The sequence below is a fragment of the Mya arenaria genome, chromosome 11 (assembly GCF_026914265.1).
Source record: "Mya arenaria isolate MELC-2E11 chromosome 11, ASM2691426v1".
Taxonomy (NCBI): Eukaryota; Metazoa; Mollusca; class Bivalvia; order Myida; family Myidae; genus Mya; species Mya arenaria.
Genome location: NC_069132.1, coordinates 55,146,373 through 55,290,551, shown reverse-complemented (window position 1 = coordinate 55,290,551; position 144,179 = coordinate 55,146,373). Strand labels below are relative to the sequence as shown.

Here is a 144,179-nt window from a genome sequence, read left to right as displayed (position 1 = left end):
ACAGCTTAAAAAGGTAACTGGTGGCAGTCCTTGGTACTTTCAATCCAGTTTTTAGTCTTATGATATTTATCTTACCGAAATGTTTCGCGAATATTAAAAATATAGCTAAATAATTACCGCGAAAACACAATTTGCGAACGTTTACAAGTTATCATACGGCATTTATATGCAACCATAGAAAAGTTATGAAATATAATCATCCTTATCTCGATAAAACATTTGCCATATTTAAACATAATAATTTAACTGAATTGAACTTTTACCGTGGCCTATTTGAACGCGATCCCACACCGAGCATGGGAAATTTAAGCCATCACTTCCATTTTACTACAGACTTTGCCGATCATATTTTGATATAACAAAAAAATATACAAACATTTAAGAACTTCAAGAAGTTAACAGGTTTTGGGTCCATTAAATTAGCAAACAAAACTTATTAGGAGGACAACGGCATCCAAAAAGCTGAGATATATACAATATTTGAAAATTACAGAGTTTCTTCGCAAGATTTTAGCAAAAAAGATAATTCAACTGAAATATCAATGAGGTTTTATTTAGAGGAATTGCTTGTTTCAGTGTAATATTGTAATATATATTACCGAGTGAGTACCAAAAGCGAAGCCTCAAGTGAAATATTTACTTATGGTTTTCACGAGGTGAAATATATTGCGATCTTAAACTGAATGGAACAATATTCCTTTTTTTAGTATCAGGAGGTCCAACGTCATTTATTTTTGCGGAATCTAAAGTGAGGGAAATGTAAGATGCGGAACAAAATATTGATTTGTTAAAGTATATTGGTGTTTTTGGAGGATATTTTGAAATATTAAGTGAGTTTATGTCACTTTTATCGCAATATAATACGCATACCCAGAGGCCAGACGTGTAAGCTTCTCTCCTTTTTTAAGCAAAAGATGTTTCTAGAGGCCTGAACAAATAAGTAATTGAATGTATCAGCTTGTTTACACAATGGAAACAGAAATTGCGTGACTTGAAACTGTGTATTTAGTCAAAGTGTTCCATTATTGTACCTATTTTAGCATTTTTATATTGAAGTTTTGCAACTTTTTCGTTTCGACGACTGGTGAAGAAAAAAATGACTGGCAGTTACGATCCACAATCACCTTGTACAGTCAATGTTCATGCGATAATTGAAAGAACATTTTGTCAAAATATAAAACATGGATCTAGGAACTAAACAGAAAACAATAGATTACTAATTGACATGGCTGAAATAAAAATATTTTACTGTTTTGAAATTTAAGCCAACTCTCGGTTCTAAAACAAACGTCAGCGCGCACAGTGTGGGGGCACAATTTTAACGACAACATTTTCGATATGACATAACGTGAACATATACATTGGCGCGTTTTTCTAAAAAAAGAGTCACTGAATAAAACAACTTTAAATTCCAAAATTATCCTCAAAATACAAATAATCAAGTATACTTGAATTATCAAAAAACTTACTCAAATAAAAATAAAGCCAAATGTATAAGTCAGAAAGCAAACTGTTCTATTCCATCCCCGTCAAAACTTTAAACCCGGCAACTTTCAGTTATATTTATTTAACATTTGTCATAAATGTTTTGCTATTAAAAGTTATGCTAATCAACCATCCTCTTGAAGGAATATTGTTGATTTCACTTCTCGAAAACTGGATTTCACTTCGATTTCCGTTCAATTTTCGAAAAAAAATTTATTCCAATTTTAATAAAAAATGAAATATAAACCCTTTATGAGACAAATCTAATATGCACACAATACATTTTATTTATTTATCAAAATGAATGAGTTATGAGTTATGATGGATTTTACGTTTTGAGTGCATTTCACATGAAATCCATTGGTTACCTGTATCACCCTGTACCCCACTTTCACCACCAGTATGTCAATATCTGTCAGAACAGATGGAAACTCTACGCTCAGCTCAAAGTCACGACCCTTTCCCACCGATATGACATCTTATGGAAAAACAGATGTTACGACGATCAGCCTAGACTTCATCCCTTCAACAGCGATATGAAACACGACTAGTCCGAGGCCAAATCCCTTCACCAGCGATAGTGCATCCGATGGCAAAATAAATGGAAACATCACAATCAGTCCGAGGTCACATCCCTTTACCAGCGATAAGACATCCGATGGCAAAAAAAAAGAAACACCACAACCAGTCCGAGGCCACATCCCTTCACCAGTCTAAGGCCACATCCGATGGAAAAAATAAATGGAAACACCACTATCAGTCCTATTCCACATCCCTTTACCAGCGATATGACATCCGTTGATAAAATGAATGGAAACATCACAACCAGTCTTAGGCCATATCCCTTCACCAGCGATAGGACATCCGATGGTAAATTAAATGGAAACACCACAATAAGTCGGAGGCTAGGTCCCTTCACCAGCGATAGGACATCCGATGGCAAAATAAATGAAAACACGACAGTCACTCCGAGGCTGCATCCCTTCACCCGATGGCAAAATAAATGGAAAATCAACAATCAGTCCTATTCCACATCTCTTCACCAGCGATATGACACCCGATGAAAAAAGATGTATACATGAATCATCATGACTGCAATATATGTCTTGTCTTGAAAGCTTATAATAATACTTTGATAAGATTTACCTTTTGAGTTTTTACTTTATTCAGGATTGTTGGGATAAGAGGGAGGTTTGTGCACTTAAACTGGTTTCAACCCCCAGTAAATTTACATATTACTGACCGTTCCAAGGCGGTACCTAACAATCCTTGATAAACATACCTAGTTTTTTTTATATATAGTATGTATGCACTGTGCTGTTTGTGTAGTTTTGTGCTGTTCTTCCATGTTTCTTGATTGTGTTTTTTGTTTGCTTTTATGTTCTATGTTTTTGGCGGTTGCCCAGTGCACTGAAACCGGGTTTTTGTTTAAACGTTTTGCTACTGAGCTTGTTTCGGTAGTTTTTTGCATAAATATTGAACTCTTTAATTCAATCGTTGAGTTCATTAATTTGACTAATTTTTTAAACAATTCCTTTATAAAAATGTTTTAATTTAAGAGAGCTTTTAGCATTTGAGTTTATGCTCTTTTAAAACAAATAAGTTGGAGAGAGCTCTCTTCAATGTAATTGGAGAGCTTTTAAACATACGTATATTTTGCATATAATACTTTTGGCCATTGCATATTCTCCCTCATCATTTTGATGACATCAAGAACGTAACATAAATGAAATAAATATAATGTGAGAATAATATTGTTAAACGTGAAAAAGGCTTCCTACTGAGTCTAGTTTGTTTAACTGGGCGTTTTTACTCTTTTATACAGAAAAAAAACTTATTACATAATCGTACATTTCATTGTATATTATTGTAATAATTTAATGAGACTTGGTCTTTAAGATAATTTGTTTGATTTATAATTTGTTTGCAGGATTAGTATGACATAAAACCCCTTTTCCTTCACACGTGTACATAAAATGAAACAACTTAGGTATGCCGATACCACATTGACTGTAAACATGTTTGATTTTGTCCTTTATTCCAATTTTGGTTATGCTCTAACTGCCAAATTCCAGTCATCTGTTTTTAAAAAAAGCAAAAGTACTGTCAAAGGCTTAGCATTGTTGTTGTCATGCAAAACCTGGCCATAACTGAAACTCTTTTCAAGATATTACAATGAAACTTGGTCAACTTTGACAGCAACAATGAAGACATGCACATCAAAGCTCAAAACCCCGGCTATATTTATTTTCAAGTTATTCCCCTTGATTGTTTGAAAATCATAAAAAAGTTTAAGCTTATCTTAACATATCGTTTCTTTCCGTAAAAGAATAACCATGTTTGGTAAAGATTTGATAAGAAATGCTCAAGTTAGAGAGTGGCCAAAGTGAGTTTGGTGATTTTTTTATCCATAACTGAATAGTGCAATCTGCTTCTTTATAAAATTAAGATGAAATATTATGCCTAAATTCTTTGTGGCCAAGTTTGGTAAAGATTGGACTACCAACACTTATGTTAGAGAGCAGCATGAAAGTGTGACGCCATGGACAGAAAACAACATGATTCATATATGTCATGCTACACAGGCGACATACAAATGTGGGTTTTTCTATTTTTAGGTAAAAAACTCACTGATATTCAAATCACTGATATTTACATTTCGACCCTTGTACTACAATATCCATACATTCTTTGCCAAGTCAATACTATTTACATTTAATAAAAAACAATACATAAATGTAATGTATACATTGAAATTCGATACATCGACAAGGAAATGAAATTATTTCCGATCTAAATACACTTATGTAATAAAAATAATTATTTTTATTTAAAAAAATAACTCGGTTTTTAAATATTGACAATTGCCAACAGCAAACAGTTAATGAAGGAGATAATTATGTCTGTAAGTACCCAGATTACGAGACAAGTTTCCAATGATTATCCTAGTAACCTAAACATTTTGATCTGTAATCACAAATATACAACTACTAGAATATTTCAGGGTGCTAAAAACTGTCTCTGAGACTGAGAAATGCCAATGCAACCATGTTAACTTCTGGAATGATAGTGGCAGTCGGCCAAGTAAAGTTTAGTTGCTGTGCTTGCAGTTTTCTTAATTATGAAACGCTTGCAGTAATCTTGATTATAAAAGGCTTGAAGTAATCTTTATCATGAGATGCTTGCAGTAATCTCTGTCATGAAATGCTTGCAGAAATGTTTAGCATACCATGCTTGCAATAATCTTTATCATAAAATGCTTTAAGTTATCTTTATCATGAAATGCTTGCAGATATCTTAATTAAACCAAGCTTGCAATAATCCTTATTATAAAAACATTGTAGTAATCTTAATCATACAATGCTTGCAGTTATGTTCATCATGAAATGCTTGCAGAAATCTTCGTCAGGACATGCTGGTTTTCATAAATTGTTGTACCCGGTTTCATCTCTCATCTTTCTCAGAAATTTCAGCTGATCTGTCAAATAAGTCACTTTCATGACCTGAAATGTTGAATTACATTTCGTTAATACTATGCCGTGTTTTGGACCTTTGGATCAACTACCCGCATACAGCACATGATAATGGGTGTTCTAGTAAATCTTTAAATATTAATCTTTGGCATCATATCAAAGTCATTATTTATCACAAGGAAGCATACACTTCCTCAAAAGTATCATGGACATGTTACACATATAAGCATGATGTTAAATGATCTCAAACTGGAGCATGTTCGGAGCTTATAAATATTTTAAGTATCTCACATTCAATATTGTGAATTTTTGATGTCTGATGTCTTCACATGAGTAGACGTAGATTTTATTTAAATATTCATAATAAAAACATAATAAAAACAAAAAAAATGGCCATTAAAGAATGCACAATTCTAAGTCTGATTGATGCAAAAACATTTTTATATAATGTTTTATCGATTAATTATTTTAAATATTTTTAAACAGTATGCAATTCCCTTACATATAATGACAAAAGAATAAGGGGCCACAAGGCATAAAATGTAAACATTTTTCTAATGACTCACTGAAATAACAATCATATTTGTATAACTGTTCCTGGTTGGAATGATTTCCTTGTTCAGTACATAACGGGTTTTCCCATACTCAGAGTCGGGAGTGCTCGATAATGTGATCACAGTTAAGGACAATAAAACAACAAAGACCTTGCTCATTTTTTTGTAATAAGAACAATTCTTTAAAATGCCATTTTCAGTTATTTTGTACTCATTGCTTCTAACTGGTTGTTTATATAACTATTTTAGCTAGTCTAAGGAAACTGGAATTCTACTTATCTGATGTGTCTTCCCAATCAGGAGCGACAATCATTTTTATCGCAGCTTGACCTTTGACCTATTGACCTTATTTAAAAAGGGGTTATCTATTGACCATAACCAATGTGATGCAAAGGATAAAGACTATTAATAGTACTATTGTGGTATATCTTCAAGATGTAAAGCAATAAAAAGTACTGGTTGCTTCTCTTATTTGCGACAACGTCAAGTAAACCGAAAGTTGAAGGGGGTGTATCAGCATTAATGCACGCATATTCTGATTCTGTTTCACAAAATAACTGCATAAACCTTCGTCGCCCAGCATAAAAAGAGTTTAAACAAATACAATCGGCTGTTTAGAGCCCATGTAAGTGCATTAGACGTCGAAAAGATAAATAATGCAAAAATTCAGTAACATATAGCTAAAATGAGTACAAGAATGGTAAACTTAGACTGAAAACACAGTTTCAAGTCACGCAATTTTCTATTTTCACTTTGTAAACAATCAATCGCTCAGCTTATCCTTCAATAACTTTTTTGTTAAGGCCTCTAGAAACAAAAGTTAAAAAAAACGAGAGACGCTTATACGTATGGTGTCCGGGTAGGCGTGTTTATATTGCGAGAATGGTGATGTAACTTACTTACAAGGTGAAAATACCTACCTGAAACACCGAAATTCCTTCAAACGCCGCCATTTGATTCGGCTTCACACAATTCCCACACTTAAAATTCGGCAAACACAAATCACGTTGGACCCCTTGATCAGGGAAAGATCCAAGATTTGACGTATAAGGGGGGTGTATATTTTGGGCGTAACCATTTGACTTGCGCCCTTCCCTCAGAACCGAAATTAATTTTGTTGGCAGGCAAGGGAGTTTGGTGGTACTCCCACGAGAGAATTTTACCAATTTCGAAACCGATATGGTGCATTTTGGGGTATTGTATTACTTTTTTCTCTTACCTTGAAATCAATAATAAATTGGACTATTTAAGAAGGGTTCGCGCCGTCTGTGTTCCCCCTCCCCCTTCTTGGTTTCGCTATTATTTATCCCGATCTCTTTCTGGAAGAATTCCGCTCGTTCTAAAGTTTCATATGCCAACGAATTTAAAAATAATCTACATTCAATGTTGGGATGACGCTCCCAATTTCAAGTTTCCAACATGGTAAGATACGTAGAGCTACATTACACTTGTGGATTGACAAACATATTTCATTTTCCCCCGACTCAAAACTTCTATTATTATATTGTGTTTCATAATTCAAGGGCCATCTAATGTGTAAGGCTGGACTTTTTCTGCCCATTTTGGGAAAAAGACCCTAGACATTTTGGGAAAACTTGAGTCACGAAATATGCCGATATTGGGAAAGTTTACAGTTAAAGAACAAGCTTTCCAGTCTCCCGAGAAAGAGGAAATTATTAGATATTAGTTTCTTTTCCCTTTCACAAAACCTGAAAAGGCTGAAATATCAATTGCAATAAATCATGACAGATAATATTTCATTCTGATGTCTAAATGTGATGAAAATCAACGATTTCTGAATTCAATTACCCACAAATATTTTCATCACATAATTTATTATGATGTTGGATAAACCAGGCCGATAAAACCACTCCCCCACCCACCAGACGTTGCACCTTGTGGTGGGTACTTGTAATTTGGCCCTAGCTACGGCTTTGATTACTACCACACATTTTGTTGTTTTCCTGGAATCGCTATTGGTTAAGGAAAGATTCCTATATGTCGACTACACTGAACCACTGGTATTAATCAAACATTATGTTATCGAAAATAACCAGGGATGGATGCCGGTACATCAGTTAAAGTAGGTCTTAAAATTAAAAATTATATCATTACTTAAATGTAGGGTTTTAGCTTGAATTTGTTGCTTTAAGTTGATTGATTGCCAGTTAAGTGTTTTATTGCAAACATAATGAAGATTTCCAAGTGTTAAGACATTAAGTTTAACTGCTAAATTTAATTACTACGCGATCTACTTACAGCGGACTTAAAAATACCCGATTTCTGACATTGTAGTTTTCAACAAAAATGGCTTAGGAGTTCCGAATGGGGAAATAAATACACAACACAAAAGATACCCCAAATCTATTTCTTGTACCCACAGTAATTTGATTGGAACGAACTCCTGCTTTGGATTCATACAAAGTAAAATGTTAGCGACATTTAACATAAAATATTCATTTTTTTAGATTACTCAAACGGGTCACATTTTCTAACGACCTTGCATACACACTATGCAATACTCAGTTTAACAATGCCAGAAAATCCCGGAACGCCCTAATATTAGAAATAAAACAATTCAAATCTCAAAACAGCGATCCGATTTTCGGAGGTATAGACTGCCCTTTGTTTTATTTAAAATGGTTTAGTTAAAGAAAAGTTATATTTGATTTAAGTCTTCATTTTAAGCCAAAATGTTGCCTTCCTACGTAGCATTTGTGACATTATTTATCACGTGGTATACACACACTGTTTACTGTAAAATATCAGCATCATCATTTAATTTAATACAGCATCATTCAACGTAGCCAATATGATTGATTTTTTTTTTTCAAAACTTACTCAGATAATAAAAAAAGCTAAAAGGACAAGTCAGAAAGCAAAATGTAATTTTCAATTCAATCCCCTTTAATAACTAAAACTATGGCAACTTTCGGTTGTATTTATTTAGCATCTGTCATTAATTTTTTGCTATAAAAAGTTCTGCTTATCAAACATCAACAGACAGGAGTAGTTTTCTACAATATAGAGTAATGAAATAACACAGACATTTTCATTTCAGAAATAACGTACACATTAAGTGAATATAGACTGATGAAATGACACAGACTATTTTTGTTTTAGGAATTACGTACACATTGTGTGACTGTGGCAGCCTGCCCGTCGTGGAGAATTCATCCAACAATGCCACAGTGCAGGGCACATACCCAATCGGCTATGGTGTAAGATATACGTGTAATGTGGGGCATGAGCCAGACGGGATTGTCATGATTGTGTGTGGTGGCGGGGGCTGGCAGACGTCCCCGCTCCGGTGTCGGGAGGTCTACTGCCCAGCTCTTAATCCACCAGATAACGGAAGGATTGTGGGCTCCCCTTCGTACAAAGTTGGTAGCTATATAACTTACGAGTGCAATGAGGGTTATATCATACATGGAACCTCTCATGTGACGTGTCAGGGGGATGGGACTTGGAGCACCAGACCAGTGTGTAAAGGTATCTCTTGTCCACCATTCAAGGGTATGGACTCGAACTGTGTAGACAGGTCCTTATACTACAGTACTTTATACTACATGACCTGCAGTAATGTTCCTCACACCAGAGTTGCCGGGCCGACTGAAGATGAGCCGAACGTTTGTCAGAATGATGGATCATGGCAGTTTCAGGAGTTTGCCTGCTACTGCAGCTGTAACCTGACCGGTTATGACAGTAACATCATGACGATAAGCAACCTTACGCACGGATACCTGCCCCACGGGAACGTCCTGCAGTGGTCGTGTTCGCACAACTGCAACAAAACAACTGACGACCTACGGTGTCTGGACGGATGGATGACCATGCCGCAGTGTGACTGCCCTTTACCATAAATATGACAACATCTGTCAGAACCGATGGAAACTCTACGCTCAGCTATAAGTCACGACCCTTTCCCATCGATAGTACACCCTATGAAAAAAACAGATGGAAGCACAACAGTCAGTCCCCATACCAGGGCCAGAAATATGACACTCGATGGCAAAATAAATGGAAACACCACTAGTATTGTTGATAATAAAATGCTTGAAGTAATTTTTATCATGAGATGCTAGCAGTAATCTCTGTCATGAAATGTTTGCAGAAATCTTTATCATACCATGCTTGCAATAATCTTCATCATTAAATGCTTTTAATTATCTTTATCATGAAATGCTTGCAGTAATCCCTGTCATGCTATTCTTGTGGAAATATTTATCATACGAAGCTTGCAATAATCATAATTATAAAATCCTTGTAGAAATCTTCATCATAAAATGCTTGCAGTAATCTTCATCATGAAATGCTTGCAGAAATCTTCGTCAGGACATGCTGGTCTTCATCAATTATTGTCAGCAGTTTAATCTTCCATCTCTCTCAGAAATTTCAGCTGTTCTGTCAAATAAGTCACTTTCATAACCTAAAATGTTTACTTACATTTCTTTAATACTATGCTGTGTTTTGGACCGATAAACTGCCGGCATACATCACATGCTAATTCGTGTTCTAGTAAATTTTTAAATATGATTTTTTTGTCATCATATCAAAGTCATTATTTATCACAAGGAAGCATACACTTCCTCAAAAGTATCATGGACATGTGACACCATGGCTGACATCATTTTAATTTTAGTCCTATTTCCTGCTTATGTTTGCTATATCACTACACGTCGGCTTGTTAAAGTTCATGTATTCATTATTCACATAGAAGCATGATGTTAAATGATCTCAAACAGGAGCATGCTCTGTGCTTATAATTATATCTAAGTATCTCACATTCAATATTGTGATTTCTTTATGCATGATGTCTTCTCATGAGTAGACGTAGATTATATATAAATATTCATAATAAAAACATACTAAAAACTATGTACCATTGTCTATATTTTTAATGTTGATGTAATTAATTGATGGTGAGCCATATGAGATGTTATATCCAAGATAATAGTTCAATTCTTAGACACTGTTCTGCATAGGAGCAGGACCTTTCAACCCCAAGAGGCTTTTCAACCCCTTCTAAAAAAGAAGACTTTTCAACCCTTAGACTTTTAAACCCCTATTTCAAAGACTGTCCAACCCCTAACTGTTTTTACTTTTCAAGACCCCCCCCTCCCCCAAAAGTCGTCCAAATTAACTATTCATTTCAAGATATGAGATAAAGGGTAATCATGAAAAAAGCCCAGAATGGACTAGTTTGGACTAGAAATTGTAAAAAGCCAAAGATAAATTCAAAAGGTTTCCGCCCCTACATCGCACTCCCTCTAATGTCAATCCTGGAACCGCCCCTGAATTATGCATTCATTTATTCATTTCTGAGTTTGTGAAGGTATGCGCCCATGCATTGTCTACAATATTGTCTGACCAGTTAATTATAAATAACCTGTGTTCGAAAGTTCACAACCAAAAAGAAGAAGAACTGGAAAAAAACAGGACAACCTTTCTGGTTGTGAAATTGCGTAAATGTGTTTAATTATTAATACTCGAGTAAATGGTTTAACACAAACATGTCACAGTAATCAATACCATCTGCTGTAAAATGTCGGGATGTGTTAGACAAATGGTTTTGTTTAATGGAGCTTTGAAGGACGATGAATGGCACTAAAGTGTTGCCAAATTGATATCTCAAACACCCATTGGTAAGTCATATATATTTTCATTTCTTTTGTGTGTACCTTGTTGAATATATAGACAGTCAAGAAGTAGGACAACTGTAAAGAACGTTCACTTGAAACAGGCATCTTCTTATCCACACTAACGGCTTTGTGGGGGGGGGGGGGAGGATGGCGCGTTCCTCACTAAAGTTGTGTTAGAGTTTTTTTTTATATGGTTGAAAGAGAGTTAAAAAACAGCCCAAAATGCACTATTTCAGACTCGAAAAACTTAAGCTGGGTTTAGCTGGACGGAAAGTCAAAGTCTCCGCTATTCCCCGAACCTGGGGGGGGGGGGAGGGGCGTGGTTACAATTGACTGGTACATAACAACTGCAACTCCCAGATATAATCAATTAAAACGCTGGTTTTAACATTTTCATCTAACTTGGTAACATGCTTCTTTTGACACGGACAAAAATTTCATGTGATATGTAGGAGCCTGTCATATTTTAACAGTACTGGTTGACGTTACATTTCCGAACAGGGTAAAAATCCTGAATACCTATTAAAACACGCGCTTTTTTAACGTGATCGATAATACAGAGGCTTGCCTTTGTCACACTTGCGAAGTTTGACCTTGTTATGTTGAGTATTTAAAAAAAATGTCATTCAATGTTTCAGAGGTCGTTTGGTTCGCATTGGTAATGCTAAAAATAGCACTATTATAAAGATCACATGATCGGTCATATGATTTAGATAAGATCAAGGTTATCGAAAACGGATGCGGTGCATTCTCTCAAATGTTCAAGAGGAAAACCCCAAATTTCTCGGCATTGCAAAAAGACTGTTTTCAAAGCGCTCTGCTTGTTCTTGTCATAACGTTTCGATTGCCGATTGATCTTTATAAATATTTAATCCTTCGTGACGCATTAAAATTAGTGTAACGCGCTCTTGTTTTGAAAACTGTTAACATCAGTACAGAAGTGTATTTTCGCGATCGAATCTAAATTTTTGAATTTCTCCGCGTGCTTTATTTTGTTCTTAAAATCAAATTATATCCGTACACTTTGCAAAATTGCTGTTTAGTTTATTTTAAGCTGGAAGGTGTTTTGGTGGCTGGTGACTCCAATGTCTACAGACTCCGAGATTCGAGCAGCGATCGGTCTGGCAACGTGAATATTTCATTCCTGGCCGTCTCAGGTAAGTTACATTATACAATATTTGAATTAAATTAATACCTTAATTTATTCGACATAATTTTTTTTGATTCATAAGTATATCTTTCAGATCTTATACTGATTATATCAATCATAGTAACTGTAAAAAGAAGGTTTTTGAGTACAAAACTGAAGCCGTTCCAAATGTGTGTATGTATGTTTGTATTTATTTAGACCTTGTGGTCAAGGATAACCCGTGAAAGTGCAAGCATTTTTTTCCAATTGGGTCCTTTGTTTTTGCTGAAGGGACAGCACGCGGAAAAGACAGTGGTGGGATACAAGGAAATCCACGTGCGATACCCTAGGTCTTTTTCGAAGAGACCCCTTTGTTATTTTACGTGCTCGGTGTAAGCACCGATACACCGGGTACAACTTTCCTGGGTTTAACCAGTACTGAGTACACCACTTTTAATGCCTTTAAATGCCGAGCGCCAGACAAGGGAACTACTTGTAACAATTTTTAACGTCTTTCGGTATGACGCGGCCATGGATTGAACCCACGATCTCCCACTCCGTAGGCGGACATCTAGGCCACGGAGTGTTACACACAAAAATAATATATAAGTCCTCAACATTAGTGAACTTGTTGCCTGACTGTACCAAGTCGGTCAAGTGGGTTCCCATCGGGTACCGAGTACTCAGATTTCCCCGGCAACACAAGATCACACTTAAGGGTAATGTTGTGCCAAGAGAGATATAATGCACTAATAAGTCAATTGTAACCCCCCCCCCCCGCCCCCTATCCCAGGGAATAGCGGGAACTTTGATTTTCAGTCCAGCCAATCCCAAGAGAAATCACCACCATGTGGGAACAAACTGCTGGTAAAATCCCTGCTAAATGCCCCCACACGCAGGGTAGGACATCCTAGTTAAGGTCCATTTCCCGCTGTTTTCAGTGCGAAAAATAAAACCATAGAATTCACTTGGCACTGAGGGGCTAAAAGGCTAAATTGAACTTAAACCGAACTCTGAACGAAAAGACGATTCCATGCCACCATGGCAAGCCAATAGACTGTGACTCCTGTATGAAATGGTGATGCAATGAAATGAAACTGCATTTGTTAAAGGAACCATATCTTTAAGAATAGATTGAATAAGTAAGCATGTGATCAGTGACGTTCACAAGTTGCCACACTTGAGGCATGAAGCAAAAATTGTTTTAACTTAATTGTATAACGGCAAGTAACAATGGTTTCGGGCAATTAAATTTTGAAAGCAAATTGCCCAACTTGGCACGTTTCACAAAACTTTTATTACAAAGAATGTAACTGCTATGAACAAAAAGCTGCCAATGCTTTCCAATATCACTAGAAATGCCCACATTACTTTATGAATTTTGTCAAGAACAAATTGCTATATATACTAAAATTAATATCTATTTATTTTTCACTTGTTTGAAGGTGATCGTTACGAAAAGGACAGGAAGAATTGTGTAATATTGAATATGTGAATTGCTGTAATAAAGTTAAAAGTATTTAAAATAAATACCCCTCCATATCATTTTAAATTTAATACTTTCTAATTTGACTCATGTAAAAGCGATTTTGCAACTCCATATAAATTATTATCTTTAAACATATGTTACTATAAATAGTAACAGTTTGCGTTGTCCAATTGGTATTACCTGCGCACTAGGGCCATACTCATCAAACGTGATTATAGCCCCGCGGATGTTCACATGATCGATAATAGCCATGCAATTATTCCCAACATGATGGAGTAGACATGGATAACTGCTCAAAAGAGGTAAGATACTCCAACCCCCAACGCCGAAAGCAAAAAATAATTTATTACTTTAAAATTTATAGCTGTCTGATTGGACCTTTACTTACGTGTTTATGTAGATCTTGCTGTGGGATGTCAAATCAGATGCCAGTCAGTTATCAGTTTTTTTTAGATCAACGTTAAAATGTCTGCTTATACAGATAGGTTTGATGATGGTCCGATAAATGGCCAAAATGAACATATTTTGAATATGTATTTTGATCAGATAGTAATGACCAGAATTTTGGTGTCAATTCCTTAATACTGTTATAATATAGTTCATTATAATTGATACCTTTTTCCGAGCTTCTTAAATCCAGAACAAGTAAAATCGGACCTAGTTCGGTTTAAACTTTATTTATTTTACAACCGTTGTGAAAAAAGTAATATATTTAAGTAAAAATATCATCTAATTGTTAAGTCACTCTTGTTGGCACGATTTTGCGCAAAAGTGAGGTTTTGATTTGTGGGGTTACCAGAGAAAAGCCACTTTTCTGGCTTGGTTACCATAAATCGCAAGCTCCTTGCTGAGTAGCGAGTGTGCTAACCACTGCACTTACCAGACAATCACCCTGTTTAGAAAAGTGCTATGTGTAAATGCATTTGAAATTAAAGCTAGTACATGTATTTCAATCCATTAAGATATTATTTTGCTTTAATTTATTATATATATATCTATGTATTTCATTAATTAAATAATGCTTTTTAGTAGCACGAGACGGGTTCTAATATCAATCATGGTCTATTAATATGATAATCATATGAAGTATACCCCGACTGCCTTAAAGGCATGTTGAGTCAATATTTACAACTGGAATAAAAACATTCATTTTCTGCTTGTGCATACTCTTTTTACACGTTTCTACATTGTTAATAATCTAGGTTCTAGCCAAGGATGGACTGCATTTAAACAGATATGGAGCAAGACAGTACATGCAAGATCTTCATGCTGATTCTGATTGGTTGTATGATGAAGTAGACATTGAGAGGAGAGTGGCCAGAACTACAAGAGATAGAGCTGTCCGTAGTCGAGAAAGATGATGCAACCTTACCACCAGTAAACACTATGGAGCAGCGGTCGTATGCCACTGTAGTGCAGCAGTGTAATTAAACTGATATTTTTATATTTGTTGCAGGCATTTGACATATTACCTCTGTGGTGTAGATTTAAGTTGGTTTCATGTTGTGGCTCAGGTACAATACAGTACGATTATGATTCAGATGATGGCACAGATACATAAAGAAGATCTGAAGAACGTGCCTATTCGCATTAAACTTCCGGAAAAGAGGAAAAAGGTTCAATTTCTTGCGCTATGACACATGTAAATGCATAAGCAGCTTTTAAAAAAAAACATTCATCACTGATCAGATGATTGAATATACTCAGGGGTAGTTAAAACTATACTAAGTTATTGTTAATAAGAAATTTATGAGTACAATCATTGACTTCCATCTCCCTTGTAACACTCGTACACTCCTACATATAATACACACTAAACCACTAGTTTCTTTTGCTTATTTCTGATTAACGTAATTTACAAATAAATATGTAATGTTGAATGGGTTATTTTTATATATTCTTCATTAGATTAAATTTGAAAATGATAACCTATGCTACAAATAGAATATTGTCTTGTCTGTTGTTAATTCTGGGTTAAAATTTATTTTCATTCATGAAAATTAAAAAAAACAAAACAAAAAAAAAAACAACAACAGTAAATAACGGATTATATTATTTCATTTTTATATTGCAGTTTTATTGACACCAGTGACCATTTTCAGCTGCTTCTGGGGGATGTTGCAATTTGCCATCCAGCTCAGAACATACATGGCTTACCCATAATAAATAGTATGACGACCTTGGTACATTAACATTGCTAACAAAAATGCATGAGTGCTGTTTAATTAAAGACAAGTGTTATATATGATGAAAGGAGTACACTGTAAACACCTTGTAAACTTCATTGTATCATTCACATTTTGTTAGTTAAGATATAACTATACTTTAAAGCATGAAGAAAGGAAATGTCTATGGAGATATTTGCACATGTATATGAAAATATTGTTTAAGTAGTATTTCAATTAATTTTACATTTTTCAGAAACTGAAAGCTGTGACAGTAGGAAAGAAAACCATTAGAAAAAAACAACATTGCAAAAAGGCAAAACGATGTGTGAAAAAGGTATTAAAAAATGCAAAACAATCATTTAACTGTATTAAAAATAGATTTAATTTTTATTTCATTATTCGTCATAAATAATTTCACCGTGAAATGGCTTACATGTGATTGTCAATATACTCATATAATATTACATTTAAGGTGTGTTACCACACAATAGGGTAATCATGGTAATGCATAGTTGTTTCAACTTTTATAATTGTTTGGAATAGTTATGCCCAATGGTTACTTTTTTAATTTAACTTCAACATTGTTAGCCTCAACAGTGGTTGAACTGTACTGACTGCAAGGTTGGATGTTCCAGGGAAGATTTTCTCCTAGATCATATGCACAAACGTCATGTTCATGAAGGGACCATTTCAAAGCATATTCAGTTAGATGTTTAATCAAAGGTAAATGAGATTAGGAAATGAAACACCTTTTTGATAAAAAGTCACAAATAGTCTGATCGGGTTAATTATTGAGAGAGTGACTGGTATTTTTTTGTAGAGACATATTTAAAAAAATGGAAAAAAAATAATAAAGGGAGTTTTGAGGTAGAAGTAGTATTTGGTGATGTATTAAAACATAAATATAATTCTATATATTTGTAAAAGATATGTAAAACATTTTAAGATCAATCAGTATATTAATCATCTGTAGACAGTTCTTATTCATGAAGAATATTACGTATTACTTGTTAAAATTATAATCTTTGACTCAGGATTCTCCTAGAAAACAGGCACCAGAGGCAAACTTTGAGGATATGGAAAATCGTCAAGTAAATCTCAATCCACCCAAGAAAGGTATGGACAAAATAACAGAAGGGTGTTCACAAAGAAATCTGTGCATTTAATTGTTCGACATGATTGTTGTGACTAAGTTGCCTTGTACGACATTGGAAATATTCAGAAGATACCGCTTTAGTTTATTATATTTAAATTTACAGTATTAAACATTTGAAGGCAACGTATTCGTTTTAGATTTATGGTATTACAAACTAATTTTTAAAATGTTTAAACTGTTTGTGTCAAAAGCATGAAAATCTTTACAGACTTTCAACAGAACGTGGATACTACAAGAAGGAGGTTATTGTTGACCAATGATGTTGAGCAGAACCCTTGACCGGTAAATAGTATTCACTTTTATTATACTTATTAAAGGACAACAGTTATAATTATTAATATAATCATGAACTTAGTCAATATTCAATTCATATAAAGTCTTGAGAGCATTTGTCCTAATAATTTAATCATTATAAAAATGATTTATTTACTCAATATATTAAGACGTGGTTTAAGGTTTTTATATTAATATATTCACTAAAAATATGTGTGAAATATGATGATTTACAATGTTTATTGAAGATCATTTTGTAATTATTACAATTTAAAATGTTTTATCAAGTTACATTCTATTTACTGGAGTTATTAGACTACTAGAGTAACAGAAACCTTCATCAGCATTGAGGATTGGTCGGCAACACTACCAGAGGGTCAGCTCACTGACACAACAGATTTGCTCTCATGCCCCATTCATTTTGTTAAACACTTAAACTTAGATATGGATTTATAAAATTATGCATTATATGTATATAAGAATTATTTTCTTACCCCTGTTAATTTTTTCATGATACATATAAATTACATGTGTCAATTGATTTTTTTTCTATAACGTTCTTTATTTTCTGAAGAAGAAAAACCTTTGTCAATGACTCTTAATCATGCATTGTGTGGAAAATGAAATATTTTCACAATAATTTAGGAGAATGAAATAAATTTTGGAAGGGTATAGAATTTTATCAATTTCAGAGAGTGGAGTTGAATATTCCTTTCTTCAATGACAGTCCAATTAATACTGTGACATTCCAGCCTTTGGACCATGTACTGTAGCTGACCATTTACAAAACATGGAAACAGTAAGGTCAGGACAACTTGATTATAAAATGCTTAAAAGAAATACACTTTTAAATAAGTTATTTTGTGTTGAAGACATTTCAATGTGCAAACATAAAGGGGGTAATAATCAAGGACCTTCTACCTCCTCTGCCCACTCTGATTCTGTTTTGCAAAATGATAAACAACTGAGATACGACTTTATTGAAACAAAAAGACCAGAATTAATATCAGACTTTTATAGTGGTACATGTACTTTATTAAGGTCAAGTTTGAAAAGAAAGCTTGAACCAAGTCGATATAAGTGTGAATGGTTCAAACCCTTAATTGATAATCTTGATAGATGCTCCCCTGTAATTACCTTTAGGAAGAAAATTTGAGAGATAATGGTTCAAAATGAAATGCTTACGTCAAAGAGGGAGAGTATTTTAAAGCCTGAAACAGTAGCAACCAAATTAGCATCATTTGAAAAATGCACTCAGGGAAATTTGCTTGTACTGTTTTCAAATGCAGTATTGATGATGTTGTTGTTCATTATGTTCGCTAAATTGAATCTGGGGTTTTTGATGGTGTTTTGGAACAAAGGTTTCTTTTTGAACTCCAACAGCAGTATGTACTGACTGAGCGGTGTACAATCCTTCATAGTGTATTGACATCTGAGGATATTAAGAAAATGCATTTGATCAAGGATATTAAGAAAATGCATTTGATCAATGATAAACGTGATAACATCAGAGACCGCCCTAGTACAATATTTCAAAGGAATGTCAATAGTATACCTTGTATTGCAGACTTATCAAACTTACCGTCTACCGAAGAAAGGTGTTTTATTGGACATACTGTTTGTCTTATTTCATTCAAAAATAATGTTTCATTATTGAATGAAGACAAGACATCTCTTAGCACTTTTTCTGTAAGAAATATATATATAATAATAGTATACTTTCGTCTCAATAGGTCTCTTCCAGTTTCTTTTCCAGATTCACGATGCATGATGCAACTGCCAACACAGGTGTTGAGTACTCTTGAAAAGCAATCAGTATTTCTAAATTGCATGACAGGTGGCATAAGGGCACTAAATGGTTTAAAGTAGTTTACAGTTAAATGTAGGTTTGATTCAAATTTGTTAAAAAAATTGTTTTGCAACCTCTGTGAGAAATAAAACTCTTTCATTTTATCTTGAATGAAATACTGATGCATTGTTCTCATTTTATAAGGAAGTTTTTCCCCCAGAGTCTATTGTAATGAATTCAGGAGAAACTACTACTATGTCTGAGCATGAACCAGCTCCAAAAAGAACCAGAACAAGGTTTAGATAAGTGACAGTGACAGCAAGTGCTGTTAAACACACACTTGAAGCTACATCTGAACAAGAATCAAAAGATAATTCCATCTCGGAGATGGGTGTCTCAATTTATGAAAATTATTGTCTCAATATTAAGTCTGGACAAGGAAAATTTGTCATTGCACAAAATGAGGATGACAATCTCATTTGTTGTTTAAACAACTATAGTGAAATTGATGGTTCTTTTAAGGTCAATAATTTTGTTTACACAGTTAGATATCAACAAGAATCAGGCTCCTACTATTACTGTTTTGCAGCATAAACAAAACTCTGTTGAATGTCCCTGATTGTAATTTATTGGAAAATGAGCATGTTGTTTTAGGTATCCAGGGTAATTGTGTTACATGCATACATTGTAAGTTTGTGAAAAGGTTGTTGTTCTGTATCTCCCAGAAGCAAGCAAGGTAATGGGAAATGACGGACCAAACATTTTTGTTCAACAAGGATTACAGTATGTAGGTAACTCGCTAGTTAAAATGTACAAAGGTAAGAATTTGCGGAAGTATTATGTGTGAGCTGGTGAAGACAGCTTACCAGTTATGGTAAGGTTAACTTTGAATAAAAGTAAGGGAACCTACATAGTGACTTGTGACAGTGGCCAGTGCAAGGCTGAAAGGGGTACTTAGAAATATGTCGCCAACTTGCTTACATCAAAGGTTTGTAAACATTTGTTTGTTCTAAAATCACAATCAGAGCACTGGCTTAAAGTTGATGCTGGTGATGGAGACAGTTAAGACTGTGACATTTTTTTACAATAACTCCAGTGGCAAATTTTACTGATGATGGTGATGAAGTTGAAAGGTTAGAAACGTTCGAAGTTGAAAGTAGTACTAGGCCAAGTGATAGTGGTGATGGTAGTTGTATTAGTGGTAGTAGTAGTAGTTTACACTATTTTGAAGAAACCGGGCTTTGGAATTTTCCTGCAAAGAGCAATCATCTTCCCTGTGAGCGAGGAAGCAGTAAGTTGAGGCTTTATACCTGCAATCGTGACACCTGGTCAACTCCTGATCGAGAGAGATGCAAATGGATGTGTATGGGATAGAACTATATCCATCTGTTCCTGAAGGTAATTGTGATTGTGTTGCTGGCTGGCTAGATGGGGCAAGACTTTGAAGGAGCGTAAGGTACCTTTGACTGTTTATACAGGTACAGCTCCGACCAAATGTATGGTTTATAGTAGGTTATGTTGTAGTTTGGTAAATTCATGTAAGTTAAAATGGCAAGAGGGTGACGATGAATGCCTTCATGTGCTTTCTTCAGAAACAGCAGCTAGTGATGAAATTGGATGAGAGTATGTTTCAATGGTTATGAGTAATACCGGATGCACAGAGTTTTCCAGGTAAAGAATGCCTTCTACAATTTTTGTCACCCGAATGCAAAGTTCATGGACGCTAGTGTTTTTATTAAGTTGTGGTTTAGTTGGGCAAGCATTATGAAGATTGACTTTCGTCAGCCTTGTGATGTGTGTGGTTTTGAGCCAAAACAACTGTGTTGTGATGGCACTAGGGTTGGTGTTGGATTCAGACATGCCGCATTTGAAGAAATCAGTATTCCAGATTCTTCAATTCCAGTTCAACACACATTTCATAGACGCATGGACAGGTGTTTCCTACAAAACATAAGATATATTAATAAAGCTGACTTGATTTCTATTTGAACCAATTTAGATTACCTTTCTAGGAAACAATTTGGAGAAATAATTGGCAATGATGATGATTCTGAAAAAGTTGGTGCAGTGTTGCAAGTCCTGCCAGATGAGGCTAAGCCATCCTTTCAACGTTTCAATTCAAATATGTCTGATTTAGAAAAGACAGATTATGCCTTTGTTCTTAAGATGTTGGCAACAGCTCAGTCACAAGTCTTTTGCCAGCAAAATATTGTCAGGACTTTGATCAGGTAATTAATTGTTGTAATTATAGTGAATTTGCACAAAACCTCAGGTTTAGTTCTGGCATGACTAAAATGAGAAAGTATGCACCTGAACTCCGTGTTTTGGACATTTGGATAAACTACCGGCATACATCACATGCTAATCTTTAAATATTAGTTTTTGGCATCATTCCAAAGTCATTATGTATCACAAGGAAGCATATACTTCAAAAGTATCATGGACATGTTACACCTTGGGTGACATCATGCTAATTTAAGCCCTGTTTCCTGCTAATGTTATTTTTACTGTATCACAATACGTCTGCATGTTACTGTATTAATTATTCACATAGAAACACGATGTTAAATGATTTCAAACTGGAGCATGTAAGTTATAGATCAAAAAGGAAAGTGTGATCACATTTACGTGTATTGGGTTAAAATTTGAAACTTTGTACAATTGCAGAAAATATAAATATGATTTTAAAAAAGCTCAGGATTTATCCAAAATGGCTATCAAAATTCAAGATGGCTGCCATTACCATATTTATGTTAACATATAGTTTTGGTACCTACTGTCACCTGAATGAATGCCTTGATAAGTGATATTTAATGATGGCAGCCGCATACTCCCGGTAGAACTTGGTTTTTGCGAAATGAAAAATTTAAGTGGCCTAAAAATGAAGTTTAACTTGAAGCCTTAGGAGGGGTACATGCCAAGTATGAAAAAAAATCCAAATCGTCATTTCATAGCGTTTTCAGACAGTTTAGAAATATAATCCGTTAGACCCTCAAATTTAGCTGATCCGTATTCAATAAGACAAGGTAGAGTACTATTGTGATATATCTTCAAGATGTAAAGCAATAAAAAAGTACTGGTTGCTTCCCTTCTTCACCACAACATCATGTAAACAGTAAGTTTAAAAGCGGATTCTTTCGAGGAAATATCCAGGAATTGTCATAAGAGGGGGCGTTTATTTTGGCCATAACCTTTTGATATATGCTCTTCCCTCAGAACCGAATTAAATTTGGTTCAACGTGTTGGCAAGAGGGTTTGGTGGAACTCACTCAAGTTAATTTTAACAATTCCTTGCCCGATATTGTGTATTGTGGGTAATTGTATTTTTTCTCCAATATTGAATTAAATAATAAATTGGACGCCGTCTGTGTCTTTCTCCCTTCTTGGATTGGCTAGTCATTATCCCGATTTTTTCTAGAAGACGGAACTTCCACTCGTTCTAAACGTTCATATGACAACGAGTTTAAATACAATCTGCATTCGAAAAGTTGGGGTGACGCTCCCATTTGCATGTTTCCAACATGGTAAGATACGTAGAGATACATTACACTTGTGGATTGACATACATGTTTCATTTTCCCGAATGAAAACTGCTATTATAACATTGTGTTTTTTATAATTCAAGAGCAATCTACTGTGTAAGGACACATTTATAAATCAAAAGCTAAAACAGAGCCAGCGTGTATTATATAGCCAATGATGATCAAGGTTTAATGATGCAGTGGCTGTAGGTTGTGAGTTCGAGTAGATTGCATTTTATATTCACTTTCAAACACATGTATTATATATAAAAATGTATATTCATGACAGATGAACTTGCTCCATGTAGGCGTTACATCGTGTTTTAAAATAATGTTTTCACCTTAAAACGTGAAAATACTCAAGTTTTTTTGCTCCTTATTTATTCACTTTTAAATAATGTGTTCAGATACCCTTGGTGTTGCCCCATATTACCAAAGTTATTTTCGACATCGGCAGGCAAAACCATTCCCGCACCCACGCGTAGTTGCACATATCCGACAGTTTTTAATCAATCAATGTTGGGTACTTGTTATTTGGCCATAGCTACGCAATCACAATCACACATCTTAGTGTCTCCCTGGATTCGCCATTGGTTAAGGAAAGATCTGTCGTCTGCACTGAACCACTGGTACTTATCACCAAACATTAACAAATTATACAGTTTTGACTCGTGCTATGCGAATGTGATTATTCGTAATTGTGTTTACGTTTATTGTGAAATATGAACTATTATTCAGTTATTTTAATTCTTAACGGTAGGTGATATTTTTTTTTAGTATATTGAAGGGCGTTGTTCATTTATTACGAGCCATTAAATATTTCTGTTTTAATAGCATAGAAAATTGTATACCGATATGTGCGCGTTATGCCACACACCCTATGTTCACAATATATGTGGATGATCTCAATGCGACCTGTAATTACGTGCAGTTACTGATAACTCGTGCTTCTTTTTGGCATTTACGAGGATAGTTCAATTCAGTTATATAGGAAATAACATTCGGAAGTCCTCGTCATTTTAATTGAAAACAACCTCAGATGTATGCCGGCATAAATTTAATGACTACGCGATCGACTTGCTGACATTGTAAACCGACTGTATACATCCAAGGTTATTTTCGATAAAAATGGCCGAGGAGTTCCGAACGGGGAAATAAAATACACGCCACAAAAGATACCCCAAATCTTTTCCTTGTAATCACAGTAGTTTGATTGGAATAAATACTACTTTGGTGTCACACAAAGTGAAATTTTTAATGAACTTCCACATGCAATATTAAAATCTAGCTCAGATTTATCAAACGGGTTACATTTTTAACGATCTTGCATAAAAACTACGAATTCCTCAGTTAAACAATGTCAGAAAATCTCGGAATGCCCTAATATCAGAAAGTGCAACTAAAATCTCAACACAGCGATCCGGGTTATTGTATGCGGAAAATACCAGCATCATTATTTAATTAAATACAGCATTAATCAACGTAGCCAATATAATTGTGTGTTTTTTTCAAAACTCACTCAAAAAATTATAAAACTATTTATTTAGCATCTATCATTAATGTTTTGCTATAAAAAGTTCTGCTTATCAAACATCCTGTTGAAGGAATAGTTTTGTACAGTATAGAGTAAATAACACAGACTTTTTTCATTTCAGGAATAACGTACGTATTGTGTGACTGCGGCAGCCTGTCCGTCGTGGAGAATTCATCCAATAATGCCACAGTGCAGGACACATACCCTGTCGACTACACTGTAAGATATAAGTGTAATGTGGGGCATGAGCCAGACGGGACTGTCGTGATTGTGTGTGGTGGCGGGGGCTGGCTGGGGAAACTCCGGTGTCGGGAGGTCTACTGCCCAGCTCTTAACCCACCAGACAACGGAAGGATTTTAGACTCCCCTTCATACAAAGTTGGTAGCTATATTACCTTCGAGTGCAGAGAGGGTTATGAATTGAAAGGTAACAGTAAATTACTCTGCCGGACTGACTTACAATTCGATAGTTCGCCTCCAGTATGCAAAGTGAAAATGTGTCCAGAATTTGGGATTGTTGAGAATGGCAGAACTTTTCAAGAAAATGCTGGAGGTATAGAAAATGACTATGGAAGCGTGATTAAAGTCACCTGTAATTCAGGCTACATCCTTCATGGTACCTCACATATGATGTGCCAGGCAGATGGGACTTGGAGCAACAGACCAACGTGTAAGGGAATTTCGTGTCCACCATTCAAGGGTATGGACTCAAACTGTATAGACAAGTTCTTACTCTACAGTACTTTGTACTACATGACCTGCAGTGATGCTCCTAACACCAGAGTTGCCGGGACGACTGAAGATGAGCCGAACGTTTGTCAGGATAATGGATCATGGCAGTTTCAGGAGTTTGCCTGCTACTGCAGCTGCAACATGACCAGTTACGACAGTAACATCATGAAGATCGACAATCCGGTGCAGGAATACCTGTCCCACGGGGAGATGCTTCAGTGGTCGTGTAACCACGGCTGCACCAAAAGCACAACTGACGACCTGCGGTGTCAGGATGGAGTGATAGCCATGCCGCAGTGTGACTGCACTTTCACCACCAATATGACAACATCTGTCAGAAAAGATGGACACTTTACGCTCAGCACGAAGTCTCGACCATTTTCCACCGATATGACACCCGATGGAAAAACAAATGGAAACACCACAATCAGTCCTATTCCACATTTCTTAACAACCGGTACGACACCCGATGGCAAAATGGATGGAAACACCACAATAAGTTTGAAGCCACATCCCTTAACCAGCGATATGACATCCGATGGCAATATGAAGGGAAACATCACAACCAGTCTAAGATTACACCAATTCACCAGCGAAATGACACCCGATGGCAAAATTAATGGAAACACCACAACCAGTCTGAGGCCACACCCATTCACCGGCGATATGACACCCGATGGCAAAATGGATGGAAACACCACAATCAGTCCTATTCCACATCCCTTAACAACCGGGACGACACCCGATGGCAAAATGGATGGAAACACCACAATAAGTCTGAAGCCACATCCCTTAACCAGCGATATGACATCCGATGGCAATATGAAGGGAAACATCACAACCAGTCTAAGATCACACCAATTCACCAGCGAAATGACACCCAATGGCAAAATTAATGGAAACACCACAACCAGTCTGAGGCCACACCCATTCACCGGCGATATGACATCCGATGGAAAAATAAATGGAAACACCACAACCAGTCCTATTTCACATCCCTTCACCAGCGACATGACACCCGGTGGCAAAATAAATGGAAACTCTCCAATGAGCCCGAGGCCTGTCGCCTTTCTAGTTTGGGCCATCGTCCTCATTGGTGTAGGTGTCATTGGAGTCTAGATCATTGGGATAGGTGCTTATCAGAAGTGTGTTGTCAAAAACCACCGTTAAGACGGTCATAATGATTAAGCGGCAATATCAAAAAATGATGTGATTACGCTACGATTAAGAAGCACCTTAGTCAACAGATTCAAACGATATATTAATGCATCATGATGATTGCAATATATGTCTTGTCTTGATATTTAGACCTTACTGTGTCTACATTTGAAAAAAAACTGATTAATCACTGCTGTTATTGAACTAATACTAAAACTTATATTACACTCTACCAAACCAGACTGAACATCAGGAAAAAAATAAAACACAAGTTGAATATCAGTAAGTATGTTTCCATGCACAATCCATTCAATTAGTCCTTCAGTTTTATTCATCAAGGCTCAGGTCAGAGTCGTAAGGCCTATAAATGTATTTTTCTTTTTCATACCGATTTCATTTCATTCAGTCCTCATGGGCGTTATTCATAAGGCTTCTTGGTGGAAATGATAAACTTAGTAAAAATAATTTTTATAACGAATATTTGAACACCTTCCGCCCCATTTTCATCCTCACATGAATGGCCTTTCTGCAATTGCGATTATTCCGATGAACGCAACTTCAGCGGAAATGTTTGGATCGCGAATCAGGGCAAATAACAACAATTTGGAAGTGCTAACTCATTGTTAAATGCCTTATTTCTATTGATAAACACATGCAAGTAAATCAACGTATGGTTATACCATCTCGGACCATTAGCTACCTTCCATATTTATAGGTTTTGAAGCCAAATGGTTTGTAATTAAAAACATGTTAAGTTTTCTTAATTGCAACCTGGAATAAATAAACTGAACTTCAGTATTGGTGTAAATACTCGTATAAGCATGACTGATGTCATTAACGGGAACATGAAAGCAGTTTGGCTGGTTAAAAGACGCGTACAGTCCTTCGGACTCCACACAGTTTAACCAGTCCAACTGCGTTCATACCCCTGATAATGACATCATTTACGCAATTCATTCCTCATATAAGAGAGCTCTTTACATCAATGGAAACTAATAAGGACAACTTGTTGCTGGCATATTTATCTGTACTTGATTTAAAGATAGCTCTATTTCAAATGTGGAGCTCTTTAATTCAATTGTTAAGTTCATTCATTTGACTAAGTTTTAAACAATACCTTTATAAAATAAAATAGAAGAAACATTTAATTGAAAATAACTTTTTCATTTGATTTAATGCTCTTTTAAGCATTTGACAAATGCAAAGAGCTCTCCAAATAAGTTGAAGAGAGCTCTTATCAATGTAATTGGAGAGCTTTTGAGCACATGTATATTTGGCTTTAAATACTTTTCACCAATTGCAAATTCTCTCTCATCATTTTGTTGATCTCAAGAACATTACAAACATAAAATACATATAATGTGAGAATAATATTGCTAAAAGTGAAGAAGGCTGAAAAGAGCAATCTGCTTGTTTATAAAACTCAGTCGTGATGCTATGCCAAAATACTTTGTGACCAGGTTTGGTAAAGAAACTCAACTATTCAAAATATATAAAAATTTATTCTTAAGAAACGATACTTTTTACATTTAATAAAAACAAGACATACATGTTATGTATACATTGAGATTGGATACATCGACAAGGAAATAAAATTATTTCCCATCTACATACACTAAAAAAAATAATTTAATGGTAAAACATAAATCGCTTTTTAAATATTGACAATTTTCTTTTAAATATTGACAATTTTCAAAACAGGAACCTAGCAATTCGTTAATGAAGGAGATAATAATGCCTGTAAGTACCCAGACTATGCGACAAGTTTCCAATGATTATCCTAGTAACATTAACATTTTGATCTGTAATCACAAATATACAACTACAAGAATATATCAGGGTGCTACAAAACTGTCCCTGAGACTAAGAAATGCCAGTGCAACCATGTTAACTTCTGTAATGATGGTTGCAGTCGGCAAAGTAAGGTTCAGTTGCTGTGGTTGCAGTATTCTTCATTATGAATTGCTTACAGTAATCTTTATCATGGTTTGCTTGCAGTAATCTCTTGCAGAAATCTTTATCATGAAATGCTTGCAGAAACCTTTATCATCAAATGCTTGCTGAAGTCTTTATCATAACATGCTTGCAATAATCTTTAACATAAAATGCTTTTAGTAATCTTTATCATGAAATGCTTGCAGAAACCTTTATCATCAAATGCTTGCAGAAGTCTTTATCATAACATGCTTGCAATAATCTTTAACATAAAATGCTTTTAGTAATCTTTATCATGAAATGCTTTCAGTTATCTCTGTCAGGAAATACTTGCAGTAAATCTTTATCATGAAATGCTTTCAGTTATCTCTGTCAGGAAATACTTGCAATAATCTTTATCATGAAATGCTTTCAGTTATCTCTGTCAGGAAATACTTGCAGTAAATCTTTATCATGAAATTCTGCAGAAATCTTTATCATAACAAGCTTGCAAAAATCCTTATTATAAAATCCTTGTAGTAATGTTTATCATAAAATGCTTGCAGTAATCTTCATCATGAAATGCTTGCCGAAATCTTCGTCAGGACATACTGGTCTTCATCAATTGTTGTAGGCGGTTTAATCTCTCATCTATCTCAGAAATTTCAGCTGATCTGTCGAATAAGTCACTTTCATAACCTGAAATGATAAATTACATTTCTTTAATACTATGCCATGTTTTGGACCTTAGGATCAACTACTGGCATACAGCACATGCTCATTGGTGTTCTAGTAAATCTTTAAATATTATTTTTTGGCATCATAGTTACAGTTCATGTATTCATTATTCACATAGATGCATGATGTTAAATGATCTCAAACTGGAGCATGCTCGGAGCTTATAATGTGAGTTTTTGATGCCTGATGTCTTCATATGAATAGACGTAGATTATATACAGTGAAACTGCGTTCCCTCAAACAAGCGGTCGTTCGAGAACCGGCGTTCCCTCGAGGTCGGAGCTTGGTCCCGAACTTTTTTCCTTCTATTTTCATATAAAATATACCCACGCTGCATCGAAACCTAATTATGTCGAGCAGTCGAGCAATATCCTCGGTCCCAAGAACACAAATCATGCACAAAACCTTATGGCTCCCTCGAGGACATAATTTCACACTTTTTCCCGAACGCGTGTTCCAAAATAAACAAACAATTGCTAGTTGTTTAAATTTTCGCAAGTTGTAAAAATTGTAATGACAGTTGAAAGGCAATTTGATAAGGTGTGAAAAACCGTTTTTCACTCTTAACGCATGACCAATATTAGTTGATATGGGCATTTGAGACGATAATTAGGAGAAGTTAATGACGAGAAGTTAACGCTTTAGATGTGATCAGAAGGTTTTTTGAATTCACTGCCGATGCTGACCGTGATCTTCAGACGCTCTGTACGCTGTCACGTCACATTACGATTGAACAGTTTCGCGAAACCGACAAAATGCGCCAATCAACAATCCTTGATTTTGCGAAACTTAATTCTGACTAATGCCACAATATGTACTGTCTTTCAAATGATGTTTGTTTCGAGAATGTGCTTTTTTGTTAAAATAAACATTTCTATTTATTCATTTATTGTTTTTTCTTTTGCGTTTTACATTTAGTTTACGCCAACCTTTGAACATATTAGCGATTTCCACAACGGAATAACGTTATCGGTGTCATCGGTGTCTTAGAAGACAGTCTGTTTGACGACTTTGAACAAACTTAAAATACACTGAAAGATATTTCATATCAAACTGGAAAATTGAAAATCGGGTCGTTCGAAACATCGGTTCCCTCGAGGTTTTGGCTCGGTCCCTGGCGACCTCGAGCGATCGCAGTTTTACTGTATATATGAACAATACATTATAAAAAAACATATTAAATACACTTTTTTGGCCATTAAAGATTGCATAATTCCAAGTCTGCAAAAACATTCTTCTATAATGTTTTTTTTCGATTTATTATTTTACATATTTGTAAACAGTATGCAATTTCCTTTCAAATGAATACAAAAGTATATGGGGTCTCCAGGCATATAATGTTAACAGTTTTACTAATGGCTCAATGAAATAACAATCATATCTGTACGTACCGTTCCTGGCTGGAATGTTTTCCTTGTTCAGTACAGAACGGGTTCTCCCATACTCAGAATCAGGAGTGCTCGCCAATGTGATCACAGTTAAGGACAATACTACAACCTTTACCTTGCTCATAATGGTAATAAGAACAATTCTTTAAAATGCTATCTTCAGTTATTTTGTACTCATTGCTTTTAGCTTTGCCTGACGAAGCTAGTAGTTTATAGAATCAAACCATTTTTAGCTAGTCTTAGGAAACTAGAGTGTCCCAATCAGGAGCACCCATCATTTTTGTTGCAGCTTGACATTTGACCTCAAAATCAAATAGGGTCATCTTTTGACCATGACCAATGTGCATACAAAGTTTGAAGACTCTAAATAGCAAGTTTGAAGTGGTTCAAAAGTTATTGATCAGAAAAACAAATGTGATGACAATGATATGCATTGGGTTAAAATTTAAAACTTTTTGCAGAAAATATAAATACGATTTTAAAAAAGCTCCGGACCCACTCTGGATTCATCCATATTGATGTTAACATTATAACAGTGGTATCTACTGTGATCTGAATAAATTCCTTGTTCAGTGATATTTAATAGGGATGCAAACGAATATTCGAATATTCGATCAAACGTTTGGTTTTCGAATGTCAAAATTGGTATTTGAATATTCGAAAAAAAGAGTAATTATACTAATTCTCAATCTCAATGAAGAGAATATAAAACCTTTTGCCTACAACACTGTTGTTGTTTATAAAGTTTGTTTGTTTTGTTAGTACAACGACTGGCCCCTTATGCCAGAGGTATGAATGTGATGACAATACACTAAACACGTGTCATATGACATTTAGGGACATATTGTCAGGTATTGTACAAAGTCCCCCTACTTTCTGCAAATTTAGCTGTGCAACATAGCTCAAATTGCCGTGATACTATACATCTACGTTTCAAAGCACGAACATTGTATAGAAACACGGAAAATATTAAATATTATTTAATGATGGTTAAATTACATATAAATGTTCCTTAAAACAAGTGTCTTTTTTGTAGCTGCAGCAACCATAAATTCCTTGAAAATGATTAATTTACCAATTTCAAGGGCAAAAAAATTAATTTACCAATTTCAAGGGCAAAAAAACTGATATTTTCATCAGTTGATGCTTTATATTACAAAGAAATGTTTAAATTATCATCCACTGAATGTGCTGCAGTATTGCATAATTTTTTTATTAACTTAGTTCCTCTTTATAATATCAAATGTGATGGTGGCCATCTTGGATTTTGGCAGCCATCTTGGATGAAATGTTACTAACTTGTACACTTGTTACTAGTGATCATATGCACGTTTGCAACACCCATAACTCTTGATTAATAGTAAAGTTCCTGGTAGTTTGAAAACCTTTAAATATATCATAATTGTTCAAGATAATTACCTTGAACTTTGTTCACATAATACCAATAACAATGGGCACACTTGAAGCAAGGTTGTTAAGTTTAAATTTAAACAAGAGGTGTTTGTCAAACATTTATGCCCCCCCCCCCTTTAGCGCCACCTTGTCATGATTATTTGGACAATTGAATGAAAATGAATGGACCCAAATGACAGCTGATTTGTCATTGACATTGGATGTCTTTGCGGCAGTATTAAGATTATGACCATTCAAAGTGTGAGGATAGTAGGTACAGTTTTTAATCATGTTCAGATGATGACTGATATTTGCAGATTAAAATGAATCCTCTTAGCAGCAGGGAATAAGTAAATAATATTATTATGACAAAACTTTCATGATGAATATGAGTTATGACCATGACCTTTGACCTCAAAATCCATCGGAGTCATCAACTGGTCACCCAAAACCTAAATGTCACGCTTGAGGGCTATCGGTGAAGGCAAGTTTTCACACACAAGCTTTTCACGTTCAAGGTCACTGGGACCATGACCTGCTGACCCCCAAAATCAAAAGGGGTAATCTACAGGTCAGACTCAACCTCTAAGTCAAGTTGAGGGCCATGGGTGCCGGTATTGTCAAGTTATCACTTGAACAACATTTTCACATTCAAAGTCACTGTGACCTTTACCTTTGACAGATGTCTCCTGAAATCAAAAGGGGTCATCTACTGGTCAGGCCCAGGCTCCATGTCAAGTTTGATGACCATAGGTGTAGGCATTGTTGAGTTATCACTCGGACAAGCTTTAAACTCTTTTACAATTAAAGGTCACTGTGACCTTGACCAGATGACCCTATAATCAATAGGGGTCATCAACATTGTCAAGCCCAACCTTCATGTCAAGTTTGATGACCATATGTCCAGGAATTGTTGAGTTATCACTTGGACAAGCTTTGGTCTACCGACGGACCGATGGACAGTTGCAAAGCAATATATCCCTCTTTTTCGAAGGGGGGCATAAAAATGTCAAGATTACATAAAAACAAAAAACACAGATGTGCATTGGCTTGCTCAGCCGTGTTCTGTTGAGTTCATAACGCTAGTAGGTATATAATTATCTACTTTGATTTGAAACAACAACATTATGTTTTACAACTGTTTAGTGTCTTAATATATTTGTACATCTTTTCATTTTGCTCAAATTGCAAAGTTTGGTTACAATTCGATTGGTGAACACATTAATTATGTATCTCAAAGATACAATACTACTGAAAAATTAAGCTTCCATATCCTGGTCTAAACATACCAGATAACCAACATCCTAGTTCTCAACATCAACATCCTGAACATTACTATGAAATTGATGGAAGTAGATAGTGAGGCCAATTACATTTTATGATTAAAAGGAAACAATGGATTTAATAGGGAAAAGGATATATCTTACTGCTCTTTTTTGTCTTGCTCTCTGTTTTACTTGGCTGAAATAAAAAGGAAAACATATTTTAAGACCATTAAATCATAACCAATCAAATAACCAATCAATTGTCTCTCAATCGTAACCAATCAAATGTCTCTCAATCATAACCAACCAAATGTCTCTCAATCATAACCAACCAAATGTCTCTAAATCATAACCAATCAAATGTCTCTCAATCATTACCAATCAAACGTCTCTCAATCGTTACCAATCAAATGTCTCTAAATCAAAACCAACCAGATGTCTCTCAATCATTACCAATCAAACGTCTCTCAATCGTTACCAATCAAACGTCTTTCAATCATAACCAACCAGATGTCTCTCAATCATAACAAATCAAATGTCTCTCAATCGTAACCAACCAAATGTCTCTAAATCATAACCAACCAGATGTCTCTCAATCATAACCAACCAAATGTCTCTCAATCATAACCAACCAAATGTCTCTCAATCATAACCAACCAGATGTCTGTCAAATTATAACCAATCAAATGTCTTTCAATCATAACCAACCAAATGTCTCTAAATCATAACCAACCAGATGTCTCTCAATCGTAACCAATCAAATGTCTCTCAATCATAACCAACCAAATGTCTCTTGATCGTAACCAACCAAATGTCTCCCAATCATAACCAACCAGATGTCTCTCAATCATAACCAACCAAATGTCTCTCAATCATAACCAACCAGATGTCTCTCAATTGTTACCAATCAAATGTCTCTCAATCATAACCAATGAAATGTCTCTCAATCATAACCAACCAAATGTCTCACAAGCTTGACCAAACGAATGTCTCTCAATCATAACTTATCCAATGTTTTAAGGTTATCATTACATACAAAATTTTCAATATTTGACACAAGGCCTAAAAAATTGTGTGGTTTGGTTACATACTGTCAAAAAGAGGAAGGGTAGGTAGGTTTTTTTGATTTTTTATAGGGTTTTATGTAAAAAAATTATACTGTCTCACTATAGAGCTAGCTTTTATAGCGACGTGGTAGAGTGTCTGCCTGCAGAGCGAGAGGTCGTGGTTTCAAACCCTGACAGGTGCACATATCAATTTGTGCAGTCTGTTTTATTTTGCGCCCAACAAGGAACCCATGTTGCACAATAAAGTGCAAGGTCATTGCCAATTGACCCGAGTCTTGGAAATTAGAATGAAGGTGTTACCAGGTATACGATATGTATATAGCGGCACTTATGTTGTCTCGCTTTAGAGCTAGCTTTAATAGCGACACAGTAGTGTTCGTCTGCATTACCAGAGGTCATGAGTTCGAACCCGGACAGGTGGACATAGCAATTTGTGCAGCCTGTTTCATCAGTATAAAAGTTTTATAACTACATATCACACACACAATATTTATTTATTTTTTCATAAAAGTTAAAGAGTTCCTATCATTTAATGTCACAAAGTAAACACACTCAAATGCATATGTAAGGAAAATCATCATTTTAAAACTCCCTAGAAATATTTATTATTATCAGGGTTTTTAACAGCTGATAATTGTCAATGCAGATAAATAGCTGTGAATCTGTAAATAGGGGATTCATGCCAATAGCTGGGTAAAGGGGCTTAGACTCCTCATGAAGAATCTAAATATTCAACTCTCAATCCAGATTACTTAATTTGATGATTATATTTGATGTTTATTGGACATTATTACAGCTTTTCATAAAGATACTAAAAGAACTGTAAGTAGTTACAACATATACACAATATGAATTGAACATTGATCATCAGTGCTCCAGCCAGGATTTGAAAAGGGCAGGGTGCTAGGTTAAAAAGGGCACTTTCAATGAGCCTTGATCAGGCACTTACAAGGGCCAATGTTGAATTCTTATTGTGTATTTGTTGTAATTACTTTCAATCCTAATAGTTGGTTATGAATAATTACCTGTTTTCTTTAATTTAGTGTCAAAACTACTTATATTTAATATTTTCATACTTATTTCTGAAAATTGACTCTGTCAAACAAAAGGGCACAGCAGGGTGTAGTAAAGGGAAGAGGGTGCTTGAAAAGGGCAGCGGGGTGCCCCACCCTGCTATTTAGGCCTAGCTGGAGCACTGGATCATTGCAAGTGCCCCATTAAGGCTCATTCAATGAGCATTAAAAGTGCCCTTTTGACCTAGCACCCTGCCCTTTTCAAATCCTGACTTGTGCACTGATTATGGACTAGAATCAACTACAATCATAAATGGTATACATACCACATCAGGGCTGGACGCGTATCCCTTAGTGAGGCCTGGTCTGTCTGTCTGTCTGTGAGGCCGGGGCCGCCTCGGTCTGCTGTAGTTTCTGCAGAGACAATCCAATCATCACATGATAACATGCATGTAAATTGATGCACCAAAGGACAATATCATAGTTAGGTAGCAAGGATTTATGTCACATCACTTAAAAAAAGATGAACAAGTAACTCGAACTCTGAAGAGCTTTTTCAGCGACAAGCATGAATACAAATATAAAATTTGCTATATACATAGAACCATTTACCATTTTCGGGTCATAAACTGGTACTCATCATTGATAAAGCTCCAAATACGGACTTTACGACAGACTATGGTCCAGAGCCTGATTCTTAAACCACATGGCTTTTATCACCAAACCATCTTATTAAAATATCAATCTGCTTAACATTCCTTTTATTTCTAATCTATAAACAAGTCAACATGCATAAAAGTGAATCACTACCTAGCATTTCCCTTATTTCACAGCAGCTCATACAGGTATTCAAATGCCGAGTACTACTTGTTTACAAGCCTATCACTTCATGAATTTCAATTATACTAAATCCTGTCACATATTTATCTGGTGGGTGTTTTATACATTATTTTCGGCATATAAAACCAATTCTTAATGATGTAAAATATATGGGGTCATCAGGCATCCAAAATTCACATATATTTTGGTCAGATTCCTTATAAAGAAAAGATGATTGAAGAATTAGCTCAGATTGGCAATGTTTTCCAGTAAATCTATGAGTGTGAGAAGGTGTTATAAACCTGATACTGCCGGTGTAGGAGGAGTCCGACATTCCCCCATCAGTCAGTTCACCAGCACTCCCAACTGAAATATAACATATGACAATAAGAGACATAACAGTTAAAGGATGTCATTGTTTATCCGTGAAAGCAATAAAATTCTGCAATAATTAGCGATGTATTGACTGGGCCGTGACTGCTTGCCCTAATTATCGGATTAATTTTTGTTGTCGCACCAGCAGATGCGCTTGATTTATGACAGTGACAGAATCGATTATCATGCAGGCCGCATGGGCACCACTTATGTCATTTTAAGAAAATATTTTAGAAAAAAAATAATTCGCCAAATTTGAAAAGTTGTCACCACTTTTGCGATTTTGTCGCAAATAGCGACAATGGCGATTGCCAGCTGGAACCCTGATTGATCAATAACAATATTCCAGTGTGAAAACAAATTTTGCAAGTTGACATTTCTGAAAAGCCTAGATAACAACTTGCACCGGCAATGTGTCTTTTTATAAAATATGTTGTGTGTCTAATAGCATTTACATCAGACACTGTGACAAACATTTTTAAACATGCAGTAAAGTTGTGACCATCTGAGGATGCCAGGACCCGAGCTGAAAGCTTGAGTGAATGATCCAATGTTTCACATGACCCAAATTTCCATTTTAGTCTGTTATGAAATGCTTGAATGATCATAGTTTTACTGTATTTCTATTAAGAAATTCAAGATAGTCAGACAGAGTCATACAAGAGTCATTTACATACATGAAGAATTCCTTGATCGATTTCTGCTGTTAGCTGAAAATAAAATGTACAGAAAGTGACTTCCATGAAAAATGGAAATTTCACATTAAAGCTGCACTCTCACAGATATACCATTTTTACAACTGTTTTTATTTTTTTGTCTTGGAAAGAGCAGATTTTTGCATAAATATCTGCAAGCCAATGATATTAGATTGCTAACAAAAAATCAGATCATAGATTTTCATATTTCCGTTCGGAAATTAATTTTTTACGGCTTAAACCGTTAGTAATGGTTTAAGAAAAATGCATAAAAAATGATTTTTTGAACTTAAATATAGTAGAATTGTGTTCAAGTTATCTTCTGTTTAAGCATTTAAGGTTTTAAACTACATATTGAAAAGCAATAATTTTATTTTTTTATTTTTTATTATTTCATTTTTTTTTCAAACTGACTATAAAAACTGTAGGGTCGGCACCTATTACAAAGGTAGGTTCGGGTTGCCCGAACCAAATGTATTTTTTTCCTAAGCTGAAGCACTAATAAATATTGATAAAAATGAACCCAGGGTAGATACCTGAGAGACGGCTGTGCTGGTGCCTGGAGGCTGGGGTGGGACGAGAACTTAATGATGAGCCAGAAACATTTGCTCGTGGTTGTCGTTTCCTGAAATCAGAAGCATAGACCTACAGCATTCACTTGATATTGAGCTGCATTTACGGAAGAAGCCTTTAAGAGTTTATCTAACATCATTTATCAAAACTATGACCAAAGTAGCAGATTTTGAACATACATGTACATGTAGATGAAGCATTTCTTTGTTTACCAGTGTGATTTTCAACAGAACATTTTAAATGCATCTATCTGATTATGACTGTATGGCTTGAATTTTCGCACAGAATCTGACAACACAAAAAACAAAGACATGACTCGTATGTTTTGTTTTTCCAGTTAATCAAGGGGCATACCACACAATTGTTAAAGTCATAGTTACAGGCCTTGCTGTACCTGTGAGTATTGACCCTAGATATCTTTGGTAAGTCATAACTTTGTGAGACAATTTTCAAAATACATTCACTGAGTGTTATAAACTTTTTGTGAATGGAGCCGTGCCTGCTGTGATGATGTATTAGCTTAACCAGTTGAAACTTCTTGACATTTAATTGCAGTTCATGGTTGTAGTTTCAGTGGTTTAGGAGACGAAGTATTCAGCAAATGTTGACAAATTGCTGGTCACAAAAGCTTCCCATAAGGAGAAACAACTGTACAATAACACACATAAACCTCTTTTCAAAGGCAAATTCCATAATATTTCAGGAAAAGCAATATTTACTTTTTCAATGAGGCTTCTTTCTTTTTTCTCTCACGTTCACGGACATACGCTGACGGGTCAAACCTTGACTTGCCTCCACCTGATGACAAACACATGAAGCTACTTTTGAAAGAAATAATGACACAAGATGGTACCTTAAAGAACTTAAATTGATGGGTTGGGACAACAAGATCATGAATTTGAGCAAATTTCAGAAAAATACATCAATTAATTCAACAAATCTAAGCTGATCTGAATAACCTGTCTCTAATAATAGGGGTCTTTCAAATGCTGATGTAAAATGTTAATGCAGAGTGATTTATCATGTGTACCTGCTGGTGATGGTGTACGACTGCGGTAGCTGTTCTTAAAGCTGTTAGAACGCTCACTCAGGCGACTCCTGTTGGCAGACGATGGACGTTCCACTGACCGGTCCCTGACTGATAGTCTATCTGACCATGAGCGATCCCGGGACAGTGACCGCTCTCTCTCCCGGGAGCCTGACCGGTCACGACTAGAGTAGCGGTCAAATGAGTTTGTTCTCTCACGACTGTAGGAGCGGGACGGTCTCGCATGCACCTTGTCCCTGAAAAGTATTTAAGAATTGATCATATTTTTTCATGTGTTCATGCTGTATGAATGCAGAAAGGCTTGTGGGAAATTTCCATCAGGCGCTTAATTAATAGTTTGATCTTCTGCTGCTGAGTATTAATGTTTGAAGAAAGGTTATAAAGAAATGGTTTGTAATGTATAGAAGAATAGCTAATAACTGTATTGCTGTATATCAATGGTTAAATGATGTTAAGCTAAACCAATCAGAGCGCAGAATTGAAATTAACAATGACATCATAACTCCATGTTGCTATATTAAAGACAGGGCAAATGTAAATATAAAGGGTTTCCATTTGGAACGAGCAATACAAGTACATCATTTAGCCTAATCTTACTTTGATCACTATAAACTTGTAAGCTTTTATTTTCTAATACATCAACAAGTTAGTGTAATAAGAAGCCTGGTAATTTGGCAGCCATAATAAAGCCTTCATCTCAAATTCACCCACAAATTGAACTACAGAAATCAATTTTTACCCACCGCTTAAAGAGAGCAAGCTCATTTGTCAAATTCTTCACCCTGATCTTCAGGTTCCGCTCAGACGCCCGCAGCTCCTCTACCTGGAACATGATGTAAAAACATCAACTATCAACCAAATCTTTCAAGTATAATTTCACATGTTCAAAAAGTACCTTTTTTAGTGTTATGGCCGAAGTAAAAGTTTGATATTTTTTGTCGAAAAAGGGCATAATTCAACAATGATTGAATGCATTATATGTTTTATGTGTGTGTACTGAACTGGCAACACTAGATTTCATTTCAAAAACTGGAACACTTTATGCATAATGGTCAAGGTTAAAGCTTTTCAAAATATTACATTCAACAACTGTTTAAAACACAAATTCATGCATTTTTATTATATTCTTGATTATTAGAGGTAAGCGTAGTTTTTAAAGGATATTAGTTTTTATTGATTCTGATTTTAGCAGTATAAGCTCCTAAGAAGGAACTGTCAAATGTTGCACATTGTACAATATACACAAGGGTTTTCCTAGGATGTTTCAGCTGGGGTTCAGACTCCTAAGACCCTCAGTTATAACTTAATTAAATCAGGGGTCTCTGGTAATTACATGGCATCCCCATCTATGCAATTAGCTTGTGAGTTCCAGGGATCCACAGCAATTCAAAATCAAGAGTCCTTAGCTTAAAAAATTGAGTCAGAGACTCAAGTTTTCTGCATCAGGGAAATCACTATGTACAAAACATTTGCCCGGCAAGAGTATCCCACCTCCTCTAGTAAGTCCCTGTACTGCTGCCCATGGCGGGTGGCGTGTCGCTGGTGCTTGGTCTTCTCCTTCATAAGCTCTTCCTCCAACTGTCGCACCATAACCTTCAGCATCTTTAGCTCCTGTAAAGGTAATGAACTTATAAATATAAATATATAAATGTGCTGTCCAACCCAAAGGTGGAGGGCACACCTAGAGGGTTTAGACAAACTGTATTACTTTGTTGTCTAGGTTCCACTCCAGCACCAGAGAAATTTGTCAAAATCCCTAAGGAAAAAAATCTGACAGGTTAAGGCTACTTCCTGGGTGGTGGTTCTATCAGGTCTGTCGAAATCATGCATTTCAGAAATCACTTGCTGTCTAAATCCCTTATATATATCCAGCAGCCCAGTGGGGCCAAACACTGATACAATCAAAACTCGCTATGTCGACGTCAGATATTTCCAGTTTCTTGTTGTGTCGACTTTTTCCCCTGACTTTATTCCTTCTTATTCCAGATAAAATAAATCTGCTTGTGTCAAGTTTTCTATCTCAATTTTTTCGCTATGTCAAGCTGCTATTTCAGTCCCTGTGGTCCAATTATACACATTTTCTTTGTTCCTTATGTCAAACTGTAGACTGAGTTGTATGTGAGAAAATATTCATGACGGTTTGCGGCATGTCACCTAATTACCGTGCATGTCAAAATAACAAACTGTCATAATCGGTAAGTGTGAATAATTAAAGTTGTTTGTTTCTGTTTTCGATTAAAGAGACATTTATTGCTCAAGCTTGTGTTTATTGGTCTTGTATAAAACATGAAGATTTTATTGATTTGACTTCCATAAAAAATGGACACAGAAAGAATAACTTCAAGTGTATGTGCTTGTGGTTTTATATCTGTTTTGTGAAATCCATATATGTGAATTAAATAAATTTGACACAAATAATTCATTTTAGTTTTCAATAATATGTTTGCTGTTTTCATAATGGTAAAATGTATCAAGACTGTTTATTTGCCGATGTAAATGACCGACATAAATCAAGCTCAAATGTGTTGGAATTGGTGATATTTTTTGTAATTTGGATGTGTCGAATGTTCGTTATCTCGACTTTTTTTCTAGGTGTGGACAAAGTCGACATAATGAGTTTCTACTGTATGTGCAAAGAGTCAAACGAGAATACTTCAACATGATGCAGACTATTAAAGAGACTTGTATAGGCTCTCAAAAGTAGCTTACAAAATATATCAGGGTTGGTACCATATGTACATCAAGTATGCAAAAAAGCTGTCAAAATACCAAACATTTTATAAACAAGCTGAAACTTTCAAAACTGTTTTCACATTCTTAATAAAAAAAAATTAATGAGGGAGTTCTTGTCTTGTGAAATTTGGTCTTGCATAGTTGTAACCTGAACCTTGACCCAAAGGGAATTCCATTTTTTTCTGCATGAAAGCAACCAAGAAACCAAGTTTCATTACAATCAAATGTAAAATGTAAAAAGCAGATGTCACATTTGATCAACTGCCTAACACAATCAAGAAGTGTGCATAAAAGCAGATATTCCTGCTTACAATACTTTGATTTCTAACCAATCTTGTTAACAGCTTTAATCTTACCTTGACGGCGTTTCCCTGACTTGTGTTTTTCACTTCACGGCGATACTGCAAGAACTCTGACTCAATGTCTTCTTTCTCTTTACTGAGAGCATCTAGTCTGAAACATTTACAGACATGAACATGGAATCAAGGCTTTGTCATTTTCCATATGGTACTAAGTTATCATTTGACTGATCACATAATGAAAATGGTCTGAGTCAATTTCAAAAGAAGCCGTGAATCGGACCTGTCACCTGTCAGGAGCACCCAACTCTTTTCTCATAAAGGGTCACCCTGACCTTGATCATTGACCCAATAACCAATAGGGGTCATCTACGAAGCATTACCAATGTGCTTTTTAAGTTTGAAGGCTCTACACGTCCTTCAAAAGTTATTTACTGGGAATGAAATTGTGACCTCACCAGCAAATTTGTTGAACAAAGTAATCCTGTTGAGTCTACAATGTTTCAGAAGTGACACAAAAACCACGACATTTCATCCAAGAGCAATTTTGAAGGAAGGACTTTCATACAGTTGATGAGTTAAGGCAGAAAAATAAAACCTTTTTTAATAGAGAAAAACCTACTCTTTTCTCAGCTTTTCAACATCTTTCGACTTTGACTCCAACGGACCCTGAAAAGATCAGATCTCTATTACACACTTTTTTTTTATTTTTCTTGCATATATAATTTATTTACCATTAACAATCATTGGTGCAAAATTATAGATTTTTGCTTGCCTAATAAAAATAATATAAGCTAGTCCTATCGTAAACTGCAGAAGTGAAACCATACCTTGTGTTTCAAAAACTGATGCTTGCCAAGCATATACCTAACCGAGGTATTTAAAAAATTACAACCTTACCTTAGAAGTGCAATACCATTAACAATGGATTAACTGTGAATAGAACTTAACTCAATCACACCTACTGAAGATAGTACATAAATACAAGCCCTTTACATTTAGGTGGGAATGTGTGGGACCTCCCCCTTCATGTTTCAAAGGAGCAGTCCAAAAATAGCTGGGTGGACTGACACCTATTGCAGGCCTTTTTTACTTGGCTTAGCCACTACCTGGTAAATGTGTTTAATAGGAAGATTCTCCTGTGTTTTTCTACCATTTTACAATAAGTAAGTCTAATCTGAAAATGCCTTCCTTGGATTAGCGATAAGGTTAAATGTAATCGCCCATAGTAAAATCTGCAGATTGGGACAGAGCCAAAGTGTACATGTGTATGTGGCCGGTCTAGTCTACCTGTTGTCTGAGGGTCTTCACCTCGGAGCGGAGAGCCCGGACCTGCTCCTGGAGCTGTCGGGGGTCTGGTTTCCCAACGTATGGCAATGGCAGTGGGTAGTGAATCCTGCACATAAATAATTAAACTTTTACTATCAAAAAGCATGTATATATTTAATCAAAGCCAAAGTTACTTATTGATAAAATAGTATTACAAGAAAATTGAGATTTCAACTCCACAATGTAAATATCTTTTTCAATAAAATAATCAGGGCTACCACTAAGATTTAGAAATTGGAAGTATTAACTTCCTACCAATCAGTTTAGCCCAAAAGCATGGAAATTCAAGTCTCTTGAACTCTAAAGATGTCTCCATTATTGTACAACTATTGTGATTAGATATGAAATAACTTGCTACCACATGTAAAACTTGCCATCTCGAATAAAGTCTATTCATACAATTCAATTCAAGTCAAGTATGGTCTTAAATGTAATCTGTACTGTGTAAAGTTTCTGTACTTCCAAGCAATATACTTCAAATCTTCCTTTAACAAAATACTACCATTATCAATCCAGTATTGTTAAAATCACTACATGTATATTACTTGCTTCCAAGTAATATTCCTTTCTAAGCAATTTAAATGAGGGCAAGGAATTTACAGCATCATAACCCAATGCTCTTTGTTTTTCAGTTTTAAAGGGGCATAACTCAACAATTACTAAAGCAAGAGTTATGAGTCTTGCTACATACATGTGCATAAAATTATGGTCCCTGGCAACATGTGTACCAAGTTTCATTTAAATTTCTTGAATGTTTTATGGGCACGGTTAAAAAATTACATGCCAAATACAATGATATAAAGGCTATGAAAATACATCTAATGTTTTCATGTGCCCAATATCAATATTTCAATGTGATATTTATTGTCCTGCCTGTCAAACTCCACAGTGTAGGTAAGGATGAGGTATCGTTTGGAGTTGAGCGCCACCGTTCTCTGAGCTGGACCTGATTGCTTAGCAGCACTGCCAGATTTCCGCTGCCGTAATGACTCAAGGTCTGCATATGTCAACAGATCCAGTGAAACACTTTCGCTAGCCTGAAACATATATGAATGTTACAAAACTATCAACATTTATACTTATTGTAGTTATTAATGAATAATCTGCTTTTAACATTATGTATAGCATAATACTCTGGCTTTTCAATCTTGAATAAAAAATAAGAACAAAAAAGTCAAAGTTTGTAATAAAATTATGACATACATTGTCTAAGATGGACATTTACTTGCCTGTATGATACCTGATTCCAACATGCTCACAAAGATGTTAAACTGTTTAAAATTTCCAGTTTTGTGAGTGAGATCCTCAACATCTGTACAAAAAAGAAGGCATAATTAGTTATCAAAAACCAATGTCAATAATTGTAAAAAATTTACTCTAAAATATCTAAATATTCACTCGAATATCTCAAAGATTACATTTGATTTTTTCAAGTAGAAACAATATTGTATCATTCAAATTGGTTAAAATATAACATTAAAAATGAATTGATGTGGACATTGATGTTATGTGTAGTAATTACAATTGTATGATTGGAATTCATATGGATATAATTGTGAATTGCGGATTTATATGTTTTTGATTAATTGTTAAAAAATGATTGAGGTGTATTCATTTTATGGCACAACAAGTGAGCAATACATTTGACTATCAATTGGTGTTGTTTATTCTGTTTCCTTTTTTTGAGTAAGTTATCGTGCTTATGTTACTTAGAAAAGCTGAGAATAATTGCAGATTTATGGGAAAATAATTGATTTTTAACAACACTCAATCATCATTTTATATCTATGTTTAACTCATTTAGTGTATATTAAAAGCCTAGTTTAAGTGCCCCCCCCCAAAAAACAACAACAACAACAACAAAACAACAACAAAACTGAGTATACTACACAACCTCTGTTTATTGATCTTAATCTACTTGCCTTGATCCCTCTTATCAGATCTCCGATCAGAGTATCCTGCTTTGCACTTTTTGAAGTTTTATTATAGAAATGGACCTAAATGGCCCTGAGCCAATAAACGAATACAGAGGAAATTGGCGCCTACTGTGACACCAGTGCAATTAGCAGGAGTTCCATGCACAGCAGGGGATTATCATGCCAAACATTCCTTAAACTAGGCCTCTAAGATAACAAGCTTTAACAGACTTGATGGAAGCATATTTAGCGAAGGAGAGTCCTTAAATCTTTGGACAAAATTTAAGTAAACATTGTAAAAATCTCACATGCTGCATCAAAGTCTGCTCTCCACTGGTCTGCCGTTAGTTTGTCCTCGACCTCCACCGTCAGAGTATTTTCATTCTTCACTAGCATAGTAACTATGTACTCAATGCCCCGAAAAATGTAGGCTGCTGACACTGTCTGGTCTTCCATTGTGTTAACAATTTTTTTAACAAAATGTAAATCTGGGATAAGTTCAGACAAGCATAAAAGTGTAAGTGTTATTTATTTTTTATGTTGTTTTATACCATTTTATATAACTTTTTACAATCATCGTCTGTATAACGGGAAAACATTTTGTGTTTGTTTGATTATTTCATTATTACTATCTTGAACATTCTTTGAAAACTCTGCACAACTGTCAACTTTCAATTCCAAATTTTAGACCGGAAATGAAACTAAGAAAGCTACGCATGCGTATACTTCATGTCGGGGAGAGTAAATTACAAAAACAATTTTACTAGAAAAATTCATAACTATACTAAATGAGAAAGAACTTACATGACAATTATTTATAAATTTTATATTTCTTTCATTTTTTTATATTATAAATCGATTTCAATTGGAAATTACATTCGTTTTAAAACTGATCCTGATATTGTACTTACTCAAAGAAAATGCTTGGAACGACATTTGGGTCGTTGAGATTTATCAACAGTTTTCATAAACTTTCTTTTCAGATTTGCAGAAATAGGAAACAGTTAAATGACAACATAGTTAGAAGTATAAAAACATCGTCTTCCTTGCATCTTCGTGAAGGTATTAACTTTAATGTATGGTATTCGCTTTCGTACCCTTTAAAGTCGAACTGAAAAGTAAACATGGGAGTAGCCACAATAATGCGCGTTTAGGGAACTTTTTTAACATTGGAATAATCATTTTGTTCCCTAAACGCCACAGGTTGACTAATCTATACCAATGTAAAATATATGCTTCAACTGTAACTCCACAATACTTGACTATTCACTGTTAAATAAAAACACAAAAGTTACACATTAATTAGTATAATGCACCAGTCATTTGTAACCACGCCCCCCCCCTCGGTCCGGGAAATAGCGGGGACAATCTGCTGGTAAAACCCCCGCCAAATGCCCCCGCACCCAAGGGACCCTAGATAAGGCCAATTTCCCGCTAAGTTTGGTGTGAAGACAAAACCACCGCAGTCACCCAGCACTGTGGGGCCGCCTGAAAAGTAAAAACACGGCCCATTTCCACGGCAATCCCTGGTATACCCCCGACCTGGGGGGGGGGGCGTGGTTACAATTGACTGGTGCATAACCAAAACCTTTCTCTTATTTTGCTTCAGTATTAAATGAAACACAAATAATCAGTCTAATGCAGATCGACTTCTGTCAATAAGGCATGGCCATTTTGAACCTATCTATCAGGTGCCCGTTATCATTCCGCTCAATATACTTAGCACTGGGATCTCTTATTCTTGGCTAGGAAAATAACAAGTGGGTTATGGACCATAGAGTCACCAAACCAAAAATCATCAAAGACTCTGAAGTGGCTGTTTATATGGACATGGGAGAAAATGTGAACCCGGTGTGAAGCTCAAACTCAAGACTGCTGTAACACTATCTAGGGCCTCTTATCTGATTAGGTGGCTGGTTCATACATGGGCACCTGCAAGGCTGCAGTTCACAGTTTTATAACAATCAGAACACTTCCGCCATGGCAGAGTTGTTACGATTGTATTTGCGAGGTCTATCTCGAAAGCTTGTTGGAGGTGGCTGAGTTATTACGATTGGGTTGAGTTGTTCCGCTTGGCATAATTGTCGTCTGTGTCAGTCAAATTTCATTTTACTAGAAGGTTAATCATGTGTTTTAATGCATTTATGTTGTTTTGTGCAAGATAGCTTTGCACTTTTAATAATCATACATTGTGAAATTTCAGAAAAGGTCTCGGTCATTCAGACCGACAGCGTCTGATATTCTGTTGGTCCAAAAGAAAATTGCCGGTCCAAAAAATCAACACAGTCACTACATCGCATTTGTTTGCTCTCGTGAGCATAGACCAGCCACTCTCTGTTTATTTTCCATTTGTCATTAAAACAACGATCAGGGCGATTCTTTTCGTAATCTTGTTTTTTCTTTTTGCTTTCATCTGCTTCGTTCTTTCTTTTTTGCCAGGATTTGCCCTGGAATGAAATTTTAAGGTACATGTAGCCATTTTTTGACACTCGCACGTAATCGTAATGAGAATTCTGATTGGTCGATTTGTTGGTAATTTGTATTTTTCGGACTGTACCGGTACCGGTTTCGTAATCATATAACATGTTCCAAAGTATAAGAACATTTGGAACTATCATTTAAAAATTCCAATGTTCATGACAAGAGTTAATGATTTTAGCGTTTCAAATCATCGCACGATATATACACAGTAGTAAACATTATGATGCATGGTGTTTGACTGAGTGCGGTGCACATTTTGACATCTACACTACCCGAAATCCATTGGATTTGTAAACAAATGGTTATTTGACAATATCATTGATAAAAAACGCAAATTTATGTTAAACAAAATAAATTATTCTTACTTTTAAGCAGTTGTGGATAATTGATAAAGATTAAATCTTCATTATTTTTTTACATCTGGCCGTGACAGACCAACCCCATCACAAATTTAGTCGGACCGGGTCAAAATTTACCGGTCAGGACTGTCGGACCGACAGTTTTCGCGATGTCTGAATGATATGAATACAAAACTTTATTATCCATTTCAAACATAAAATACTTCACTAAATACAATTTCAAAACCCCCTGGATTTTGCACAAGCCCGTTGAGACATTAGACTTGGAAGAATCCCGTATAACACGTCTATTATTTTAGACATGTGTCTGTCCCTCTTAAAAAATTACTAACAAATAAAACCATAGCTCTTTAAATGTACATCATCTACAGACTCACATACTGATACAGTAAGTTTTTCAAATTAAACACTTTCCATGTGGCCAAGGCACATGCTGACTCATTTGGATATATGCTCGAATCTAGAATCATGAATTTGTCTATTATTTGTAACATTTGTTTCCTTTTATTCCTGACACCACTTAAGTCTAGCTGAGAGGGAAGCTGCAATAAATTGATAAATTTGAAACATAAATGGTTACTATGCTTTGTGACACATATTTATATTTTTGTAATTAGAACATAATTTTTTTTGATAATAATTATTCTTGAGTACATAATTTAAACACTGTACGGTATGGTTGTAATTTTTTTTGATAATAATTATTCTTGAGTACATAATTTAAACACTGTACGGTATGGTTGTAATTTTTTTTGATAATAATTATTCTTGAGTACATAATTTAAACACTGTACGGTATGGTTGTAATTTTTTTTGATAATAATTATTCTTGAGTACATAATTTAAACACTGTACGGTATGGTTGTATGGCCATGGTTTTAGTAATAGTTTAAGCAATTAGGTATGGGCCACTACGACTGGTTCTGCCCAAGAATTTGGCTAAATTAATTTATTAAATATGATTGATATGATATTTTCATTATTATAAAAATTATGTTGTCTTTTTTCCAGTGGTGGAAACAACAAATGGTAATGTTACAGTGGTAAGTCTATACCTTTTTTTTTATCTGAACCATAAATACTCAGAACATTTGAATATCAGAAAAGTGTAAGATGAAACATGCAAACTGCTATAGGCCTAGAATTTAGAGAGCATTATTGATTATTTTTAGATTTTCTGTTTTACAAATAACAATGTCGGGGTATTGTGATTGCCTTGGTGTCTGCATTGGTATAGTTGTAGTGCAATAACTTGAACATGGCCATTACTCAATGATGTTGATATGAAACTTGAAACACAGTGACAGTAACGCATGTTTCCTATTGACATTTCACACAGTCATGTAAAGCAGGACCTGTCATTTATTTTTAAAACCATTTAATCATAACATCATCTCACTCATTCATGTGTATAAAGAAACTAAAAATTATACATATAGCTTAGGAGATTTTAATGAAATAAAAACAATATGTTTCCAGTTTTTATCTGATGTTGACAACCAATGGTATGCACATAGGGATTATTCTGGTAGGGATTTGTGTCGCCCTTTCATTTCCGATCAGTTACTTTCTAACATCTTGGTGTGATGTGCATAGCAAGTTGGAAGACTCTACTATTGATTTTGGACTCAGTTGGTCAAGGATTAACGTCATTAGTAATTATTAGTAATTACTAGAAAAATAATGGGCGCTGTTTCTGTGTAGAGTCATCAAACATGGTGCGAACATTGGCCATGGTCAATAGATGACCGCTATTGATTTGTGGTCAATAGGTCAAAGGTCAGGATGATGTTGAACTTACTAGAAAACTTATGGGGGTTCCTGATGGTTGGTGACACATCTGATTCGTGGATTATAGTATATTATTTAGCTGGCTCAATTTCCATGTTTCAGATTGAAGGTAGGAAGTTTGATTCTGACAGAAAAGACCAACTGTTAAAAGTACAGGGCGCAGGGGAGAAATGTGTGCTGTGTCGCCTTAACCTGGACATCAAATACACGGTAAGAGGTCTTATATTGAACACTTTATAATTAAGTCTGAGGCGAATCAGTTTGTAACTGCTTGTTCACTGAGAGACAATGCAATACCGGTAGGTGTGTATAAATATTTGGAGAATACTGCATAATCAGTACCTAATATTAATATTATGTACTATTACAGTGGTCGAATTTAGAACAAGCCTTCAAGCCCTGCTCTGGTAAAATGCTTTCAGGGCCTGCTCAATTTCTGCATTTCATATAGCAGGGCTTGATAGGAATGTTGTTGCAAAGCACTTGTGTTGGAATTTAGGCTTGTTCACCCAATGTCTATCAATTACTGCTACTAGGGTTTGAGCTTAAGGTTTAAACCTTATATTACTTCATTTAAACACACTTTCTATAATACAAATTTCAAAAAAATTCTGACTAATTCATAATGTTCAATTTTTTCATTAAGCTTGACAGTGTGCCATTTTCTCCTTTAGCACCCTGTCCCTCTAAAGCAGCACCCTGTCCTTTATAAAACCTTGCTTAAACCCCAGCCAGTACGAGCTCTTCAGTGTTCTGTCTGCTTTTTTCAGAATTTTCACTTGCATTATAGTGACACATAGATCATCAAATAATTGTACTTGATGAGTTATCAGTATACAAGTTGATTCTGGTGTTATGATTACAGGATGTGTTAATTCTGAGCCAGTTCCTGCGCGAGGATGGGGACGTGGTGTCGCGCCAGTTGTCTGGTCTCTGCTACCACCAGCAATCCCGCATCAAGAAGCTCGTCCATCAGGCTCACTCAGCAGGTACACAGTTCAATGATCAGTAGCAGTATTAGACACTAACTGTGTCCCTCAGACATCCCAATTATACAATATGAACATCAAGTTTCCTCTATTCAAAACATTAGGCAAATGTAAAATTTACTTATATGTACACACTCAATGACTTGATAAATGATAATGGACTGAAAATAAGCTAGTTATAGTTTAAGCCATACATAATAGTTTTATGTCTTTTTAATGGCTAGGTCATTACAAACTCAGACATTCTCTATGCATTTGTATGTGTTCTGCATCTTTATAGCCTTCCAGATCAAATCATTTACTGAAGGGGTATGGCCCTTGAGCCTTTAAAATAAGACAATCTCTTTATGGGACATCATATTTTTAAATTAACTGTATCAAGTTCAATTGTGAAACAAATTTCCCAAGAAACATCAGTCCTACCTATAATTGTTTCACCTTTTTGTGTGTAATAAAGAAGGCGATCCAAGCAGTTGATGCAATTCTAGTTTAAAATATATTGGGCATATTATAAAATACATAAAATACATTACATCAGCAATTCTGCATGATTGCATACATGTTACAGGTCTAATGCAGAACTTGAGACCGCACGTTTTCCCTGATGAGTACAGCCAAATGTCGGATTACAAGTGGAAGAAGTACAATGTCTACTATAACGAGGCTATAGAGGACGGCACTGTGAAATGAATTGCTTGGTTCTTGTTACACTGCTGCCCTTGGCTTGTTGTACACACAGGAAATAAATTGACGAATGAAATTGGCTTTATTGTTTTCATTACTCTTTTGAAAATAGGGTATATATAGGTTTGCAAAGGTCAGTCAGCAGACCATGTTTTAACTAAAAAATGGTTTGACTTAGGCCATAGAACATCATATTGCTCTTGACCAGTTGAGGACCCTGATTGTTTTTGTGGTCAGTAAGTCACACTAAACAGTCTTATGAAATTGGTGAAAACAGTTTGACTAATGACCTTGAAACTTCAGTGGAAGGTTGCACTTGACCGGTAGATGTTGTCTATTGTTTTTAAGCTTGAAGTCATGGTCAACAATCTAATGAATATTTTGTCCGAAATTCTCAGCTCAATTTTGTTGTCATCAATTTCCTGATTCATAATCAATGCATTTCTTAAAACATCTTGATTCAATCTTCCATATATTTCTGACATTGGAGCACTCTAGAGGCATACTGTTTTATCAATATCTCTTGTTTGTAAACATGCCTTAGGGTATGAAGAAAAGTGCATGGAAATTTAATGGAATACCGCTGTGTAAAGAATATTTTATTTCTTCTTAAAATCACATTTTGTCTATCTTAATTCTATGAACAGTCTGTCATTGAATGCTTTAAGAAATTAAGGAAATGGAATACCTCTACAAGACTACCTAGTTAGTGTTATTTAATCAAGGTCAGTTTCGCTTACAGGAATCAAGTCAGACCACTTATTACATTCACAGTGACTCTGCTCAAATGTTTACTTCTTGCAGATGTATATTACACCGTCATTATTTTTCAACCTTGGTCCAAGAATAGTCATAGGTCAGAAGTCCTTTCCATCTTTAAATGTGCTTAAACTCATGAAGGACTTCAAAACAAACAAGGCACAAGTATTCATCCTGCCAAAAAAACTCCACATACAGGTCCAAGGTCGGTAATATTGTTTGTGTTACGCAATCACAACATGAAATAATTCTTATTAACATTGCATAAATGTTCACTACATTGTTTAAAATAATTTGGTCAATGGAGATGTTGTCCAGAGTTTATGTTGCAGCTAACTTAGTTTAATGTTAAAGTAACACTTAAGTAAAGTGCCAATTCGCAATTATGAGTGTGCATTCTGTGTATCTATTCCACCACTTTTCATATGTGATTAATTGCCACAAAATATTCTTATTAACTCTACATACAGATCACTTGTCTAATTGTTTGGTCTATGTTGTGATCAGAGAACAAGAAACAATCCATAAGGCATGTTACATGCTACAAAATTTAATGTTGACAATGCATTACCGAAATTGATTTTAGGAACATGAAAAGTATCGACCTTGCATGTGTTTGGTCTTGCCTGTAAAGAATTGCAGACAAACGGATAGCTTTGTCCGGTGTTGTTGTCTGTGTCATTACTCGTATGGTTCCAATCAATGACTTGCAGTAGTCTTCAAACTCGATATGCAGTCAGTAGATGACCCCTTTCGATTTTGAGGTTGAGGTTGTGGTTACCTTTAAAATTGACAGGTGTTCCCACAGGTGACAAATTAGATTAACGGAATTCAAGTTTGTTATAATAATCAAATGAAAAAAATAAATAAATGTATTCTTCAAGAACCATTCTTTCGGCTTAGGAGGTTTTAAAGGCCTAGGGCTGAGCGGGCATTATTCACAATCCGAATGGCAATATTTATTGCTATTGAAATAATTATTAAAAGCAGCTTTTATGAATGGTATATCAGACAAAGAGGTTTATAGCAAAGCAGCCTGCTTTCAACAAAGATTTAGGTTAACTTGAAATTCCTTTCTTTGTGTAGTAACTGATGCTAGTTTGCAAGAATTCAGGTCCATTATTACTTGGGCCAGTGCCAAAATATTTACATCAATTCAGCAGAATGCAATTATTAAAGGCCTTTATATAGCTCAACATAACCAATGCTTTGTTGTTTGCATATAATTGTTGAGGAGGAATTACTAATATGAACTATTGAGTCATGAATTTATTTTAATATCTTAAATACAAATACAGAAACAATGTACATCATATGAAAAACTATGATAAATTCATATGACTGATAATGTCACTCTAACAGAAACAAAGTTCTATAAATTTTCACTATAGAAGGCAAAACATATTTCCATTCATTTCATTCACTAAACATGTTGTATTCCACACTATCAGAGGTGGTTTTATTTGGCTTTCTTTATGCATTTTTTGGTCAACATGGAAACAGGAATATTTTGAACCTAAATATTTGTTCAAAAATTATTGAATTACTGATGTTATATTGCTTGTTTTTTGTTGTTGTTTTTTAACACAGATGTAAGCATAACATAATCACAGACAGGGCATGTTTGTATCACAGATTACAACATGAAGGGCAGGTCAAGATTCCTCTCGCCTGTTCCCACATACACTGAGCCGAACTTTCTGCTTCCTGGGACGTGGTAGAATACGTAGCCTAGCCATAGAAGACTGCGCAGGGTGGCCAGTCCACTCCCTCGCTCAAACTGCAGGCTCCATGACCCTGCAACACAAAAATTGAATAATTTGAATCAGGATTCCCTTTAATAATACTTCAGGTTTAAATTGTGTAAGATTCTTATCACTTGTGTTGATATCAATAAACTAATTGCTTAAAGGATGAGCTAAATGCTAATTTAAGTGAAAGCAATGTAGTTGCAATTGACAAAAATTCATGGCTTATCAATAAGTTTATTATGATTTGCTCTCTCCTGCATGGACATTTCTACATAGTTTTAGCTGAGTGTTGTTATTGCAATTTACCTTTAGGAATGTCATCCTCAAGTGTGTCCAGGAAATCTATTGATTTGTCAAGGTTTGCCTTCTGAAGTAGCGACTTCTCCAGCATTAGTTTTGGGTCACGGAAATGCATGTACGAGCACAGCTTGGCAGCCTCTGACACCGTCAATCCTTCATATAAAAAATGAACAGTATTACAATAGAAATATTATATCGATAAATACAAGGAACTAGTATGTTTGAGTGTCCATTTAAGAAAAAAAAACTTTTAAAACTTTTGGTCTGTGTCTCTGGAAAAGAAGGCGTTCATATCCAAGTTAAGACAGTCATAGCATTGATTTATTTGATATATATTATGTCTTAGTATGGACAATGCTTTAATAGTATGAACACCTTACCTTCAAAGCTTCTGTTTGGCACAACAAGGCCAGTTGGTGTTTTGATGAAAGATGCACGTGGAACAATTTTCACATCTTCATCGATCTCAGCAATCACGGATGCAAGTCTGTCTTCTTCTTTGATTGTGATCTATATTGAATATGAGAACATACATGTAAGTCAACACAATCTACATTTGCAACATTTTTTTTCATATGACAGATAAACAAACGCATTTATAATCAGAAATTCTCAATATTCCATTACCACAGGCACAGCTCTTCATCTGAATTCTTTAAAATAGGTTTTCATGTTTTAACATATTAAAAAAATGTCTAATTAAGTTAAGAAACAATTGATCTGACAGGCAATTATTTAACAAATATTTTACTGGTAGTATTTTTAATTGAACCACTTGTGAGTCTTAATTCAACTAAAAAGTTTTACCAGGGTATTATATTTTTGTTATGTTTTAGAAAGATTATGAAGGCAATAACAGCAAGTCTTACCGTTTCCTCTTCTTCTGTGGCATCTTCACCCTCTCCAACCTTCTTCGTTTCAACATGCTCAAACTCAAAGGATGGGTCCCCGGTGAACCTGCCCTTCGCCAGTTTGCTGGTTTCTCTAACCAGTTTTGTTGCTGGTGGCAACAGGCCCCAGTGGACACAGTCCTTGCTGAAGAATAGAATAAGTAATTTGATTGAACCTGTTTTATAATAGTCAAGTAACTTGTCAGTTTTCAAAGAAATAGTTATTGTTTATTTGTGCCATAAAATCTGGATTAGACAACTGAATTGTTTAACCAAGCAAAATATGGAACCAATGTCTCTATATGAGACAGTGCACATGTTAACAGACCTGATAAAACCTACATAGAACTTGGGAGTAGGATTGTTATTGGTCCCAGATGGTACTATGGTACTTGTTTTTGTCAGTTTTCTTAACAATTAAAATCTGAATCCATCCGGTAACTCCATAGGAAGTGATAGTCGCATAAACACTGAAAGCTGCTATGTTCACCTAAACACTGAAAGCTATTATGTTCACCTAAGATAATAAATAATCAGGAGTCGAAAGAGAATAACATAACCTCATGTACAGTATGTTGCCAGTCGAAACAATGTTATTGAATGATTTTTAAGTGTTACAGTAATCTCTCTCTCATTATTATCAATATTGTAAATACCTGTAAAATGTCCTTCTCTCTGCCATTTCATCTTTTCCAGTTCCTTGTGCAATAAAGTAATCGTCTTTGATTCCTAATATTTTGCCCCAGAAATAAACCTTTTTAAATTTATTTTCACTCTGTAAAATCACGAGTGATGTCTGTAAAGCAGCTTTCTGTTCAGGGGAAAGGATAATTCCGCTACTGCCGACATAGTCAATGGTCAAGTGAAGCTCACAACCTTCCATTATTGCTAAATTCAAGGAAATGTATCAGAAAAATGAAGAGCGAAATATTATGTTTCCTACTCTGTGTACGTTGTCACTAGTTGCTATGGCACTCATGCGTGCGCATGCTAACAACATATTTCCGTTTCCGGTTTGATAGTATTCGTGTATAGAAAGAAGGTATTAAAAAATACATGATAATTATACCACAGGTTTTGTAATGTAATAGATTTCAGTGCAGTTTCGGATAGTCGTTCGGTGTTGTACATATCTAGATCGATGCCAATAACTGTTTGTTAAAAATATTACATTATTTCCATAAAGTCATATAATTTCGCGGTTAAGATATAGTGACGGGTTACACACAACTATTTATTGTAGGAGGTGTGTCAACTCTAGTGAAGAATATGTAATTTTTAGATGCGTATCGTGGTTTCGATTATTGTGGCGAATCCGTCGTCTAGTGGTAACACATTTGACTGTTAATCCGCAGACAGGGGGTTGCAGGTTAGATACATAGTCATTCTAAAATGCCATCCAGCCTTTTTTTTAATGATACTTGCCTGGACGATGTTTAGAATGACTAGTTAGATACCCTACCGATTACTTGATGCCCCACTGAAAGAAATACAATTCATTGTTTTCGGTGAGGAAATGGGGTCCTGCATGACAGTGCTACACTAGCCTCAATAATGCGCGTATAGGGAACGTTTTTTAACATTTGGATATTTATTGTGTTCCTTAGAACGCCACAATTCGATTTATTGATACCAATGTAAAATAAAATATTCAACTATTATTCTACAACTACACTGAATTGTTAAAAGAATACTTAAAAAAGAGACACAATAATGATATACTGCTTAATACCTTTTACTAATAACTAGTTTTCACTGAAAAACTGACGCTGATCGGCTTCTGTCAACTTTTCACTGCCATATTGGGTTAGCCACTATTAGTATATTTATCTTACGCAGTGACCTCCCCTGTCGAGACATTAATATTCTCGATACCTTATTCATAATGTTGATTTTTTTTTGACTGTTTTCCTGGTTCATATTTATAAATATATTTGTTTTATTTAAGCTTTGAAAAAACTTTATTTATATATGTGTTCACATTTTTATCAAATATTGATACCCTTACCTGAAGATGACTACCTGATTTCAAATGCGCATTTCATTATTGGAGTTTAGCCAAAACAGGTGCAGGTTATCTTTGTGCTAGATATACTTAGCGCTGGGATCTTGGCTAGGAAAACAGGAAGTGGGGTATGGACGCGTAGAGTCGCCGACACAAAAATCATCAAAGACTCTGAAGTGGCTGTTTATATGGACTAGTGCTACACATATAGGTTGATGAATACAGAACTGTATATTTTTTTTAATTTGCATTATACCAGGTTTAAATTATTTGACTTAAATTAAAATTAATTTTAATGATAACATTTAACATAAAAAAAGAATATGAATTGTGTACATAACATTTTTTAGTTATATAAAAAATATGAGCCTAAGAGTGTTTTTTTTTTTAATTAATTCCAGTGTTAAAAAAACGCCATCTTTTTTTTAAAGTTTTGATTATTAAAATCTTAAGACAAATGAGTTAACCATGAATATGCATCAAAATTGAATTAAAAAAAATTGCATCAACCAATATTGTGCTGGTTTAACCCCAAAACTTATTGTGGTTAATTTTCTTTAATTAACTTTATTTTTCTAATAATTATCTTAAAAAATAAAATTATGAAATTAATGTAATGTACATGTAGATAATCACAAATCAATGTCATAGTTTTAGGACTACACTCCAGACAGTTTAATATATCTCAGTTAACAGTGTTTGATTATGATATTAATGACTTTCTAAGCTACTAATGCTACACATGTAGTACAGATCACAACTTGAAATCTCTGTATTGAATTGTTATGATGTCTAGACCAAGTAATTTTGGGAACCCGAAAATGAAAGTTAACTGATTTATTTATTTAGGTGGAATAAACATGGATAAACTACTGTTGACTGTTTTCATTGAATTTCATGGCACATTGTTTAAAAACTTTTATTCAATGGCAAAGATAACTATTTTAAATTTAGAAAAAGAAATCGATGGAGAAGATAACTATTTAAGATTGAAAAAAAAAACCTGAATGAATATGCTTAATGTATCTTTGCATATAGCAAGATATACAAGATAAAATTCTGATCTGGTAAATATATATATATTCAGGAGAGCACAAGATGGGTTGAAACCAGCACACCATGGATCCATTTACAGTCATATATACCACCAGGTCCCCGTCATTAACCCTCCCAGAGAACATCCATGTGAATCTCAGCCCATCATTCAATAGGCAAACCCTTCCTGGAGACCAGGAGAGAGACATAGACAAGCATTGGCAGGACAGACTGGTCCAGCTGCCTTCGCTCTTCAATGGGACCAAGTTTCGTCTTGACTCTTTAGAAGATAACAAAAGTGGTGATCTTAACTTGAACCTTGGGGTGACCTGCTACAAAGACTTTCAGGGAACAAACCTCTCTCAGGATGTGTTACTCATGCAAAGTCAGGGTCTGTGTGACCATGACAACTCACAGGCTTATCTGTCAGATGCTCTTGGTGTCGGAGCTTTTGTCCTGACTGCAGATGACCACATGGTTTTGCTGTTTCGGTCACAGAATTGTGGAGAAGATGTGAATCTGTGGGACCGACCAGGCGGGCATGCTGAACCAAAGGTATATACACACACAAACACACAGTGTATCTCACTATCACATATCTAGGATTTCTGGGGGGGGGGGGGGGGGGGACATTAAAGTAATTGAGAAACTCGCTAGTTGTATAAGTCATTGGCATTGATGTCGGTGCGCAAATAACCCTTTAACCTTAGCAATAACTGAAGCAAGGCTGATAACTCTGGCTTAAAACATTTTTGAGTTATAGAAAGCCTTTTTTTTTCGATTAAAAACAGATGACCATAACCATCTAGTTGGCCGGCTACATTTCTGTAAGGTCCAGTTTAACAACAAATTATTAAGAACCCTGTGGAAGCACAACATTTTCTTAGCTTTGTACTACATGTACGCCAACCCCTCACATAATTGTTAACGTGCTGGTAATTTGTGTGTTTTCAGGCACTCGTCGGAAACATTCCAATGGAAGATATCAAGGTAGAGAACATGGATCCAGAGAAGGTTATCAAGGAACTCTTCAGCTCGATCATAGAGGAGGTAGTTTCTGAGGTGAACATTCCTGCTGAATCCTTACAGCCTCCGGGAATTCTGGGAATTCACAGGAGCAACCTAAATGGCGGCAAGCCAAACGTAGAATTTCTTGTAAGGTCTGTATTGCTTTGAACTGTATTGAAATTTTCAGTTGATAAAGCTCATGGTAGCAACTTTATTATTCCTTATAGAGTTATGGTAAATTTTAAATTTGGTATATACAATTATAGGCTCTATATAAAATAGTGAGGCACACTTTATAGAGGGTAATTGTTAGTTTGAAGGAGATATCTATTTTGTTTAATTAATTGAGCTGTGAAATTAACATTTCCACTAGTGGCGCAGCAACAAGCTAATAATAATGTGAACATTTCCTTTTCACAAGATAGTAGGTGACTGATTAGCAATTTTGTTCAGTGTATTCTGGTGAACCTTTTACTATAGTCCTCAAATATATGCAAAATTTAAATCTAGACCAGTAGATTCTTTGAACACTCTGTTGACTTGTTGACTGTGATTGAAGTAGAGCTTTCAGTAAATGCCCCTCTTTGTGTACAGGTGCAAGCTGACGTCAGAGGAGGTGGAGCGCGAGTACGCAAAGGGCAGTCATTCAGAGGCGTACGAGTCAGAGCGGATTCTGCTTCTGCCCATGGGAGAAGCACTGAGCTCTGAGGCGACGAAACCTGAACTGTGGGCTAAAATGGCCGCTGGTGCAAAGGCTACCGTCACATTGTACAAGATGTACAGACATCGTTTCCCTGAGGCAGCCCAGTGAACCTTCTATGGAAAGCATTGAAATAACACTTATGTTGGGTTGCATGAATTCTTCATTGCAATTACCCATTACTTCTGTCCAAGCGTATTTATAGTGCAACTGTCAAAGTGAACAATCTCTTTTTCGTAAAGTTTTAAGGGAGTTTATTTGAAATATCTTTACCTTTTAAGCTATCAAGCTCATTTATATGAGATGATTCTTGCATATCAATATTTCCATATTTTTATTATACAAACATTGTTGATTTTCTGTAGGTAAGAAAAAGGCATTCTTTAGCTCGACTATTCGAAGAATAGGTGGGCTATACTACTCGCCCCGGCTAAAGTTTTAGGGCAGGTTAAAGTTTTAGGGCAAGTTGGGATTTTCACTTAAAACTCCAATACCATTCATTCAATTGACTTAATACTTCACACAGTTGTTCAGGGCCATCACATGATGAGGTTAGATAACTCCATATTATCTTTTATACGAATTATGGCCCTTGATTGACTATTGGACTTAGGTTAAAGTTTTAGGGCAGGTTGGGATATTTATTAATAACTTCTATACCCTTCATTCAATTGACTTAATACTTCACAAAATTGTTCAGGACCATCACCCAATGAGGTTACATAACTCCATATCCTTAATATAAGTTATGGCCCCTGATTGACTTTGGTTAAAGTTTTAGGCAATTAAAAGTTATGGGCAAGTTGGGCAAAGTCGAGCACGCTGTCTTACGACGGCTCTTGTTTACTATAATTATAACATTAAAAATCCACCATCAGTTACTCTATGAATAGAGCCCATGGGACATTCATATAAAACTGACTACTGTGTGTTAGTGATATATAAATGTGTGAGTGCCTTGCTTATTATTTGCACACATGAAGGCAGTGTGTGTGTCAAACATCATTCCTTATTTTGTGGGCTTAGTACAAGATGGTTGTAACACAATATATAAACATAGGTGTTTCAACAGTCTTCTGCTAAGCCCTCAATTTATATTGATCTACAGAAGGCATCAATCTGAGATTCATTTTTTACATGTAGATCGTTTTCCTGAAGACTGCTAAGTTCATATGTCCATTTGCAATAATCTAGGTTACTTATAGAAATGCAGGGATCAATATTAGCTTGTAAAAATGTCTGCATTTTGTCAAATATATTTATATATCTGGGCTTTGGAATTATAATCTCATAGTATTCTGGTTTGTTCATGAAAATCTTATTATATAATTTCAATGACAGGATGTGACAAGATTTATTTTGAAGTATTGTTTATCATTTTTTGTTGTGTATTATAAGGCTATTACTGTTGGCTAAATGAAATACTTAGCTTTTTAAGCTTGTAAAGCTTAAGATATATTTAAGAAATTTGGCCTTGGAATTTTATTGATTGAACATTTTAAAGTGATATTTTTCTTTTACTGAATGCTGTTTTACCTTTGTTTTAACGGTGGGATGTTCGGGTTTATTCATTTATTTGTTATTTAAATTTACTTGTAAAAGCACCATAATTGGTGAGCCGCTGAGCGGTGCAATACCAGTGCCATATTGCTTATAAAGGTTGTATTGTTTACATTTTTTTCTCACCTGTTTTTTTTTTGAAGAAAGAGTCTAGCTGTTGTTATCGTCGACATGTTAACACATGTTGCCAGGGATAAAACGCTCATGTAATAGCAAAACTTATCTTTTGCTTTAATAATTGTTGAGCTACATAATTGTATGCCCCTTGTTCAACTAAGAAAGAAAACAGTCGAGCATTGGGGTAAGCTCTGTGGCTCTCTTGTTTTGTGATTATATAATAATTTATTAAACTGATCTGATTCTATGGCCATATTCAATAGCCAGCTTAGATCAAACTTAAATTTAAGAAATAGAATCGGAGTGTTTTGATTGGACTGTAAAATAGTAATTGACCAATAGATTAAATGAAGTCACTGAGGCATGTCAAAGGATAAGAACTACTCGTATATAGATATTGAATACGGCCCCAGAATGATATCACGACCGTACCTTTTATACATACTATCTAGTATAAATTCTCAGTGGGAAACTACGTGTTCCTTTTATACGTGTGTGATATAAAATCTCAGCAAAGACTTCTTAAGATGTGTTTTAGGTATCGGCCAATAGCATTTGTATTTTTGATGATCTTAAAGAGTGTTGTGATTATGCACAAGTCAATTTTCCTGCAGCTCCACGGACCTGGGTGCTGTGGTGACAAATGACTGGTGCATTATACTAGTCATTTTAGATTGTGAAAACTTTTGTCTTCCAAAATATGTGTATATTCTATTATTTACTAATATATTTTGCATAATACTGGACTAGAAAGCAATAAACAATATAAATATATACAAGTCTGCATTTATTTTACAATTATTTCTGAACTGATTTGCACAGATTTGAGGGATCCTGGGTTTGATTCCTGTACTGACCGCCTACTTTTCAAAGTCTGTTTCAAAAGTATACAGAAAAGAGCTATCAAGCATTTTAAACAACAGAAGACTTCAATTGCAATAACACTTATAACATGTTGTACCACTGGGGTCTTATTCAGAACGCATCTTCGTGAACATTTTTAACTAAGTAGAAAATAGCATTTTTTCCAAGTTGAATTTAAAGAAAACTCACAATGGGCCAACTGTTGAGAACTTAGTTAAAGTTAACAACATAATAAACAATATCATTGTTAACCTTTAAATGTGATTTATTTTATAATGTGCTCACATCTTCAAATATAAACAAGTACAGCAGAAATAGTTGTCACAAATTTTGTAAGATCACAAGAATAGACGTTAAATTTACAGAGCAGTCACAATTTGAAAGTCAACAACGATGACGTTAACAATGTTGTTAACTTAAACAAAGTTCTGAGCAATCAACCCATTGTTTGTACACTAAATGAATATGAAAATAAGCAAGGAAATGAATTTAGTGATAAATATATATGAATAATTTTGGTAAAAAGTAGAGGGGTTTGAAAATAATCCTCTAAAATTCAGAATTTTCACACAGTTTTTGTCAAAATGCCTTTTAATATGCAAACGGCTTGGTTTCTAAGACCAAGCAACTCTTCTTACATTTACATGTATTGATATCAGTTAATTGTAACAATGTAAAACATACATAAACATAATTTTGATTTTTATAATTCAATACCCTTCTTTCAATCATAAATAATATAAGCGAGCTGTACTCCCAGATGAAACAAGTACTGTAAATTGATGAAGCGCATTTATGACAAATCAACCGCTCCTGGACAACCGTCCCCTTCACATAACTATTGTACATATACATGTATACCTTATCTGTATATAAACAATTGTATTGAGTCTGTGCTTATAAACATCGATGCTCTATGCACATGTGCAAACCTGGATGTAACAAATCGGGGCCCCTTTTCAAGAAAGGAATGTAGTCATAACTTGAAAAATCTTTACTCTGTAGGAAGTGACACCTAGAAACAAGGTATTTATTATGTTTCCGTAACTGTTTTTCACCTTAATTTCTGGCTAAAGTTCAATTTTTACAAAAAAAATCAAAAAACAACAACAACGAAAAATTGACCAGAAGATAATTTCAAATGAATGGGCCCCAGAAGAGTCCAGTGGCTCTTTTCAATCACAATCTTAGTAGATTTTAGTTATGAATTAAAATTTTCTTTTTGCAATAGTTTCATCCTTTTGCTACATATTTGTGTGAATTGAACGTAAGCAAACATTGAAAATGAATATGATGAATAAAAAAAATCAAAGTGTTTAAGATTATTTTAAGATATTTGAAGTTCGACTAAAATCCTTTACAAAGACGGAACCCCACGAGCCACAAACTTTGTATCTGAATTTTAAATTCAATCAGACTAAGAAATGCAATTTTTTTTTAGACAAAATATGGTTGAACAACAAGATATTTGTAACATACACAACAATTTTCACAGCCATTGCCTCAGCAGAGGCATTTCATCAATAAAACTGAGTCTCAAGTCTGAAACTTGGACTGGGAACATTAGTGAATATATATATGCCCTAGTGTATAACAAAATTGCTGTTTCCTTCACAAAACTTCAGGGAGGTAGCACTTTCAATGCAGACATTTTAAGTAATTAAATACCACTGGCACCAGATTTTCAAACTCAAATTAATAAAAAAAATCTTAAATAATTTTTCACATTTCTGGCATTGTAATTTCGAGTTTGGAATTATAAGATTTTTTTTTTATTTAAAAAAATAATAATTTGAGTTTGAAAATCCAGTGCAAGTGTTAAAAACATGTCATTACTGAAGATAGATTATACATTTACAATTTAACATTATCGGTTTAATAAGTTACATGTGTAGGAATTACATGAAAGAGATTATTAACTACATATAAATCATAACTTTTAATTCATTTTTTTTTTCTGATTCCCTCACAACGGCATTTTGATTTTCATTTCGTATATTCTTGAAACAAGAGTATACACAGTGACGTATATGAAATCGTGCTTCTCCAACCATACATTACACTAACAACAAGGGTAAAACAACAACGGGCCATCTTATTCACAATCATACAATAAAATATAGAAGGATCAAGAATTTCAGCATGGGTCACAAATGAAAACGTAAAATTATTTGCTTAATCAAACTTTGCCTCCTTAAAACATGGACCCCACCCCAGGAAGCCACTTTCAAATTGGACCTTCACCATTTATTTTTAAACTCTTCTTAAAAATGTACAGGAATCTCCTCCTATACACTTTCTACGTTTTGCCTCCCTGGGGTAGGGTGCATGTTTAAATGAAATTGCACTAGACTCACAAATGACAATTGGTTTCGAAAAACATTCTTCAACTTCTCAGAAAAATGAATTAATAAAGTGATCCTTATACATAGTTGATAACATGGGCTCCTTACTATGTTAAGGGTTGCCAGCACTTGTGCAAGTGTACAGATAAAAGGCTCTTATATAACAAAAATTCTCCTTAACGTAAAAAGCGAGGACACAGGACACATCAACAATGATGTGAAAATCAGAAGCTGGTAACAAATGTTAGTTAACAGATAACTGGAAAATATATGGATTAAAAATATTAATTCATAATTGTGGAGCATGTCATGAATGTGAGTCAAGACATTAGACATATACAGTTATTCAAATGCGATGCCTTTTGTGAAAATTTGACCTGAGGAGGAAAAAGTGACATTGTAATTTTTGCGAGGAATTGTGGAACATCTCGGCTATTTTCCATCAAAAACAAGCTCAGATGTATGCTGGGGCATAAGCAGAAGTAGTTTGTAAAATTGATAATAACAATATAAATTAATTGTAGAGTTTAAATGTGTAATTTGTATTACAAAGTTTAAATTGATTCTCATTTAAGTGTATTATTGCATAAATTATGAAGATTCAAAACAGTAAAGTCCATTATACATCCGAGGTTGTTTTTCTTTGAAATTGGCTGAGGTGTTCCGATTGACTGTGGCTCAGAAGCAGGCAGTCATATCTATAAATAGCTTTGAAGACTTTCTCTTATTCAATTTTATACATTGCAATATAAGATTATTTTGTAAAATTAAGTTAAATGTCACTACAGTTAATACCTCAACAGGACTCATTTTTGCAGACGACATCTCAAATAAGTATGTTATTATGCTTAAAATCAACAAGATCATAATGATTTCAGATCTATGAATACAAATAATTGAAAATCACACAGAAGGGTGGATAAACTTAATAACAGGGTATGTAGCTGTGTGAACCATGACAACAGCTTTTGAAGACATGTGAAGCTTGAGCTCAGGGAATGTAGCCACTCAAACATTGACAGCAGGTTGTGCAGCCATGCCAACCGTAACAACAGGGCATGTAGCCATGTTACCCTTGATAACAGGTTATGTAGCCATGCTACCCATAATAAAGGGGTATGTAGCCATGCTATCCTTATTAGCGGGGTATGTTGCCATGCAAACCTTAGTAAGTGAATATGTATTTATGCTACACTTGATAACCGGGTATGTAGCCATGCTACCCTTGAAAACGAGGTATGTAGCCATGCTACCCTTAATAAAGGGGTATGTAGCCATGCTATCCTTATTAGCGGGGTATGTTGCCATGCAAACCTTAGTAAGTGAATACGTTTTTATGCTACACTTGATAACCGGGTATGTAGCCATGCCAACCTTGATAACGGGGTATGTTGCCATGCCAACCTTAGTAAGTGAATATGTATTTATGCTACACTTGATAACCAGGTATGTAGCAATGCCAACCTTGATAACGGGGTATGTAGCCAGGGGCATGTTACCAGCCAATGAGTCATGTTTTACATCGGCATATGTTTATTTCAGGGCTATCTTATCAATGAGCACATCATAGAAAGCCTCGGCAGAAAGCTCCTTAAATTTAACTGAGAGTAGTATAACGTAGTCTAGTATCTAAATACAGAATTAATTAAGATCTAAATATATATATTTATACCATTTGTGCCAATTTAGATAGTTATATACATGGAAAACCAATTAAGTGATAACAAATAAACACAATAGCCCACACACAACATACAGGTCACCTTAACCATTGAGGTGCTATTTGAAAGAAGTCCATTTATGCATGAACATAAACAATTTGTTATGTAATTGTTTAGATAAACAGTACACCCATAAGACATAGGTTTAGGTCAAGATTGGCGCTTAATTGAAACAATAATTCTCACTTGACGCAAAACTAAGATTTAGGTAAAGCTTGTGCGCCAACTGGAAACTAAGTGCACATTTATTTAGAATATTGAAAAGCTGGTTATAATTCAAGGCAAACAAAATCCTCCGAACTAATGAAATCAGGCCAAGTATAAAATTAAATGGTAAATTATCTTAAAGTCTGCATATGAGAGGAAATTAGACATATTTAACTGAAATGACAACTTCAGAGGCTATTTCTGTATGTCAAGACATGATGAAGAATCCTTAACTTTTTCCCAATGGTTCATTAATCTACTAGGTGCTTAGTCAAATTGTAGAAACATAATCCAATTATTGACATTTGTTTGACCATGGTAGATCATGGGTCAAATCAAGCCTGAATAGACCTAATGGGTATTACTGACAAATTAGAGTAAAATACTACCTATAATATGGTTTGAAGGCAGACTACACAACAACAAAGGTTAACGTGTGCAAGAATTTGACCATACAACTTCATTACTTCATTACTGTTTCCTTTAGTTACCCGTTCAAGAAATGGATCTTACGTCTATTCGCTTAAAACGTCTTGAAACCGAACGAACATCACAGATGCCATCATGATAGTTTTCATGTTCTCCACTGTGTATTCAATTCACATAAAATAAAAAGCTAAATACTGAAAGTATGACACTAAGATAATTTCAGCTTCAGTCGAAGATTTTTGGATGAAACAGGCCCCAAGTTGGCATTTGAAAGCTATAATGGGGTATCTTTGGCCCCAATTGTATTCCGAATATGTTCTGATCGTTCCAAATTTTAAAATAATGACATGAAATGCATGACAATACTATGCATGAAATTGAGTAATTAGTCAATCTATAACAATTCAATCGATAGTTACTGATGAAACACAACATGATATATTAATTGTCATCAAGAATCATCTTTGGAGCAATAATTTAGGCTTCGTTAATTCACCAATAACACATAAGGGGCACGATATACGTTGATTTTTTTTATTTTATGTTTTTAATGCATTAATCTTTTTAACTTGTTTCACTTAAATGATAAAAAAGGGATGTGATTTAGGCACAGATGAAAATATAACTATTGGCATTTATAAATGTTTTTTTTTTAATTAATAGCTTAGTGGCCACAAATTCCCCAATTAAAAAAGCGACTAAATATCTCTTGTATTTTTTAACTGTAAACTAAATCATATACATTTTTTTGTTTGAATCATTTAAGTCAAATAAATTAAAAATGATAATGCATTAAAATCAAAAATAATAATTTTGCATCAACATATATTTTGCGCCTTTAATAGCAAAGACAATAAGTCTGCTGTCATCCAGTCCATCCCAAAATTATCCCCAAAAATACTTAAGTGAAATCTCAATCTCAGAGTCAACTTAATTTTACCGCAAAGCATCATAAGTAATTTAAATCGTACAGTTGTTACCCCTTTCAAAAGCTCAATTTCTTCTATAGTATGTTGATTTGGCCATGATTCCAAAGCAAAATCATTCTACAACGTAAACTGTAATTGAGTATTTTTAACAATTACTAAAGTATATTTTTTGCAGTGGAATAATCTTTCTTTGAAATATTGACAAAAAGTTTCATCAGCACAATCTAAGAGAAAATAGGTTTTATAAGTGTAAAAACATACCGGTACAATAATTTGAATCATGCTAGGCTTTATTGAGGTAAAATGAGTTGTCAGAGTTAAAGATTGAGATTTGACTTAAGTTTTTCGTCATACTGGGGCCAGATGAAGTATCACAGTAATCGATGGTCTTTAGTTTTCTTAAACACACTATAACAATGCCCTGCTAAAACGTCTCTTCTGAGTCATGTAGAGTGGCGCTTCCAGCCAGGTAGCTGCCATACAGGTTGCGACTGCCATGGTACGAGAACTGCTCAAAGTATGGTAGCTCCCCGTCCTCCGAGATGGAGGCGAGGGGTTTGTGGTTGTCATGGAAACCCCGATCACCGGGTGGGGTAAGGTCCATGGACTCACGGGCAAACTCATCCGGGATGTACTTTGTGTCCCAGGCGTTCTTCACATCCGGTTTCCATGGTGGGGTCAACTGCAAAAAAGAAAAAAAAAAGAATGAAACTAGAGGCCGGGAGATAAAAATCCCCCGGAATTTATAAAAAAAATATTTTTTTTTTTTTTTTTAGAAATTTTACATCAGGCAATAATGACAAAGTAAGTGAAACCACAGTATGTGAGTAAAGAAACAACTCCACAAGGGTGAAATTCCAAAAGGAAACTTTTACAACAAGTGATCAATTAATTTGTAGTAATTATCAAAGGCAAAGAAATATTACTATTTTGGAAGGAAGAAATAAATAATATTTATTCTATTCTCTTATTGTCTGAAAGTCAGCTGATAGAATTAAGCACAATTTTTTAAAAGACTTTGGAGGAAGGTAAATTTAATTTAATTGTCTCGAAAACATATTTTTCCCATGACATATTTTGTTCTGTAAGTGCATTACAGTATGACATGACAGTGTATCATAAGAATATGATAAATCATGACATAAAATAATTCTGTATAATGAAAAAGGTAAGAGGTTTTCAAAGCAAACTATATGTGAATACATTTTTTCGTACTTTTGTCTAAAAATACTTTAAAATTTCGCCAACTTTGACCTGCTACAAAATCCCCCTGAATACAACCAAAATCCCGCTGAATTTTCAGTCTTTTGAACAAATCCCCCTGAATGGTCTCCAGAAAATATGGCATGTATGCAAGAGCGCTGCGAACACTTACGCTGGTCTGTTTTACTTTCAGTTTGAAAAGGGTATTACTTGACAGTTGTCAAAGTTATCCAAGTTATTGGCCTTGCTATTTTCCCTCTTCCAACATTTGTACCAAGTTTTCAGGTATGGCACAATGACACTGACACCAAAGCCCATTTTGCTATGACGAAGTTTACAAAGTTCCAAAAAAACAGACAAGCTAAAAAAAAGATGGTAGAGCTTGAATAATGAAAACGATTCACTTAAAAACTCTTTATTAGAATAACAACATGGTCATTATAATAAACAACAATTATGCAAAACTTGGCTTTAACACTGAATAATCCAGTCCTACTACCGTAAGTAATTAAAATTAACCAGTAGCTTCTGAGGACACCAGAGTTTTCTTTTTCAATTACTTCTGTTTTAAACGTTTTGCAAACAGCAACATATGCTTGTCAATAAGTAAACAAAGGGTAATTAATTTGTGTGTCCCCTTATTGTTCTTGCAAGCATAATTTCATATGTTTGCTTGATAATGAGACCACCTAGCTAGTTACAAGTTGACATAAATTAAAACACTTATTCAGAGATGTGATTAACCTAGAAGCTGAATGGCTAACAGCGCTGACACCATCTTGGTGATGGGTTTAGGTGGTGCTTAAGCCGACAAAGGGCTCTTTTAAGAAGCCCTCTCGAGTGCTGTCCTGACCTTTAATTTGAAGCATCCTGTAGTGTGAAAACTTACAAATAAAGTAAGAAAAAAAGCAACCATTTAATTTTTTTAATCAGTTAAAAAAACAAACTTATTTTAATTTTGGATAAGATCATGGAAATAATGAAAATCAATTGTTCTCTTTAGAATGGCAGATATAGTGTTGTTCCATGTTTGAATGTTTCCCTTGTTTTCGTCTATGCTTTTAACTCCCATATTGGATCTTTCCCTTTACACCATTGTACAGAACTAATTGTTTAGTCACCTAATACACGCTTGGGTATAATCTTACTTGCACTGAAACCCTGTTTTATTTTACCAGTATCTTTCCCTCACTGAATTCATGCGATTTTTGAGTGCTTGAAAAATAGAAATAACAAGTTGGAACAGGCCTTTAAAAAGGGGACTTGAACAATTCTGAAAACTTTATAATGGATGAACTTTCTTTATGCACTTTAAATCCATTCTAAATTGTGGCCAAAGGTCTTTCCAGAATCAAATTCAGTGTATTATAACAGCATGGTGGGCCTATAACAGCATGGTGGGCTGCAATTTCACCTGACACCATAATTTCTTTTCATATATGAAATATTGGTGCTGTGGCAATTACCACAAGTATGTACGCTCTGCACTAGTAAAATGCCTTCCAAGCCAGTTCAAATTCTGGATTTTATATAAAGCAGGGCTTGTTTTAAAAAAAAGTCCCAACCAAGCAGCTGCGTAAGAATTCAGGTTTGTTCATCCAAAATACGAATTTCGATTAATGCTCGTATTTATATAATACATGTATTGAAAAACCCAAACACATTTTCTGTTAGTTTATTGTTACAGAAATGTTGCAGTTACAATAGTTAGTACACTGTTTCACATACTGAACACATGCTATGATTAATTTATGTGAGGTGATAAATGTTTCGGGATAATGTTTCCAGTCAAGCGATTTTAAAGTAACCCACCTATTTTAAGGTAATCCACATATTTTAAGGCAACCCACACATTTTAAGGTAACCCACATATTCTAAGGTAACCCACATGTTTTAAGGTAACCTACATATTCTAAAATAACCCACATATTCTAAGCTAACCCACATACTCTAAGGTAACCCATATTCTAAGGTAACCCACATATTTTAAAGTATCCCATTTACAATAACAGAAAGAGTATTTTTGACGCCTGGTGACTCTATATTATTTTGGTATCATTTGAAATGGTTTGATAAGTAAAAAAAAAGGTAAAATTTAAACAGAAAAAATATTAGAAACACGATTTTTTGACCTTAAATGATTGTTCAATAGGTCATCTCATAACTGATATAAAATATTTTTTTCCATCAATTACTTAATATTTTTGTAATCAGTAAGTAATGCCAAAGACCTATAAACTGTTTATGGGTCCGTGGCAATGCCTTTTTAAATGATATAAAAATTATATGGGGTTACCAGACATTGAAACTGACATTATTACAAACGGTTAAAAAAAATGATAATCTTATTTGTACATCAGAAGCCTTCAATGATTTGGCCAATTGTATTCACTCTGAGTCAAATGAAGATTTTTATCAAATATCTTTTCAACAAAATCCTAATTTAACACCACTTTATTGCATAAGTGTTTCAATGTTTTTGTTTACTAAGGCATTTCACTGGAAACATTATCCAACAAAACCTGCTATTTTCAGTTTCACTGAGCAATGATGACACACACAACAGTTTCACACAGTAATGATGGCACACACAACAGTTTCACTGAGTAATGATGACACACACAACAGTTTCACTGAGCAATGTTGACACACACAACAGTTTTAATGAGCAATGATGAACCACACAATGCAACAACAACAACAACAGCCATCATAGTCATTAAGAGTTATAAAAACATGACATAAACATTTAGAAATGAATGGCCTCATATTTCAGGTAATACCAGTCTTAATAACAGGACAAGTAGAGGCACTAAACAAGATGAACAAAGCAACTTAGGTTGAATTTTCAACCTAGTAGAAAATCATGTTTTTTAAAAACTAAATGTTCAGAATACCAACAATGATTTGACAACATGAATATTAAGAATGCATGAAAACTGTCCAAATTATAAATTACTTGTTTATATTAAAAGTTGGAGATTTTAAATAAATAAAGTAAAAAAAAGAGGAAAGTTTTTTTTCAACTATAAAAAGAAGCTTTATGAATGCTGCCCTAGAATGTTACTAAACAGGAAACTAAACATAAAACATTGACATGTGATCATTGCAAAGGGCCTAGCAATATGGAAATCCTTCTATCAGATTGATAAGTTATTTCTGACACAGCAGACATAAGGTGGCGACAAGTTTCTGTGTTAATGTGACTGCCAACAATGACAACTACATGTATTTAATTTCACTTAGAACTTGAACAACATTTACTAAGTATTTGTTCAATTTTGGCAATCTACAGAAAATAGAGCAGGCTGAGGTACGCCAGCACTATTTTTATTATTGTCAAAACTGGACTTATTTGGTGTTTGTTAGCACATTCATCAGAATCGATCTACGTAAAATTCGAATTAAAAAATCCTTAAAGCTGCACTCTCACAGATTTACTGTTTTTAAATTTATTGTCTTGCAAAGAGCAAATTTTTACGTAAATATCTGCAAACCAATGATATAAGATTTCAGACAAATCAGATCGTAGATTATAATATTTCAGTTCGAAAATCAATGTTTAATGGCTTAAACCATCACTAACGGTTTAAGAAAAATGAATACAATATCCTTTTTTTGAACTTAAATATAAAAATCTGTCAATTTTTTTTGTCACCAGTCTTATATAACTGGTTTTCATGCATCATTTCAAAAAATGGCCCTTTCCATGTCAAAAAATATTTTTTCTGTCAAAACAGTCAATCTGTGAGAGTGCCCTCACAAAAATGCAACCATCAAGTATATGCTACCTTTTACTACTGACACAAGTTTAACAAGAAAGCCTTATTAGACTGACTGAAAATATTCTCTATGTTCTTATTTTTTGTTGCATTTGTCAGAAACAATCTACATAAATTTAATGAACAGAAATTTTGAAAAATTCCTCAATTGTCACTGGCCCACACAAAAAAGCAAACACCAATCACACTATTTTGACTTTAGTTTATTTTCTTGTGATGCTGTACATCTCTTTTCTTTTTTTTTTACCTCGATGCTTTTGCATTTAAAGGGACTCGCTCATGTTTTTGTAAAATGCACTCTTTTTTAGTATGACAGAATAAAGTGTGGCAAATCATTAGAAGATACTGTCAGCTGGAACCCTTCCACAAATGCTAATATGCCTAAGTATTGTCTTTGAAGTCACTGATTTTAAATAGCGTAAGTAACGCAATTCAACGAAAAGCTTAAGGGTTAAGTTATCTTTATATATCATATGTGTATAAGTCCTTGTGGGTGTGAGGTTTTGTTGAAAGTTTTCTATTTTTCCTTGGTTGTACCAGCTTTGGTAGGCACACCACTAAAACCAGAATATTTTATTTCACTTAGTGCTTTTTTCCTGCAATTTCGGTATCAAAGAGTAAAATTGTTTTAAAATAGGTGTTTTCAGGATGCATTAGCAGAAAACAAATATGGTGCCAAAACATGAGCGAGCCCCTTTAAAGAGAATCTTGGTTAAATATAGACTACTGGGCTTGTCCCTGTATTTACCATTATTGTTTTAATAGCTTTACAGGAAACATCTTAATCTCAACTAAACTTTGAAACTCTATCTGATGGGTGATGGAGGTATTAAATATTCCTGAGTATTACACAAGGAAAATCTACCATTCACATCATGATGAAGGGATTATCTGTACGCAGTACTTTAATCATTAGCATTTTAATATTAATAATACACCTGTAATGCTGAAACAGTAAATAAGGTAACATAGCAACATTTCCTTTATACTTGTATAGCAAGGTCACATAGCAACATTTCCTATATACTTGTATATCAAGGTCATATAGCAACATTTCTCTCATACTTGTATAGCAAGGTCACATAGCAGCAACTCCCTCGTACTTGCATAGCAGTCACATAGCAGCAACTCCCTCATACTTGTATATTAAGTTCACATAGTAGCAACTCTCTCATACTAGTGTTTTATAGCTCTGTCATCTCCCTAATACTTGCATTGTTAGGTCACATAGTAACAACTACCTCATACTTGTATAGCAAGGTCATGTAGCAACATTTTCCTCATACCTGTACAGTTAGGTCACATAGCAGCAACTCCCTCATACTTGTATAGCAAGGTCAAATAGTAACAACTTGTATACCAGATACATCATAAAATAAATATGAAACAGCATATAATTCAAATTAACATTAATGCAAATCCAATATTCTTAAAGCAGGTAAATATCATTTATATGTAGTTATGATCATCAAAAATTAAAAGCAAGGAAAATTAGCCAAAAGTTCAGAAGAGGAATATCATCTTATATATAAATACAAGTATATCGAAAGCATAATTCAACAAACATGCAGCGATTAAAATAAATTATCTTAATAATTGTAGCTGTACAATTCAAACAAAACATCTGCCAAAAATTTACACGATCGCACAGCGGCGATTAAACAATATTTCAATATATAATATTCACGCCTTTCATAATATATGCTTAAGTTTACCAGTCTCCCAATACCTGTATACATGTACCCAGTTATTTTATATCACTTCTTAACAAAACTCAGCCCCAAGTGAAATGAAAGCTATAATCACAAAAAATACTTATTTCAACAACAAAAAACATGATGAACAGTATAAACATGATGAACAGTATCCACTCTTTCTTTCAACTAACAAAACCCATTATAGGTCACAGCATTACTTGGAAACACAATTCCAATTACAAACAATACTTGTCAGGGGTCGACATGAACTCTCAGGTGACACTGAATATATATTTTCCCGGGATCCTAAAGGGACACCAGAAATTGAAATCAATGGTCCCTTCCTTAAGTCAGGTTTTGTTCAATCTGTTTTTAGAATACAACCTACATTTTCAGCCAATGAAATTGCAGATAAGCAATCATTAAGTACTTATACTTAATTATTAAGAATTTCAACTTTCGTGGATGGGAAAATGTCCCCCTATTGCCACCCATCCGATACATACTCTCTGCATCAAATTTTGCGTTGACAATGTATTAGCCAATGAGGTTGTATTCTATGTCAGTTAAATGGGCTCGTTGGCTTTGCTCCTACCACCCATTCTTAATCATTAAGAATTTACTTCATCTCATATAACTATAACTTTAAACAACCGTTGTTGCTGTATTCATTTTATAGCAAAAATAGTTAATCTCTTAGAACATTGTAATGTTGAAAATGTTGCTGATAGAAATTTAACAATTTGATTCATATAATCCAATATATTCTTTGATAAAATAGAAAGATTCTAATTATGAACATACATGACTGAGTTGCACACATGATTGTGAATGCTAACTTCGGCCATATTCATAAAGCAACTTCGGTGGAATTTTCCACTTGGTGGAAAATCGCCTTCTTCCCAAACCCTCATTTTAGGGAAAAAATTATGGACAAATTGTTCAAAAAAGTTTGTTAAAGTAAACAACAAAATTACAGACATCATTGCTAATTTTTAATATGTGAAATATTTGATGATGTTATCAAAAATCTAAATATAAACAAGTACACTTGAAACAATTTTCACAGTGTATCCATTAAATCTTCCAGAGCAGTAACAATTTGAAAGTTAACAACAATGTTGTTAATAACGATAATGTTAACAATGTTAACTCAAACACTGTTCTTAAGAGAAGGCCTAAAGTTTGTTTCATAAAAATCTCAATTATGAATTCATATGAACGAAGCTATTGAAAAAAAGTGGGGATTTCAAATGAACATTGTAAAAAATTGTGATGTAATTATTTCACCAAGATGCTTTATGAATATAGCTCCTGAACTAGAGAACAAGTATTTATTGTTTTTGGAACCTCTACATCTGGTAATTTTCTTAACACAGAGGTCACACTTCTAATACCTAGCAGGATTGTAATAACAAGATACAAGATCAACGACAATTATCAATTACATAGAATACTGGCACAGAGTGACTCAAGACATTAAGGACCCAACATGAAATGCTGTTTAAAACAAAAAAAATTGGGCAAGTGTTTCATAAAATTTTGCATTGAATAGCAAAAACATCATGTTATAAAATTAGGTATTATTTCCCAAATTTGAAATGAAAGCACACTTAATAAGTTACTTAAAATCAAAACTAGGTCTCAAAAATTTAAAGCAGTCTGATACTTACAAAAAAGAGTTTCGAATCACAGTACAAATTACAGATTGAAGTTGAACAAATATAATCCAGTCCAAAAAATATATGCAAATGGATGTATAATATTATTTGTTCCACAGCAGATACATTCTCTCTCAATACATTTCAACTATTCCCTATTTCCATTGTTCATGAATATCAAATTTGACCAGTGTTAGTAATCACTCGAGGGTCCTAAATCGTGTCCCAAAGTCCTAAATCATGTCCAGAATCATAAAGCGCTCCATTGCCACAATCTTTCAATTCTGTGATCACATGCAGTCCTTTCTATTTGATTATGGACCATCAATAGTGACTAGCTTCTCCACATGAAATCAGTGATTTTTCTTTAGAACATTAAACGATAGATTATTGAATCACTGATAAATCACCGTGGCTGCATGACATCAAATTGTTGAAGTCCAGAATCAGCCCGCTAGAGGACGGATGAATCAGGCTGACCATGTTGTCTCAAAACTCATCACGCTGGACGCAAGGCTCGCCTTGCTGCCATGGTACGAGAAACGCTCAAAGTATGGGAGACCTGTTTCGAGGCCTGTGTCCATCTCCTCCTGGATACTCTCCAGATGGTGGGAGACCATTGGTGGGGTGAGCGCCACCGGCTCTGCCGTGAACGTCTCGTCAAAGTAGCGCGTGTCCGTCTCAGACGTGACCTGAGGCTTGAAGGGGGGAGGTATCTGAGAGAAAAAATGAGAAGGGGAGCTCACTCTGGTGATATGTTAATGGGTTCTGTCAGCAGTCTGGACAAAAAGGTTAAAGTTTTTTATGCTATAAAAATGTCTGGTTTTGTAATAACAATTTTGTAAAAGTATGTTAATCTTTTCTCTTCTTTTAACATAAAAAAAAAAAAATTCTTCACCAATAACTTTACTATTACAGTGTGTGCATACCACATGATAAATTACGTCATAACAGGGTACGTCATCCATTTTGTTTCGACTGATGACTTAAAACAAAGATTACTTTTCCTTATTTTCACAACTTTAAATGAATCAAAGAGCCTAGCCTTTATATTAATACTGGAGTTTTGATTAGATGACTAGTTTCCTCAAACACTTCAACAAACTTGTTTCTAAGTAATGTTTTGACATTGCTTCATCAGACGGCAGTTTTGTGAAAAGGAATGTCGGAGTGTTTTAAGAAACTAAACTCTCAAAACTATCAAACACTAGTAAAATACCAAAGGCAGGGCTATGTAAGTGACATAGTCTATGGTTCATTTAAAATGGTGAATAAACAGTGAAGATATTTTTGTGTAAAGCCTTCATTTGAATCAAAATATTGCCTTACAACTTAGCATTTAAGACCTCATTTATCACATGCTATACACACACTGAGTTAAAAGCATGTAAATGTATCAATGGTATTCATATGTTTCAAAGGTTTTATGACAAATATTTTAATGCTATGACTAATTTGTCCAAACTGCAGAACAATGTGTTGAATTGTTTTGAACAGAATCAGAAATGTTACTGTTGTGTCTGCAGATAGTGGTTTTGATAACTTTGGAGGTGGGGGACAGGAGGGGAGGGGGGTGATGCTTTTTGACAAATTCAGAGCCTCGACAGGTTCCCTCTCAGCTATATGGAGAGTAAATTCACAGACTACAGCACATTCTTGATTCTGTTCACTTGTTACACATATACATATACAAGAGAAGTAAACCAAATTTATAAAACCACACGGTTTGATATTATAAAATGTGAAACACATGTTAATCGAAAAACACAAACCAAATTCGCACTTAATGCATTACAAACATCTGTAATCAGTCTGCATAGATATGTAATGCTTTCGTTTTACTAATCATACCAAAAAGCAAGTTCGAAAAAGAATTTGCTTCAGCTGTTTTTAAAAGCAACTTTCAGTGTGGCTTAAACTCAGCCACCAGACATATCAGTTATGCCACAGTCCACATGCGGAATTCAGATGGTCATACCATGTTACATGCATAATATTGTGTTTTCAGTCCGTATTTCTTAAGTTATATAACACTTTCGGCAACAGCAATATAATATCTAGCCTTCTTGATATGTGTAACAAACTTAACAGAATCAATTGTGCTCGTTCTACAAGTATTTGTCAATTGTTCCCAAACCGGGAATGAGGCCTTCAGTATTTCGGAAACTTCAGGAAGAATTATGTTTATTAGAATTTGATCTTTCTTCACACATACTTAAGGGATGATGTAAAAACATTAGAATTGTTGATACTGTGTGACCCCAAACTATTTTGATATCATTTGAAAGGATCTTATTAGTAGAAAAACGATTAGGTACAAATTATACCTTTTTTTAAATTAAAACCAGGACTTGAAAGATTACCAAACAGGTGGTTATCTTTAAGCTATTCCAGGATACTAATTGCCAAATATCTGAATATAAAGTCAGGTCTTGATCAAAGTAGTCAATTTAAAACTATGTCATTAATGATTATTTAATTTATTATACTTCTCCATTCTTCTGAAGGTAATTGTGAGAAACATCAAGAAATATTTAAGCTAGCAGTGGGACTCAAAATAATAATGTGTATCCTCATTGTCAACAGTCATACCAAGTTTCATAAATATACCCTTAATGACCCCACAATGACAATCTCTTAAAGGTCATATTTATGGAGGACATCAAAAGAAGTTTAAAAATGAGTAACAAAACAGATACCATCTTGTTCACAGGGATTTCTATGATATATAGAAAAGACCCAGCCCAATAGATTGCAATATACTACTGTTTGCAAAAATACTTTTGTTTGTCAATCCATTAAAGGAAGAATTATTGCTTTGAAATCTTGCACTGAAGAACGACTCAATTTGTACTGACTCACTGGCAGCTTCAGATGTTTGGTTTTATCTTGTAAAAGGGTTTAGTTTGTCGTTCTTGAGAGCAATATTTAAAGCTGTTATTTAATTGGCTGATTCAAATTTAACCAATGCAAACTGTTCATGTATAAATGCGTTGTCAGGTAATTGGCCCCCCTCTTCAGTAGCTAGTTCCTTGTCGAGGGGTGAAAGCAAAAATGTTCTATGTTGTTCTTTATCTAATGTCACTTAGAACCTTTTCGCATTCACCCCTTGATGTCATATGTATAGTTGTGAAATTCACTTGCTTGTTATGGGCAGAGCAAAAGCCAGGATCATTCAATGCTTTAAAACCTTGAAATGCTAAGTGCTTTGCAAACAGTAGTATTTTGGAAATAAAGAAGAAAAAAAAAAATGAGAAAAGAAATGCGTAAGAATAGACTGTAAATTATGTGTATTTACATCCATTAAAATTCAATCATTTTGTCTTGATCTTAATATCTAACATTACAATATTTCTTGTTCAATATTAATCTAAAATATTGAAACACATACATTCTGCTATCAGATAAGAATGTAAGTGAATATATATATATATATTTTACCCATATTAACTGAGGCACATTTTTTTTTAAATGGGCCAGTTTCATTTTTCTGGTGGCCATTTTGAATTTAAAGCATCTTTGGAAATAATTTTGTTGGGAAACATCAATTTTATTTTTACTTCAGACATTATTTATTAAATTTATTCAACTAACAAAATGGTGTTTTTCAGGAGCACGGGAACACTCTTGCCTACTAAACTAAACTGTCTACACTGAAAAAAAGGAAATAAAAAAGTTTGGAGTGAAGGTGTCTCCCAGATGATCTAAGTTATATAAAGGTCTGCAGCGCTAGTGACTGAGTGTACAGTGTACGAGTTAAGAACACATGGCAATGTGTGATGAATGTCGTCGTTAGTGGGGAGAAGAGTTAGAAGGAAGGATAGACAGCCTCAGGCCCGCCCTGACACAGCACTTACACAGAGAGACGTGGTATCCAGAGCCCTGCGTTTAGTCCGTACGCATGTCATTCACATGCAAGTATTTTAGATATCTTGTGTAACATGTTCATTCTGATCATAATTCACAACTTCATATATTGCTTATATCTGTATTATGCTCAATTTCTTTCAATTTTTCAATTAACAACTTTATTAATACTTTTTTATATTTACATATATTCACAAACTTGAGTTCACATTGAAAAACAACAACAAAATTTTCATTCACTTCCAAGGTTTTCACAGCATATTTTTTTTAAACTTTATCCATGATGTAAAACTTCTTGATAATCGTTAAGGTGCTTGTTTGGACACCTCAGTCCTGTGGTTATTTATCTCCTCCACTAGACACCAGTTTCAAGCTATGACGATATATTCACCTTTAAAAACAAACTTTTACCTTGGTGCTACATTTGTCATTGAGTATTTGAAGGTGGACACGAGTCGAATACAGTGAACAGTTTTATCTTACGGTATTGTAACAATCAACCACATGTAACTATTTGACTTAAAGGCTATTTAACACAAATTAACATCACTGCCTGCTCCTGTGCACATATTCAAACTTTTAATAGTAAGTACTCTGGTTAGCTCTTAGAACCTTAAATGCAACGAGCAAATTTTAAAATTGATATTCCCTAGAAGTAGAAATTTCATTGTCAAATAGTTTAACATTTCGAGAGTCCAATATAAGCAAAACATGATAAGCAAAACTCCTCAAAGACTAATTTAACTATAAAAAACCCACCAAACTTGATGGAAACTTAAGGATGAAATTTCCTGTTGTGAGCTGACAATGTTAAATTTCGATTGATAATTGCTTCATAAAGTTATATTCAGCTGCAAAAAAATGTTGCTTCTAAAAATTGCGGATTATTAACTTCATAAATTAAAGGGCAATAACTCTGGTGCAATATAGACAAAACATACACATGCACCACAGTTCAATGGTTGTTCAGGAATCATGGAAGTTTAGCTGATTTCTGTCAACTTTTCCAGTAGTTGATAACAAAAAATGAATTTCAACTAAGTACCTCAAGGAGAATATTGCATTTATACAATTTAATCTGAACAGCAATGAATCTTTCTACTTTCCTAACCAAAAAACAAATTCCACTGAAAATTATCTGAAAATTATCTAGTGCTACAAGATCCATCCCAAAAGGTTTGAATAATTTAATTACGATGTCAATGCATTATGTTTCTACCATTCTAAGGCATCATTCCAGTACAAAGCTCGGATTTCAACTGGTTCGGTTATCACACAACAAACTGCAATATGCATGCAGATAACATATGTGTATGTATCACATACTAAAGGCAATACTTCAAAGTACTTGGGTTTTAAAATTAAAATGTATATAAAACCTGAGTGCTAAAGAGTGGAACTCGTCTGTTTTTGTCAGTAAAACAAGGGGCATAACACAATAATTACTAACGCCAAAGTTATTGTCTATGGCAATATGAGAACCAAGTTTTGTTTGAAAATCATTCATGTATTTTTAATTAAGGCCAGGTTAAAGCTTTTTGCATGACAACAATACAAAAACTTTAAAATTACCTTGACATTTTCTTTGAAAACCAGACAAGCTTAAAATGGATTTAAATTTTAAGAAAATGATTTTGTTCTCATGGAATAAAAGAGAGTGAGTCAGAAATATGTTTGCCGTAAGGGTTTTAAATGAAGTAAGTCCCACAACAATAAATACACCGAGTGATCAACCAATTCCGTGTTGACGTCACAAAAATGCAACAGCCTCGGGCCTTTCAAACCCCATGGAACTTCCTTGCTAGTATGTAAAAAAGTGAGTTAAATTACACCTTTTCAGCGCCGAAGTCCCAAAACAGCAGCAGCCTGGGAAACTGACGATGATACATTTAATTTCCATGAAAAGGTATGTTTAGTACTTATGATTAAATATTTGACACTGAAAATGTCATCTAGTCATCTACCATACATGATGTGCTGTTTCTTTCTCACCTTTTTCTCAACTAGGTCCTGCCAGTTGACATTTTTAAAGAACGGGTGTCCCATGATGTCGAGGACGTCTCGCTCACTGCCACCCAGTCTGGAGGACATAAAACAGTGACAGAAATTAACATTTATAAACCAGTCATTAACATACATATATAGTATGGCATTAAAATAAACTGACCAATCAGATTTAAATATAAACTGACCAATCAGATTAAAACATACATTTTGTATCTATAATGGCAATTATCACCAAATGAAACCTTATCTATTATTTAAACACAGAACATTTTATGTAAAATTTGATATGATAATCTCAGGTACAATTAAATAACCACTATTAATCATTCCATTCCCAAATATGCCTTATTTCTTTAGACCACAAACCAATTTAGGCTTGTATTTGATCAAAAGCAATAGCGTGAAAACTTTTTCACTAGCCTAAACTTTTAAAAGGTTATATTTGCAACTATGTATACGCTGGCACAATGTTCTGTGTGTAAATAATCCGTATTGATATTTTGTCAATGAAATTCTTACACTTTTGCTTGTTAAACCGATCTAAAATCAGTTAGGGGCAAAACAGTGCTAGCCAGATCTGACGACTGGCCAGCAATTTCCACTAGCCAAACAAAAAAATTCTAGCCCTGGGCTTAAGGCTAGCCACTTAATGATGACTGATTGGACATTACCTTTCCTTTGGATTTTTCACAAGCATGCAGCCAAGGAGGTTTTTCGCATCCTCAGAAAGGGTGCGTGGAAAGCGGACCTGCTCCAGCAGGATGAGTTCAAAGAGGACGTCATGGTCACGGTTGTAGAAGGGCAAGCGGCCACACATCATCTCATACATGACCACACCCGTCCCCCACCAGTCCACCGCACGCCCATAGTCATTATCCTCTAACACCTGATATAAAAAGACAAACAATAACAATGGTTCATGGTCAATTTCATTGTTTTTATGTTGAATTGTTGAAAAGGCATTAACCTTATTCAGTTTGTCGAACAGGGATGTCTCTCAGAGGTAAGGTATTCAGATGGGGGCTTTTCCAAAAGGAGATTAATGACAAAAGGATACATTTAATATACAAAATTAATACTTGCTCTTTAAAAAACATATTTTTTTCAGAGTAGGGAATGGGGGCCAGAATCCCTGTCAAAACTACAAACCCTTCAACCAATTAAAGGCTTCAAATCATAGAAGTTTGAAAGTACAAATAAATTATGCAGAACCACTGACTGATACAGAGAAGGAACTTTAAATAACAGTTTTTGCACACACAACTGGACTCATTGACATTGTTCAATAGCTCTTCAGCCTGAGTGTATAATTTCAATAGCCAGGGTAAAAGGTGCCATTATTTTCTTGTACCATGTTGTGCAACATTTAATGTCAAGGGCAACATTCAATAAGTGTTTAGACTAAAACAATAGGAACGCTCTCAAACAAAGTACAATTTCATTAACTAAACTTATTACATTTATCATGTTAACTTGAACTTCAAGTCTTCGAAGTTTCACTTTAGCAAATTTTTAAAAATCCATGACTTTTCACTCTGGCCGCTTACCTCAGGTGCGAGGTACTCGGGCGTGCCACAGAATGTCTTGGTGCTGGCCCCATAATACATCTCCTCCTTACACAGCCCGAAGTCTGCGATCTTGATGTGCCCATCTTTGTCCAATAACAGGTTTTCAAGCTAGAAAATATAGCAGGTACACTTACATGAATGAACAACTACACTGAAAACATGGCACTTACATATAAAATGCTTTGGTCTTGCAAGCTTTTATATCATAAATGATGTTGCCATCATGAAATAACATCAATATTATAATGTTATTAATTAGGTGATTTCATATTGACCTAGTTATTTGTCTGAGGTTAGCTGTATTTGCCTGAGCCCGAAAGGGGTCATCTACAAGTCAGATGCAACTCCAAGTCAAGTTTGAGGGCCATGGGTGCAAGCATTGTTGAGTTATCACTCGGACAAGCTTTAAAATTATTTTACCATTAAAGGTCACTGTGACCTTGACCTTTGACCCGATGACCCCCAAAATCAATAGGGGTCATCTACTGGTCAGGCCCAACCTTCATGTGAAGTTTGATGACCATACGTCCAGGAATTGTTAAGTTATCACTTGGACAAGCTTTGGTCTACCGACGGACCGACCGACCGACATGCCTGTGCAAAGCAATATACCCCTCTTCTTCGAAGGGGGGCATAATAACTTGTGAAGTGACATCCTTAAGGAATAGTGTATAAAATGTGCATGTTACATTTCAAAGGTTTATGCCTGAAGCACTGTAAATCATTAACATAATATGTTTTGGCTGTCCAGTAAACTCACTTGTTTCTCACCAAGGCAGGTTCCATTTCTGGCCTAGGCCAATTAGAGTTTGGTTGGTGGTCAACAAATTAGACAAGTGGGTTTTCTTCATGCTCCCCCATAACAGACCACACTCTGTCGCAGCCATGAGTAAAGGGTCAAGAAATAATTAATTCATGGAATGAGAAATATGCAACTTTGCCTGTTCTTACCTTTAAATCTCTATAAACTATATTATTTTCATGCAGGTATCCGAGGGCGGAGATGATTTCCGCTCCGTAAAACTTGGTCCTCTCCTCGGCGAACACGCGTTCCCGAGACAGATGGAAGAAGAGCTCCCCGCCATTCACATATTCCATCACAAAACACAGCCGGTCAGGTGTTTGGAACGAATACTTTAATTGCTGAAGTGTACAGGAAGATATTGTTCATTGATGTTTGGTAAGAGAAGAATATGAAGTGTTTGTTATATGACTTAAACAATACTAAATATAAAGATTATCCATAGATATATCATTCAATTGTCTGTTAAACAGGATCTACATATTTCATCCTGAAACAATAAAAAATACAACATATTTAAACTTTTGGTAAATGCACACTGATAATTTTGCTAAGGTTGAAGGCGCACTATATTGGTTGATGCAATGTTTTTTATGTTTAATGCATTATTATTTTAAACTTATTAAGCAAAAAACATTGATTTGTGTACAGATAGAAAAATATAAGCATATAAAATTGGTTATGCGCCTTTTTTATCTGGAGAATTTGTGGACACGTAGCTAAAAACTGAATAACATTTAAAAAGGGTAATATTTTTTTATCTGAACACAAATCATGTATTTTTTTTAGAAAATAATGTCAAATGAGTTAAAAACTAATAATGCATCAAAACACACATGCACGCACGCACACACGGCACGCACGCACACACACTATTTTCCATTCAGCAGTTTCATTTCAATTTGGTTACATTTTCGCTACTTAAAGTTTAAGTGAATAACTTAATGAACAAGTGATGAGCCCTAAAATATACCTATTGAAAGACTATCTATTCACTTTTTTCAATCTAGGGAGAAGTAACTTCTCCTGAAAATTTGAGACCAGGATGAGCAATAGGGCTGTATTTAATATCATTTTAATCTTTGTCCTTGGACACGCCTCAGTGATTCCATTCAGTCCATTGACCAGTTATTTTTAAAGTCCAATCAAAACATTTGAATTCTAATCTTAAAATTAAATGAAATCTAATGCAGGTTAATGAATAAAGCCCCTGAACAGAACTGTATGAAATCTGTGAACCTTGGGTTGTATTCAATATCATTCTAATCCTTGTCCTTAGGCATGCCGCAGTGGTTCCATTTAGTCTCTTGGCCACTTATTTTTACAGACTAATAAAACAACAACTTAGATTTCTAATCTCAAAATCAAATGAAATCTAAGCAAAGGTGGTTACTGATTAAAGCCCCTGAATCTGCCGGCCCTTATTTCTCGAACTTTCTTAAGCTTAACAGGCTTAAGTAGCTTATTTCAATTAGTCAAAACACATACTAAGAAATTGTGTTTTGATAATGAAAACTGGTTTATAGTGATTATCATAAAGATAATTCCTATCTAAAGTATAAAAACTTTTATGGAAATAAATATTACGCCAACTGTTGAAAAAAAAAAGTAGTGAGCTTAAGAAGTTTCGAGAAATTGGGGCCAGAATTTCAATGTTTGTACTCACTGTTAAAAATGGATGTTTGGTTGTTTGTAACACACGGTTCTCTGTCAACGTGTGAGCAACCTCATCCTGAAACAGTCAAATCCAAGAATGAATAACTAAATAGACATCAGGAATACTTTCATAAGTTGATTGACAACAAAAATACTTGTATAAGCTTATATACAACAGGAATACTTGTATAAGTTGATTGACAACAAAAATACTTGTATAAGCTTATAGACATCAGGAATACTTTCATAAGTTGATTGACAACAAAAATACTTGTATAAGCTTATAGACATCAGGAATACTTTCATAAGTTGATTGACAACAAAAATACTTGTATAAGCTTATAGACATCAGGAATACTTTCATAAGTTGATTGACAACAAAAATACTTGTATAAGCTTATAGACAACAGGAATACTTTCATAAGTTGATTGACAACAAAAATACTTGTATAAGCTTATAGACATCAGGAATACTTTCATAAGTTGATTGACAACAAAAATACTTGTATAAGCTTATATACAACAGGAATACTTTCATAAGTTGATTGACAACAAAAATACTTGTATAAGCTTATAGACATCAGGAATACTTTCATAAGTTGATTGACAACAAAAATACTTGTATAAGCTTATAGACATCAGGAATACTTCCATTAGTTGATTGACAACAAAAATACTTGTATAAGCTTATAGACATCAGGAATACTTTCATAAGTTGATTGACAACAAAAATACTTGTATAAGCTTATAGACATCAGGAATACTTTCATAAGTTGATTGACAACAAAAATACTTGTATAAGCTTATATACAACAGGAATACTTTCATAAGTTGATTGACAACAAAAATACTTGTATAAGCTTATAGACATCAGGAATACTTTCATAAGTTGATTGACAACAAAAATACTTGTATAAGCTTATATACAACAGGAATACTTTCATAAGTTGATTGACAACAAAAATACTTGTATAAGCTTATAGACATCAGGAATACTTTCATAAGTTGATTGACAACAAAAATACTTGTATAAGCTTATAGACATCAGGAATACTTTCATAAGTTGATTGACAACAAAAATACTTGTATAAGCTTATAGACATCAGGAATACTTTCATAAGTTGATTGACAACAAAAATACTTGTATAAGCTTATAGACATCAGGAATACTTTCATAAGTTGATTGACAACAAAAATACTTGTATAAGCTTATAGACATCAGGAATACTTTCATAAGTTGATTGACAACAAAAATACTTGTATAAGCTTATAGACATCAGGAATACTTTCATAAGTTGATTGACAACAAAAATACTTGTATAAGCTTATAGACATCAGGAATACTTTCATAAGTTGATTGACAACAAAAATACTTGTATAAGCTTATATACAACAGGAATACTTTCATAAGTTGATTGACAACAAAAATACTTGTATAAGCTTATAGACATCAGGAATACTTTCATAAGTTGATTGACAACAAAAATACTTGTATAAGCTTATATACAACAGGAATACTTTCATAAGTTGATTGACAACAAAAATACTTGTATAAGCTTATAGACATCAGGAATACTTTCATAAGTTGATTGACAACAAAAATACTTGTATAAGCTTATAGACATCAGGAATACTTTCATAAGTTGATTGACAACAAAAATACTTGTATAAGCTTATAGACAACAGGAATACTTTCATAAGTTGATTGACAACAAAAATACTTGTATAAGCTTATAGACAACAGGAATACTTTCATAAGTTGATTGACAACAAAAATACTTGTATAAGCTTATAGACATCAGGAATACTTTCATAAGTTGATTGACAACAAAAATACTTGTATAAGCTTATAGACATCAGGAATACTTTCATAAGTTGATTGACAACAAAAATACTTGTATAAGCTTATAGACATCAGGAATACTTTCATAAGTTGATTGACAACAAAAATACTTGTATAAGCTTATATACAACAGGAATACTTTCATAAGTTGATTGACAACAAAAATACTTGTATAAGCTTATATACAACAGGAATATTTGTATAAGTTGATTGACAACAAAAATACTTGTATAAGCTTATAGACATCAGGAATACTTTCATAAGTTGATTGACAACAAAAATACTTGTACAAGCTTATATACAACAGGAATACTTGTATAAGTTGATTGACAACAAAAATACTTGTATAAGCTTATATACAACAGGAATACTTTCATAAGTTGATTGACAACAAAAATACTTGTATAAGCTTATAGACATCAGGAATACTTTCATAAGTTGATTGACAACAAAAATACTTGTATAAGCTTATAGACATCAGGAATACTTTCATAAGTTGATTGACAACAAAAATACTTGTATAAGCTTATAGACATCAGGAATACTTTCATAAGTTGATTGACAACAAAAATACTTGTATAAGCTTATAGACATCAGGAATACTTTCATAAGTTGATTGACAACAAAAATACTTGTATAAGCTTATATACAACAGGAATACTTTCATAAGTTGATTGACAACAAAAATACTTGTATAAGCTTATAGACATCAGGAATACTTTCATAAGTTGATTGACAACAAAAATACTTGTATAAGCTTATAGACATCAGGAATACTTTCATAAGTTGATTGACAACAAAAATACTTGTATAAGCTTATAGACATCAGGAATACTTTCATAAGTTGATTGACAACAAAAATACTTGTATAAGCTTATAGACATCAGGAATACTTTCATAAGTTGATTGACAACAAAAATACTTGTATAAGCTTATAGACAACAGGAATACTTTCATAAGTTGATTGACAACAAAAATACTTGTATAAGCTTATAGACATCAGGAATACTTTCATAAGTTGATTGACAACAAAAATACTTGTATAAGCTTATAGACATCAGGAATACTTTCATAAGTTGATTGACAACAAAAATACTTGTATAAGCTTATAGACATCAGGAATACTTTCATAAGTTGATTGACAACAAAAATACTTGTATAAGCTTATATACAACAGGAATACTTTCATAAGTTGATTGACAACAAAAATACTTGTATAAGCTTATATACAACAGGAATATTTGTATAAGTTGATTGACAACAAAAATACTTGTATAAGCTTATAGACATCAGGAATACTTTCATAAGTTGATTGACAACAAAAATACTTGTACAAGCTTATATACAACAGGAATACTTGTATAAGTTGATTGACAACAAAAATACTTGTATAAGCTTATATACAACAGGAATACTTTCATAAGTTGATTGACAACAAAAATACTTGTATAAGCTTATAGACATCAGGAATACTTTCATAAGTTGATTGACAACAAAAATACTTGTATAAGCTTATAGACATCAGGAATACTTTCATAAGTTGATTGACAACAAAAATACTTGTATAAGCTTATAGACATCAGGAATACTTTCATAAGTTGATTGACAACAAAAATACTTGTATAAGCTTATAGACATCAGGAATACTTTCATAAGTTGATTGACAACAAAAATACTTGTATAAGCTTATATACAACAGGAATACTTTCATAAGTTGATTGACAACAAAAATACTTGTATAAGCTTATAGACATCAGGAATACTTTCATAAGTTGATTGACAACAAAAATACTTGTATAAGCTTATAGACATCAGGAATACTTTCATAAGTTGATTGACAACAAAAATACTTGTATAAGCTTATAGACATCAGGAATACTTTCATAAGTTGATTGACAACAAAAATACTTGTATAAGCTTATAGACATCAGGAATACTTTCATAAGTTGATTGACAACAAAAATACTTGTATAAGCTTATAGACATCAGGAATACTTTCATAAGTTGATTGACAACAAAAATACTTGTATAAGCTTATAGACATCAGGAATACTTTCATAAGTTGATTGACAACAAAAATACTTGTATAAGCTTATAGACATCAGGAATACTTTCATAAGTTGATTGACAACAAAAATACTTGTATAAGCTTATAGACATCAGGAATACTTTCATAAGTTGATTGACAACAAAAATACTTGTATAAGCTTATATACAACAGGAATACTTTCATAAGTTGATTGACAACAAAAATACTTGTATAAGCTTATAGACATCAGGAATACTTTCATAAGTTGAAAACATAAGTACTTCCATAAGTTAATAGACAACAGGAATACTTCTAATAGTAATTAGTGAATAGACAACAAGAACAATTGTATAATCTAATATACTAAGGAATACTTGTAATTTGTTTTTGTAACTACACTTTTTCAAAAATTGTTTTGTACAAATGAATAAAACAATATATTGAAATGAACAATTAGATCATTAACATGTATGTTTTGTGATTTTTTTTCTTTTCCTTCATTTTTTCCCAGTCTTTTTCGGTTTAGATTGGTTTTACATTCATAGTATCTCAATTATTATTCGTAAACTAGAGATTGCTTTTTTGAAAAAGCGCTTGTCTCCCCTATTGTGTGGTCGTAGCTGAGAAAAAATAAATGATGGACATGAAATTTGTAACTTTGGACTGGAGACAAACCAACAGTGAAGTTTGGTTTATTCGATTATATTAAATAGTGAAGAGAAGAAAGTGTTGTTGATTAATCATGGAAAATGTAAACGAAGTTTGCATTGTATGAAGTTCCTGGGCGCAAGCGTTATTCAATTATTGATCGGAAACCATTTTTCAGCTCACAGTCATCGTGACCATGACCTTTTACCTACTGATCACAACATCAATAGGGATCATCTACATAACCAACTTGCATACCAAGTATTAAGTTCTTGGGTGCAAGTGTTCTTTAGTTACTGAGCGGTAACCATTTCTTCAACTCAAGGTCATGGCAACCTTGACCTTTGACCTACTGATCTCAAAATCAATAGGGGTCATCTACTAGTCATGACTGACTAGCGTACCAAGAATGAAGTTCCTGGGTACAAGCGTTCTTAAGTTATTGAGCAGAAACCATTTTTAAGCTTAAGGTCACCGCCAACGTATCATTTTTTACCTGAAGGTAACCTTGACCTTTGACCTTTTGATCTGAAAATCAATAGGGGTCATCTTCTAGTCATGAACAACTAGCTTAATTACCAAGTATGAAGTTCCTGAAACCAAAGGATCTTTAGTTATTGAGCGGAAACTTTTTCTTCACTTCAAGGTCATGGCAACCTTGACCTTTGACCTAGTGATCTCAAAATCAATATGGGTCATCTTCTAGTCATGACCAACTAGCATACCAAGTATGAAATTCCTGGTTGCAAGCGTTCTCTAGTTATTGAGCAGAAACAGTTTCTTCACCTCAAGGTCACGGTGACCTTGACCATTGACCTTCTGATCTCAAAATCAATAGGAGTCATCTACTAGTCATGAACAACTATGAAGTTCCTGGGTACAAGCTTTCTTTAGTTATTGAGCAGAAACCATTTTTAAGCTTAAGGTCACTGCCAACATAACATTTTTTACCTGAAGGTAACCTTGACCTTTGACCTTTTGATCTCAAAATCAATAGGAGTCAACTTATAGTCATGAACAACTAGCATACCAAGTATGAAGTTCCTGGACCCAAAGGATCTTTAGTTATTGAGTGGAAACCGTTTCTTCACCTCAAGGTCACGTTGACCCTGATCTTTGACCTAGTGACCCCAAATTCAATAGGGGTCATCTACTAGTCATGACCAACTAGCATACCAAGTATGAAGTTCCTGGGTCTAAGAGTTCTATAGTTATTGGGCGGAAACGAAGTGTGACGTACTGACTGACTGACAGACTGATGGACTGACTGACGGACAGGGCAAAAACAATATGTCTCCCCATGAATGGGGGAGACATAAAGATATTACACGCAAATGATTTTTACATGGAAGGTCACCACGACCTTGACTATTGACCTTGTTACCCCCAAAACAATTGGGATCATCTAGACATCATGACCAACCTCACTTCAAAGTTTGGTGAACCTAGATCAAAGCATTCTCCTGATATTGCACGGAAATATTTTTTTACATTAGAGGTCACAGCGACGTTGACCTTTGACCTTGTGACCCCCCAAAATATAGGAGTTTTCTAAACCTCATGATCAACCTCCCTACCAAGTTTGGTGAACCTAGGTCAAACCATTCTCAAGATATTGAGCGGAAATGTTTTTTACATTGGGGGTCGCCGCGACCTTGACCTTTGACCTAGTGACCCCAAAAACAATAGGGATCTTCTACACCTCATGACCAACCTCCCTACCAAGTTTGGTGAACCTAGGTCAAACCGTTCTCAAGATTTTGAGCAGAAATGTTTTTTATATTGGGGGTCGCCGCGACCTTGACCTTTGACCTAGTGACCCCAAAAACAATAGGGATCCTCTACACCTCACGACCAACCTCCCTACCAAGTTTGGTGATCCTAGGTCATGCGGTTTTCCAGTTATCGATCGGAAACGAAGTGTGACGTACGGACGGACTGACGGACTACCGGACTGACGGACAGGGCAAAAACAATATGTCTCCCCCAGAGAGGGGGAGACATAATAACATAACTGCATTCTTATAGCATACTTGTAAATTGGTATTGTGTAATCTCATGAGGATGTTATCAACAATTTCAGTGTTCAACACTTAAACTTTGTAAATATCAATTGTTGTACGAAAATCAAATTCTACTGAAAAAACTGTAGGGTACTTGTTTAAGGCTGTTGGTCTGACAGCGTGTAGCCTGAATTAAATCAAAAGCTTAAGATCCATCTCTCATTACTTACACAGTTCAGGGAAATTGCCTACCAAACTCTTCATTTTAAGAAAAAGGCTAATCAGTCCAGGAAATAACAAACTATTTAATTAATCACCACTTAGGAGGTCATCCTGCTACGCTAATTACTTTTTTTTTGTGAATTCCCCGATGTTCCTTGTACTGACCAATATTGCAGTAATGAGTTTGTTGTGACGGAACTACATGTATCAAAATATTCTTGAAAAGGCGGTACAAAAAAGATATAAACAATCCCATTAAGAGCATTTCAATCAAATGAAATGTTCTGGACAACAAAAACAATTGAGAATACGCTGAACAGCTCAGTTCTCAGAAACATGTGTTAGGAATTTAATACTTTTGTCTGTTCATTTATTTGAGTTTATCTAGGTCTGCCCAAGCCTGTGTGTTTAAATCCAATAAGTGTCATTAGATAGCATTGACAGCAAATCTCAGCCAAATCAAAACATTAGAAGACTTGATGAAACAGAGTGAGATACAAGAGATCCGAATGCAATACACTAGTTCTTTGCAAATAGACCTCTTGGTTCTTTAATATGCTCTGTGTGAAGCACTTCTACTCAGGATACAGCTTTCCTGGGTTGAACCAGTACTGAGTACATCATTTCCCCAGTACTACCTATTTCATGACGAGTTCTAGGCAAGGGAGCTGCTGCTACAATATTTTACTGTCTTTCGGTTTGACACGGCCAGGGTTTGAATCCCTGACCTTCCACTCAACCATTGAGCTAACGAGTCGGAATTTACTACCAGCTGGGCAGTCAGTATTTATAACTCTGTGGCCTGCTTTAGATACCTATCACAGAGGTTTTAATAAAAACTGACTCTGGGTAGCATTTATCAAAATGATAAGTTTGGGGGGAAAAACCTCTGGTCTGTACAGGGACCATTTATAAGTTAACTCCTTAAAATCATGCAGTTTTCCTTCAAATTTAGGAATTTGATTAAATAATACTTCAACTTTACAATTTGAAAGTGCCTTCCTTCAATGGGCATGTTCATTTAAATGGAATAACCCTAAGAAACTAAAAGTCTGCAATCAAGGCTCCCATATATTTTCTAGTCATGGTTACCATGAGTTGACCCTCGACCCTAGATAGGGACCATCTACTGATCATGACTAATTTGTATACCAAGTTACAACAAGTCGTTAAAAAGTGATCGATTGTAAACTTCCATGCTTTATCTAGTAAAGGTCACCATGACCTTGAAATGCAACTTATTGACCCCCAAATCAGGTTGTCTACTGGCATTGACCAATCTGCATACCAAGTTTGAAGACAATAAACTGTACTAAACTGTATAGTTAACAAATATTTTTTGAAAGGAAACAAGTGTGACACAAATGTGTATGCTAACGCAGGAAAAAACAATTCCTGTGTCAGTCATCATTCCCAGGCCACACATGATTAACACTTAATACATATCTGTATTTGAAAATACATTTCTGAATTTTAAATGTTGCACGTTATCATTATTAAATGTTGTTGTTCAAAAGATATTGATACCAGTCAAAGGAATCCATACATGTCAGCCATTCTTGGCAGATTTTGACCTGTATTTAAATTGAATGATAGAGCAGTTACCTTTTGTATTATCACAGCTTTTTTAAGTATTTTGATTGCATACAGGTGGTTGGTGGACTTCTCCTTACACAATATCACCTTCCCGAACGTTCCCTTCCCAAGCATCTTCAGGAACTGGAAGTCTTCTAGATTCTGTAACATAACAACACGCACCACTGTATAGCTACTTGGAAACAAACAAGGATATTCTACGTCTGATCATGTTTCAACTTACCAACAGTGCCATAAAAATAAACATTAGAAATTAATCAAACTTGTGAATGTCATTATTTTTATCACACATAACACTAAAACACATCAGGCCTATCAGTATTCTAAATTTCCGGATGACTAACTCCACAGTTCCCTCCATAAATATCACGCCAACAAAACCTGTACCTTTTTCTTCCTCTCAAGACTGCCTGATGACCCTGCCCCGGCCCCTTCCTCTTCTACCACTTTAAGGTTCTCGGACACAGAGCGGATCGCTGCAATCCACTCATCCCTCTCCTCCTTAGTATCCACACAGAACATTCGCTCCACAATCGTAGTCCATTGGAGACCACGAATTACAAATGTGTTTGGCCGTGGCTTCTCTTGCTTCATTAGCTGACATTCTGTAACATGGGTGGAGTTTACACAGTGACATGTCAGTTACAGTCTAAATTTTAATAAGCCTTAAAAAAAAGGTTTGTTTCAGGATACATGCTCAAAATGAAAAAGGTCGGTAGGTAGTGTTTTTTGTGTAGGTAGGCATGCTAAATTACTATTAAAGGGAATTTTCGTTTTCATGCCATATATTAAACAAAAACTTTTGGATACCACACTTTTTTTGCAAGTTATTTCTTATTTATTTTTGTCAATAAAAAGATTTGAGTCTGTGGTAGGGTAACCAAAAACAACCATATCTTTAAGGCCTAAATAGTGTCATTTTCAACTGTGACTATTACCAAAACTGTCCTACATACATTGAATTCTTTTGTTACAAGATAATTATTCATTCCCTACTTGAAATAAACAATAGCTGATTTTTCACCTAAATACATTTCGAACAAAAAATCAATTCAAAATCTTACATAAAATCATTACCTTTAAGTTAACAACAACACTTGCGTTTACAGTTTGAAAGACTATACTAACCTCTGACAGTGAAGTCATTGAGAGGATCACTCATGCTCTGTTCTGGCTTCGCTCTAAAGCCAAGAAATGAGCCATTTTTTCGTAATACAAAATAGCGCTTCCTCCAGTTTTTTATATGTTCACCTAAAAATAAAGAAAATGCAAAAGTTAAATATTTACATTTACCTGCATAACAGATTTTGTACAAACTCTACTTTTAAGCTTATAATTGAACTAGAATTCTGCTTCAGATGTGTCACATGTCAGGAGCATTATCCATTATCCGTGTAGTAAGGCCACCATGACCTTGACCTTTGACCTATTGACCCAAAAATAAATATGGGTCTTCTGCTGAATATGACCAATGTGCATACCAAGTTTGCAGACTTTACACAAAGTTGTTCAAAGATTGAGTCTTTTTACCTTTACTTTTCAGTCCTTCTTTCATTTTTCAGGTGAAATGGTACCAATTGTTGGGGGAAATTATTATGATTTTAAGAGAAGTGTAAAGGCTTTTTTTGCACGAAGAAAACAGCCTGTAAACAATGCAAATTTTATGAAAAAAATTTACAGAGGGTAAAACTTTGAGCACTTATGTTACAAAACAGTGAGGGATCTGGCTAGCGAGTGGCTACCTCTCTTTGACAGGAAGCCTTCCTTCACCACTTCCTGAGACTCCGAGGGATTCATGGCCACCCTCTTCCTGCCGCAATCCTGCCTGAAGTATCAAATGTCAGTGTACATAAAGGTGTTGAGTCAAGTGGGCCAAGTGCCTATCAAAATGAATATCTGAAACCATTATTGGTTTTTGAAACCATTGAGTTGAAGACTTGTCAACTGGTGGTGTAAAATATGGCACACCTATTGGCTCAAAAGTGTATTTACACTTTATATCACAAAGGGAAAATTGAAGCTACAGCTGTAAATTTACAGCTACAGCCATATTCATATAGCTCTCGGTACAAATAAACTACAAAAACATTCATAATATTCACAATATTTTGAGCCAGATGGGATTAATGCAGTCCCTTAAACACTTGGCTTCCTAGTTCTTTAATTAATAGGGCCTTTAAGTTGTTTCAAATAATGTTTGGTCTGACATAACAGTTCTAAATTTCAATTGAATTTGATGAACATAAATGCTGTTATTTTTTAAGTATACAGTTCACATAATTTATTTAACTTAAGTATTTTTACATTTTGATCTGAGAGTCTTAGTTAATGGCTTTTCACATGTTTGTATTTATATTATTCAATGCACACATATTTAATATATATATTTTCCTCTAAGAATTCATTGGGCCTATTTTTTATCTTTATTTAGGGCAACAATAAATGCTAGGAGAAGGAAGGGTGAAGGACAAAAGGTCAACTTCTTTTTTTAAATCGTCAACACAGCAAAGCATGTAGTGAATGCTTACCATGACATTTTGGTAAATTGAGAACCCTGATCTATATTTGATAGGTCAATGTTGTCGTTGTTTAACTTCTGAGCCACCAGGAATGCCATCATCATGTTCATTTATACCAGTTTGAACAGTGCTTGTTAGCACTGTTCTTGAGAAGTCAAATGACAGTGCTTTATTTACACATAGTGAGTAAGTCAACACACTCTAGCAATTCAAGAATATCTTGGGGAAAGATAACGCATAGGTCTGCTAATAATCAAAAAGAAAACATTACTATTGCATAACTGCTAAATAAAAATACTATGAATACAAAAATGGCGATGAAAAGTGGATAGAAGCTGATCAACTTCATTTGTTCATGGAAAACTGGTGACAATGGTAAGAGGTACTGGTAGCTACAATAATGAGGGATCAGAGATACTTTTTTTATTATTTTGACATTTCTTATGTACCCCTGTAACGCTACAACTCTCAACCATTTAACACTGAGCGAAATAATTTAAAGTAATATTATGCATTGATGTTGAATAATAACAACAAAGTTGTTCAATATTTTATAACCGACTGATCTAAACTGGATCTAATTTGTCATTAGAGTCATTATTTTCACATAAATTTATTCTTGGTTACCGATACTGATATACATGTACAGTACTGTTAAGACCAAACTTGACAGTTAGTGAACTTCTTGTTCACTATCAGTTCACCATCAGTGCACTTCGTAGTGCACTAGGGTAAGACAAGGGGAAGACTAGGGAAAGACTAAATGCAGACAAGGGGCTGACCAGATAAGGTTTATTCAGTCTATAATAAAGGCTATCTTTACAGTGAAACTTAGAATGATGGGTGTAGTTTAAACAGATGTTTTAATGTTAATTAATTTATAGAGAATACTTATAATCCATTTGGATCTTTCATGTAAATGATATAGATTTATTGAATTAAAAAACTGATGTTTTGTAAAAAGGAAATTGTCAAACAAAGATATTTAAATGTTTTTTGTTTTCTTTATTAATATGCATTGCATTATTTTGATATTAATTGATAGGTATAATGATATAACTTTGGTTCTGGGTTAAAGGGTTTCATCTTCAAACACTTATTGAACATAATGATGAAATGAATTCATAAGCCTTTATTTTAACAATAACAATACATTTTACAAGGATATAATGAAGTTGTTCGTTATTTAAAATAGGTAATCCTCAAGGTTCATACCTTATTGTTCCAAGATCAAATTGTGGAATTGTTGTGCCATTGTTGATTCATTCAAAGGTTATAAAAACAAGATTTTCTTCCATCTATTCTAAAACTTATAATTTTATGTTTATTTTTGTTTAACAAATGTATTGTGATTTAAGGTGACAGCCTAACAGCAATCATTATCAAATAAGTACAACATTAATTATTATAGTACATTTTCTAAATTGTACCCAGATTTATTGATTGCATTTCTAATTTGAAACACATAATAGATAAACATATATTTTAGAAGTTTTGTATAATTGGTTCTGCTGCTTCATTATTAAATGAAATACTATCCATTGAAGTCTACACTTAGCCTTCTTTAAGCACCCCCCCCCCCCCCCCATAGTACACAATTCTGTGTATTGATCTTTATCTTTATTGCCTCCTGCTGTCTTTTAAATCTCAGATCTGTCAGTGTTTGACTTACCGTTTCATTTTGATAACTTTTTAAATCATATTAAAAGCATTATAACAATGCTTTAGAGTAAGAATAAGAGTAATGTTATTTATTATTAATAATATCCCATTTATATGATTTATATCCTACAACATAAATGTAATGTTACTTTATTTGTTTATTATTTACTTCTCATCAGTCAAATTAATACATTGGCTATGCACATATTGTTAATGCAAGAATTGGTTGTGTATTAATAGGACAATGCTATATTCTACTCTAAATGGTGTCACCTCCAAATGGCCCCGAGCCAATAAACAAATACACAGGAAATTGGCCCCTGCAATGACACTAGTGCAATAAACAAGGGATATACAGCAGAGAATTAACATGACAATCTTCTTAAAACTAGGCAACTCAATATTTTCTTACAAATTTGGTTTTAGAGAAGAGATGTTAACAACATATGTTATTTATAAAAGATGGAAAATAGTTTATATTTATTAATTATATTTTGCAATTGCATTATAAATTAAAAAAAACTATTTCTTTAGGACACTTTTCATCATTTGTTAATCAAATTGTTAAGAGTAGAGATATTTAATTTTAACCATGCAAAACATGTATTTTAACATCAAATAGTAAGTTTAATAGAACTCATATTCATTGTAATGCCTGGTTAATGGTTGGATGCATAGGATTTTTTTGTCATTTTTAAGTATCACAGCAGGGTCCCTGATACTTCCTGTGTATTGTTTATTGTCCCGACTTATTGGGGCTAACATTGTTACAATGGGTAATCTCATTACAAAAGTATGAATAAGCATTTTATCATTTTCTAAACATTCAAAATTAATGCCTGGTTAGTGGGCCATTTGGTAGGATAATTCCCGTTAGTGCTCTTTTTATAGATAAAGATAAATAGATACATTCAGTATCAAATGCTCAAACTAGGCTTTTAAGATGTTTATTTATGAAAAGTAATGAAATTAATCGTGAATATAGTTACGTAACATCTATACAGGAAAGTTACAGACAATTGCAATATCATCTAGATTAGGATTTATAAACTTTTTGATGAAGTTATAATGTAATGCATATATGAAAAATCTGTTTCTGAAGAAATAGCCTGAGCTTCTATTTTTAAATCTAATTAAGGCAAGGTATTTTTTTTTCAACACTGCATGCATTTTTTTTTCTACTTTTAAATTACAATTACCTTTTTTATCATAAGCATTGGTTTTGCATTCACTGTTTGAATATATAATAGTGCTGTTCACTTATTTACTAAGGATTCAGAATTATTACTTTGTAATCACTAATTGACTTTAATTAAATGTCTGAATTACCAAAACAAATGTTTGGATGTTACAATAGTAGCACAATTATATTGATAACACCCCTATTTTCAAATATTGACTTACAAAGAATATTTATTGGATTTATTTAAGAAATGTTTTATTCTTATTTCACCTACATTAGAATTAAAAAGTTGACAAATATGACCAGTAAATGCTGGGTAGAAACCCATTGTCTTTAGTTACTGGCCCATTAAATGATGATCATCATAAAGTCATTAATAAATGCAGTATACTAAAATGTTTTATCACAAGTTAATCTGCTAGAGGAAATGATCTTATCAGTTAAATTAAATCAATATAGTAAGGCCAATCTGAGTGGACCAGGAAAATCTATACTGGCTTATCTAATAAACTACAGACTACATTAGTTTATCCTTAGTGCACAAATTGTTCACTACTAGTGCACTCCTAGTGAACAAGAGTGTAAAGTTTGGTCTTAACAGTACTGTACACAACCTGTCAGATTTGTCCCAGATTTACAGATATCAAGATACTGGATAAATGAGAAAAATAAAAGATACTTGATAAACAAATCAACATATGTAAGTGTTTTATGATATCCGAACATGATTTCTGGCATAATGACATGAATAAATATGTGTTTAATAGTAGGCAATAATATTTTCGTAGAAATTTGAATTTATAACGGAGATAATTTCAAAATTGTGACTGTAAGGATTCTCTGCGCAAGGACTGTTTGCTACCTATTGCTGGGATGGTGGACGTCAGGAGTCTGCCATAGTAAAACAAAATTGTCGAAAGACTCATCGGCCATTTAGGTGGAATAGAGGTATTGGCTACTAAATTATTTATGTGTTACTTCTGTTTCATTATTGAACAATTCAGTGTTGTAGAGTTACAGCTTAACGATACCTTTAACATTGGTATTAATCGGTGTACTTGTGGCCTTAAGGGCAACAAAATGAATGTCCAAATGTTTCAAAAGTTCCCCTTACACCCATTACTGTGGCTATTTCTTGGCCCTGTTTAGAGTTTAGAGCTGCAGGTTTAGCAAAGGTGCCCGAAAATGCCATCCCAAGTCATGCCAGTTTTTGGAGTCGAAACCAACAACATTGACTTTTCCAATTTACACAAACAAAAATGTTAAGGAGTATAGTGTTAACAAAAATGACAGTTTATTTCACTTTTAATAGAACTTATAAGTAAAATTATACCCTAATAGGAAGAGAAAAATCTCCCCAAATGCACTATTTCAGTCGTGATTTCTAGCCATTTGTTCTTTGATCGCGTGTGACACTGACTGATATGTATCAAACTGATTACCTTTTTTAAATCTTCGATTGACTGGTAATGTCTATGTTGACAGGTAACCTTATATTTTGTAGTTTTGTCACCGCATTTTTCGGGTTGGTTGTAATTAGTAAGTCTCGTTTCATTACGTTACTCTCGTATGCAACGAGAATGATGACCCATATCCCATAATTCCCAGATGCCCGGATGTGGAAATGTTGTTCTGCTGGATCAAACTGAAAGTAGCAAAATGTAAAATAATGAAATAAATTGAAATGTTAGCTGTTTCTAAAATATTCATTCTGTCTTCTTCCAACATTTTGGTTGCCACACATGACTGTATCCTTTTATATGGAATGGAATGTTTATTTTTTGATAATTTTAAACATTACTTTTTTATAATGATGCATCATTACATTTTATTTTTAATTATATCTATTAAATTATTAATTTATTATTATAGTTATATTATAAGTGTGGTTAACAGATTTATCCTTTAAGGTGAACTATCAGATTAAATCATATCAATGGTGAAATACAGAATACCTCATAATAGATAGATCATTAGATGCCAAGAACCGATTAATTGAGATAAATCATGAAATGATTGTAATCAATTTAAAAATGGTTTTCTTGCCTGTTTTGGTTTGAGGTTGATGGTTATATGGTTGAAGCCTATCAGCTTTGTCAAGGATACTTGGATGATTCTTTCTTAGAGCATAGTTTAATGGCTAATTAATAATGGTTGCTGGAGTTTATTTTTAAGATGACAAGTCAGTATGGTGTCAAGAACATTGGCAAGTTTATAAACCCTTACCTCTAAAACTAGATAGGCCCGATGTGAAAGATGCCTGTATTAATAATTTTATTGAAAAGGTGAAGGGGTCAGCTTCCTTGCCTCCAAACTGTGTGAGTAAAAATGTACATGTATGCTATTATTTTGAAGGTATTTTGAATTTTGTGGTGTACTGTATTGAATTTATTATATGAGTGGCCAGAGGCGGCTTAGATGCTGGGGGTTGGGGGGCAGGGGCAGCCGTGGCACCACAACAAAATTTTGAGGAGCGGCAAAAAAATAATTGCCATTTTATGAAAAAGTCCTATAATAGTGAAAGACTGTTGATACAATGAAATGTTCACCAATTACCATTATTATGTGCATCCCTCCACCCTCTTAAATCTGTAAGTATACTTATTTTAGTAGTTAATTGTTATCTTTCAAAAATCTTTGTAATTGTAACACTGTACTATTCTTTGTCAGCCCTTGTGTTTCTATAGTCGTCTATTTCAGGTGCAACATGGATATATATTTTAATGTGTCTATATTCAGGTAATCAATGGAGTACATTTTTACCACATCAGAAGAAACAAGGTCTTCTTTGTGGCCTGTTCCAGGGCTGAGATCTTCCCTCTAATGGCTGTAGAAATATTAACCAGGTAGTTTATAATGAAACCATGCTGTGTTGTTTCCAAGATTCATTGGATATAGATGCTATTCTGATTATTGAATTCTATCAACCTGGCTTCATCAATTATGCTACAGTACAAAAACAAATAATATATAAAATTATTATTGAGTTAAAGATGTGTTTGATTCTAATTATAAATATATCATCACAGACCTAAAAATCATGTTTATAGGTCTGTGATATAATTGAAAGAGTATTTGACCATCTTTGATCTGTCTATCCTTCCCCAAATGGAATCCATGAAATAATGTAAAATTGTGATTTGTCTAAAGATACCGGCATATTAGATAATAAAAAAATTATGTGCTGTGACTGACATAATATTAAATGATACATCTAGTTCATTCAAGAAAAACAAATAAAGGCAACCAATTGACAATTATTTGTTTCGAGTTTCACTGGCCAAAAATATATGGTCAGAATTTTTTTTAAAAACAGTCCCCATTTTGCCTGGGTACATTTGACCTATTTTCCGTTCAATAAATATTGAATACTCATCCAAAAAGGAAAAAAAGTAATGGTCAGAAAAAAATGCTGGATATAAAAAAAGGGTGTGGTGCAACAAATTAAGGTTGGTCGGGAAATGGAAAAATATTTATTTATGATGAAGTGTGTTTGTAGGTTCCACCATGTATGTAGGGAGCTGTGTGGCACAGTCAGTGACACATCCCTCCAGGCTAACCTGCCTCTACTTTACGAGCTACTTCAGGAGTTCATGGTAACTTGTAACACATGTTAGGTGTTGTTTGATATACTATATATGAGAAATACTATCATAAAATTGTTTGTTTCAGTGTAAGATTGTTATATATCTTACATCCTCTCAGCTCAATTGGTAATATATATATTTTACACTGAAGTAATTTTTTTTACCTTTTCATACTTTTTAACCCTTACCATGCTGCAATGTTGTAAGTGTAATTCAGTGCTCACTGCTGAGTTGTTTTGAGTGAATGTTAAATATATCACCCATTGACTTTAAAAGGTTACCATTCATATGATCCTTGTTCTACAGCATTCAAACTTTCAGAAAGTGATTATGAAACATTAAGGGTTTTTTTAAGATGTTTGTTTTAGAATTTGAGTCCATAGTTACCATGGCAACACCTTCTATTCTCAAAAATTGACTTTTCTTTTACAAATACTGTCATTTTTATCATAAATTTATGTTGATCTATGAAATATACCTTTATATCAGTATTTTTGGAAAGAATGATTATCAAATTTTAAATTTAAGCAAAGAAATGAGAAAAAAAAATCTTATTTTTTGTTGGCAATACTTTTGTTCTTAATGTGGGAAGTTGTACAATATCAATGAAAAATTTGTTTATTGGAGGAAAAACAATCAAGCATTTCATGGTTCATTTCTTTATTTTTCTGGTTTAATGTCTGATAAACATAATGTTACCATTAAGCAACTTCAAAACATTGGTGATAATGTGATTCTACATGTTACCACGGCAACCAATCTTCTTTATTTGACATCCATACAACATCCAACAAATTTTTCCAGTGTTATGGTTTTGATTAACAACAATTATGAATTTCTATCAGTGTTATGGAAATCAATGTTATAATGAAACATTTTTAGCAAACAAATTCCTCACATGTTCTTATTTAAGTGTTATTATGGCCTAAGAAAGAAGTATAGTTACAAATGAACTGATGGCATAGACAGTACTACTACTAGACTGTAAACAAATTACAAGCAGTAGTCTTAGTATGAATTTAATAGTAAATAGTACTACTGAATTAAACCATGAATTATGAAAATCAGCATTTTCTTTATAAAGTTTCATTCATTTCCTTTCAACAAAAAATGGTTGCTATGGAAACATAGCAACTTTTTTTAAACATGTACACATCAGCAAAGTTAACAGTAACTTATGTCTGTAAAAATTATTTGAGACTTCATAAACACAACATGTGCCTATGGGTCCAAAGTTCCAAACTATGCTTTCATATAGCATTAATTAAATATTTTAATAGCATTAATAATCTCAAATTAACAGTTTTGGATATATTTCTACTTTATTTAAAGCTGCACTCTCACAGATTTTCCATTTCTACAACTTTTTTAATTTTTTGTCTTGGAAAGAGCAAACCAATGATATAAGATTGCTGACAAAAAATCAGATCGTAGATATTTCATATTTCCGTTCGAAAATAAATGTTTAATGGCCTAAACTGTTACTAATGGTTTAAGAAAAATGCATAAAACATCATTTTTTTAACTTAATTACAAAAATCTGTGATCTATTTTTTTGTCAGCAGTCTTATTTAACTGGTTTCCATGGATTTTCGCAAAAAATGGCTTGTTCCAAGACAAAAAATAAAACAGTTGTCAAACGTTCAATCTGTGAGAGTGCAGTTTAAAAGATATACATACTGTTAGGCATGATTCTCTTTTACTTTTTCTATCGGAATCTGATAACTATAAAAGTAAAATGATGCAAAAAGTCTTTCAGTTTAAGATTTCCTGAAAGTTGCAAAACTGATTGCAAAGATATCTAAATTTGACAAGTTATAAACATCATTTTGGGTCATAGTAATAATATACATGTATCTAAATATGGTTATATAGTGAAATTGTGTTACAGAATGAAGGCTATGTACAACTGGACTCATCAGAGAAGATCCGTCCATACATTCAGTCGAGTCCGGTGATCGTTGATACAGAGAAATCCCCGGTCAAGGACCTGTCATCTAGAGTGGTCAGTGTCGTCTTATTTTGTTTCTTAAGAGTTCATGAATGTCTTTGTGCCTATTGGCTGCATCATGGCTTGACCCTGCCTTGACACCATCACAACTGAAATTGTGTTTAAATATCATAATTGTCATGAGGGCTATTCCATTTAAACATACAACACATTGGGAGGAAGGCACTTTTAGAATATACCACCCCCTACAGAAGCAAATTTACCCTTTTGGCGACCAAATTAGCGAAAAATGACACCTACCCATATTCATATTTTATGTTTTACTGGAATAGCCCTGAGATAGAAGTGACTGCTATTCCCAGTCATATCTAGAGTTAGGAGTAGAAGACACAAAGTAAGATACTTGGAGGTAAGGGTGCGCTAACGTAGCTCTTTTGACAATAAACCTATTTTTCTTATGTGTATTAATATAGACCTATTTACTAGATACAACATTCATGGGTTTAAACCAGTTCTTAGTACACCATTTTCTCCCATTTTAATGCCGAGCACTAGGCAGGGGAGCTTTTGTATCAAATCTTCATGTCTTTTGGTATGACGTGGCTAGGGATTGAATCCATGATCTACCACACCCAAAGCGAACACTCTACAACTAGGCTATAGCATTGGTGGTCAGCCTCATCTTGTTACAGATAGATAGATAGACTTATTTCAGTAAGGAATGCACATACATGGACATTTAAAATAAGCAACATGTATAGTAAATAACATTGTACAATGTACATACATGATATAATCAATAGCCATGACAGGCACACCGAACCAAAGATTAGATGACACAAAAAAGAGAAAACTCTTATTTCCATTGTGGTCCTTACAAACAACACATATATTTCAATGCTGTATGATAGCGGATATCATCCTGAGTTACATTAATTTCAAAGAATCTTAAGAAAAGAATATTTTCATCCGAGATATGATTGACAGAGTTGTAGTGCTATTTTTTTCAATTTTTTCATCAAACTAAAAAGAAAATGGTATTCATGCTTTGCATTGATTTTAATACCATGGATGTTTATTTCATGTTTGGCTTAATGTAGAAAATGCTATTGACTCTTGCATTTATTTGAATATCACTTATATTTATTCTAAGTTTTGCTATTTGCTATTGGCTGCATTTATGACAGTGTTTTGTTGTATATTTAGTTTGGGATCGAGTCAAAGACAAGCCCAGTTAACTCAGCCAGTCGACCAATATCCCAGCCAGCAGGCCAGTCTGTAAGTCCATAATTTAATATCTCAGCAAGTCTGCCAGTGTGTAAGACCTTCGACCAATATCTCAGCCAGTAGGCCAGTCTGTTAGTCCTTCGACCAATGTCTCAGCCAGCAGGCCAGTCTGTAAGTCCATAATTTAATATCTCAGCCAGTCTGCCAGTCTGAAAGTCCTTCGACCAATATCTCAGCCGGTCGGCCAGTCCGTTAGTCCCTTGACCAATATCTCAAGCCAGTCAGCCAGTCTGTTAGTCCTTCAACCAATATCTTGGCCAGCCGGCCAGTCTGTTAGTCCTTCAACCAATATCTCAGCCTGCCAACCAGTCTGTAAGTCCTTGGACCAGCATCTCAGTCAGCTGGTAAGTCCTTAATCTAATATCTCAGCCAGCCAACCAGTCTGTAAATCCTTACCCAAAATTTCACCAGTTGGCCAGTCTGAAAGTCCTTTGACCAATATCTCAGCCAGCTGGCCAGTCTGTAAGCCCTAAATTTGATATCACAGCCAGTGGGCCAGCCTGTAAGCCCTAAATTTGATATCACAGCCAGTGGGCCAGCCTGTAAGCCCTAAATTTGATATCACAGCCAGCTGGCCAGTCTGTAAGTCCTAAATTTGATATCACAGCCAGTGGGCCAGCCTGTAAGCCCTAAATTTGATATCACAGCCAGCTGGCCAGTCTGTAAGTCCTAAATTTGATATCACAGCCAGTGGGCCAGCCTGTAAGTCCTTGGACCATTATCTCTCTAAATCAGCAACAAAGTATATGATTTTGAATCATTTTATGCTGTTGTGTGTTAAAATGAGTTGAGTTTCTGAGATTTAGAAATGACTGAAATATTTTCGTGAAATTTGGGCCTGGTATATTTCTTTAAACAAAGCACAATAAGATGGTAGAATGTCAATTATTCAGTATCTTAAGATTATTAGATATTAACACTGTTTTTACTTTAAAAAAAATCCATCCGACACAAGAAATCTTAATTATTTAAGCAGATGTTAAACTTTCATGTGGGATATGACCATCATTATGATGTTGTTAACAGTATGACACTGTATTTCAGGGAAGACCTGGATTCTATGTGGATGTCATCGAGAAAATGGTCACAACTGTGGCTGCAGATGTATGTTCTTTGTGTATCCAATAATTATTCACATCTTGGCAGGGGCATACCTACATTGTAGGCATACGCCAGTAAGCCTGGGCATACAAATCATTTCTGGTGCTCCCAAAATGGCAAGTGCTAAAATCCCGAAATCAGAAATATCAATCAAAGGCTAAGGGTATCTGGTTAATGTTTATTGTAATTTTATTGAATGTTGGCATTCAGAATCTACAGAATGCTGGAAAAGGGTTCTTTCATTAGTGTGCACTTCAAAATGTTTGTAAGGGATAGAACTACTTATGTACCATATTGAGGAGTTCTTGTTTTGTTTTTGTTTATGCATTAACTTTCATATCAGAAAAGAATCCTGTGCAATCATAAGCATGGGGATAAATTACAACTCTATTTACCTATACACATACTTCTTATTGCATGGTAACCTTGGCAAAATATGATACAAAACAGTTACCCCACCCACTACCCGCTTGATTGAAATTTAAGATGCTTGAGCTTTAAGCTCATGAATAATTTCAATAACACAGGTAGTAAGTGCAATAAGTATTATGTTGGGCATAACTTAAAAACTGTAATTAATCATATGAGACTTGGTACAAATGTTTACTATAATAATACATGTATGCACATGTTTATCAACTCGAAAGTCTGTAACCTTGTCTTTATTATTTATCAAATTATACCCCTTGGTAAACAGAGGAAAATGAATCCACATTGGCAGGTAGACATGCAATGTTTTTGTTTATATAAGCTTCATCACTTAACATCTAGGATTTCATCAAGGACCCCAATAAGTCCATTAAGTCATTTTCATTAATTTTTTTCTCGTTGTGTTCAAGGGTTCGGTGCCACACACGGAGGTGAATGGCTCTGTGGTTGTACGGAACTTCCTGCCGGCCGCCCCACAGTTCAAGATGTTTCTGAATGAGGATCTAGTCATCGCTGACCAAGGCCAGAAAGGTATAGACAGAGAAATGCTATATTTTTTTCCCAGATTAGGCTGCTTACTTTTGGACTCTACTAGGAAACAGACTTTGATATGATTGAGATTCATTTATTGGCTTAAAACTTTATATGAACTGAAACACATTTGTACATATTTCACATACATATTGTACAAGTGTTTTCTTAATATATAAAAAAAAATTCCTTTTAAAAAAATCCTCATAATAAATGTTTCCTTATATTAAATGTTCCCTTTTAATAAAATGTTTCCTTATAAAATGGTGTTTCCTTTCATTTTGAAGATAGGGTCAGATGACTCGAACCAAGATCTTTTGGTATTTTTAAAAACAATGAGAATATTATTATTGCAAATTTTAATTATGTGTCACTATTATTTAAACAAGGTGATACAGTAAATTTTCTTTGCAACATTAATGTCAGAATGTTTAAATATGTAAACAACTAAACGATATAAAAACTTTCCAATGAATATAATTTTCCAAAATCAATTTTTTTCCCTACATACCTTAGTAGGCTGTTTGTCAGATGTAACAAGAAACTCAACATTATTTTGGTTTGAACTTAGTTACTTTGTGAATACATGAACACCAATTCATCCAACTCAATGGATCCATGATGCCTAAAGATTGATTCTATATGCAGGTTATGGTAACCAGGTGCAGTTAGACCGATGTTCGTTCCATGCGTGTGTCCAGCATGACGATTTCCACAACAACAAATACATTGTCATGTCACCACCTGTTGGAGAGGTTATAATTCTTTCTTGATTTATCTTCTTAAGAAAGGGAACATTCATAAATATACACTATTTACTTAAATTTTTACATCTTCCTTTTTTAAAGATTTTTGTAAATTTTGGTACAAAGGTTGCCAGTGACAATATGCGAGTGTGAGGCAAAGTCCGTAACTCTAGCTTTAAAGGGACTAGACACCAGATGGTCCCAAAATTGGCAAATACAGTATTTCCACAGAAGAAGCCTAGAATTGTCACTGAATCTGATAATACATCACTTTACATGATTAAAAGAATATTTTGTTCCTGTCTCGGCTGAGTTTACCTGTTTAAAAATAGTGCATAACAGTTTCCCAGTTTACAGTGTGTATATTCAGCATGTGAAAGTCACTTAATTAGTACAGATACATTAACCAACACTATTTTTAAATTTACTGGTATTAACAGGGTAGACAAACCAAGTAAAATTCAAATTGGAAAAATAGCCAAAACTGCGATAAAACCTGTTTCGTTGGCAATGTGTTACATCAGTAAGTAAGATTCAATGCGTTGTACACAACAATATCAATTTTATGTAAGTTTTTTTAAATTTTCTTTTTTCTTGCAATTGTATCATCTAGCTTTAATTACAATTGAGCGACACCCTGAAATTCAACAGGCGAGCATTGGTGGTTGCTCTGAGGATCTCTTTTTTAACTTGTAAATAAACAGTAGCATTCCGTCCAACAGTTTTTAGCTCTACTGGCCAAAGGCCAGAAGAGCTTATGCGATGGTAATGTGTACGTAGTATGTGCATCCGTGCGTTCGTGCGTCTGTAAACAATTGCTTGTGAACACGATACAGTCTTCAGTTTTGATTGTATCTCGATGAAACTTGTACAGTATTTAGATATCCATTAGAGCTCGGTTCCTTTCGAAAACCAGCCAGATCCGCCCATGCATGCCTAGATTATGGCCCTTGATAGTATAAAAAAATGCTATTGTGTAAACAATTGGTTGTGAACACGATACAGTCTTCAGTTTTTATTGTATCTCAATGAAACTTGTACAGTATATAGATATCAATTAGAGCTCGGTTCCTTTCGAAAACCAGCCAGATCCGCCCATGAATGCCTAGATTATGGGCCATGAAAGTTTTAAAGAAATGCTCTCTATTTTTAGCCAGGTCTGCATGAGCGAATTCTATTTTTAACCAAGTTTACATGTACATGTAAATTCAAGTCTAGAGTTAAGGGAGACAATTTGCAAGTCTAGGATTTTGAGAGACAATTTGCTTTTTGCTTCTGCAGCTGATTTTGTGAATTACTCTGCCTTGTTCTTGTTGAAAGCCCAAAGGCCATTTTTTAGCTTTAAGTTCTGTAGTTTGCGCATTCATATTAACAAAATTGGTTGTGAATGTTTAAGTTATGCACCTGGTGTCATTACTGGCCACACCCAGGGTTCACAGGTTTGGTAAACATAAATCTGGAAAGGTTTGAAAATCTGTTTGTGTGTTCGTGCATCCATCTCAGCACAATTGATTGTGAATGTTTGTTCAAATTGATCAATGTTGTCCTAGGATGCCCTTGACTTTGACCTTTTGACCAGCTTTTTTTAACTTTTAAAACTACAGAAATTTTTACTATGAGTACAGTTTTGAAAGCATTTTTTTTTTGTCAGATGACTTTTACTTGGCACATATTAAAATAGTTCATGGAACTAATCTGCTTACAATACTTTCTGGGCTCAGATGTTGAACGTGCTACGTTTTCAGGTAAGCCAAACACAAAACATAAACCATATGTCTGTTGCCTTTTACCCATACATACATGCTCTGGATTGATATGACCACAAAAGCCATGCCAGTAGAGCATAGGCCCTTTTGGGCCTCTTGTTTTTTGTATTTATCTTCTAACTGATATTATTATTTATTATTATTGTCATAAACATTCAAACCTCATTGGCTCAAACTCCCAGGGACCTGCAAAAATACCTTGAGCAATGAAATTTTGAGCCAAGTGGGAATGCTTACCTTAAGTATAAAGAAAATGGTCCTTTACCTAGCCAAATAGGAATTCGAGCTAAGCAAATTTGAGCTAAAGGGGTTCGACTGTTCATATTTACACCAGTGTCTGCAAAACATTATTATATTGTCAACCAAACATGTATATCAATAAAATGGTCATTTTGCTTAAAACAAAGTTACATTACCGTACACTTGTTATTTGCAGTTTTCAGCCATGACTTATACTGCCAGTGGAGAAATGTGTGTGAGACAGCCGTTCTCTCTCCGAATGTTTGTCTCTGAGCCGGAAGGAGGTGGCAGGTGCTGTAGTAATTAAAGATTTAAATAATGTATCCGATGTTCAAATAAGCTTTACGGTTCATTGAGCCATTGGTCATAATGTTAAATGCTGATGTCTGGTAACCCCATATAATTTTGTTATTATTTAAATGCTTCCTGATGACATTATTCTATAAAAAATACATGACCAGATAAACAACTAGAGAAAATAAAAGTAAAAATAATAAAATAATTAATAGTCTCAGGCTGCGGGAAAGAGTTGTGTTGATTACTTATTTTAATTTTCACCACAAAATAATTAATAGTCTCAGGCTGCGGGAAAGAGTTGTGTTGATTACTTATTTTAATTTTCACCACAGTTTCTTTAAAGTTAAGGTTTATATAAAAGTAAGTCACCCAGCAAACTTGTGAATACAGTTATTATGATGAATGTTTTCCTGTGTGTCATGCGTGTAATTTCTGCATGCAGGGATGTGTGTGTGGTGTTAAGACTACAAAGCCTCTACCCGGACCACGTACGAGCAACCCGAGCAAATGTGAAGGTCCCACTGCCCGCCAGCGTTGTCAGGTAGGGCCAGGGTCAATACTGATATGGTTTAATGCTGTGATCATAGGGGGAAGGTTTGACGATGCAATCAATGAAAAAAAAAGATTATAAATGGACCAGCCAGACAACATGAGATTGTATTTTAAATCATTTTCATCAAACCTTATTTTTGTAAATTAGTACAGGTTTATGACTTATGTTTATGACCATAACTGTTTTGTTAACCTAAGTATGCACTGCATATATCAAAGGTAAGGGTGGGGAGTATTTGTTTTTTTTCCTAAGATTAATATTAATAATGTCTACTGGTTGTTTCAGTGTGTCCACGAAGCTGTCCTCAGACAACCAGTCATCACAGTTTGACCGGCAGGACGCCACACTGACTTGGACTCTGTCTGCTGTGCAGGGGCAGTCCGAACATATGGCAGAGTTCAGGGTAGGAAATGTTTAATGTCTGTTCCAGTTAATCAGCCTGTCCGGCGTACGTCCGTTCTGTCTGACGTACATCTGTTTTTGTTTATAGCTTGAAGATATCAACTTCAATCTTTATTCATTTGATCACTCCAACATTTAACTTTTTTATGACAAATTAAATATTAGTAAGTAGTAACTCCATGTTCAAAATTATCAGATTAATGGCCCTTGATAACTTATTCAAATGTAGCAGATCAATTTACTTTACATCAGAACAAGAACAAAATTGGAAGGAGTTGATTTAAAATTTGTATGAATTCACTTTTTATCATGACTTAGTTTTGGACAGAAGAGGATGAAACTTAAAGCATCCATATATGGCAATGACTATGTGATTATATGTTAAGTACAAGTTTTATAACTCTGTGACCCATTTTTGCCAAGTTATTTCTCCTGATATAAAAATAATAAGTATAATCATCGAAAGATAAAAGAAGAGAATGGAAATTGAAATATTGATGGACTTGTGTACATTTAAAAACCATATTTAAATGTATTTTTTGCAAATTATCTCCCTTTACAAACAAGTACATGTATGTCATGAAAATTATTCAAAACTGTCAAAAATTTGTTAATTGCAATTTGTTTTTGTCCCACTTTGAAAATCCATTAATCTATGATTCAAAGGTCCCAAAGTCACCTCCCTTGATATTCGTAATGCTTTTTGTAAGTTTACTTTGTTTAAGAATAATTAAACTTTTTTTCTCAAAAATCTGCTTTCGCTTCGCACGAATAACAATGTACACCTGAACAGCTTGCAAGATATTTTATTATCTAAACCATTCATTTAAGCAATGTTGATGATCATCTCCATTTGGTTAACATTCCCATATTGTTACTAAACTGTATTTACAAATTCCATATGTTTCCAAGAAAATGTTCATGATCTGTGAGTATAGCTTTTACTGCATGGCCTAAATTTGCATAGTTACCCCACTTGACTTCGAATATGCTCTTTAATTTCTGCCTCCGTCAAATAGCCATCATTCGAGGACCTTAATGTTGTGTTTATACCTTATATTCCAGTTGAACGTCCAAGGTTCTGGGCCAGTGAGTCGTCGGGACCTTGACCCTGTTGTGCTAGAGTTTGAAATATCGGGGTTCACCAGCACCGGGCTGGCCATTACACACCTCAAGGCTCACAACATTGACAAACAACAACAGCAGCAACAACAGCAGCATTTTGTGAGACTGATCACTGTTAGTGACTCCTTTGTGTTCAGAAGTTTTTGAAAAGGAGGTGTTTTCTATAAATTATAAATGAGTGCATCTGCAGAAGCTGAAACACTGTGATTTAAATGTCAGTGACATAATAAAAAATATAATGTGTTCAAAATGTAATAAAAAAAGGAATTGTCTCTAACCAACAACACTTACATTTAGCTGCAGCAACAGCAGCTACAGCTACAACAACAACACCAGCATTTTGTAAGACTAGGTTGTGCTAATCACAATTGTATGTGAAAGAGTGGTCTTCATGCTCTAGGTTTATTAAATGTATTATACACTGTAGCTTATCTTTTTCGCAATTGGTCACAGGCATTATCCATTATAACATGATGTTGTTGTGTATCCTATCTTTTTATTTTATTTATAAAGAGCTAAAAATTGGTAAAAAAATTAGGACAATGCCCTAAAATTGTCTATTCGGCATTGTGTTGTCTGCTATACCACAAAATATTGTGCTGTACACGAGCCATGATCGTGCATTTGTAAGATTTCTCTAATTTTTGCAATGTATAGAGTACACACAAAGGGCAACATATAGACTATATAATAAATAAAGTTGTACATGACATGATAGAATGTGATCTAACTGTATCTGAGACCAGGTGCGTAGCTGTCTGTACAGAAATACGCATACGTAGTTGCTTAATGAATTTTTGACAGGTCAAAGTTTTTGTCATACCAAAAAATGCTGAATTTGAAATAAAAACTGAAGGGGTGGGCGGGGGGTGGGGGGTTGTAAGAGATAAAGGGATAAGGCATCGATCTGCATAATCCCAAATTGGCCCTACATGTAGCTACACCCCTGGAGACACGAATATGATACATGTAATGTTTATTATGAATGCCTTGGGCAGTATTCAATAAATTATTATCCTGATCCTCAGATATACTTCAGTGATTCCATTCAGTCTATTAATAGTCAGTTTTTTTTACCGTCCAATCAAAACACTCAGTTTCTACTCTTAAACTTAAGTTAGATCTAAGTTGATTATTGAAAACAGCCCCTGTCAACGTCTGTATATTTACTTTTCTACTTCCATACTATTTCGGTATCATTTGAAATGGGGGGTTTTGCTCAGAAATATAAAATAAAGCAAACACTGAAAATATTATTAAATACATTTTGTTTGAAAATAAGGTGAATTTTTGTCCGGTTACAGGTAAAGTAAAGAACACGTTAAACTGAAATAACTATATAATATACTTTTGATTATTTATTTTACATAAACACGATAAGTAATCGGCTATCAACTTTTCAATTTTTTTATATGATGTCAAAAGGCATCAAATTTAAAAAAAAAATATTAATAGAGCTATGAGAGAACTAGGTGATAGGCTTTTTGGGTACCTTATTTCTGCAAGGTGTTGCTGTTTGGATCAGTTTAAGAGATTGTTGTTTTGTATGTAGCTTTTAACTTGACTTTTCAGACAATTTATTACTTGAGCGACAGCAATATTACACTTGGAAAGATGATTATGTGAAAATATCTTTGATTACTCAACAATAAATGTTTGTTTTTTTCGCATGAACATTCAATTCTTTTTGTAATCTGAACTCTTGTTAATTGAATTCTAAAGTCAACACTTTGATTAAAAATGTTAATGCCATTTTCGCATTTTCTAATTATAACAATTTCATTATATAGTTTCGTGATGGCGCCATGATGAAATACATTGGAATAATTGTCGAAATGCCATCAACATCGATGGTGTATACTTGTAAAAAAAGATGCATTTTTGCAATCACGAGGATGTAAACACGTAGAATGTTGTAAAAAAAATTTAATTGACTTTTTTTAACAAACGTTTTGCCAAAATCTCACGCTCATATTGCGGCATAAACGAATATCAATGAAAAAAGCAGTGTGCTAAATATTTTTACTCATTGACTTCCATTTGCGATATTTACACAGTAACTTCCCTTACTTTCCAAAACGGCATTTAAAATGTTTTTACAATTTACCTCCTTTATTTTTCAAAACGCCATTTGCAATGTTTTTACTTAGGTACTTCCCATATTTTTTAAAAACGTTATTTGCAAAAAAATTCTGAATAAATTTATTTTTAAAAATTCCATTTGTTTCTATTACAGAGTTACTTCTCTTAGTTTTAAAAAACGCTATTTGCATTATTTTTTTACATTTACTTCCATTATTTTCGAAAATGCTTTCTGCAATGTTTTAACAGAGTTACATCCTTTATTTTTGAAAACACCATTTGTATTTTTTACCAAGTGAATTCCCTTGTTTTTCCAAAAGCCATTTGTATTTTTTCTCAAGTTACTTCTCTAAGTTTCCTAAACGACATTCGCAATATTGTTATGCCCAAGAAAATGGACATATTAAAAAGGTCAAGGTCACACTTAAGTGTTTGAATACTATGGAATACTGCATGTAAGGACATATAGTATAGCTGGTCGTGTCCGGACTGTAGCTTTCTCTTGTATGGCCAGATTTTTAAATAACTTGCTACATATTTTAGCCATACCAAGACGACGTGTCGCTTGCAAGACCCGTGTCCCTACCTTGTTAAGGTTTTGTATGTAAGCACCTTAAGGTTATTATCTCAGCAAATGCATCATGTATTGCATTGAAACTTTAGATATGTATTCCTAACTATCCAACCTACTTAATTAATCAAGTTAGATAACACTCATTTGAATATAATGCAAATTATGGGAATTATTATTTAACTTAGAAATTCTGGTTAAGGTTTTGCACGTAAGCACACATAGGTTAATATCTCAGCAACTACATGTACATGATGTAATGCAGTGAGACTTTATACAATGGTACTCAACCATCCAACCTTCTTAATTAATGAAGTAAGATAACTCTAGTTTGCATTTAATGCAAAATAATTGCCCTTTCATATTCGACTTAGAAATTCTTGTTAAGGTTTTGCATGTAACCACATTTAAGTCAATATCTCAGCAAATACATCGTGTATTGCATTGAAACTTTAGATATGTATTCTGAAATATCTAACCTACTAAATTAATGAAGTAAGATAACACTTTTTTTTAATATAATGCAAATTATGGGCCTTTATTATTTGACTGAGAAATTCTGGTTAAGTTATTGCATGTAAGCATACATAGGTTAATATCTCAGCAAATTTTGAGTCTTTATACAATCGTACTTAACCATCCAATCTACTTAAATAAACAAGTAAGGTAACTCTATTTTGCATTAAATTAAAAAAATGGGCCTTTTTTATTCGACATAGAAATTCTGGGTAAGGTTTTGCACGTAACCACTTTTAAGTCAATACCTCGGCGAACACATCATGTATTGCATTGAAACTTTATTCACAGGCTCCCAACCATTCAACCTTTTCAATTAATCAAGTAAGATAACTCTATCTTGCATATTTTTTTTTTTTGCCCCTTTATTATTCAACTTAGAAATTCTGGATAAGGTTTTGCATAATAGCACACATAAGTTAATATCTCAGCAACTACTTGATGTATTGCATTGAGACATTTATACAATGGTTCTCAACCACCCAACCTTCTTAATTAATCAAGTTAGATAACTCTATCTTGCATATATAAATTTTGCCCCTTTATTATTCGACTTAGAAATTCTGGTCAAGGTTTTGCATGTAAGCACATATAGGTTAATATCTCACCAACTTCTTGATTTATTGAATTGAGACTTAATACAGTTATCCATGCATGTTTCGCCAAAACTTTTCAATCCTTTCACTGAAAAAAGGCAGAATAGTCAAGGGCGCTGTCTCTGTGACAGCTCTTGTTTTATTTACATGTAATTATTTGGGGTTGATTGTTGGCGAAAATATTCTTTTTTACCATACCTTACATGTAGTATACTTTTGATCAAGGTATTGAAATAAAGCATCGTAATTTTGTTACTTGTATCCTTACCCATGTGAATACAAGTTGTGATCAGAATGAATTAGAATAACGAACAAGTGAAACTCTATGAAAATATGTTCACATCACATATGTGCATTACTGTGAAGGCCCGTCAAATTCAATGCCTAATTTCATATTAATTATTGATATCATCTGTTCTATTTCATTAATTATTGATATCATCTGTTCTATTTCTATGGTAATTAAACTCACTGGCTAATTGTTAATCAAATTTATTGATTGTCTTTGTATAAACATTTATATGGTAAATAAACAAGTATGATCTTGATATTGCTTGTCACCAAACATAAAAAATTAGTGATTTTCAAACAATTGACATATCAAATTAATCAAATAATGTAACATGTATGACCTCATTAAGACAGCATTAGGTATAAGTCATAGTATCCTGGCTGCGTGCCAGATTGGAACATTGTCTCTATCGAAGTCTGTGGCAGTGTGGATATCAGCTTCGTAAAAACTGATGTAATATCCTGGCTGCATGCAAGATGGAGACATTGTCTCTGTCATAGATGTCCAATGATCTGCCGTAGCACCTCCAAGCCAGGTCCAGCCTGTTCTGAAGTTCAAAGCAGTGACCTAGCATGTTGAAGGCTGTATCTATGTGACCATGTTTCGTCTGCGTTGTGTACTTAGTTAGGTTATGAAGCGCTGTTAGTGCTCTCAAGGGTTGATGTAGCTCCCTGTAGGTGAGGTGTTGTAGGTAGTACAGGAATGGGATGCAGTCAATGACTACATTGTTCCTCCACTTTCTTGATTGTCTGTTGTCAGGGATTATACTTCTCAGCATTTCAAACGTAAGATGTTGTGGAATGCAGTTGATTTCTTCTTTTGTGAAGTTTATACACACCATTGTGTATTTGTTTTGCACTTCCTTGGTGGAGCAGATAAACAACTGTTTTCTAAACTCAATATTTGATACCAGACTCACCGCAGATATCCTTCCATGATGTGTACAACACTGCAACACTTTTGGACCCAGCAGTCTTTCACAGTAAGTTAGCATTTCAGCAGCTTCCTCATACTGCCCACTGCAGTATAACATGGAGGCAAACTTCAACCTACTTGACATAAGGTCAGATTCCAGTGACAGCAGGTACCATTTAAATATATCACGTGTAATTGGTTGTCCAAAGTAGATGCATCTTGAGGCTAGAATGGAGGCAACGGTGCTGCACAAGAATGGGATCAGCTGAGAAACTCCTTCCAATTCAATGTCACTTTGGGTCTCAGACATACTCTGTAGAATAGATAAACGGCTTAGAATGTCATCTACTGCTTCATCAGTAATCAAGTGTTCCAAATGAAGTGTAAGTACACGAATTTCAGTACGTATCAATTCGGTGAGAATATTGCTAGATGTTTGGGCTCTTGTACATAAGTTCTGACATGTTATATACTGATGGCCTGAGTATTGTAGCAGTCGCAAGTTAATATTATCCATTCGAATATAAAACAAACACTGCATTTCGGTGTTGCTGAGAACTGAAATAATGCCGCATAATTTAGAAAGTTCCCAAATGTTCAATTTCCCTTTAAAAAGATTTACACCAGATATTGTAAAATGGGGACAGCATTTATGTTTCAACCATCTTTTTATTGTTACCAGAAGTAGACTCACACATTGCACAATGTTGTCATCCCTCCATATGTCAAGAGGATAATTTTCTATTGTAAACATCATCGCTGTTTTTATATGAAAAGTGCTGAATCTGTCTCCAAACACAGGTTTAAAAAATGTTTTCCTCATTATTTTGGTAAGGGTATATACTTTAACTTGAACAGGACTAAAATCAAATACTAGAAATCGTTCCATCAATGCAGTTGAAAACCTCCACTGCCATTTTGAATAAGGGTAATTGGTTAACTTTGATGGAACCATAAATGCTGTAGATCTACACATTGATTGATTTGTTGGTCTCTCAGTATAGCCCTGTGGCACTAGGAATACTCCAGTCTGTCTGGCCCTTTCCAGTGTGTCAGGTCGGGGCCAATGTCCAGGGCGTGGTCTGTGGAACATGAACTGACATTCCTCTGGTAGCTGGTCACAATGGTATGCCAATACATTGTCAACCTTTTCATCATATTTCAATGATGGGCCATGTCGAAATATTTCACCAGAGCCACTTAAATGTTGTAAAGCATCCTGGTATTCAAGCCATGTATTAGCCACTATAATTCTACCTTCCACATCCAGTATATCATCAGGACCTTCTGAATATACTGCTGGTCGTGGACATTCCTTTCTGAGTCTCTGCAAGTAGCAGTGTTGTGGCGGAGTGAGCTCATTCTTTAACACCAGAAGATTAGGTTTTCCATACTTCCATTCACTCCAGCTCAAGGCCACATGTATGTTGTTTTCACAAAAGAACTTGTCAGTATCAGAATTCATCCCTGGTGTTGTAGTGGCCTCACTCTGGCTTCCGAAAATGTGACAAGTTTGATTCACATCGTTCACAGAGCTATAAACTGTAGCACTAGTTTCATACTTCAGGTGTGTTCTCCTCCTCCTGGCAATCATCCATCTGTTGACCCCGATATCCCCCATCACCCGGGACAGCCTTAAGGAAAACAGTCTCTCACTCTCCCTATCACTATCCATGGCTTGCTTTTTGGCAAATGATTTTAAATGCGTATCTAAATTGTTAGGGGGATTTCCTTTTAAATTCTACTTTCGAAATCAGATACCACAAAGTTTAAACTAGGTAGTAGTCTAACTGCTGTATGTGAATGCCTAATACTCAAGCTGTGTATGTATCGAATATACATATATATATATATATATATATATATATATATATATATATATATATATATATATATATATATATATATATATATATATATATATATATATATATTGTAAGGATTTTACCATACTTGAATTCAAATATGGTAAAAATTATGTTGAACTCATTTCACTTTAATACAAATAATAGCCTTTGCATATGCAATTTTAAATAATATAGTTAAATTTCCTGAAGTATAAAGAAGAGCAAAAGTCGCTTATATTCTTTTCTATATCACACAATTTCATTTCTTTTAATCATTATATTGATGCACTGATTCACATTAAAAATACATCAACCTTTATGTGCGCCTTTTATGTTCATGTATTCAAATATGTCTAAAGGTTTAAAATATGATACTCTATACCTTTGTCATTGGATTGGTACTTGATCACTGTTATTAAGGTAATGTCAAAACATAACTGATACCATCCGAGTCTAACTAATGCACTTCTTTTAGGCCTCATAATTTGTTAAAGGATATGTAACTTGTTATTTTAATAAGCTAAACAGAATTAAAATGACGCAGCCTGTCAGTCCAACTAGCTGGTCGATACCCGACTGACAAATCAGCGTCCATATTAGGCGGCGCCTATCAGTTGCCGTTGCTATTCGCTATCACCTCCGACAATCTGCAAATATCAACAGTAGTGTAATTTCGCTGTTTTCTACAAATTTAACACCAATTATGTTTCTCATAACTGAGAGATAGTAAAAGACAATTAAGGAAATCCGAAATATTTGCACTTTCCCTAAATGCTGCTCAAATTATGCATTTTTTGCGTTTGTTTGATAACAAAGGATTTTAAGTAGTCCATTTCAACCCTCAAAATGTCTTAATGTACATGTACACTATAAAAGTATAATTTCCGTTAGTCATAAACAAGAAATATCATTTTGAGTATAAGTGTATAATATTGAGGATATCTTGCAATTTAGTTTTATCTTGCAAAAGTTTGTTTGGAATTATAAGTGAATCAGACAACTCAGTTGATTTGAGTTACATTTTTTATTTAATTTGATAAAATACCTGATATGTAACTAAAGGTCACAAAAAGAATATGCGTATTGATAAAACAAAGTCATCTTTGTAATTAAGGCAAATCAAGTAAAACCCTTTGCATTTATAACGACTATGGCCATTTCTAACCCCTATGTTGCTTGTTTATGGTTACATTCGGGTCGTAGTACGAATGACTGAAAGGTTTTCTTAAATGAAATAAAGTATTTCAATTCTTGAATGAAATAGTGTACTATTGATGTAAATATAAGTATTGGATTGACCAGCACAATTGCGTTTATACCCCGATAATGACATCAATCCCACAATTCATTCCTAAATTGAGAGAAACATTAAGGTAGTTGTTTCAATGATAATAATTCATTACCATTGTTTAAAACAGTTTATTCTTAATGTAGAAAGGGAGAAAAATAGCGAAATCCATTGAGTTTTGACAATGGATCTTAAAAAAGGCTGTTTTCTGTAGATTTTTGGAAAGGAAATTAATACATGTTTTGTTTACCTTAATTTTAGATTTAGAATAGACTTTTGTTCTACTGTAACAAAAAAATCCGATGTTAGAAATAAATTATTTTAAAGTTTAGACATTATTTCTACCTGAATCATACTGTACATTGCATACAAGTAATATTAATGAACTAATTTAATGTTATTCATGCTTTTTGTCTTTGTAAGACGCAGTAAGTTAATTTATAACACGTCGTGTCAGGTTCGATTTTAACTCAACTATTTTATATACAAAACAACGGAAGTCCTAACGCTGCGACGTCAGGTTACGTAAGTTCGCACGTGATGTTATACAAATACAATTCAGGACACTTTTATTGCTATGTTTTACCACGGTCCATGCATTTTTTATCCGATTGTAATGTCAAAACTTTGGTATTATTATTGTCTGCTTCTGGTTACTTGTCGGAGGGCCGTTACTAAGAGATCATGTGAAACTGTAGACGTAGCCTTATCGCTATCGGCGTGGTTTCTATTATACCGTTATACCTCTTTATAAGACCGCCAATATTCTGTATTCAGATAAAACTATACTTTTTTATGTCAACAGATCGTGAATTGAAAAACTCCAAATTTTATTTGTTCATAAGAAATATTCTCCCTTCTGGGAAATAAATACTTTTAATAACTTTTTGTGCATTGAGAATCCAAAATGATATCTTATTTATCTAACTCTATTACTTATTAGTAATGTTATGGAAGAAAATAATTAAAATTAAACAGACTTAGGCATTGATTTATCATATTGTTTAAATGAATATCTGTAATTTGCTGGTTGTTTTAAAATGCCCATTTAAAGATCGTGACGAACGATATATAGTTTCACTTGCGGCAAAAATGCGGATAGGCGGCATCGGGTTTGTGGTCCTTTAATTCTAGGAATAACCTAGTCTGCATTTTCCGATTAAAAACTTAAGAAGCATTTAACCAATTATCACCAACTTTGATCAGAATGTGTATGGGCATACTATCTCAGACACGTTCGATAACCAGCCATATTGCTTGAGTCACTCAAAGTGGTTGCCCTTTTATTTAAGAGATTACCCTAAGTCAGTCTTTTCCGATCAATAACATCAGAAGCCTTCCTCCAATAACCACTATATCTGGATATAATATTTATGTGCATACTATTTCGGACAAGTTTCATAACCAGCCATATTGCTGCCATTTAAGTAACTTGCGCTTTATTGCCCTTTAATGAATTATAGAAATTAGCTTTAATAGCACTTCTTAATACCAGTATATCTCAGTTATATATCTTAGTAAGGTTTGATATCAAGCCATATTGCTTGACGTTGTCGAGAGCAATCGCCTTTAATTTAAGAAATTACCTAAAACCTGTCTTTTCCGATCAATAACATTGAAAACTTTGTCCATTCATCACCAAATTTGGTCAGAATGTGAAGGAACTCGTTTCGTCTCAGTCACTCCAGAGTTATGACTCTTAAATTGGCAATTGCTGTATAAACAGTGTCTGCCAAGGTGTGATTGTGGCTAAACATACAACCATTTAACACGAACATGAGGGGCATATTTTGCGACAGTTGGCACTATTGTTTCTTTATTAATTAAGACACATAACTCAATTTGAACAAATTTATAAAGAACATCATTGCAAAACTATAATATGTGAGTTTCTTTTATTCACAACTTGTGAAATTCTTAGAAATGTTTCTTTAATTTATCTCCATCACTAGGGAGACATTAAAAATATACATGTATGCTGAATGATAAAAATAACCATTTATTTGTTTACATATATAAACATATAAATGGATTATATAATTATTCCTGTATGATGAAATATCAAATTAACCATGCATCTGATCTTTTAAAAAATGCGGACTTTAGAGAAGGCGTTCAAAGACTTGTGAAGTAGAATCCATCCGTTACAGAATGTGTGGCATGTAAATTGACACATGTAACATGGCTGGGCCTATGAGCAGTTCACTGATAACCACTTATATGAATGTGAATGATAATATGGAAAATCCGACTTGTAGGAAAGCGCCACATGATTAAAACTTTTCTTTGAATACCTTAACTTACCAGTTTACGAAAACATTTCTGTAGGAAACGCATTTTGTTCTTTTCACCTAAAACCGCAACGAACATTGTTTCATGGCGCATAGTCAAATAAGATAACTGTTGACGTCAAATAGCTACTCTAAAAATCGTCTTTTGCGCTATTTTATCCTTATATTATTTATTCAAACTCATGCATACTGCGCTTTATTGAAATAACAAATTGTAATTATCATAAACCATACAATAAAAGTAATGAGAAGTTGCACGTTAATGCGAATGACCCATCTGGCATGGAATGTTTCAGATTGTATTTGCCAGCACATCTAAATTCGCCTGAACTGCCTTCTGGTGATAGTGCAAGAATTTTTTCTCACTTCAATATAATTGATATGAATTAAGATTAACTACAAACATGTATATCAAGATAAAGCTATTTTTTATTTAGAGTCGGCGATATATATAATAAAAAAACAAAAGTTTTGTATCTGGGGCGTAATTCGGGATCGGGGTCAATTGTGTGCGTAAACTGTTGAACTGATGGTCCGCATTGCTTTAGAATGCAACTCTGGCTGCATCAGCAGTGTTTTCCGGCATAAAAAAAATCGGGTCGGGCGACCCAGCGCACAGCGTATCTGGGGCGTAATTCGGGATCGGGGTCAATTGTGTGCGTAAACTGTTGAACTGATGGTCCGCATTGCTTTAGAATGCAACTCTGGCTGCATCAGCAGTGTTTTCCGGCATAAAATAAATTCGGGTCGGGCGACCCAGCGCACAGCGTATCTGGGGCGTAATTCGGGATCGGGGTCAATTGTGTGCGTAAAGTGTTGAACTGATGGTCCGCATTGCTTTAGAATGCAACTCTGGCTGCATCAGCAGTGTTTTCCGGCATAAAAAAATTCGGGTCGGGCGACCCAGCGCACAGCGTATCTGGGGCGTAATTCGTGATCGGGGTCAATTGTGTGCGTAAACTGTTGAACTGATGGTCCGCATTGCTTTAGAATGCAACTCTGGCTGCATCAGCAGTGTTTTCTGGCATAACAAAATTGGGGTCGGGCGACCCAGCGCACAGCGTATCTGGGGCGTAATTCGGGATCGGGGTCAATTGTGTGCGTAAACTGTTGAACTGATGGTCCGCATTGCTTAAGAATGCAACTCTGGCTGCATCAGCAGTGTTTTCCGGCACAAAAAAATTCGGGTCGGGCGACCCAGCACACAGCGTATCATGGGCGTAATTCGGGATCGGGTTCAATTGTGTGCGTAAACTGTTGAACTGATGGTCCGCATTGCTTTAGAATGCAACTCTGGCTGCATCAGCAGTGTTTTCCGGCATCAAAAAAATTCGGGTCGGGCGACACAGCGCACAGCGTATCTGGGGCGTAATTCGGGATCGGGGTCAATTGTGTGCGTAAACTGTTGAACTGATGGTCCGCATTGCTTTAGAATGCAACTCTGGCTGCATCAGCAGTGTTTTCCGGCATCAAAAATATTCGGGTCGGGCGACCCAGCGCACAGCGTATCTGGGGCGTAATTCGGGATCGGGGTCAATTGTGTGCGTAAACTGTTGAACTGATGGTCCGCATTGCTTTAGAATGCAACTCTTGCTGCATCAGCAGTGTTTTCCGGCATAAAAAAATTCGGGTCGGGCGACCCAGCGTATCTGGCGCGTAATTCGGGATCGGGGTTAATTGTGTGCGTAAACTGTTGAACTGATGGTCCGCATTGCTTTAGAATGCAACTCTGGCTGCATCAGCAGTGTTTTCCGGCATAAAAAAAAATTCGGGTCGGGCGACCCAGCGCACAGCGTATCTGGGGCGTAATTCGGGATCGGGGTCAATTGTGTGCGTAAACTGTTGAACTGATGGTCCGCATTGCTTTAGAATGCAACTCTGGCTGCATCAGCAGTGTTTTCCGGCATAAAAAATTCGGGTCGGGCGATCCAGCGCACAGCGTATCTGGGGCGTAATTCGGGATCGGGGTCAATTGTGTGCGTAAACTGTTGAACTGATGGTCCGCATTGCTTTAGAATGCAACTCTGGCTGCATCAGCAGTGTTTTCCGGCATAAAAAAATCGGGTCGGGCGACCCAGCGTACAGCGTATCTGGGGCGTAATTCGGGATCGGGGTCAATTGAGTGCGTAAACTGTTGAACTGATGGTCCGCATTGCTTTAGAATGCAACTCTGGCTGCATCAGCAGTGTTTTCCGGCATAAAAAAAATCGAGTCGGGCGACCCAGCGCACAGCGTATCTGGGGCGTAATTCGGGATCGGGGTCAATTGTGTGCGTAAACTGTTGAACTGATGGTCCGCATTGCTTTAGAATGCAACTCTGGCTGGACCAGCAATGATTTCCGGCATAAAAAAATTCGGGTCGGGCGACCCAGCGCAAAGCGTATCTGGGGCGTAATTCGGGATCGGGGTCAGTTGTGTGCGTAAACTGTTGAACTGATGGTCCGCATTGCTTTAGAATGCAACTCTGGCTGCACCAGCAGTGTTTTCCGGCATAAAAAAAAATTCGGGTCGGGCGACCCAGCGTATCTGGGGCGTAATTCGGGATCGGGGTCAATTGTGTGCGTAAACTGTTGAACTGATGGTCCGCATTGCTTTAGAATGCAACTCTGGCTGCATCAGCAGTGTTTTCCGGCATAATTTTTTTTCGGGTCGGGCGACCCAGCGCACAGCGTATCTGGGGCGTAATTCGGGATCGGGGTCAATTGTGTGCGTAAACTGTTGAACTGATGGTCCGCATTGCTTTAGAATGCAACTCTGGCTGCATCAGCAGTGTTTTCCGGCATAAAAAATTCGGGTCGGGCGATCCAGCGCACAGCGTATCTGGGGCGTAATTCGGGATCGAGGTCAATTGTGTGCGTAAACTGTTGAACTGATGGTCCGCATTGCTTTAGAATGCAACTCTGGCGGCATCAGCAGTGTTTTCCGGCATAAAAACAATCGGGTCGGGCGACCCAGCGTACAGCGTATCTGGGGCGTAATTCGGGATCGGGGTCAATTGAGTGCGTAAAGTGTTGAACTGATGGTCCGCATTGCTTTAGAATGCAACTCTTGCTGCATCAGCAGTGTTTTCCGGCATAAAAAAATTCGGGTCGGGCGACCCAGCGCACAGCGTATCTGGGACGTAATTCGGGATCGGGGTCAATCGTGTGCGTAAACTGTTGAACTGATGGTCCGCATTGCTTTAGAATGCAACTCTGGCTGGACCAGCAATGATTTCTGGCATAAAAAAATTCGGGTCGGGCGACCCAGCGCAAAGCGTATCTGGGGCGTAATTCGGGATCGGGGTCAGTTGTGTGCGTAAACTGTTGAACTGATGGTCCGCATTGCTTTAGAATGCAACTCTGGCTGCATCAGCAGTGTTTTCCGGCATTAAAAATATTCGGGTCGGGCGACCCAGCGCAAAGCGTATCTGGGTCGTAATTCGGGATCGGGGTCAATTGTGTGCGTAAACTGTTTAACTGATGGTCCGCATTGCTTTAGAATGCAACTCTGGCTGCATCAGCAGTGTTTTCCGGCATAAAAAAAAATCGGGTCGGGCGACTCAGCGAAGAGCGTATCTGGGGCGTAATTCGGGATCGGGGTTAATTGTGTGCGTAATCTATTGAACTGAATGTCCGCATTACTTTAGAATGCAACTCTGGCTGTATCAGCAGTGTTTTCCGGCAAAAAAAAATTCGGGTCGGGCGACCCAGCGCACAGCGTATCTGGGGCGTAATTCGTGATCGGGGTCAATTGTGTGCGTAAACTGTTGAACTGATGGTCCGCATTGCTTTAGAATGCAACTCTGGCTGCATCAGCAGTGTTTTCCGGCATAAAAAAATTCGGGTCGGGCGACCCAGCGCACAGCGTATCTGGGGCGTAATTCGGGATCGGGGTCAATTGTGTGCGTAAACTGTTGAACTGATGGTCCGCATTGCTTTAGAATGCAACTCTGGCTGCATCAGCAGTGTTTTCCGGCATAAAAAAAATTCGGGTCGGGCGACCCAGCGCACAGCGTATCTGGGGCGTAATTCGGGATCGGGGTCAATTGTGTGCGGAAACTGTTGAACTGATGGTCCGCATTGCTTTAGAATGCAACTCTGGCTGCATCAGCAGTGTTTTCCGGCATAAAAAATTCGGGTCGGGCGACCCAGCGCACATCGTATCTGAGACGTTATTCGGGATCGGGGTCAATTGTGTGCGTAAAGTGTTGAACTGATGGTCCGCATTGCTTTAGAATGCAACTCTGGCTGCATCAGCAGTGTTTTCCGGCATAAAAAAAAATTCGGGTCGGGCGAGCCAGCGCACAGTGTATCTGGGGCGTAATTCGGGATCGAGGTCAATTGTGTGCGTAAACTGTTGAACTGATGGTCCGCATTGCTTTAGAATGCAACTCTGGCTGCATCAGCAGTGTTTTCCGGCATAAAATAAATTCGGGTCGGGCGACCCAGCGCACAGCGTATCTGGGGCGTAATTCGGGATCGGGGTCAATTGTGTGCGTAAACTGTTGAACTGATGGTCCGCATTGCTTTAGAATGCAACTCTGGCTGCATCAGCAGTGTTTTCCGGCATAAAAAAATTCGGGTCGGGCGACCCAGCGCACAGCGTATCTGGGGCGTAATTCGGGATCGGGGTCAATTGTGTGCGTAAACTGTTGAACTGATGGTCCGCATTGCTTTAGAATGCAACTCTGGCTGCATCAGCAGTGTTTTCCGGCATAAAAACAATTCGGGTCGGGCGACCCAGCGCACAGCGTATCTGGGGCGTAATTCGGGATCGGGGTCAATTGTGTGCGTAAACTGTTGAACTGATGGTCCGCATTGCTTAAGAATGCAACTCTGGCTGCATCAGCAGTGTTTTCCGGCATAAAAAAATTCGGGTCGGGCGACCCAGCACACAGCGTATCTGGGGCGTAATTCGGGATCGGGGTCAATTGTGTGCGTAAACTGTTGAACTGATGGTCCGCATTGCTTTAGAATGCAACTCTGGCTGCATCAGCAGTGTTTTCCGGCATCAAAAAAATTCGGGTCGGGCGACCCAGCGCACAGCGTATCTGGGGCGTAATTCGGGATCGGGGTCAATTGTGTGCGGAAACTGTTGAACTGATGGTCCGCATTGCTTTAGAATGCAACTCTGGCTGCATCAGCAGTGTTTTCCGGCATCAAAAAAATTCGGGTCGGGCGACCCAGCGCACAGCGTATCTGGGGCTTAATTGGGGATCGGGGTCAATTGTGTGCGTAAACTGTTGAACTGATGGTCCGCATTGCTTTAGAATGCAACTCTGGCTGCACCAGCAGTGTTTTCCGGCATCAAAAAAATTCGGGTCGGGCGACTCAGCGCACAGCGTATCTGGGGCGTAATTCGGGATCGGGGTCAATTGTGTGCGTAAACTGTTGAACTGATGGTCCGAATTGCTTTAGAATGCAACTCTGGCTGCATCAGCAGTGTTTTCCGGCATAAAAAAAATTCGGGTCGGGCCACCCAGCGTATCTGGGGCGTAATTCGGGATCGGGGTTAATTGTGTGCGTAAACTGTTGAACTGATGGTCCGCATTGCTTTAGAATGCAACTCTGGCTGCATCAGCAGTGTTTTCCGGCATAAAAAAATTCGGGTCGGGCGACCCAGCGCACAGCGTATCTGGGGCGTAATTCGGGATCGGGGTCAATTGTGTGCGTAAACTGTTGAACTGATGGTCCGCATTGCTTTAGAATGCAACTCTGGCTGCATCAGCAGTGTTTTCCGGCATAAAAAAAATTCGGGTCGGGCGACCCAGCGCACAGCGTATCTGGGGCGTAATTCGGGATCGGGGTCAATTGTGTGCGGAAACTGTTGAACTGATGGTCCGCATTGCTTTAGAATGCAACTCTGGCTGCATCAGCAGTGTTTTCCGGCATAAAAAATTCGGGTCGGGCGACCCAGCGCACATCGTATCTGAGACGTTATTCGGGATCGGGGTCAATTGTGTGCGTAAAGTGTTGAACTGATGGTCCGCATTGCTTTAGAATGCAACTCTGGCTGCATCAGCAGTGTTTTCCGGCATAAAAAAAAATTCGGGTCGGGCGAGCCAGCGCACAGTGTATCTGGGGCGTAATTCGGGATCGAGGTCAATTGTGTGCGTAAACTGTTGAACTGATGGTCCGCATTGCTTTAGAATGCAACTCTGGCTGCATCAGCAGTGTTTTCCGGCATAAAATAAATTCGGGTCGGGCGACCCAGCGCACAGCGTATCTGGGGCGTAATTCGGGATCGGGGTCAATTGTGTGCGTAAACTGTTGAACTGATGGTCCGCATTGCTTTAGAATGCAACTCTGGCTGCATCAGCAGTGTTTTCCGGCATAAAAAAAAAAATCGGGTCGGGCGACCCAGCGCACAGCGTATCTGGGGCGTAATTCGTGATCGGGGTCAATTGTGTGCGTAAACTGTTGAATTGATGGTCCGCATTGCTTTAGAATGCAACTCTGGCTGCATCAGCAGTGTTTTCCGGCATAAAAATAATTCGGGTCGGGCGACCCAGCGCACAGCGTATCTGGGGCGTAATTCGGGATCGGGGTCAATTGTGTGCGTAAACTGTTGAACTGATGGTCTGCATTGCTTAAGAATGCAACTCTGGCTGCATCAGCAGTGTTTTCCGGCATAAAAAAAATTCGGGTCGGGCGACCCAGCGCACAGCGTATCTGGGGCGTAATTCGGGATCGGGTTCAATTGTGTGCGTAAACTGTTGAACTGATGGTCCGCATTGCTTTAGAATGCAACTCTGGCTGCATCAGCAGTGTTTTCCGGCATCAAAAAAATTCGGGTCGGGCGACCCAGCGCACAGCGTATCTGGGGCGTAATTCGGGATCGGGGTCAATTGTGTGCGGAAACTGTTGAACTGATGGTCCGCATTGCTTTAGAATGCAACTCTGGCTGCATCAGCAGTGTTTTCCGGCATCAAAAAAATTCGGGTCGGGCGACCCAGCGCACAGCGTATCTGGGGCTTAATTGGGGATCGGGGTCAATTGTGTGCGTAAACTGTTGAACTGATGGTCCGCATTGCTTTAGAATGCAACTCTGGCTGCACCAGCAGTGTTTTCCGGCATCAAAAAAATTCGGGTCGGGCGACTCAGCGCACAGCGTATCTGGGGCGTAATTCGGGATCGGGGTCAATTGTGTGCGTAAACTGTTGAACTGATGGTCCGAATTGCTTTAGAATGCAACTCTTGCTGCATCAGCAGTGTTTTCCGGCATAAAAAAAATTCGGGTCGGGCCACCCAGCGTATCTGGGGCGTAATTCGGGATCGGGGTTAATTGTGTGCGTAAAGTGTTGAACTGATGGTCCGCATTGCTTTAGAATGCAACTCTGGCTGCATCAGCAGTGTTTTCCGGCATAAAAAAAATTTGGGTCGGGCGACCCAGCGCACAGCGTATCTGGGGCGTAATTCGGGATCGGGGTCAATTGTGTGCGTAAACTGTTGAACTGATGGTCCGCATTGCTTTAGAATGCAACTCTGGCTGCACCAGCAGTGTTTTCCGGCATAAAAAAATTCGGGTCGGGCGACCCAGCGCACAGCGTATCTGGGGCGTAATTCGGGATCGGGGTCAATTGTGTGCGTAAACTGTTGAACTGATGGTCCGCATTGCTTTAGAATGCAACTATGGCTGCATCAGCAGTGTTTTCCGGCATAAAAAATTCGGGTCGGGCGACCCAGCGCAAAGCGTATCTGGGGCGTAATTCGGGATCGGGGTCAATTGTGTGCGTAAACTGTTGAACTGATGGTCCGCATTGCTTTAGAATGCAACTCTGGCTGCATCAGCAGTGTTTTCCGGCATAAAAAAAATCGGGTCGGGCGACTCAGCGAAGAGCGTATCTGGGGCGTAATTCGGGATCGGGGTCAATTGTGTGCGTAAACTGTTGAACTGATGGTCCGCATTGCTTTAGAATGCAACTCTGGCTGCATCAGCAGTGTTTTCCGGCATAAAAAATTCGGGTCGGGCGACCCAGCGCACAGCGTATCTGGGGCGTAATTCGGGATCGGGGTCAATTGTGTGCGTAAATTGTTGAACTGATGGTCCGCATTGCTTTAGAATGCAACTCTGGCTGCATCAGCAGTGTTTTCCGGCATAAAACAATCGTGTTGGGCGACCCAGCGCACAGCGTATTTGGGGCGTAATTCGGGATCGGGGTCAATTGTGTGCGTAAACTGTTGAACTGATGGTCCGCATTGCTTTAGAATGCAACTCTGGCTGCATCAGCAGTGTTTTCCGGCATAAAAAAAAATTCGGGTCGGGCGACCCAGCGCACAGCGTATCTGGGGCGTAATTCGGGATCGGGGTCAATTGTGTGCGTAAACTGTTGAACTGATGGTCCGCATTGCTTTAGAATGCAACTCTGGCTGCATCAGCAGTGTTTTCCGGCATAAAAAATTCGGGTCGGGCGACCCAGCGCACATCGTATCTGAGACGTTATTCGGGATCGGGGTCAATTGTGTGCGTAAAGTGTTGAACTGATGGTCCGCATTGCTTTAGAATGCAACTCTGGCTGCATCAGCAGTGTTTTCCGGCATAAAAAAAATTCGGGTCGGGCGACCCAGCGCACAGTGTATCTGGGGCGTAATTCGGGATCGAGGTCAATTGTGTGCGTAAACTGTTGAACTGGTGGTCCGCATTGCTTTAGAATGCAACTCTTGCTGCATCAGCAGTGTTTTCCGGCATAAAATAAATTCGGGTCGGGCGACCCAGCGCACAGCGTATCTGGGGCGTAATTCGGGATCGGGGTCAATTGTGTGCGTAAACTGTTGAACTGATGGTCCGCATTGCTTTAGAATGCAACTCTGGCTGCATCAGCAGTGTTTTCCGGCATAAAAAAAATCGTGTCGGGCGACCCAGCGCACAGCGTATCTGGGGCGTAATTCGTGATCGGGGTCAATTGTGTGCGTAAACTGTTGAACTGATGGTCCGCATTGCTTTAGAATGCAACTCTGGCTGCATCAGCAGTGTTTTCCGGCATAAAAATAATTCGGGTCGGGCGACCCAGCGCACAGCGTATCTGGGGCGTAATTCGGGATCGGGGTCAATTGTGTGCGTAAACTGTTGAACTGATGGTCCGCATTGCTTAAGAATGCAACTCTGGCTGCATCAGCAGTGTTTTCCGGCACAAAAAAATTCGGGTCGGGCGACCCAGCACACAGCGTATCTGGGGCGTAATTCGGGATTAGGTTCAATTGTGTGCGTAAACTGTTGAACTGATGGTCCGCATTGCTTTAGAATGCAACTCTGGCTGCATCAGCCGTGTTTTCCGGCATAAAAAAAATTCGGGTCGGGCGACCCAGCGCACAGCGTATCTGGGGCGTAATTCGGGATCGGGGTCAATTGTGTGCGGAAACTGTTGAACTGATGGTCCGCATTGCTTTAGAATGCAACTCTGGCTGCATCAGCAGTGTTTTCCGGCATCAAAAAAATTCGGGTCGGGCGACCCAGCGCACAGCGTATCTGGGGCTTAATTGGGGATCGGGGTCAATTGTGTGCGTAGACTGTTGAACTGATGGTCCGCATTGCTTTAGAATGCAACTCTGACTGCACCAGCAGTGTTTTCCGGCATAAAAAAAATTCGGGTCGGGCGACCCAGCGCACAGCGTATCTGGGGCGTAATTCGGGATCGGGGTCAATTGTGTGCGTAAACTGTTGAACTGATGGTCCGCATTGCTTTAGAATGCAACTCTTGCTGCATCAGCAATGTTTTCCGGCATAAAAAAAAATTCGGGTCGGGCCACCCAGCGTATCTGGGGCGTAATTCGGGATCGGGGTTAATTGTGTGCGTAAACTGTTGAACTGATGGTCCGCATTGCTTTAGAATGCAACTCTGGCTGCATCAGCAGTGTTTTCCGGCATAAAAAAAATTTGGGTCGGGCGACCCAGCGCACAGCGTATCTGGGGCGTAATTCGGGATCGGGGTCAATTGTGTGCTTAAACTGTTGATCTGATGGTCCGCATTGCTTTAGAATGCAACTCTGGCTGCACCAGCAGTGTTTTCCGGCATAAAAAAATTCGAGTCGGGCGACCCAGCGCACAGCGTATCTGGGGCGTAATTCGGGATCGGGGTCAGTTGTGTGCGTAAACTGTTGAACTGATGGTCCGCATTGCTTTAGAATGCAACTCTGGCTGCATCAGCAGTGTTTTCCGGCATAAAAAAAAATTCGGGTCGGGCGACCCAGCGCAAAGCGTATCTGGGGCGTAATTCGGGATCGGGGTCAATTGTGTGCGTAAACTGTTGAACTGATGGTCCGCATTGCTTTAGAATGCAACTCTGGCTGCATCAGCAGTGTTTTCCGGCATAAAAAAAATCGGGTCGGGCGACTCAGCGCAGAGCGTATCTGGGGCGTAATTCGGGATCGGGGTCAATTGTGTGCGTAAACTGTTGAACTGATGGTCCGCATTGCTTTAGAATGCAACTCTGGCTGCATCAGCAGTGTTTTCCGGCATAAAAAAATTCGGGTCGGGCGACCCAGCGCACAGTGTATCTGGGGCGTAATTCGGGATCGGGGTCAATTGTGTGCGTAAACTGTTGAACTGATGGTCCGCATTGCTTTAGAATGCAACTCTGGCTGCATCAGCAGTGTTTTCCGGCATAAAAAATTCGGGTCGGGCGACCCAGCGCACAGCGTATCAAGGGAGTTATTCGGGATCGTGGTCAATTGTGTGCGTAAACTGTTGGACTGATAATCCGCATTGCTTTAGAATGCAACTCTGGCTGCACCAGCAGTGTTTTCCGCAATACAAATATTCGGATCGGGCGACCCAGCGCAAAGCGTATCTGGGGCGTAATTCGGGATCGGGGTCAGTTGTGTGCGGAAACTGTTGAACTGATGGTCCGCATTGCTTTAGAATGCAACTCTTGCTGCATCAGCAGTGTTTTCCGGCATAAAAAAAATTCGGGTCGGGCGACCCAGCGCACAGCGTATCTGGGGCGTAATTCGGGATCGGGGTCAGTTGTGTGCGTAAACTGTTCAACTTATGGTCTGCATTGCTTTAGAATGCAACTCTGGCTGCACCAGCAGTGTTTTCCGGCATAAAAAAATTCGGGTCGGGCGACCCAGCGCACTGCGTATCTTGGGCGTAATTCAAGATCGGGGTCAATTGTGTGCGTAAACTGTTGAACTGATGGTCCGCATTGCTTTAGAATGCAACTCTGGCTGCATCAGCAGTGTTTTCCGCAATAAAAATTATTCTGGTCGGGCGACCAAGCGCACAGCGTATCTGGGGCGTAATTCGGGATCGGGGTCAATTGTGTGCGTAAACTGTTGAACTGATGGTCCGCATTGCTTTAGAATGCAACTCTGGCTGCATCAGCAGTGTTTTCCGGCATAAAAAAATTCGGGTCGGGCGACCCAGCGCACAGCGTATCTGGGGCGTAATTCGGGATCGGGGTCAATTGTGTGCGTAAACTGTTGAACTGATGGTCCGCATTGCTTTAGAAAGCAACTCTGGTTACATCAGAAGTGTTTTCCGGCATAAAAAAAAATTCGGGTCGGGCAACCCAGCGCACAACGTATCTGGGGCGTAATTCGGGATCGGGGTCAATTGTGTGCGGAAACTGTTGAACTGATGGTCCGCATTGCTTTAGAATGCAACTCTGGCTACATCAGTAGTGTTTTCCGGCATAAAAAATTCGGGTCGGGCGACCCAGCGCACAGCGTATCATGGGCGTTATTCGGGATGGGGGTCAATTGTGTGCGTAAAAAGTTGAACTGATGGTCTGCATTGCTTTAGAATGCAACTCTGGCTGCATCAGCAGTGTTTTCCGGCATAAAAAAATTGGGGTCGGGCGACCCAGCGCACAGTGTATCTTGGGCGTAATTCGGGATCGGGGTCAATTGTGTGCGTAAACTGTTGAACTGATTGTCCGCATTGCTTTAGAATGCAACTCTGGCTGCATCAGCAGTGTTTTTCGGCATAAAAAAAATTCGGGTCGGGCGATCCAGCGCACAGCGTATCTGGGGCGTAATTCGGGATCGGGGTCAATTGTTTGCGTAAACTGTTGAACTGATGGTCCGCATTGCTTTAGAATGCAACTCTGGCTGCATCAGCAGTGTTTTCCGGCATAAAAAAAATTCGGGTCCGGCGACCCAGCGCACAGCGTATCAGGGTGTAATTCTGGATCGGGGTCAATTGTGTGCGTAAACTGTTGAACTGATGGTCCGCATTGCTTTAGAATGCAACTCTGGCTGCATCAGCAATGTTTTCCGGCATAAAAAAATTGGGGTCGGGCGACCCAGCGCACAGAGTATCCGTGGCGTAATTCGGGATCGGGGTCAATTGTGTGCGTAAACTGTTGAACTGATTGTCCGCATTGCTTTAGAATGCAACTCTGGCTGCATCAGCAGTGTTTTCCGGCAAAAAAAATTCGGGTCGGGCGACCCAGCGAACAGCGTATCTAGGGCGTAATTAGGGATCGGGGTCAATTGTGTGCGTAAACTGTTGAACTGATGGTCCGCATTGCTTTAGAATGCAACTCTGGCTGCATCAGCAGTGTTTTCCAGCATAAAATAAATTCGGGTTGGGCGACCCAGCGCACAGCGTATCTGGGGCGTAATTCGGGATCGGGGTTAATTGTGTGCGTAATCTATTGAACTGATTGTCCGCATTGCTTTAGAATGCAACTCTGGCTGTATCAGCAGTGTTTTCCGGCCAAAAAAAATTCGGGTCGGGCGACCCAGCGCACAGCGTATCTGGGGCGTAATTCGGGATCGGGGTCAATTGTGTGCGTAAAGTGTTGAACTGATGGTCCGCATTGCTTTAGAATGTAACTCTGGCTGCATCAGCAGTGTTTTCCGGCATAAAAAAATTCGGGTCGGGCGACCCAGCGCACAGCGTATCTGGGGCGTAATTCGGGATCGGGGTCAATTGTGTGCGGAAACTGTTGAACTGATGGTCCGCATTGCTTTAGAATGCAACTCTGGCTGCATCAGCAGTGTTTTCCGGCATAAAAAATTCGGGTCGGGCGACCCAGCGCACATCGTATCTGAGACGTTATTCGGGATCGGGGTCAATTGTGTGCGTAAACTGTTGAACTGATGGTCCGCATTGCTTTAGAATGCAACTCTGGCTGCATCAGCAGTGTTTTCCGGCATAAAAAAAATTCGGGTCGGGCGACCCAGCGCACAGCGTATCTGGGGCGTAATTCGGGATCGAGGTCAATTGTGTGCGTAAACTGTTGAACTGATGGTCCGCATTGCTTTAGAATGCAACTCTGGCTGCATCAGCAGTGTTTTCCGGCATAAAATTTATTCGGGTCGGGCGACCCAGCGCACAGCGTATCTGGGGCGTAATTCGGGATCGGGGTCAATTGTGTGCGTAAACTGTTGAACTGATGGTCCGCATTGCTTTAGAATGCAACTCTGGCTGCATCAGCAGTGTTTTCCGGTATCAAAAAAAATCTGGTCGGGCGACCCAGCGCACAGCGTATCTGGGGCGTTATTCGGGATCGGGGTCAATTGTGTGCGTAAACTGTTGAACTGATGGTCCGCATTGCTTTAGAATGCAACTCTGGCTGCATCAGCAGTGTTTTCCGGCATAAAAAAATTCGGGTCGGGCGACCCAGCGCACAGCGTATCTGGGGCGTAATTCGCGATCGGGGTCAATTGTGTGCGTAAACTGTTGAACTGATGGTCCGCATTGCTTTAGAATGCAACTCTGGCTGCATCAGCAGTGTTTTCCGGCATAAAAAAAATTCGGGTCGGGCGACCCAACGCACAGCGTATCTGGGGCGTAATTCGGGATCGGGGTCAATTGTGTGCGTAAACTGTTGAACTGATGGTCCGCATTGCTTAAAAATGCAACTCTGGCTGCATCAGCAGTGTTTTTCGGCATAAAAAAATTCGGGTCGGGCGACCCAGCACACAGCGTATCTGGGGCGTAATTCGGGATCGGGGTCAATTGTGTGCGTAAACTGTTGAACTGATGGTCCGCATTGCTTTAGAATGCAACTCTGGCTGCATCAGCAGTGTTTTCCGGCATAAAAAAAATCTGGTCGGGCGACCCAGCGCACAGCGTATCTGGGGCGTAATTCGGGATCGGGGTCAATTGTGTGCGTAAACTGTTGAACTGATGGTCCGCATTGCTTTAGAATGCAACTCTGGCTGCATCAGCAGTGTTTTCCAGCATAAAATAAATTCGGGTCGGGCGACCCAGCGCACAGCGTATCTGGGGCGTAATTCGGGATCGGGGTCAATTGTGTGCGTAAACTGTTGAACTGATGGTCCGCATTGCTTTAGAATGCAACTCTGGCTGCATCAGCAGTGTTTTCCGGCATCAAAAAATAGGGTTGGGCGACCCAGCGTACAGCGTATCTGGGGCGTAACTCGGGATCGGGGTCAATTGAGTGCGTAAACTGTTGAACTGATGGTCCGCATTGCTTTAGAATGCAACTCTGGCTGCATCAGCAGTGTTTTCCGGCATAAAAAAATTCGGGTCGGGCGACCCAGCGCAAAGCGTATCTGGGGCGTAATTCGGGATCGGGGTCAGTTGTGTGCGGAAACTGTTGAACTGATGGTCCGCATTGCTTTAGAATGCAACTCTGGCTGCATCAGCAGTGTTTTCCGGCATAAAAAAATTCGGGTCGGGCGACCTAGCGCACACAGTATCTGGGGCGTAATTCGGGATCGGGGTCAGTTGTGTGCGTAAACTGTTGAACTGATGGTCCGCAATGCTTTAGAATGCAATTCTGGCTGCACCAGCAGTGTTTTCCGGCATAAAAAAATTCGGGTCGGGCGACCCAGCGCACAGCGTATCTGGGACGTAATTCGGGATCGGGGTCAATTGTGTGCGTAAACTGTTGAACTGATGGTCCGCATTGCTTTAGAAAGCAACTCTGGCTGCATCAGCAGTGTTTTCCGGCATAAAAAAAATTCGGGTCGGGCGACCCAGCGCACAACGTATCTTGGGCGTAATTCGGGATCGGGGTCAATTGTGTGCGTAAACTGTTGAACTGATGGTCCGCATTGCTTTAGAATGCAACTCTGGCTGCATCAGCAGTGTTTTCCGGCATAAAAAATTCGGGTCGGGCGACCCAGCGCACAGCGTATCTGGGGCGTTATTCGGGATCGGGGTCAATTGTGTGCGTAAACTGTTGAACTGATGGTCCGCATTGCTTTAGAATGCAACTCTGGCTGCATCAGCAGTGTTTTCCGGCATAAAAAATTTGGGGTCGGGCGACCCAGCGCACAGCGTATCTGGGGCGTAATTCGGGATCGGGGTCAATTGTGTGCGTAAAGTGTTGAACTGATTGTCCGCATTGCTTTAGAATGCAACTCTGGCTGCATCAGCAGTGTTTTTCGGTATAAAAAAATCGGGTCGGGCGATCCAGCGCACAGCGTATCTGGGGCGTAATTCGGGATCGGGGTCAATTGTGTGCGTAAACTGTTGAACTGATGGTCCGCATTGCTTTAGAATGCAACTCTGGCTGCATCAGCATTGTTTTCCGGCATAAAAAAATTCGGGTCCGGCGACCCAGCGCACAGCGTATCAGGGCGTAATTCGGGATCGGGGTCAATTGTGTGCGTAAACTGTTGAACTGATGGTCCGCATTGCTTTAGAATGCAACTCTGGCTGCATCAGCAATGTTTTCCGGCATAAAAAAATTCGGGTCGGGCGACCCAGCGCACAGCGTATCCGTGGCGTAATTCGGGATCGGGGTCAATTGTGTGCGTAAACAGTTGAACTGATTGTCCGCATTGCTTTAGAATGCAACTCTGGCTGCATCAGCAGTGTTTTCCGGCAAAAAAAATTCGGGTCGGGCGACCCAGCGCACAGGGTATCTGGGGCGTAATTCGGGATCGGGGTCAATTGTGTGCGTAAACTGTTGAACTGATGGTCCGCATTGCTTTAGAATGCAACTCTGGCTGCATCAGCAGTGTTTTCCAGCATAAAATAAATTCGGGTCGGGCGACCCAGCGCACAGCGTATCTGGGGCGTAATTCGGGATCGGGGTTAATTGTGTGCGTAATCTATTGAACTGATTGTCCGCATTGCTTTAGAATGCAACTCTGGCTGTATCAGCAGTGTTTTCCGGCAAAAAAAAATCGGGTCGGGCGACCCAGCGCACAGCGTATCTGGGGCGTAATTCGGGATCGGGGTCAATTGTGTGCGTAAACTGTTGAACTGATGGTCCGCATTGCTTTAGAATGCAACTCTGGCTGCATCAGCAGTGTTTTCCGGCATAAAAAAATTCGGGTCGGGCGACCCAGCGCACAGCGTATCTGGGGCGTAATTCGGGATCGGGGTCAATTGTGTGCGTAAACTGTTGAACTGATGGTCCGCATTGCTTTAGAATGCAACTCTGGCTGCATCAGCAATGTTTTCCGGCATAAAAAAAATTCGGGTCGGGCGACCCAGCGCACAGCGTATCTGGGGCGTAATTCGGGATCGGGGTCAATTGTGTGCGGAAACTGTTGAACTGATGGTCCGCATTGCTTTAGAATGCAACTCTGGCTGCATCAGCAGTGTTTTCCGGCATAAAAAAATTCGGGTCGGGCGACCCAGCGCACAGCGTATCTGAGACGTTATTCGGCATCGGGGTCAATTGTGTGCGTAAAGTGTTGAACTGATGGTCCGCATTGCTTTAGAATGCAACTCTGGCTGCATCAGCAGTGTTTTCCGGCATAAAAAAAATTCGGGTCGGGCGACCCAGCGCACAGTGTATCTGGGGCGTAATTCGGGATCAGGTCAATTGTGTGCGTAAACTGTTGAACTGATGGTCCGCATTGCTTTAGAATGTAACTCTGGCTGCATCAGCAGTTTTTTCCGGCATAAAAAAATTCGGGTCGGGCGACCCAGCGCACAGCGTATCTGGGGCGTAATTCGGGATCGGGGTCAATTGTGTGCGTAAACTGTTGAACTGATGGTCCGCATTGCTTTAGAATGCAACTCTAGCTGCATCAGCAGTGTTTTCCGGCATAAAAAAATTCGGGTCGGGCGACCCAGCGAACCGCGTATCTGGGGCGTAATTCGGGATCGGGGTCAATTGTGTGCGTAAACTGTTGAACTGATGGTCCGCATTGCTTTAGAATGCAACTCTGGCTGCATCATCAGTGTTTTCCGGCATAAAACAATTCGGGTCGGGCGACCCAGCGCACAGCGTATCTGGGGCGTAATTCGGGATCGGGGTCAATTGTGTGCGTAAACTGTTGAACTGATGGTCCGCATTGCTTTAGAATGCAACTCTAGCTGCATCAGCAGTGTTTTCCGGCATAAAAAAAATTCGGGTCGGGCGACCCAGCGAACCGCGTATCATGGGCGTTATTCGGGATCGGGGTCAATTTTGTGCGTAAACTGTTGAACTGATGGTCCGCATTGCTTTAGAATGCAACTCTGGCTGCATCAGCAGTGTTTTCCGGCATAAAAAAATTCGGGTCGGGCGATCCAGCGCACAGCGTATCAGGGGCATAATTCGGGATTGGGGTCAATTGTGTGCGTAAACTGTTGAACTGATGGTTCGCATTGCTTTAGAATGCAACTCTGGCTGCATCAGCAGTGTTTTCCGGCATAAAAAATTCGTGTCGGGCGACCCAGCGCACAGCGTATCTTGGGCGTAATTCGAGATCGGGGTCAATTGTGTGCGTAAATTGTTGAACTGATGGTCCACATTGCTATAGAATGCAACTCTGGCTGTATCAGCAGTGTTTTCCGGCATAAAAAAATTCGTGTCGGGCGATCACGCGCACAGCGTATCAGGGGCATAATTCGGGATCGGGGTCAATTGTGTGCGTAAACTGTTGAACTGATGGTCCGCATTGCTTTAGAATGCAACTCTGGCTGCATCAGCAGTGTTTTCCGGCATAAAAAAATTCTTGTCGCCCGACCCAGCGCACAGCGTATCATGGGCATAATTCGGGATCGGGGTCAATTGTGTGCGTAAACTGTTGTATTGATGGTCCGCATTGCTTTAGAATGCAACTCTGGCTGCATCAGCAGTGTTTTCCGGCATAAAAAAAATCGGATCGGGGTCAATTGTGTGCGTAAACTGTTGAACTGATGGTCCGCATTGCTTTAGAATGCAACTCTGGCTGCATCAGCAGTGTTTTCCGGCATCAAAAAAATTCGGGTCGGGCGACCCAGCGCACAGCGTATCTGGGGCGTAATTCGGGATCGGGGTCAATTGTGTGCGTAAATTGTTGAACTGATGGCGCGCATTGCTTTAGAATGCAACTCTGGCTGCATCAGCAGTGTTTTCCGGCATCATTTTGTTTGTGTCGGGCGACCCAGCGCACAGCGTATCTGGGGCGTAATTCGGGATCGGGGTCAATTGTGTGCGTAAAATGTTGAACTGATGGTCCGCATTGCTTTAGAATGCAACTCGGCTGCATCAGCAGTGTTTTCCGGCATAAAAAAAATTCGGGTCGGGTGACCCAGCGCACAGCGTATCTGGGGCGTAATTCGGGATTGGGGTCAATTGTGTGCGTAAACTGTTGAACTGATTTTCCGCATTGCTTTAGAATGCAACTCTGGCTGCATCAGCAGTGTTTTCCGGCATCAAAAAATTCGGGTCGGGCGACCCAGCGCACAGCGTATCATGGGCGTAATTCGGGATCGGGGTCAATTGTGTGCGGAAACTGTTGAACTGATGGTCAGCATTGCTTTAGAATGCAACTCTGGCTGCATCAGCAGTGTTTTCCGGCATAAAAAAAATCGGGTCGAGCGACCCAGCGCACAGCGTATCTGGGGCGTAATTCGGGATCGGGGTCAATTGTGTGCGTAAACTGTTGAACTGATGGTCCGCATTGCTTTAGAATTCAACTCTGGCTGCATCAGCAGTGTTTTCCGGCATAAAAAAATTCGGGTCGGGCGACCCAGCGCACAGCGTATCTGGGGCGTAATTCGGGATCGGAGTCAATTGTGTGCGTAAACTGTTGAACTGATGGTCCGCATTGCTTTAGAATGCAACTCTGGCTGCATCAGCAGTGTTTTCCGGCATCAAAAAAATCGGGTCGGGCGACCCAGCGCACAGCGTATCATGAGCGTAATTCGGGATCGGGGTCAATTGTGTGCGTAAACTATTGAACTGATGGTCCGCATTGCTTTAGAATGCAACTCTGGCTGCATCAGCAGTGTTTTCCGGCATAAAAAATTTTGGGTCGGGCGACCCAGCGCACAGCGTATCTTGGGCGTAATCCGGGATCGGGGTCAATTGTGTGCGTAAACTGTTGAACTGATGGTCCGCATTGCTTTAGAATGCAACTCTGGCTGCATCAGCAGTGTTTTCCGGCATAAAAAAATTCGGGTCGGGCGACCCAGCGCACAGCGTATCTGGGGCGTAATTCGGGATCGGGGTCAATTGTGTGCGTAAACTGTTGAACTTATGGTCTGCATTGCTTTAGAATGCAACTCTGGCTGCATCAGCAGTGTTTTCCGGCATAAAAAATTCGGGTCGGGCGACCCAGCGAACCGCGTATCTGGGGCGTAATTCGGGATCGGGGTCAATTGTGTGCGTAAACTGTTGAACTGATGGTCCGCATTGCTTTAGAATGCAACTCTGGCTGCATCAGCAATGTTTTCCGGCATAAAAAATTCGGGTCGGGCGACCCAGCGGACAGCGTATCTGGGGCGTTATTCGGGATCGGGGTCAATTGTGTGCGTAAACTGTTGAACTGATGGTCCGCATTGCTTTAGAATGCAACTCTAGCTGCATCAGCAGTGTTTTCCGGCATAAAAAAAATTCGGGTCGGGCGACCCAGCGCACAGCGTATCTGGGGCGTAATTCGGGATCGGGGTCAATTGTGTGCGTAAACTGTTGAACTGATGGTCCGCATTGCTTTAGAATGCAACTCTGGCGGCATCAGCAGTGTTTTCCGGCATAAAAAAAATTCGTGTCGGGCGATCCAGCGCACAGCGTATCAGGGGCATAATTCGGGATAGGGGTCAATTGTGTGCGTAAACTGTTGAACTGATGGCCTGTATTGCTTTAGAATGCAACTCTGGCTGCATCAGCAGTGTTTTCCGGCATAAAAAAATTCGGGTCGGGCGACCCAGCGCACAGCGTATCTGGGGCGTAATTCGGGATTGGGGTCAATTGTGTGCGTAAACTGTTGAACTGATTTTCCGCATTGCTTTAGAATGCAACTCTGGCTGCATCAGCAGTGTTTTCCGGCATAAAAAAATTCGGGTCGGGCGACCCAGCGCACATCGTATCATGGGCGTAATTCGGGATCGGGGTCAATTGTGTGCGTAAACTGTTGAACTGATGGTCCGCATTGCTTTAGAATGCAACTCTGGCTGC

General features: G+C 36.5%; 8 protein-coding genes and 1 long non-coding RNA gene across 11 annotated transcripts; 6 read left to right on the top strand and 3 right to left on the bottom strand.

Moving 5' to 3' along the window:
• Positions 1 to 8,595: 8,595 nt before the first annotated feature.
• LOC128209228 (complement factor H-like) lies at positions 8,596 to 10,390 on the top strand. Its single transcript, XM_052913169.1, has one exon. It carries the CDS (start codon positions 8,611 to 8,613, stop codon positions 9,373 to 9,375), a length of 765 nt encoding a protein of 254 aa, XP_052769129.1. The 5' UTR covers positions 8,596 to 8,610; the 3' UTR covers positions 9,376 to 10,390.
• A 1,446-nt stretch (positions 10,391 to 11,836) lies between these two features.
• Positions 11,837 to 17,521, top strand: LOC128209269 (uncharacterized). The gene is made up of 7 exons (XR_008256972.1): positions 11,837 to 12,311; positions 15,314 to 15,388; positions 15,847 to 15,941; positions 16,194 to 16,274; positions 16,529 to 16,663; positions 16,975 to 17,056; positions 17,305 to 17,521. It is a non-coding gene; the product is annotated as an uncharacterized LOC128209269 (long non-coding RNA).
• Positions 17,522 to 23,286: 5,765 nt separating this feature from the next.
• On the top strand, positions 23,287 to 26,380 carry LOC128209267 (CUB and sushi domain-containing protein 1-like). The gene is made up of 2 exons (XM_052913226.1): positions 23,287 to 23,435; positions 24,335 to 26,380. The coding sequence occupies exons 1-2, from the start codon at positions 23,402 to 23,404 to the stop codon at positions 26,062 to 26,064; spliced, it is 1,764 nt and encodes a 587-aa protein (XP_052769186.1). The 5' UTR covers positions 23,287 to 23,401; the 3' UTR covers positions 26,065 to 26,380.
• A 1,209-nt stretch (positions 26,381 to 27,589) lies between these two features.
• LOC128209268 (centrosomal protein CCDC61-like) lies at positions 27,590 to 45,367 on the bottom strand. Its single transcript, XM_052913227.1, has 17 exons — positions 44,976 to 45,367; positions 43,981 to 44,063; positions 43,625 to 43,788; positions 42,713 to 42,818; positions 42,045 to 42,091; positions 41,480 to 41,576; positions 39,882 to 40,001; positions 39,134 to 39,213; positions 38,373 to 38,626; positions 38,062 to 38,140; positions 37,306 to 37,394; positions 36,752 to 36,784; positions 36,002 to 36,065; positions 35,207 to 35,294; positions 32,956 to 32,996; positions 30,147 to 30,223; positions 27,590 to 28,716 (listed from the first exon to the last, which is right to left on the bottom strand). Exons 1-17 carry the CDS (start codon positions 45,121 to 45,123, stop codon positions 28,619 to 28,621), a joined length of 1,668 nt encoding a protein of 555 aa, XP_052769187.1. The 5' UTR covers positions 45,124 to 45,367; the 3' UTR covers positions 27,590 to 28,618.
• A 201-nt stretch (positions 45,368 to 45,568) lies between these two features.
• Positions 45,569 to 51,051, top strand: LOC128209182 (39S ribosomal protein S18a, mitochondrial-like). The gene is made up of 5 exons (XM_052913104.1): positions 45,569 to 45,729; positions 48,519 to 48,550; positions 49,401 to 49,508; positions 50,164 to 50,287; positions 50,856 to 51,051. Exons 1-5 carry the CDS (start codon positions 45,588 to 45,590, stop codon positions 50,975 to 50,977), a joined length of 528 nt encoding a protein of 175 aa, XP_052769064.1. The 5' UTR covers positions 45,569 to 45,587; the 3' UTR covers positions 50,978 to 51,051.
• A 1,930-nt stretch (positions 51,052 to 52,981) lies between these two features.
• On the bottom strand, positions 52,982 to 55,641 carry LOC128207708 (radial spoke head protein 9 homolog). Its single transcript, XM_052910795.1, has 5 exons — positions 55,328 to 55,641; positions 54,651 to 54,816; positions 54,162 to 54,291; positions 53,788 to 53,934; positions 52,982 to 53,527 (listed from the first exon to the last, which is right to left on the bottom strand). The coding sequence occupies exons 1-5, from the start codon at positions 55,552 to 55,554 to the stop codon at positions 53,367 to 53,369; spliced, it is 831 nt and encodes a 276-aa protein (XP_052766755.1). The 5' UTR covers positions 55,555 to 55,641; the 3' UTR covers positions 52,982 to 53,366.
• Positions 55,642 to 55,669: 28 nt separating this feature from the next.
• LOC128207706 (uridine diphosphate glucose pyrophosphatase NUDT22-like) lies at positions 55,670 to 62,028 on the top strand. 2 transcript variants are annotated; one of them, XM_052910793.1, is made up of 4 exons: positions 55,670 to 55,713; positions 57,764 to 58,266; positions 58,666 to 58,871; positions 59,314 to 62,028. In XM_052910793.1, exons 2-4 carry the CDS (start codon positions 57,796 to 57,798, stop codon positions 59,528 to 59,530), a joined length of 894 nt encoding a protein of 297 aa, XP_052766753.1. In that variant the 5' UTR covers positions 55,670 to 55,713; positions 57,764 to 57,795; the 3' UTR covers positions 59,531 to 62,028. The 2 variants fall into 2 exon arrangements, with proteins under 2 accessions (XP_052766753.1, XP_052766754.1); XM_052910794.1 differs by lacking the exon at positions 55,670 to 55,713 and adding an exon at positions 56,762 to 56,887.
• A 1,030-nt stretch (positions 62,029 to 63,058) lies between these two features.
• On the bottom strand, positions 63,059 to 101,115 carry LOC128207704 (RAC serine/threonine-protein kinase-like). 2 transcript variants are annotated; one of them, XM_052910789.1, is made up of 11 exons: positions 100,982 to 101,115; positions 95,918 to 96,000; positions 95,304 to 95,426; positions 94,563 to 94,780; positions 94,185 to 94,316; positions 85,845 to 85,910; positions 84,328 to 84,519; positions 83,356 to 83,484; positions 82,480 to 82,694; positions 81,794 to 81,881; positions 63,059 to 68,273 (listed from the first exon to the last, which is right to left on the bottom strand). In XM_052910789.1, exons 2-11 carry the CDS (start codon positions 95,970 to 95,972, stop codon positions 68,016 to 68,018), a joined length of 1,476 nt encoding a protein of 491 aa, XP_052766749.1. In that variant the 5' UTR covers positions 95,973 to 96,000; positions 100,982 to 101,115; the 3' UTR covers positions 63,059 to 68,015. The 2 variants fall into 2 exon arrangements, with proteins under 2 accessions (XP_052766749.1, XP_052766750.1); XM_052910790.1 differs by lacking the exon at positions 63,059 to 68,273 and adding an exon at positions 70,456 to 76,650.
• Positions 101,116 to 101,152: 37 nt separating this feature from the next.
• LOC128207705 (AP-4 complex subunit mu-1-like) lies at positions 101,153 to 114,264 on the top strand. The gene is made up of 13 exons (XM_052910792.1): positions 101,153 to 101,287; positions 101,778 to 101,857; positions 102,279 to 102,385; positions 103,039 to 103,135; positions 105,018 to 105,131; positions 106,284 to 106,355; positions 107,409 to 107,468; positions 108,305 to 108,425; positions 109,074 to 109,180; positions 111,374 to 111,468; positions 111,917 to 112,015; positions 112,313 to 112,430; positions 113,495 to 114,264. The coding sequence occupies exons 1-13, from the start codon at positions 101,224 to 101,226 to the stop codon at positions 113,699 to 113,701; spliced, it is 1,341 nt and encodes a 446-aa protein (XP_052766752.1). The 5' UTR covers positions 101,153 to 101,223; the 3' UTR covers positions 113,702 to 114,264.
• The last annotated feature ends 29,915 nt before the right edge of the window (positions 114,265 to 144,179 follow it).

What these genes read in the sequence shown, in the direction of transcription:
- LOC128207706 (XM_052910793.1), top strand. Translation starts at nt 57,796, where the DNA reads ATGGATCCATTTACAGTCATATATACCACCAGGTCCCCGTCATTAACC. An exon ending in GCGGGCATGCTGAACCAAAG is followed by an intron (nt 58,267 to 58,665) that starts GTATATACACAC and finishes GTGTGTTTTCAG; the next exon opens with GCACTCGTCGGAAACATTCC. An exon ending in AACGTAGAATTTCTTGTAAG is followed by an intron (nt 58,872 to 59,313) that starts GTCTGTATTGCT and finishes CTTTGTGTACAG; the next exon opens with GTGCAAGCTGACGTCAGAGG.
- LOC128207705 (XM_052910792.1), top strand. Translation starts at nt 101,224, where the DNA reads ATGTTAGCTGTTTCTAAAATATTCATTCTGTCTTCTTCCAACATTTTG. An exon ending in CGCTGACCAAGGCCAGAAAG is followed by an intron (nt 108,426 to 109,073) that starts GTATAGACAGAG and finishes TTCTATATGCAG; the next exon opens with GTTATGGTAACCAGGTGCAG. An exon ending in TGTCACCACCTGTTGGAGAG is followed by an intron (nt 109,181 to 111,373) that starts GTTATAATTCTT and finishes TGTTATTTGCAG; the next exon opens with TTTTCAGCCATGACTTATAC.
- LOC128209182 (XM_052913104.1), top strand. Translation starts at nt 45,588, where the DNA reads ATGCTTGGAACGACATTTGGGTCGTTGAGATTTATCAACAGTTTTCAT. An exon ending in CAAATGGTAATGTTACAGTG is followed by an intron (nt 48,551 to 49,400) that starts GTAAGTCTATAC and finishes TCCATGTTTCAG; the next exon opens with ATTGAAGGTAGGAAGTTTGA. An exon ending in ACCTGGACATCAAATACACG is followed by an intron (nt 49,509 to 50,163) that starts GTAAGAGGTCTT and finishes TTATGATTACAG; the next exon opens with GATGTGTTAATTCTGAGCCA.
- LOC128209228 (XM_052913169.1), top strand. Translation starts at nt 8,611, where the DNA reads ATGACACAGACTATTTTTGTTTTAGGAATTACGTACACATTGTGTGAC.
- LOC128207704 (XM_052910789.1), bottom strand. Translation starts at nt 95,972, where the DNA reads ATGAATCCCTCGGAGTCTCAGGAAGTGGTGAAGGAAGGCTTCCTGTCA. An exon ending in CAATGACTTCACTGTCAGAG is followed by an intron (nt 94,781 to 95,303) that starts GTTAGTATAGTC and finishes CCCATGTTACAG; the next exon opens with AATGTCAGCTAATGAAGCAA. An exon ending in GTGAAAAATCCAAAGGAAAG is followed by an intron (nt 81,882 to 82,479) that starts GTAATGTCCAAT and finishes TATGTCCTCCAG; the next exon opens with ACTGGGTGGCAGTGAGCGAG.
- LOC128209268 (XM_052913227.1), bottom strand. Translation starts at nt 45,123, where the DNA reads ATGGAAGACCAGACAGTGTCAGCAGCCTACATTTTTCGGGGCATTGAG. An exon ending in TCGATCAAGGAATTCTTCAT is followed by an intron (nt 36,066 to 36,751) that starts GTATGTAAATGA and finishes GTTATATTTCAG; the next exon opens with TTGGGAGTGCTGGTGAACTG. An exon ending in AAACATTCCAGCCAGGAACG is followed by an intron (nt 28,717 to 30,146) that starts GTACGTACAGAT and finishes TTATCATTTCAG; the next exon opens with GTTATGAAAGTGACTTATTC.
- LOC128207708 (XM_052910795.1), bottom strand. Translation starts at nt 55,554, where the DNA reads ATGGAAGGTTGTGAGCTTCACTTGACCATTGACTATGTCGGCAGTAGC. An exon ending in GCCAAACAGAAGCTTTGAAG is followed by an intron (nt 53,935 to 54,161) that starts GTAAGGTGTTCA and finishes TTTTATATGAAG; the next exon opens with GATTGACGGTGTCAGAGGCT. An exon ending in TGAGGATGACATTCCTAAAG is followed by an intron (nt 53,528 to 53,787) that starts GTAAATTGCAAT and finishes TTTGTGTTGCAG; the next exon opens with GGTCATGGAGCCTGCAGTTT.
- LOC128209267 (XM_052913226.1), top strand. Translation starts at nt 23,402, where the DNA reads ATGAACTATTATTCAGTTATTTTAATTCTTAACG. An exon ending in AGTTATTTTAATTCTTAACG is followed by an intron (nt 23,436 to 24,334) that starts GTAGGTGATATT and finishes TTTTCATTTCAG; the next exon opens with GAATAACGTACGTATTGTGT.